The 144,179-nt window shown below is 34.8% G+C and overlaps 1 protein-coding gene across 1 annotated transcript; it reads left to right on the top strand.

Moving 5' to 3' along the window:
* The first annotated feature begins 55,867 nt into the window (after positions 1 to 55,867).
* Positions 55,868 to 132,884, top strand: LOC120623792 (roundabout homolog 2-like). The gene is made up of 11 exons (XM_039890034.1): positions 55,868 to 55,907; positions 114,422 to 114,555; positions 125,719 to 126,048; positions 126,281 to 126,434; positions 127,910 to 128,040; positions 128,495 to 128,767; positions 129,215 to 130,531; positions 130,612 to 130,945; positions 131,028 to 131,200; positions 131,738 to 132,084; positions 132,181 to 132,884. Exons 2-11 carry the CDS (start codon positions 114,507 to 114,509, stop codon positions 132,760 to 132,762), a joined length of 3,690 nt encoding a protein of 1,229 aa, XP_039745968.1. The 5' UTR covers positions 55,868 to 55,907; positions 114,422 to 114,506; the 3' UTR covers positions 132,763 to 132,884.
* The last annotated feature ends 11,295 nt before the right edge of the window (positions 132,885 to 144,179 follow it).

Raw genomic sequence — 144,179 nt, 5'->3', positions numbered from 1 at the left:
TATATAACAATACATGAAATAGATGATGATGGTAGAAATCTGACGTATATTCATACCACTCCAATTGATAGTACTTATTTGGAGCTTGCGCCTACTAAAAATTGTGTATTCCTCTCGATGGACCTTTTGACTGCCATTATCTTTGTGGTTTCCATCAAATAACATAATTTACTCAGCAATTAACGTTTATTGCCAAACATAGGTATTTATTACGCTAACAAAGTTGGTGTCTACTCTTGCATGCAAAATAGGAACGGAAGCTTAGGAAGCAGCGTCGTTTTGTCTCAGAAACAAAGAAATAACTACAGCTATTAGTCGCGTTTCGCTGAGCATGGTGGCTAATTTACGAAAAGGGATTTTGGCTGCTTTTTAGCCATTTTATAATTCAATCTTGTTTACGGCTAAACACTGATTCTTTCAGCTTTCTTTGGGCCACGATATGTTACTTGATTCTATCTCGCAATATCTATGGTATTTGAACAGTTGGATTTTTTTAGCGAAAGTAATATTTATAATTTTAACCTATGACCAATGTTTACGTCCTAAGTTATTGCACATTAAATAAACGAAAATATACAGAACTGCTGATATATATTTTTTGTATATTATTATTAAAAGCACGGAAAAATTAAAAAAAAAAATATACTTTTTACTTTTTAAAGTATGTTTCCCGAGAGCACAAAAATAAGTCAGTTAAATAACAAAGTTTCATATTATTATTTTTGTATATTATATTTCGTATATTTTAATGCCTATGTATAAATGAGGATGAAGGCAAGTTAGCGTAGTCTGTATTTTGCTTCCATGGCAAGTAAAAAAAAAATTAAAGTCTATAGCACACCCCTTCTAATAATATTAGGGTGACACCATTTTATCTAAAACTTTAAACTCGTACAAGATGTATTTTTCTTATGTATTTCTCGTACCCGTGACTTATGTGCTTTATACATTTTCTATGAAACGATGTTACATAAATATCCGTCCCGTTCCGTCCGACATGAAACACGTTAAGTATTCAGAGATCTAAAGTTCGGTAATGTTTTATTCTCGGTATGTTGTTTGCAATGATTTTTAACATAACTGTATTTCGCGACACTGTTTTCGCAACTTGGTACTAGTGCAGAGAATAGCGTTAATACCTACCACCAAGTGTAATAATAGTCAAAGGCTGATTTATAGTGGATAGCAAAATATACATATACATTTGATTAAATAGTGTGATTTGAAAGCAACAAAGCATAATTTTATGTATAGATTTTTTTATTTGAGATATAGAGGTGGAATATAGTATAATGGCCTGTACGTATTGAGAGACGGTTCAAACACTGTCTAAGCGTCACTTCTTTGTATGGCTAAATAAGCCGATGCGCGAGCGACATTCACGGCCGCAGATCTGGCAGTTAAACACCAACCTGAAGATCCCGTGTTGTGCCCTCGTATCCTTTTTTGAGCGAGAACACCAAGCCAAGCTTTGTCGTAGATATGGCATCCCTCATTATAGAGGTGGAAAGGTAATAGGTATTCCTATAGAGGCTTCTTTTATTCAGGTAAAAATCAAACCGCACGAATAAGGAAAAACGAGAATAAAAATTGTTCCGTAAAGTAAATTAGTATTTAAGAATCAATATTGTGTATCATCAAATATCAGAAACAGTTGCATCGTGCATCACAAAAGTCAATAAAAACAAATGACGAAAGTAATCCGGTCTAAAAAATCTCTCGTTATTTAAACTTTATCACGAACAAACAAGAGTCATTATCATTCTAAGTTTTACTGTAATAAGAACTTTGTATAAGCATCTTTATAATATAGGTAAGTATAACGTATCGATGCCGTCAGTCATATTGGGAAATACGAAGTTAGTCGACGAACAATATTTTTCAAGAAAGTAGCGTAAATAACTATTATAATGGGTACTGTAAGTGAGATTTTAATTACTATAATAGTTATTGTAATCAAAAAAAAAATTTAAAAAAAAAATTCGACGTCAAAAAATTACAGATATACAAGCGTGGGCGCGTACAAATATTGTGCGTACTTTTTTTAAATCCTTTCTTTAACTGCGAGGGTTAAATTACCGACGGCCGATTGGCGCAGTAGGCAGCCCTGCTTTCTGAGTCCAAGGCCGTGGGTTCGATTCCCACAAGTTGAAAATGTTAGTGTTATGAACATGAGTGTTTTTCAGTGTCTGGGTGCTTATTCATAAAAAAACATTCATCAGTTAGTTATCTTAGTATCCATAACACAAGCTACGCTTACTTTGGAACTAGATGGCGATGTGTGTATTGTCGTAGTATATTTATTTATTTATTTATCGTACTACCAACTAAAAACAAAAAAAAAATATTTTCCGTAAAATGTTTAAATCGGACAAACAAAACTTTAAACGAAAAAACAAAAAAAAAAATCAAATCGATTAATAAATGATGGAGTTCTGGGGTAAACAAACATAAAAAAATTACACCCAACCGAATAAGGAAATTCCGCCTTTTTTGCAGTCAATTAAAAAGCTTGCAATTTGCATTGCTCTCCTGTAATCATTTGAGCCACATAATTACATCGCCTAAATACACTAAACTTGGAGTCTGGGGGAACTAGAAATAACAACGACAAACAGCACTTAGACACCCCAAGACTACACAAGTATTTGTACAAACTTAGTCCGCCTTGTGGATTGGATCTACGAACACAATTCAAAAGCCCGTTCCTTCAGACCTGTTGACATAGATCCTCATTAATATTAAAACGCTATGGGAAAAAGAATTACAAAGTTGATTTTTAGTCATCATCATCAACCGATTGACTTCCACTGTTGGACATAGGTGGGCAGGGCAGCTGTCCAGCGACCGCGGATCGCGTTTGATGTCGACCGTCCACGTTGGGGTCGACCAACGCTGCGTTTACCGGTCCCCATTTCAACACCTTGGGACCCCAACGTCCATCGGTTCTCCGAGCTATGTGCGTCCATTACCACTTCGCAACGAATCGTTTGTCTATGTCGGTAACTAAAGTTAAGATTTGTATTAATACCTTCTAAAATATTACCCTAGATCTAATGTAAAGCAGTACATTTTAAATTTATAACGAAATAAAAATATAAATTGGTTTGTGGCCGCCCTCAACTAATTTATATTATATACTAAAAATGAGCTAGTCTAGTTCCACCATCGGATGAGGCAATCAATATAGTTTTGGCTTAATATAATCGTAATGATAATATATAAAATTTTATGAATAATTGGTCGTTATTAACTTTAGATATAAAAATATACCTACTAGACAAATTAAATATAATTATTTTGGCATGTTGAATTAAGTCTTTTTTTTGTGTAGCACGCTCTGACTTGCAATCTCAGCAAACCTTATAATGTAATAGCTTATGTTTTCATGTAAGTGAATACTGTTCTTATGAAAACAATAAATTTCTTAAACCGCAAATACGTTTAATTAGACTTAAGTATAGTTTAACTTTTAAAATTAACGTGTAAATTCAGAAAGTAGACTCTTCAATTTATAAAAATTTAAGAGCGGTAAAATGATTACCTACTTATTTTATTAAAATTTCTAGAATGTGCAACACGAATTTCATAACCCTTTCGAACGATGTTTTTTTTTGAAAGAAAAACTCGACTAAGAAATCGAACCAAAGATTAGAATTTTTTATAAACGAACATGATAATCCCTGAACCAACGATGTAGTAAGCTACAGAGATTAGCCTGTTCAAACAAATAAACGCTTCAGTTTCATAAATAGCCAGCATTATAAATAAATATATTATTTGAAATTGCACAATTTAAAGTTTGTACTTGCAACCATAAGGACACAGTCCAACGTATCACTTCTGTAAATAATCCGATATTAATGAGCTTGTAATTAAAGCTATGTTTAGACAAACACAGGGACGCGTTCACATCAAAGGCACGGGACAGAGATTAAACAGGGCTGCGTCTGCGCCACGTGTCAGTATTAGAGAATATTATATGTAACAAACAAATTTTGGAAGCTACGAAAACTCTGCCTAACCCTTCGTACTATCGACATAAGTAACATTTTACAACAACACGTTAATAAACAGCCGGAATAGTTAAATTTGTTTATCGTGCAAGTTGACATTGCAACTAGTCTCAACTACCAAGGGATTCTATGTAATAGGGTGTCTTACCAGCCGGCGTTTAAAAGCAGATAAAGCTGTGCAAAGTCGTACAAAATTGGTTTTTTGTTATCACAGACGGAGATTGCGTATACGGGCGCTTTGGTTGACATTGACCGCACGTGTTTAATTTTGAGAGGTGACAAGCTAAAATGGTGGTAAATAGGGTTTAACTATTATATGTGTTTTTAATTAACACATCATAAATGGTGATGCTTCGCTAACTCCTACTGGCGTAAGGAGTATACAGTACACAATGTAGACATGCAAAGGCGGCCTTATTGCTGCAAGCAATCTCTTACAGGCAACCTTTTTTTTTTTTTTTTTAATGTTTAGCTTTAAAACTATATTTGTTGACATTTTCTTTCTTATTTATCAGCCCCTTTATCTATCTGCTTAAAATTCTCTAATAAATATTTGTAACAGCTTATCGAATAACGTTAAAATTAATCTATTGTAATATATTTTCGCAAAAACTGAAACAGGGATAAATATCGCCATCGCGCCGTGTACTTCGCAGTCTCTTAAGGGGGTGTGTGTTTTATTATACGAAACACCAAATAAGGTTGTTCTATAAATGACAGGGAATAATATCTTATGTAATGTGAATGATCTTATATATCTCAGAGACAAGGTTATTTTTATTTTTTATCTTACTACAGTCTACAAGTAAAAGTGTGTTAGTACCAGTTTAATATGATAGCAGGCTAACCTGTTAGAGCGTTTATATTAAACCCGGTGACATCGTACCAGAACGCTGAATCGCTTCCCAGCACGTCTTTGTTAGTACTGGGGAACTAGGCTTAGCTAAAGACTCCCACCTGACCAGACTTCAGATAATTCGGAAATTATAAATTCCCAAACTACCCTTGCTGAGGATTGAACCCCTGACCTACCCTATAAAAGACAACACCGTTTACTACGGAGCCATGCCATGCCATGCCATGTCGTAATTAAATATAAGGCGTATAGATAACAAAGAGAGAAAGATCGTCTTTTTTATTATACATTTGTGTAAAATGTTACATTTGTATCATAAATTTGTTTAAAATAAAATAAAAATGTGTGAGGAAGGCGCAGTAAAAAGTAATGTATCCTACTGCATACAGCAAATGCATGCTAGAAAGCGCAGCACTTCGTCGTCACCGAATCCTCGCGTCTAAACAATAACAATGCAATCATATAAAGCGACAATAACACAGAATATAATAAAGATACACAAAATCAAAACTATGAAAAATAAAAAATAAAAAAACTAAAAAATAAGATAAAATGTAATGTCTTCATTGTACATTAGAGAAAAAAATATACAAAGTTATTAAAAGGTGTGAAAAGTTTTAAAAAAATATATAGATGATAACTGCTATATGCACTTACCGATATTGTTATTTACATTTACTTAGGTCTGAATGACAAGTGAGGTCAACCGAATCAAATAATATAGCCCAATAAAAATAATAGCTTTTCGATATTCGATCAGTATCGGCTTCATTGTTATAGCCCGATAACCTAGATGCGTACCACTTAGGGATATGGAAGTAAGCAGGTCAGTTCCCTGGAGGTCGGCCTTACTGTAATATCCTAGAGACACGCGAATCTTTGATAAAACTTTCTGGTCGTTTGCACAAGGAGGCTCGGAGCTTAAGCAAGATTTGCTCTTTTATGTTACCCTTTTAATTATTAAATTAATTTTAATTAATAAAATTATTAATTAAAATAAATAATTTTAATTATTGTCTTAAACTTTTAAATCTTCTTATGCACATGTTTAACCTATAGGTAACATTTCTTGAATATAATGAAGTAAAAATAACTAAAAATACCAATCTATAAAGGTCCTCTATATAGGGCCTACAAAAGTTAGTAACGATGAGTCCAACAAACAGAGCTTTTAAATCCACTCTACCGTTGAATAAATTTTATGAATATATACGAGTACTAGTTGTACCCTGCCACGCTTCGCTGTGGCACATTGTGATTGAATGGTTGAGAAAAATAGATAAAAACAATCCTTGATGCGTATTATATATCATGCTAAAATTTCAGCCCGATCATTGCAGAACTTTTTGAGTTTATGAATCGTACATAAACCAACATAACATTTTTATATATATATATATGTGTTTTAGCACTAAAGATGTCCTTCCTACTTCCAGAGGCAACCAGTATTATTTGGAAATTATAGATAGTTGCAATCATTGACTGCAAATCTCACATAGACTCTTCCGCACTTAAAGATTTAGTAGTAGTACCTATTAAAGCATTTTGTGGCCAAGCTTGTCCAGGGAAGTCCCTACTACCCCCATGCCTATTTGAGCTGCTAAGCTGCGTTCCAGTCCGAAGGGTGTCATTTCATAGGATGTGTTCCTTGCATGGCATTTAAAGTGTTCCTCTGCTTATGTAACAAATTATGGTTTTTCACTAACCATTAGGTTAGTTACCACAGCTTGGTCCATCATTTATTACTATAAAAAAAACCTTTAGGATGTTATCAACAATTATAATTATATAAATAATTTTAACGCCCCCAAAATCTCCTCTAGGGCTAAAATTTTTCGAAATCTGACTTATTTTTTATAGTAATATTGTTTCTTTAAAATATAAATAGAACCTAAAATAAACTATTTAAAACTAAATAAAATCTAAAACGTCCTCGAAACCACCGCAGCGAGGCACAGTTCCTAAGATGCTGGCAGCATTGCCCCTTTGGATGGCTAAACTAATTCGTTGGCCAAGGTAACTAAATTTAATTTAATTTATTGTCTTTTATTGAATTTTAAGTCTGTGGGAATTTTAGTATAAAATTTTCATTTTTTTTCATTAGCACCCCCGTAACCGATTGTGTTATTTAAACTTCATTCAATACATTATTGTTTGCTCGTAACGTAGCCCAAAAAATTTCTGTCCAAATTTCATGTCTAAAAGAATTAAAATTCAAAATTCAGCATATCCATTAAGTCAGCGCACAGCTGAGGAGTTCTGTCCTCTCTCTCCAACCACAGTTTGGTCAAAATTAAACACATTATAACCTCTAAAGTACGCAAATAATTATTTATATCGGTTATAATTTGTCGGAGTTATGGTGTAAAATCGTCAAACACTTTTATCCCCTCTCCCAAAGAAACCGAGTTTAATGTCGGGATAAAAAGTATCCTATGTTACGTCTTACACTTCCAAGAATAAGTGTACAAAGTTTGTGAGGCTCGGTTAAGTAGTTTTTGCGTGAAAGCGTAACAAACAAACTTACATTGACATTTATAATATTAAGTAGGGTAGGGATTTCTAAGTAGTCAAATTTTACAAACCACATTATTGTTTAAATGCTGTAAAACGGTCGTAGAGCTAAGCGATGTTAAGTCTTTCTCTTTAGAATTTTAAGTTTTTAAAAACGCATAAAGTTAAAGCATTATATATAATACTGTGTATTAGCAAGACTCACAGGTACATAACATAATATCTTGCCATGGATTTACAATTCTGTGATGGACCAAAATAAACAGCTATATTACTGAAATACCTTTCGGCTACCTACACAAAGGGCCAATTCAGTAGCATCAAATGAAACGGTAGTCGGCTGTCATTGCAGGATGTGGTGGCTGGCGGCATTAAATACGACCGCCTAATAATAGGATAGGCAGACGCAGGCTTTGTAGACCCAGGGATACGTACGGAATACTAATAGAGTCGATTTTGACCTTTAAAATTCAGCTTTCCTTTATTTTAGCCCTTTTTAAAAAGCACTTTACTTGGTGCAGCGATTTCTCCTTTCAAACCGGTGCTAGAGGCACTACAAACAGAAGGAATTGACGTTTTAAAAGTGCTTATAAAATAGACATTTGAATTATTTATGAAAACTTCAATTTGATTGAACTACGACAAAACTTACTAAGTCCATCCGATCAAAACACGGTTTTTTTTTTATCATACCGTAAAGCCACTTTAGAAATAATCACATCCAGTTGTTCAGAATTCACTCTTTTTTAAATCAATATTTTACATTTTAACTCTTAACAATTCTTCCATTTTTTGTAAGATAAAAGTGGTGTAGGATTCCAAAGAACATTGCCAGTAAGCAATTCGTCAATTATTGGTTACTAATATGTGAACCTTTCTTTTGATACCTTATTGTAACGCTTTATTTGTTGTTTTTAATGTAAGAAATGAAATCCGAAATCTGCTTAACATTTGTTTCGATAGGATTTTTTCTTCTTACATTGATTCCCCTTAACGTCATTAGCTTGGGGAAACCGTAAAAAACTAAATAGCGTTTCGCGTTCAGTTTATAAAAAGCTTCTATTCATACCGGAGTTACGTCCAACTAAGTTCGCTTCCCTATTCAAAAGGCTCGATCAAATTAACGAAATGCTTCATTTTGCATTTTTAAGCCAATTAACGTAGAGCCTTCGCCGGGGTTCAGAAGTTAGCAATTAATGTATTACTGGGGTTGGCTGGGAGTCATCAGGGCTCGAGGCAGAGTGGTTATGTCGGGCCATCGTCGGTGGAAGCCGACAATGTGTATAAATAGGCAATCCCTATTGCGATCACGTCGCTCTAACGAGGCGTCGCGACTGCACTGCCTGTGATCGATCCGAACAGCGTCGGAATTATATCCATATAGATATTGAGTTTCCAATATTATCTTTAATGAGGTAAAAATACCAGCGGGAAATTCTGAATACAGACTGCGAGTACAACAATATTCACCATGATATCGATACCTGTATGTAAGATTTCAAGGATGGAAGAAGGAAATTATGAAATTTAGTCATCCATATGATAGATTATGTATATAGCCAGATCAGAATACTGTTTTCACCACCCCTCGTCTTTCCGCAAGTGTCGAGGCGACTAAGAGAATATATAAGAATATAACGGATGACGGGCGGCAGCATAGTCTGTGCTACCAATACCATCTACTACGATAACCAAACTGTCTGCCCTGAGTGGTAATCATGGGCATACCCTCCCGTTTGAAGTCTCTTGCTATTGATTGCAGATTTACAGTAACGCCGTTTTACACGTTTAACTGCTTAGAAACTTTATTTTTTAGTGCTGCCTTTGTCAGCAGCAGCTTTCACGACGTGTTTTCCACTTACGCATCTACGGCAGCTCCAAGTAAGCGTGCGGAAGCCACAAGCGTATCAGCGGCAACATAAAACAAACGTCGATAAATTGGCGACTGTCCGAAATAATACTAATACTACGCTTGAGAGCGCTTATTCTTAGTAATTAGCTAGTTTTGAAGTTTTTCCCAAAATTCGTCTCCCAGAGCATCGATTACTACGTAATAGCACTCCTCCTTGTCGAGCCAGAACGTATCAGCTAGTTGAATATCAATTTGGTTACAAGATACTTGCTTTTCTTTTGTAACATAATACGGGCAGAATAAATTTTACCAAGTACATGCGATTAATCGCGTTTGGTTCTTTTTGACATCATTCAATAATACGAGCAATGGTACGTCTGTTTCCTTTGCTGGTGATTTTAAAACAATAAGTTTAATATTGCTGCATGGTACGACAACTGAAATACAAATTCTATTAATTGAAGTACATGACAAATACTAACACTGGACTTTTCAGATTTATTGATAGCCAAAATCTAGATGGTAGTTCTTATTTGATATAATAATATTATTTTTGCAACCTATTTTCGCCGGTCCCTTCTTTCAATCATTATGAAAGTAAATAATTTCTACGCGACTTGGTACGGAATATTTCGAAGGATTATTAAGTTTTTGCCGAGCTCTCGTCAAGAAGCTAATAAAAGTGCTGCATATTTCCCAGAACATGCTTACGTCTTTTCAGCTAATTGTTTGATGAGAGGTTATGAATTTTTTCATCAAAATAACATGATGTTTTCAGGTACATAATGCATAGGCTAAGTTCCAGTCTAATACAAAAAAAACTCTTTCTGTTTTTATTCCTTGCTTTTTTATAATGTTAATTTAAATAACCCTATGGTTGAAAATACAAAGACGTCACGTTGCTTTCAGGTTAGATGATTTAAACCAACTAGTTTATTTATTTCAAAATCCCCGTTTCTCAGTGAGCATGTTATGCTTTTGATATCAATATTAATATCAAAATTGGTTAATATATCTAACTATTTAATGGGTAATATTCAATAGAGCCCGTCGCGTCAGAAATTCGAGCTCTGTGGATGTTCGAAGCACTGAATATGAGGATAAATTCGTACATGGAATATAATATGTCGTACATTGAATAACTTGAAAAGCCTCATCCACCTTTAGAGCTAAATTAGAAACTAAAACCTCCTTGTATGAAGTGATTGGTCTAGGTGAGTATATTATTACAATCAAAAGGAAATGTATCAATTTGTTACACGTTACATAACTTAACAATGTTAATGTAAACCTCCTCGAATAGATTGCTGCACATCTGTTTTCCATTAGCGCTACCATCCGGTTTCTACTGTAGGTAATTTGTTCAGGTTATACAAGTGAAAACGTATTATTAAGATGAATTGGGTATTTGACCTCAGACTAATGTTACATCGAAAGAATAAGTAGCTACGGCAAACCCCAAAGCTTTTTAATAAAAGCAGAATCTAATGGAGAGGCTATAGTGTAATTTGGTAAAGAGAGAAACAACTACTTCTTTTTAAAAGAAAAAGTACCTTATCTTGGTACCTACTACCGGATAAGTGGTTAGATTAATTAATATCATGGATTTCAAATTATTATGATTTTATTAAGTGTTACATAAAAAGTTACTCTGTATGTATGTCTTTGTCATGTTCAAATAAATAAACAATTGTATTCTATTCTACTGATGTTAATTACAGCGAGGTCCCGACACTTTTGAACTGAAATGTACCGATAATTTTTTAACCTTTTTAAAAATACTATATTGCTAGGCATATACACAGATGTTTTCATATAAATTCAGTTCTAGGTATTCCTGAAGAATCTTCTCAATTTCTCTCTCCGGAATAAAATGTAACACTTCACACCACTTCGCCACTACACGTAATGATTAAATTCAAATATTAAATATAGCGTGTATTCCATTACAAGAACTGTAACCTCAAACTTATATATCGCTGAAAAATTTCATACCTCTTCGATACATTCTCAAGCAATAACCATGACTAAACAGAACTTACTTGGAACATGTTACATTATGTACGAAAACGTGTTCCGGCATGGTAAGCCCCGACGTTTCATTACAAGTATTTGATTTATCGGGTTGGCTCCGGTATAGTGGGCACGTACGGCGGCACAAATCATAAAGACATTTTGGCATTATAGCTCTTAAACTATGAAATTTAAAGCCTTCCGCAGGTGAATATATTATGTCCAAGATTTTTTTTAAATTACAAATTTCTGATTCGGCTGCGACAGATTATTAAATGTTTTTATTTTTCCTATAATAGTTTTTTAAAAGATCTGAAACGAAAGCTGCGATAAATTTATCAGGTAAGTGAAAAACTACAACTAGCCAATTCATTAATTTTAAAAAAAGTTGCAGGTGGCGTGGAGCACATTATTTTTCAATCGGAAATAAAACTCAATTTATTATTAAGGCATTCGATAAAATAATAAATTGGTACAAGTTATTAACTCGCAATAAATAAAGCTTCCAATAGCGTTCGCAATATCTGGCGCTATTCCAGAAACACTTTAGATAAGAAAAAAAACCTCTTGTTGAACGAGAGCAAGGAAAACTACGATTGGGACATTCGAACATTGAATTAATGGGATACGGGATACGGTCACGGATACAGATATTCATTGAATAAAACCGTTCTATAGTCATGAGAGTTTTAAACTTGGCTCCTATTCGCTGTTCTGAATGCTATGTAAATTGTACAATCGCAATTCATTTTACTGAAAACTTGAAATGTCTTGTCGCACTTATTATTATTTTCTTTTGTAATTTTACTATCTCGACTACGATAGAATTTAAAAATAAAAACACATAAATCTTCACATGAAATGATTCTTATTAGACTATTTTTAAACGTTGTAAGTACCCGTATCATTTAAAATACCGAAGACACTTAATATTTTGGCAGCTTAAGATTAATTTATTTCTGCCTCTCAAAAAATCCTATTTAAATTCCAGTCAAACCGACGGTTGCGTTATACCAGCCATCCAGATGATGACAAAAAAAAAATTACAAACCTTATAGCCTACCAAGTATACAAAGACAGGTCGGCAAGGCTTAAGGTTGCGAAGAACCTATAAAATATGTTATATTTTTATTTGAATAAATAAATAAACTTGTACTTTCCTTTCACCCCAGTCAGTCATCAGATCGTTGCACTTGTGCGTTTTGATACAAGTGCATCGGCCTGTATGTTGTTATCTTATTTCGAATTAAAAAAACACTTCAAGTTCGCTTGATCTGAACAATAATTAAAAGCGGCATTTAAATTTATTACAGTGTCGTAACCTTGAATGATTATAAAATTTAAGAGGATGAATTCCTTAATATTTAGTTATCGTTGGGACAAGTAAAATGAGGTCAAGGTAAATCATTGGGTAGGTAATATACCTAAAAAAAAAATTTTGCGCCCGTAACCACTTCCATTTTTAAATACATTATTCATGCATTATTGGAGTAATAAAGCAACGCAGATTGTCAGCCAAGAGGGCTCTTTTTCACGTCACGATCCGTCGCGTCAGGCGCTCAATGGTCCGGAAAACCCATCGATAATGCCTTTCTCCGTTTCCCGGCTCATCCCCGAATATGGAAAATATCTTTTTGACACCTGACGTGTCGCAGGTCGCCCTTTCGACGGAATTAACTTATAGCTGATTCAATTGAATATAAATTCGTAACTGTGTTATTGGCATCCCAGTTTAAAATCTTAATCTATTTTGAACGGAAAATTTGGCACAGAGCTGCCGTTACTACTGCCCTATTATAAAATTTTCAAGATATACTACAAGGTATTGAATATGGTTTTAAACAGGCATTAAATTCCCGAAGTCCCAATAAATAATGAACTTTCAGTAACCCGAGTAAGTAGGCCCGAGAAGATGTCAAATTAACCATGCTGGTTAGCAACTGTGTTGTGTATAAAAATACACAAAAATGAAACAATAGACAGCCCGATTGTTGCTGATAAAAGCATATAAAGCTTGGATAATTTGACATCTCTGGGGCCTGGGTCAGCAACTCTCTTGATTCAGAATTAAAGTTCTTATTTTAGAGACGTCGAGGTACGTCATATAAAATTGTTTTTAAATGCTTGGCCATCAGAACCAAATGTAGGGAGCAAATTATTTTAGAGGATCTGTGTTGTGTTTAATACATAATAGTTACATATATGTTCTCATAAGAAGGCTCTAAGTCACTCAGCGGTCGATGAAGAGAGCTATGCTAGGAGTATCTCTACGTGATCGAATCAGAAATGAGGAGATCCGTAGAAGAACTAGAGTTACCGACATAGCTCAGCAAGTCGCGAAGCTGAAGTGGCAATGAGCAGGGCACATAGCTCGGAGAACCGATGGAAGTTCGGGTCTTAAGGTGCTGGAATGGCGACCCCGCACCGGTAAACGCAGCGTAAGTCGGCCCCCACAAGGTGGACAGATGACATCAGGCGAGTCGCTGGGAGCCACTGGAGGCAAGCGGCCCAGGACCGTGAATTGTGGAACTCCCTACAAAAGACCTATGTCCAGCAGTGAACGACGACTGGTTGAAATGATGATGATGATGACATATATCTTATAAACAAATATATTTAATAATCCTCTATTAAAGGACGATTGTAATCCGTGAAAGATCATTACTTGATTTTAAAGGAAGCCAAAACAAGCTAAAACAATTTGATGCAATTTTAATAGAATCAGCGGCCCAAATTTCTTAAGGAGATTAACCCCAGGAGATAGTAGGAGTTACCTATTATTTAGTTAATGTTCTAACTTATTCCATCTCCCTCCAGTTTAAATAGATCCCTGGTGGTACGTCAAAAAAGCGTATTCAAGGGTCTTTGAAAATGGCTGGTTTTTGAAATCCCTCGTAAGTTGGAGTACTAAATCTGCTGAGATCCCCATCGATTGCCAATAATGCCTGTAATTACTTCCCCAGTGCCTTCGGTTGTTAATCTTGCTTAGGCGTGTGCCCTCACCTTGCCAAGTTTAGTTAAAAATTATTAGTTCAAGATTAGACGGTAAACGGGGCATGTAAAATGCCAAGTCTATATTGGTATGTTGCAATGTAATAACATGTTTAAAAAAAACGAGTTTCTTCGACACAGCGAAAAACGTTGAAGGCATCGGCAGTTGGAGAGCCGTGGCTTAGTGGTCAAAGCGCTCAGGACGCGATTGCCAGAGAGTCGCATGTTCAAATCCTGCCGGTTCCGAAATTTTTTATATGCATTTTATATTTATAAAACTTATAGCTTCCCTTTAGCATTGCATTCATTTATTATCATCAACATTATTGCAATATAGTTTAAATACATTATGAGATGGACGCACCGAGTGAAGGCTGCGGTTTAGGCCCCCATTACATGAATAAACTAGAGAGGCAACCTTCAAAGAGGAATGAAAACCAACTGTCAAGCGTGCCAAAACAACGAAGTACTCGTAACAATGATGACCGGTCAAGACTGACAGCGACGAAAAATAGCACATAACAAAATATTCTCTTCTTTATCGAAAATCTCCAGGTACTTAATATGCTGTTAATGCAGTCGGTTATATCAGTATCGACAACAAAGCGCTAACGTAGCCGGAAAATTCAACAAATGCTCAGGAAATCTACACTGGAAAGGAGCGATTCTCTAGTATTGCGGTCACGTGGAGTCGTTCAGTTATTCTTGCACCGGCTCCCGGCTATGGTTGATATGGTTTATAGGGGACACCGCTCACTGACAATGGCACGAAAAATAAAATCCAGATAACATTATTAATGAAGTGCCTCGTCTAGTCCTGTGTTAAACTTGGTTAACTACGTAGCACGAGGCCATGAGGTCGAATCTCGGTTAAATTGTAGTAGGGCTAAATTGTATAAGGTATTATGTACTTTCTATTATAGAAATTTTCGTACAAGCCCGGAGTTGGCTGTGTCAGCCCGGGGCCTCGGAGAGCGCGTAAAGCTGTAAGACCCGGATTTTTAACACGGTAATAAAATTAAAGCCCACAAAACCGCATTGGAGTAGCGTGGTGGGTCTATGCTCTTAAACCGTTTCGTCCTTGGGAGTCTCTATCTCGAGGTCTATGTACTATATATAAATCTATATTTCTAACATAAACCGGATTAAACTCGCTTTGCAGTAATTCTAACTAATAGCTTAGTAGGTTTATAATAGTATTTTATTGAATATGTTAAGTAGTATTAATAAACTACTTTAAAATATTAGAAGATTAGTACTTACTGATAATAAATCAACCAATCAATGACCATGGCTCCAATTCCGTTGCATTGACACATTTAAAAGTATCCTTTTCACAACATTAATTTAGGCAAAAGATAGCCCCTTTTTAACCTATCAATAATTTAAACATTTAACAAAATAGTGTTCAATCTACAACTTTAAAGTATCTATCAAATTTAATATATGCTCTGATAAGTATTATGATGACAATTTCCTGTAAGACCGAAAATTCAAAATCTTTTTGTAAGTATGTACCTACTTATTCACGGTTTTTTAAATAACAAGATCTGTGATATTTACAATAATAACAAGCTTTAAGTAATAAATTGCATGACTAGGAAGTATTTCTGGGGTGAAAAGCAGCTTCAGGGATCTAGTTCCATATATCCCTCCCTCAAATTAAAATTCAGTTAGACCTGCTTTATGTTAAACGGTAGTAATGGGAACATAGAAACTTCCATCAAGACATGATTATAGCAAGTAGGACCTATTATTGTTTTCATTTAGTACTTAACTTTTTTTTATTAGTTGGTAGAAAGCTAACTAGGGACAATTTAGCCCTGTCGAGGATCAATGCCTGGACGTTCACCAAGACTACGACGCACAATACTTTGCCAGGAGGTCGATAAAATATTTATTTTATTTACACATGAATTTTTATATTCTACGTGTGTGATTCGCAATTCTATCGGCGCTCTTAAATCACTGAAATTCAATTCATCAATTTCACTTTGTGTGCCGCAGTCCTTACATTCGTTACGTAGTCGACTGGCAAGTAGATATAAATGTCCCAGACGTCTTGGAAGGAGCATTAGTAGTCAGAGACTATGCTATCCCGTCACGGCTCAGCCAAAGTCCCCACTATTGTTTGGAAGAATTTGCCAGAGGCGAAAGTATATTAACTGCGTGGCCAGACTCTTTGGAGACCTATGAAAGAATTTTAGCCTAACGCGTTTTTGCTATCTTGATTTCTTTTCTGGGAAAACAGCCAGACGCTGTCAGGCATTGTTCAAACTTTGTGTGCGAAAAAATCTTAATCCCTTGTGTCAAAGGAAGTTTTAATTTAACACAGTGAAAGCAATTCAATTTAGTTTCACTTTGCAAACATTGTTATTTTAGTGTGTTTTCGTGATTCGATTATCTGATATTTCAGCATAATAAAACTCAGAAGTCTCGGTTATGATCACTGTGTTGTCTTGTCGTGCGTCTGATACAATGCAATCTTCATCATCATCATCATGATATCAACCCATTAAAGTGCACGGGTCTCCCACAATGAGGCCCTATTAAGGCCGTAGTCCACCACGGTGGCCCAGTGCGGATTGTTGGACTCCAAAAACCTTTGGGAATATTATGCAGAACTTTCTGGCATGGCGGTTTCCTCGTGGTGTTTTCCTTCACTGTCGCGTGAGTCCTTCCTTCACAAGCCAGTTATTTTATTAAAAATTAGAGGTGCTTGCTGAGATCCGAACTCGGCCCCCTGATAGTGTAGTCAAAGTCACCCTCGACAGTCACAGTCTACCCACTGGGCTATCACCGCTTCAAAAATTAAAAAAAAATTAAAACCGCGTAAATAACGAGTAACGATAACGAGTATTTTAAGTAATGATCTGTTAATTTCTCACTTATACGCGAATATAGTATAATTTTCTGTGAAATAGTAAATAATTAACAAACGTTTTAAACACCCATTGAAACATTATAAATTCTACTATAACCTAAATTAACCGTAATTGTATAGAAGCGTAGAATACCCACAACAGCGCGAGTAACCCTAGAATTTCCTTCGCGAAATATACAATTAACGTAAAACTTTAACGTGCATGCGTCTTTCCCAGTGTCTGTTACCTATAAATATTGGCATTTATATCCCGTAATTGAGGGACACGATACGGTCAATGTGACACACGACACCCTCCTTTCTACCCTCAGTGAAATTTAATAAAAACATTACAAGTACTCACGTCTCTTGTACGAGAGGGATTACGTATAGTTGTCACATGGGATTAAAAATGTATGACAAATACCAAATCTACGGGTAAAATGAAAAGTTAGATTGTAGCTGTTAAACTAGCGGACCCTCGCGACTCCGTCCGCGTATGAATCAATCGAGAAGCTAGAATAGTTCTGATGCTAACATAATAATCATCGTGGCAAACTATGTGCCTATTATTATTTTACGTGGTATACTGAGTTAGTAAGTTGTCATTATATTAGTTGATACATACATACATACATCCATACCCGGAGGAAATTTACTGTTTATCGGGATAAAAAGTATCCTATATGTTGATACCACTATACCAAATTTTATTTAAATCCGTTTAGTAGTTTTCACGTGATGCCCGGACAGATAGACAGACAGACAGACAAAAAATAAATAAAAATCAGTTTTGGACTCAGTATCGATTATAATGCATTCCCCGTTCAAAATTTTCAAAATATATTAAATGTACAGAAATCTTTCAGTTACAGTTTGATTATAAGTTAGATTATAGCTTGGATGGTTTATGGTGCTTGGTGGCAGAAATGCTTATTTCTGCCACCAAGCACCATATTAAACACCAACACCAGCGTTCATACATATTTGTTTATATAAATGTAACGGGATGGTAAAAACTTCATTCGCCAACTTAAATCTAACGCTACGAGGGTTCCAAACGCGCCCTGGTCTAAGAGATTCTTATAAAGAAATATAATAATGTTTTACGCAATCATACTTAGTATAAACTGTTGTCTTAAATTACTTTTGGGATTCTACAAAAGAAAATATAAATAGGTAATGGAATTTATTACCAAATAAGTGAGTCTCGATATCATTCACAGATAAATAAATCACATCAGATAAATTGTCTATCAAATAGAACCTACAGAATGTTATGATCAATGAAATTAAAGTGCACGTAGTTTCGCAGCTGGGTACCTAAATAATACTCCCCACTATTATGTGAGACATCAAAGAGTTTGTGGGGTGATGGATTAGGCTCGTATCGAGCCACGCGCCAGATAACAGACGAGATATCTGGTGTAATACTAAACGATTGTTTAGCCCGGGGGACGTATTCTGTGTTTTTTATTGCGTGGTTGTAGATCTGTAGTTACAGATAAACAGAGTCTTAAAATGAGACAATTTAGTTTGTATATGTACATTCGTATAAACTCTTCGAACTCTTGCAAGTTAAACTGACCCGCCTGCGACAGACATTTAATGAATATCACAGATTTTTGTAATGTGGTTTAATAATTAAAATTTCGATAACTATAACTTTTGGCGACCTACCTGGCGCAGCGGTGAGCGCTGTAGTTTTAAGTGGGAGGTCTCGGATCGAATTCCTGGCGTTGGGATTTTGGGAATTTAAAGTTTCAAAATTTTCTGTTACCATTTTCCGACAGAGACGTGCCGATAAGTGATTTAACTCTTTATGTCTCCAAACTAAGGTTAAGGCCGTAGTCCACCACGCTGTCCCATTGCAGAATGGTGGACTCCAAACATCTTTGAGAACATCAAACGCACAAACTTATTTCTAATTTTGTATAAGAAACATATATTGTGATGTTTCAATATGAGAACCTGAGTTTGCAAATACGACTCGAAGACAGCTAAAATTATTTGACAAGGAAAAGGTATTAAAAACTTGAACACCTGATTATTACCGGCAGAGGAGTAAAAAAAATTACTATGGGCCTCTTAAGAAGGGTCAGAGTCACTCAGCGGGTGATAGAGATAGCTATGTTGGGATTATCCTTACCTGATCAAATCGAAATGAGGAGATCTGTAGAAGATACCAAAGTTACCGACATAGCTCAGCGAGTCGCTAGCTCAAGTGGAAATGAAAAAGTACATTGCTTGGAGAACCGATGGACGTTGCCGACTAAGGTGCTGGAATGGCGACCCCGCACTAGTAAACGCAGCTATGGTCAGCCCCTAAAGAGGTGGACAGACGCCATCAAACGAGTTGCTTGGAGCCGCTGGAAACAAGCGGCCTATGATGATGATTTTGGAAGTCCAAAAAAAAAGACCTATGTCCAGCTGTGGACTTCAATCGCTTGTAGTGATGACGATGATGACGAAAGTGTAAACCTGTTAGACTTTTAGACTAGACATCCAAACTTCTTTACGAAGGTTAGAGATTGCAGTCTCAAAAGTACGGAATTTAAAGGTTCCGATTTCAAAAGAATAAGAGTAACTATACTAAAAAAAAATCTTCGGATAATCAAAGAAATTAAAGATTGCAAAAGTTTTAGTCAGATAGAAGATAAACATGTTCTAGAATCAAAGTATTTATTAACGTGGATTCAGACGGATGTTTTTTTTTATAATTTCTGTCTCTCTACTTTTTAGGTAACGGACATCCGTCACCTCAAAACTAGAATGTTTTTATCTCCATAGCGTAAATTGTAATGTACGCGTCCATCTTTATAGTATTATAAATATTTTAAACATTTTGGCTTTGAATTAATGTCCCTCCACTGTTTGATCTAGGTCTTCCTCAGGGATTTTCACTTTCTAGGATCGATAAAATATAATAATATATAATATAAAAGAAAAATAATTAATTACAATTTAAGAACACACTTTACAGACTTTAATAAGTTATTTCTAAGCTTCATTGGATATTTTAAAGGTGTGGTGGCCCACATTTAACGACAACAAGAAAACTGCTGCGATTGGTTGGGATTGGTATCGAGAAGAAAAAACAATAATTCCGATTCGATGACAGTCCTTGCTAATGCTTAGTGCGTAATACGTAATGTAACATTAAAGAGAGGCATATACGACAAGCGAATCATCTCATAAAATAAAGACTACAAAAATTTGAGAATGACTTCATTATGTAGAAGACGTTATAAATGCATACGGATATTAAATGTATAGGAGCAATTAATTCAATTTTTTGGGGGAAATCATTTGGATTGAAGGCAAGGGGAGAGGTTTATCATATTACAGATTGCGTCTCTTCACCCTCAGCTGTATTAATAGCGTGCTGGGTAATAATTTTACAAAATTATAATTACAATTACGTCATTTTACTTAAATCCTTAGTTATAATAAACATTATAATACAGTTTTAAATAATATTTGTGTTGATGTAGAAATGAACAGAAATGTTGTTTGTGAAGACTTTTTTTTATGCCCGTATACGTTTCTATATCATTCATCTGGTTGTGAAACAAGTTTTGTGAGTTTTGTGCGCATGGCAGTGGTTTCTGAATTTAAAAATGGTCCACAACAAAATGTAGTCAACATCCAATTTTTGCAGTGACGGCACTGCATTCACTTCCTTTTTTTAGGAAGTCAATAGTAATATTGTTTGGCATATCAGGAGGGTTTTAGGTACGACGTATACTATAAAATTACTTCGTTTTTTTTTAAAGTTTATAGAGAAGCGCTTGATTGCTATCACACCTGATGGTAAGTGATAATGTAATAGCTGGAGCGCGCCTGTTTAAAAGATGTCTATTCGAAGGTACACATATTGTAGGTACTGAGGAAAACAAAAGCATCATCATCATATCGACCCATTACCGGCCCACTACAGGTCACGGGTCTCCTCCCAAAATGAGAAGGGGTTAAGGCCGTAGTCCACCACGCTGGCCCAGTGCGGATTGGTGGACTCCACATAACTTTAAGAACATTATGTAGAAACTTCAGGCAGGCTGGTTTCCTCACGATGTTTGCCGTCACCGTCGAAGCAAGTGATATTTTTAGTTTCTTAAAACGCACATAACTTAGGAAAGTCAGAGGTGCGTACTGGGATTCGAACTCGACCCCCCGAAAGTGAAGTCGTGCTTCTACCCACTGCGCTATCACCGCTTCTATAACTATTTATTGGCTTATAAACAAGAACCGAAGCTTAGTATCACGAAAATTGAACAATGAATATTAAATATTTTTATGATAAATTTGAATTAAAGGCCTTGTTATTCGCAATTAGGGGAGCAAAGTTCGCTAATTAGGATCACGAAACCACCAACCAACTTTGTAAATGTTTCAACGGATCAGTATAACTCCAATAAAAAGCGAAAGTGATAATTAAAACTAATTAAAGTTTAAAATTGCCCAAGTTGAAATTTATCTTACATAATAATATTACATAATAAGCTTCAATCTGCCATGACTTAATGTATTAATTTTGAAACATAAGTAGTTCGTGCTTTTAATTTTTTATAAGGCCAATGATAACCGACTAAGACACCGGGAGGTATCTTTGCATCGTTCGAGTCCATGTAGGACTGCGGTGCATCGATATTGCAGTCGTATTTATATCAAAATACCCACCAAATAAATGTCATGAACATAAATATCTGGCAAATATGACATTGTAGTTATCAAAAGTTTAATTATATACCCACTTTATAAATTTACTGTAACACCAGACAGATATAATAGCGCCATCTAGCAGTTTTGATCTACCTTTCGCATTTAAGACTGATATAAAAGGCAAATACTAATTTCGGCATCGGCGGTACCAAATAAGCTACGGCCCTCCGTAGCTTAGTTAGCTAAAGTTCAAATCCTGTCGGTTCCGCATATTTATGTATGCATTTTAAATTTATAAATAAGTAGTTCAAAAAGCCTCTCAATATAAAATACTGCGTTGAACCATTTGGGTTGTACTTTGTCTGTCAGTCAATCAAGACAAAGCTTGTTATGGATTGCTTTATAACGCTTTGCTTTTTCGTTTCCAATACGTACGTGATCTTTGCAGATCTGAAATGCTCTTTCAGCTACCGTTTGTCCCACGATCTATAATGAGAATACCTTAAAATAGTGAGGTATCTCTTAAGCAAGCTCGATCCACCTAAGGCTGCATCATAAGTTAAAATCAGGTGTTAGTTCAAATTGTCGATTATCTATATGTTTACAAAAATGAGATTAGGTAGAAGGGCAAAAAACTAATTGAAAAATTTCTACCCAGTATGGTTTTTATGACGTTCAAACAACAAACTTAGATTTCTACCTGATGAGTTAAGTTATTTATTGCTTAAAATATTCTACGAAAAAAACTTAGATTCATGATCAAATAAAATCGATAAATTCAATGAAACTTGCATCTTTTAAGAAGGCAATTTATTAAGGGGAGTGAAAGTTTTGGTAATACTGTGAAAGGGTAAAAGAATTTTCCTGCTAATATAGTGACTGATGGGTTTTCTTCGCATAACATATTACTTAGTTCCAGCATGACGTCGACTTTTTATTTGCTAAGTTATTTTTACTTTTATTTATATAACAAAAACGACTTTCTTTCGTTAGGTAAGTATAGGTTATTCTTGATTTCTTCTTGAATATATCCATATATTTGAGGGACTTGTTTACAGATTTTTTTTAAATAAGTATTATAGTAGTCGTATTTTAAAGTTTTACATAACGATTAATTTTTTTTAAGCCAAGCGTGGCTGGGCTTAGCCAATCAATATTTTTTTATTTATGATTTTAGTTGTAAATAAAAAAGGAAGTAAGGGTTTCTTGTTGACCATTAAAAAACTGAAATGGATTCTATAAATCATAAGATAATGAGCCTTAAAATTAACAAAATTATAATGTTATTTCCAGTTGTAATTTTTAGGCATGTTATATTTCTTACAAAAAAAAGTAAGTTCTTACGCAGATATAATTTGCCCTTCACATCCTGATATGCAGCTGCTAAGTTTTTATTAAAAATTATTTGAAATTAAAATTAAGTGACGTGGAAGTGTTAGCAACTAGGGGTAAGGTATCCGCGAAGCCAAAATAACATTTCTTTACGACCTTAGTAAACGCAGGTGTATCCGCAGGGAACACCTAGTATTATAGATATAGGGGTATATAACGTAGTCTCCGCATTGGTGTTTTTATTACCGCTACAAATAGCTTTTGGTTGTATCATTCCAATTATTTCTTTAGACTATTAAACAATAAATAAACATGAAAAACCTTTAATCAAACAAGGTAAAGAACCTGTTTCTGAACTCTCCTAAAATGGGTGTAAACAAACGAACTCGCATCAATCACGATTCGTAGGCAGCATTTTAATGAGATTATTTCCTAATACTGAAGGACAATTTCCCGACTAACTATATTATTCATCGCTTGATGAATCGATTACGTGGTAGGGGATTAGAAACTTTAAGGATGTTTTAACAGGTTAAGAGAGATTTAAATTTTTGAAGCCTTAGTGATTCAATGGTTAGATTTTCACAGTAGCCTTTCATCACTTTTCATGCCAGTATCTTTATTAAAACTCACGGCAATTAATTCTTCTTATGCTGCTTGCAACATACAACAAACCGAAAAACACACTTTTACATTAATAATAATAAATGTTATCTTTAAACAGCCTGCTTTAAATGAATTCTAAATATATATTTTTGATTGGGGAAAAAAATGCAAATGTATCAAAAGCTATATTTCTAAATATATGAAAAAAATAAGGTTTGTAAAATACTAATTCCATGGTAAAATTAATAAATCATCCGGTGTATTTCATGAATCAAACATCAAAAGGAAAATATTTGCGCACAAAACGAATTTCTAAGCAAATGAAATTACGGTGTACCCTCAACAATATGAGAGGAAAATTATGCGCTTGAACTGCCCTCTGCAGTTACTGAGGTGAAATAGGACTTTATATGCATGCAAATTGGTAGGAAGGTGACTTAACATATTTTGCTTCAACAGATCTTATCTCGCTGATAACAAGAACGATAATAAGTTAAACATACAGTATTGTCAGTTTTAAAAACATATTTTTGTATAAATTTTTAATCGCATATGGTTCAGAAGCGGACATACCGTATAAAATTATTTTAATACTAGGGAATGCATCATAAAAGAGCTTTAGCGTCACTCAACTTATGTCTATCGTGGTGGAGAGCGTTCCAAACTACGCTTGCTTGTTCGTGGTCTTCACTCTAGAAATTTCATGAACCAACGGCCACCGTACCTATTGCCATTTCAACTTGTTGATAGTTTTGGCTATATCAGTCACTTTGGTTCTCTTGCGGATCTCTTAATTTCTAATTCTATCTTGCAGGGAAACTCTTAAGAAAAACCCTTTCCATAGCTTGTTGAGTGAGTTTAAATTTGTGTATTAGATAGAAGCATTTACTTTGCGGAAATCCATGATATATTATGAAAATGAAGCTTTATTTGCTATACTCCGCGAATAGCAGGAGAATCTGTACGGTGAGATTTATAATTTCTTCAATCCTTATACTCCACACCAAAAACATCTTCGGCAATGTACAACGCACGTTTCGCTCCGAAACCGGAGCATCCTCAGGAGATTTTGACTTTACAATGAAAAATTGTTAACTTAACTTATGTAGGTTGACTTAACAGTTATTTATTGATGTGGAGCATAAACATTGAAGAAATTATAAATTACACCATACAGATTCTCCTGCTTTTTGCGGAGTAAAGCAAATTAAGCTTAGTTTTCATAATATTTAAATTTGACGTTTCAGCGCCATAAAAAAGACACGCCGCGCTGGTTGAAAACTTTTGTATGTCAACAATTTGTATGTCACCATCTTCGACTATTACAAGAGTCGGGACAATGTGTTGATTGAACATAACCTTAGTTTTGTCCACTTCAATCCCAAAACCTACACGTGTGGCAGAACGCCTTAGGTTCTTAAGCAGTTTCTCGAAAACTTGTGGAGTTTCTGCCAAGATGACCATGTCATCAGCAAACCGCTGGTGTGAAATGTACTCGCCATTTACATTGTTATTACAAAATATTATTTATTTGCTAATACCGCATTGTGTGGTACGGAACATTTCATGACAGAATACTCACCCAACCTTAACTAACTTAACCTAACCTTACAATTCCTTCTCCTGTACAGGAATTCGTAGCCGTAGTTAAACATGTGAATCACTTTACCAACAAAGTTGTTTTTGTACTTACCGATTTCTAATTACAATACATTCTCAATAATCGTTTTCCCCAAGCACGTGCAACGTTAAATTAGCCAAAAGCCACCCGTGAATCCCGTCTTGAACATAGGGCATGTAAACTGGCAACGTCTTCATTTCATTAGGGAGTCGTGCTAACTCACCCCGGTAAAGTCTTCCAGTTAAGAGCAAAAGCGGCGTAAGTCGTGTTTTGAAGATTATTTAGATTTTATTGGTGTAAGTTTATCTTGATCGGAGCTGGTCTTACTTTGCCATTGATTATTAAGATTAAAACCTCAAAACAAAGGTAATATGTATGCGGTGTATTTTATACATATTATATTGAGCAAAATCTAATACACTTGAAAATGATCAGAAATTTGAACATATCTTGTGTAGAGAGTGTATGCTGCAGGATGAAAAAAATACGTATAAAATACACCAGGCAGATTTTCCTGGTTGTACCGGGTTACATTTAAAATTATAATATAAACTAAATAAATGTGGTATTATAGGTATAAAACGAATTTTAAAATAAAAAAACAAGTTATTAAAACGCTACTTACTCGGTGTATTTAAAGGTATTAAAAGCATTTTTTTGCTTAAAAAAAATCACTCATATTTCCATAATATTATGATAATAATATTTTGCGTTGCTAACTGCTTTTGTTGCTTTTTTACTTTTAAAGAGTTGTATCAATCGAACAGTGTGTGTAAATATATACTGTAGGTACAATTGTAAATTTTCCTTTGTATTCATATCAAATGTTACAATTTATTGGTCTCATTCTTAAATGAATTGATTTGATATATTTTAAAACGTTTCTTTGTATTTATTTATTTAATAGGAAGCCAATTCCTTAAACCTAGTATAAAATTGATAATATTATAACTTATTTGATACATTGTATATTCCACCTAAACGTATCTTAAATATTAAAGATACACCACTTTACCTGCCGACTTTAGTTTATCGAGTAGGTACCTTATGTTTGTTGTGCACATTGCATTGGGGTTGTTTGTAGACGAAGATCCCTTCTACGAATGTTACAGTCGAGTGCAGTCTCTTACGTTAAATGTGTTAGACGTTTGATGAAAATAGATCTTACAAGAGAATCCTTGAATTGTTAAGGAGCTTGTATCCATTAAATATCCATATCCATTCAACATGGCAAATGTTTTTTAAAAATGGCAGCCATGTAACTGCCTCATTGGTCTAGTGGTTACCATGTTAAACCACGGATTTCAAGGTCCTGGGTTCGAATCCCGGGTGGGGCCAAGAACTGATAGGTATTGTTTTTTCTGTGCAGAAGCAGCGATAGCCTAGTGGCTAAGGCTTCGGATTTCCTTTCGTGGAGACCGATTTTGAGCCCCGGCATGCACCACTGACTTTTCGGAGTTTGTGCGCTTTTAATTTAAGCAATTTAAATATGACTTGTTTTAAAAGGTGAAGGAAAACATCGTAAGGAAACCTGCATGACTGAGAATTTCATAATGTTCTCAACCGCGTGTGACTTCAACTTATGATATTTTCCTTCACCATTGAAGCAATAGATATATTGTTTAAAACGAATATAACTTAGAAAAGTTAGAGTCGGCTACCCGAAAATGAAGTTGGAGAACTCGCTTCTTCTTATTGTTGATATTAATTACAAATGGAGTATTATAAGTTTTAGCTGACTTAAAATATAGTCCATTTTATCTTTAATCTTATAAGAGCTGACTCTATCAGGTGAAATCCCGTTTTTGATAAAAATCGTATTGAATTCAATATGGAAAATGACTATTACGTTATTCGATAAAATCTCGTACAAGCGGAAATCTGAATGAAAATTCTGCATTGAATAGTAAATCCTACACAATTCCCATTTAATAGATAAAATTTGTATTCACGTTCAACTATTTACAATATTAATATAACACAGCATGTGCACAATAAAGATTATAAAATAAATTAATCAAAACAATATTATTATGTATTTGTCGACGGAGTGGGCAGCTTTTTGTGTCCAAGGTCGTTGGTTCGATTCCCAACTCTACGTTCAACTGGAAAATGTTTGTGCGATGAACAGGAATGTTTTTCAGTATATTTATGTACATTATTTATAGAAAAAAAATATTCATCAGTCATTTTAGCCATAGCCGGTAGCCACACAAGCTACGCTTACTTTGGGGCTAGATTATCAATAAAAACCTCATCTATAATATAATTGTATCATTTCAATTTTGTAAATCTAAATGGATTATAACAGCTTATATTACAAATGAAATACAAGTTATGTATATTTTTATAGCAGCACGAAGTAAAGATTTCTTTAAATATAAATTTAATAGTCACGAACTAAGATGCAAGATGTGTGGAAGCCCTTACAAAATACCAATATAAAGCTGCAGTTCTATCGATTTAAATCATGAACAAGATATAATGATGAGTATATAGATAAGAGAGATGAGTGAGAAAACACCAAATATCACGCAAAATAAAATTTACTTCAGTTATCCAGCTAGTAACCGCGCAAACCAAAACACAACAATCACCTAAACACAGTCTTTATATGTATCATAATAAAGGCTAAAATTGAATGAACTTATTTATTTTATAACATAGCAAAAGTTAAAGCATATTGTAGGCAACATTTGTTACAGGGTAGAGAGCTTTTTCCGTGTCTGGAAACTGAAGATACGTTCTTGTTAGTCTGAGTCGGCTTGAAGATAACGATACTAATTAAATTTCAACTTCTCTCAACGAACCCAATCGATTTCTCGTATCAATTATAAGAGATGTTGCAATATCTTTTGATACTTCACTTGTCTTGTCATTAACGTTTGCGAAATAATAACTTGCAGAGAAATAATAAGTTTTAGGTATGCACACATATATACTCTGTAGTCGTGTAGGTATGTATAAAGAGACGTTTAATTTTGGTATCATTGAGATGAGATCAAATCAGATCTTATGGATTTATTTTAGTAAGTTGTAACTTGTGCGTTATGTTGACATTGTGAGATTATTGTTGGCCAGTGACACTAGTGTTGCCCAAATGCAAGAACAAGACGAGACTTAGCCAGTCTTGGTCTTGGTCTTGCGCCAATACACCTGGTCTTGGTCTTGGTCTTGGTCTTGCGCTCCCAGTCTTGGTCTTGGTCTTGGTCTTGCAGCAAGAGTCTTGCAAGTCTTGCAATTACCTATTAGTCTATTACTATTTATTAAAGTTTACTTTAAATCTTAGAAAAACGTATTAGAATTGGAACATTGTGAGCTTGAATTAACATAGCCATAGTAAAGATCAAGCAGATTAATAAATAACTGAAGATTTGATAAGAAATTCGAAAAATCAACTGACCTATATGTCGTTTTCCATGGAAGTAACTGTTTCTTAATAAACATTTATGATTTATAAGCTTACATTTGCTAAAACATGTAAAAAAACAAATTAATTACAATAACTTGACTGTATTTTAAAGAACAATACTTATCTGTCTAGAAAGAGATTGAACCCTCAACTTATAAGAAATTTAATAAAAGAGTTTTACGATTTATCATTTATTTGAATAAAAAATAAAATACAACACAAATCAACAGCTTTATCATTAGGTTATGATACTTTATATCAATTCTTTTGACCAAGAATTAATACAAAGTAACCATCTGGCTGACTCATCACTTAACCTATTTCTATGTTTTCTAATTACTAATGATGCTTTAGAAAATAACCTCTCAGCAGGTACTGAAGTTGCAGGTATTGAGAGAAAATCACGGGCCATTTTCGATAAAATCGGATACTCTGTCTCATGCGTCCTCCACCAATCTAAAATCACCAATCTGAAACTTATTTATTCTTTGGAACACCTGTAGGTACTCTTAAAATTCGAAATTATTTTGCATGAATAGTGTCAAATGTTATGATTTCGGCGCGGCGGCAACGATTGTTTTAGATTTCAAAAGAAGCCGCCGGCGCGTGTATCATAACCATGTACTTCCGAAAAGCGGCAAATTTCTTTGAGAAGTAAGTACAAAACCTTTGATGCCGCATTATCAAAGTGCCGATGGTTAAAACATAACTATGCATGCACTCAGTTTGATTTTAATAGATATTTTTTTATTCGCTATGTTTATGGTATTAGTCGTAATGCGCATAGGTCCAGTTTTTCATATTCTTTGATATAGTTTTTTGCGTCTCATAGAATTCCTAAGCGTACCTACCTACCTATACACCGAACTGTTACACCTAACTACTCCGTGAAATAGCGCTAAGTCCTAGCTGCAAGACGCAAGAGTATGGCAGGCTATGTCTTGTTCTTGCTCAAGTCTTGCACGGTCAGTCTTGGTCTTGGTCTTGCTAAAAATACGCGGTCTTGTTCTTGGTCTTGGTCTTGCAAAAACGCAAGAACAAGACCAAGACTGCAAGACCAAGACTGAATTTGGGCAACACTAAGTGACACCATCGACTTTTACCATCGCCACGCCATATAAAATGCTGCAACCTCTATACAGGATTTCTTAAAATGGAGTTATTTAAATAGTAATTATTTGCTTTATTTAATCCTTTATATTTCTAATCTTAATATTTAATGATATTCTAAATAGATTAATAAAATAACTAGTCTGTGAAATAACTTACCGGAAAGTCAGAAACTAATATCGTATAATTTTATAATTGATTAGTTTACAAAACTAATCAATTATAAAATTATACGGTCAACATTGTAAACGGTAGCTGAGCCGCATAAAAGTAAACCTATTGCATTTTTACATATTCATTTGTATTTTGTAAGGAGAAGGTCTGCCCGATTATAGATCAAATGTAATAAGTGAAAACGAGTATTATTCAAGTCCCATCTCCACGCTTCATTCACTCCAATATTATATTAACGAAATACCCAGATAAGATTGTGATTGGCTTTTTCTCAGTCATTCAGTCAGGTAGTTCCGATTAACGTTAAATCAAGTGATATTTTATCCGCTTATATTCAGAACATACATAACTCCGAAATAAATAAATATACTACGACAATACACATATCGCCATCTAATCCCAAAGTCAGCGGAGCTTGTGTTATAGGTAACAAGATGACTGACGAATATTTTTATGAATAATATACATAAATACTTACAATTTACAGATAAACACCTAGACGTAGAAAAACATTCATGTTCATCACACAAAATATTTTTCAGTTGTGGGAATGGAACCCACGGCCTTGGACTCAGAAGGCAGGGTCGCTGCCCACTGCGCCATTCGACTGTCATACGAAATATTAGAAGCATGTGTCGGAGATCGAGAGATTCTAACCACTAGGCTTCATGAATACATTGAATGAATGAATAAATGAATACACTTTTATTGTACACCAAAGAAAAAAAAAGTAGTTACAGCGATATAAATACAAAGCAAAGGGAGTACAATTTGGTGGCCTTCTCGCTTCATAGCGAAAAAGGAAAAAACATAGAAAAAGGTAGGTGGTGCAATCAATAAGATTGAAAAATTATACAAATATTTTAATAAAACATATAACTATAATGTATATACATATATATAAATATATTACATATAAATACCAATAAGATATAAACATACATGAAATTACCCATAATTAATGTAAACCACTACAAATCATATACAACATATATCAATATATAACATCCTCAATTTATGTAATAATATGTGGAAATACCCAAATATTTTACTTCCCAAAGGAAAATGCGCTCGTAATTAGCAAAAACAACAAGACTTATATAACGTTTGGTCATTACATGCAACCGCACCACGCGCTCCAGTTGGCACAACTTTCTGACAAAAAGTTAAATTGAAACATCTTCATTTACGCCCATGCAAAATACATACTATAGCACAGACTAATATATTATTATAGCTCCTATCCCACTAGTTATAAGACCTACGTATCATGAAGGTGGAGTGTTCCGTGAACGGTGCTATAATGAGTGTACTAAGCCTCTTACATTCTCGTATGTACAATGTTATTATGCAGGCTTTACTTTGTTATAGCGGTGTTATATTATATTTTAGGTAAATTGCATAGTGTATATTTTGTACAATAGGGATTTCGTTTACGATTTATATTATACTCGTTGCTGCCCGCGATTTTGTATGTTTACGCTTATAAGATTCTTTGACTCCTCAACTGCCACTATGCAAAAATATATGAAATATATACTTATACATAAAAATATGTCGGTCTGGAATCATACATTTTGAAAAGTTGTACCTACTTATCTTCTGCGATCACCTGCCCAGCGTTTTGATTACGGGAAAAACCCATTAATCCAGCATTCTTCTGTTGACTATCGATGCTTAATATCAAAAATATATTATTGTAATATATTTGTCAATTTTGTCTAATATTTTCACTTACACTTAGTGCAATGCTTATCACAATAATAACCCTCGAAATGGGTAGCATTTTTAGACTAGTCAATTTAGTTTAGAGATTTATGTAATACAACCTAACATTCTTAATTTTTTGAAATGTATTTATTAATTTATTACGAGTAATTAATACATTTGTTAAAATGCTAATCAATTTAAAAAAAATATTTGGCTCATAATATTTAGTTATACTCGTACTTATAAAAAGTTTGTTTAACTACCAAATTTACAAAATAACTGTTTCTATATCTGTATTGTTTTTAAATTTATTCTGTTTCGCTTCATATAATAATAGTTATTCTGACTAGCAGTCTTACAATTTTTAATAATATTGTAAATTGTTGATATTGGAAAAAAGCAACTGCTAAGTTTCTTGCTGGCTTCTTCTCTGAAGAATCTGCCTTCTGAACCAGTATAGTCTCTACAAATAGAAGGACTTAAATTAGGCCTTAAATATTTATAACTTAAGTTGCAAAAGCAGTTAAATTAGGCCTACATTCAATAAATGTTTTTTTTAAACTTTTGTTAGATCTTAGCTCTGTACCCTTGAGGAAACCCATGCTCCGAAATGTGACATTAATAATTAATAATAATAATAATAATTATGATAAGCTCATAAAATTTCAAACAAGTTTTAGAAGCAAAGTTTTTCGCACAGATCCTTGCTATGACGCTAAGTACTTCGGTTGATTTGTTTGACTTTCCAGACGTAACGAGGATTCGAATGACGATTGATGAGATTGGAAAACGGGAATTTTTATTCAAGCCAATCCGTATCTGAAGATCGTTCGAAACATAATGTGATTACATTTTAATTTCAATGTGTATTTCTGTTTGAATATTATTTTACGAGTAGATATATTTTGTTTTAATCTTGGGAGAGTTGTGTTGATTATAGTTTATGGTATTCTATTGGGGCTCCTGTTATCTTCTTGTAGCGGATTCTTTTTGGGGTTGGTATTGCGAGAGCACTATGGAATCGATTAGATGGATGGTTGCCTTCCGCTCGAAAGTTGTGCATGGCTTCATTATAGATAGATAGCCGTGCACAGCGCAACGCAGCATTTAAACATAGCGAATTTTTCTAACAACGATAGGTCGCTTTGTTTCCAACGTTAAATTCGTAGTTCGTATTTTCTGCCATAATTTGCAATCACACCCTGTCACACCTACGAACAAGTAAAGCATACTACGCAAACCGTCTCTGTTAGCGCCGAATTCCCAATACTAAACTGTTACTCCCACTTTCATTTTCCATTTATTTGCCTTCATTTTATAAACTACGACTATCGAAACATCGAGACTGAAACCTTTGAAGGTTATATGTATTTTTCTAAATTTAATTTTGTGACTGGTAAATTCACCGCGTTTCTAAAAAGAGCTGATATATTTTTAGTCACTTGTTTTCACCCACGGTTCTGTATGTAAAAGTATATATGGACCATACAGGTCCAAATATACATACAGAAGGCTAGTGCAATCTGAGTCTTGCTCGTGGAATCATATGAAGGGTTTCGAACGACAACCCGCCAGTTTCCGTTGTTCACCTATAGGGTATATCGACTGATTATAAAGCACTACTGAGTTCTCCAACCTGACAGCGAATTTTTACACAAACACATTAGTCAAACATAATAGCAGTACGTAATTCAACGCTAAGTACCCCGTGACTTTCGTCTCAATAAATTAAAGTGATTTATTGTGAAAACTCAAAAGACTCGCGGCTAACTTTTGTCGTTTGCGGAAAGAAACAGATTTGCCCCGACTAATGAAACAGCCATTTTGTCTCGGCAACACGCCCGAGCTTTTACTGAGTTAAGAATTGTTGCGCTAAAATAAATTTTTAAAACATATTTGTACCAAGTAGTTATTATATCTGTTATTTTATGTTCATAAAGCTAAGATTAATTTGTTATTGTCACCTAACATCATATAAAAACACTTTTATCCACGGTGAAGCATATTTCGATACATAGCTTGTTACATTATCAAAGCCCCCATGCCTCTAGTGGATAAGGGTAAGAAAAATCTAGCCATGAAAATAAAGCTATACGCTACAAATAAGTGGCTTTTACATGCATCACACTTGGCATCTTCCATGGTAAGGCAGGCTAACGATATATACCTTATCCTATCCTTATCGGATAAACTTCATTAATTATGTTCGTGACCATAATTCAATCGATGAAGCTTTATAAATTGGTTCTTAAATTTTTACTACCATTCGCTTTATCTAATTTATTTGCAAGTAAATAACTCTTTAGAATGCATACATTGACACCGTGTTAGCCTGAATTTAATATAAGTAAATATAAGTAATTTAAAAAAATCATTGGCTCTAGTATACAAGAATAAGTCGATAATATGTCTATAATAATTATTATAACGTAAAACTTAAGCGTGTACAAGAACTTGACACATTTTTTGTATGATTTAGATAACAGATTGTGATGTAAACACAGACGAGAAGTATGAGTGAGCTAGATACATTTATAACTTTGAATGTATAAACATTTAAATTGTAAAGGCATACAAAGATTTTCAAAATCATCTTGAGAATTTTAACGTCCATAAACGGTTGCGACAGCCTCCGTAAATGTTTTGTGTCAGTCTGATCAGGCAATTTATCTGTGAAATCCTGCAACATGGAACACTACTTTACAGGTAGGTGTGATGTTCGCCCCAGGGTACATTAAGGCGAGGCAAATGAAAGATAAAACGCCGATGAACGGTTTAAATAAAATCAATAGTAAGAGGTCCCTTTATGTCTGTGTGAGATCTAGCTAGAAGTTGCTGTTAAATTATTTTGTTATTTGATTTTTAATTAAATTGAAGCAGTGATGGCCCAGTGAAAACTTCGACTTCCCTTTCGGGGGGCCAAGTTCGAACCCCAGGACGCACCTCTTACTTTTATAAATTTTGTGCGTTTTAGGCAATTCAAATATCACTTGCTTCAACGGTGAAGGAAAACATAGTGAGGAAACCAGCATGCATTAGAGTTCTCCATAATGTTCTCAAAGGTATGTGGAGTCCACCAATCCGCACAGGTTTGCTGTGATTGTTCACCAGGCGTCTAACCAAGCCAACAAGAGGGACATGCCGTGGTTGTTCTTAGTTTGGGTATACCCGCGTTTAGAGGGGGGAGTCCCACAGAACCTCCGTCCTGCCTATGGGTCGGAGGTAGCAATAAAGCTTTTCCACCACGACAAGCCTTAACTATTTCTCATTGTAATAGATAAAAAGCATCCTCGATCACGTTAATCCTATCATTTATATTTTGCGGCAGTGCCGTGTATTACAAAATATCAATATCATCAGTATACCACTGCTGAATGCGAGCCTTCTGTTTTGCGGTTGCGCATAGTAGGTATAAATAATACCGAAGTAGTACCGAAGTTTTTCGATCCTACCATACTACGTAATAAAAAAACATGACATTTTAGACCTTTTGTGATTTTATAGACGCTAATCCGTAATAAATATTTGTAATAAAATCTCTCTATCAATCTATCAATCAATCAATTACACTTTATTGTACACCAAAGACAAAGCAATAAAAACACAATTGAAATGAAGAAAAAAAACGTACAATAGGCGAATAGAAAAGGTACAATCTATAATAGAATTGTTACACATTTTGCAGAGTTGAGACCCGATTTTAAATATTCGACAAAATATAATCACTGTAAAACAACGATTAACAAAACCGGGTAACACAAGGAGCCAAATTTTAAAACTTATGTTTTTGGCACCGGTGAGCTTTTTACAGTGCCAGTGATTTGAATTAATAATTCACACTTGAGGGTAGTATGACCCACTTGTACCATAAAATGCCTGTTTAAATAATTCCGAATAAAACGAAATACACAATAAAATCTGCCCTAACAACTAAATCACACTCTCTTAATAAGTTACAGTTGTTTTCATCGTAATCAAATCATCTTAAACAGCCTGTTAAAGTTCTACTGCCTCTCATAACGGAACGGTCTAAAAGAATAGAGCCACCACGTTGCTCCAATGTGGGCTGGTGGGCTTTACGACTATTACCACAAGTTAAAATAACCGGGAAAATAAGTGATAATAACCGGGATCACAGCTTTACGTGCTCTACAAGGCACAGGGGCACCGCCAATTTTTTAACTCCGGGCTGGTATTGAACGGTAGCAGAAAGCTACATTATGGTTAAACATTAATAACGTCGATAAAGTGGTGCGAAATAAATTTTGAAAAAGTTTTTTTCCTCCACCTAAGCGTTGATGCTGTTTTCTTCATCTGTCTTATAATGCTCCGCCAGCTAGCTGTTGTTTTCGGTTTAGAATAGTGAATAAATTTATGAAAACAAAAGGAAAACTGACACAGCAATTAAGGTAGCATGGTATCGTCATTTTGCTCACTGCCGCTATCTCTTGTAAAATAAGAAAATAAACCGAAACCTCGTTTTCTAAAAAAAAATATCTGCTCTGTAAGAATAAGTTGAAATTCCTAAAATTATGCATTATCAACCTATTTACAGTACAATATATAGTTAACCTGTTTAAACTTTTAAATAAAATTGTATCAGACAGAAACTTCAAACATTATACCACTTTATTTATAACTTTATTCCAATGCCTTATTTCTATTATTATCTTACTAGCCTACTTTAACTTCGCCAGTAAGCTGCAGCGTGGCATAACTGTTTGTCATATTAAAATGTGATAATTGCTTTTTAATGTCCACGCGGCCATAATAAATTCAAGATGGCCATAGCATTATGCAAAAGTATGAACATTCTCTCGCGACATTACTCGCAACTGTGTATTTACTTACACCGGGGTTGGGAATAAATCTGAATAAATAAATACTACAGCACGTGCAGGCAGTAAGAGCTCGTAGCTACCTAGGAACATTGCAAAGAATTAGGTTACAATATAAAGCTTGGAGTGCAGTGGAAGAGAGATAACTTTAAGCTTTAGATAGAAAATTTAATAAAGTATGTACCCCGTTATGTACCTACTTAATTCTGCCTACTTACGTCCAAAAAGCTCACGAGGCAATTGGTGGGTCACTTAGCTGCACTGATGGACCTTGGGGTTCAATGAGTGGCAAACTCCTTTTTAAAAAAGTAGCCTACTTTTTAAACCAGTCATTAAAACGTAGCTTTGGCAGTCTCCTATGCTCTTATATTATTAACGTTAGGCTATTGCAATGATGATTAGGTCTTAGTCTGAGCGTGCTTGCACAGAAAATTCCTGTTCACTCTTTACACAAGTTATACTCGTTCGTGGCAGGAAACATAGTTGCCGGGCGTTCCGAACCTTAGCGGTACGTATCAAAGTGTAGACATTAACGAATCGTAATTTTGATTTAATCACAGAGACAGAGATAAATAAATAAAATAAATAAATATACTACGACAATAATTCACATCGCCATCTAGCTCTAAAGTAAGCGTAGCTTGTGTTATGGGTACTAAGATGGCTGATGAATATTTTTATAAATAGGATACATAAATAGTTATAATATACATATAAACACCAAGACACTGAAAAACAATCATATTCATAACACAAACTTTTTCCAGTTGTGGGAGTCGAACCCACGGCTTTGGATTCAGAATGCAGGGTCGCTGCCCACTGCGCCAATAGGTCGTAATAAAGATACTCGCAGATAATCGCTGGACACAAGCATCACAATACCTAATACGTCAAATTCTCTCCAAGAGATCTATGCCCAGCAATCGATGCAGATGAACAGATGCTTATATTTCTAAAGCTACCAGTTCGGTGGAACACAAGTTTTCCTCCTTGACAAACATGAAACCGCGGGTCTAAGGCGGCCGCATATAAGCGAAGCATGTCGCGAGGAGCATATTTGCGTGTCATAGCGACTGTTCTACGTATTTGGACTTTAAAATTCTATTTCATAACCTACTTTGAATTTTTAGCTAGGAATTGTAAGCTATTGTTTTTATGGAAATTGTTTCCAAAATGGTAATGCTTCTGGTTTGAAATAGCGTTGATAGCCTAATGGTTAGGACTTCGGCTTCTCTTTCGGGGGGACCTAGTATGAACCCCGACACGAAACTCCAATTTTTTGTGAGTTATGTGCGTTTTAAGCAATTAAATAACACTTGCTTTAACGGCGCAGGAAAACATTTTGAGGAAACTGGCATGCCTGAGTTTTATTCATGTGGACCTTATCACAGGCACTTATGAAGCCTTAATACATTTAACATGTTAACACTAATGTTAGGTGATGGTGGTAACTACATTCGTTAACTTAAAACTAGCTTTAGTTTCCATGTTAAGAGGGTTCCAAACGCGCGAACCCGCGCGACCGGTCCATAATGTTCTCAAAGTGCAAGTCCACTAATCTGGGCTGGAAATGATAATGTTGATGATTCTTTGGTAGTATGTCGAGATTTTTTTATTCATAAGTGTATGAGGATATGTTATCTTTTGAAAAACAACTTGTATCCGCAACTTGTGTAACCGAATTACGAAATGCTGTTGAAGGGTGCGTAATTATATTTCATAAGGAATCACCCTGTTAAAATATTAAATTAAAAGAAGCATATTAATTTTTTTATACAAACTAATTCAAAACATTTCAGGTGTTTACTTATAACAGCCCTAATGAAGATAAAAAAACGACACGGGCATAGTACCTACTCTACGCGACACGTACCTAACAAAGTAACTTCATTTTGATTTTGCATGTGATGTTAGGGCTGTGTTTGATTTCTTTCAGTAAAAACTATGGCAGTAGTTTGCTTAAAACTATATAGAAGATAAGTCTTAGAAAATGTAAATAATGTACATCTAGTCTAATTATTTTCTATTAAGTGTATTGTAATTGATTAAATGTTACAACGACTGTTGCACAGTGACCGATTATTGACAAATAACATAACAAAACAGAATAAAAGCCTATTTTAGAGTACAACCTATCAGTAGCCTGTTACCACAGACTAAACTAAACAGTTTTAGGGTGTAAAAACTAAGTTGATCGTCTTGAATATTGTACAGGATGTGCTGTCAAACATCAGAGTACGACGATGCAAGTCTTTACCCTTTTAAAATTTATCACATATAAATAGCTCGACAAAATAAAGCATTCGAAAACTTTCATCGCATTTAATATCTTATCACTAACACATTCATATCTCAAGTTTAAATTGCTTAACAAGTAAAATTAGAACTTGATAACGCTATCTCAAGGGCAGTTTATCTTCATAATATGTACCCACGCCCACATGAGAACTAACTCACTTAATAAATAATTGAAGAAGCATTAATCCTATCTTAATATTACTTGATAAAAGAAGTGCGTTGAGAGATAACTGATAACTAACAGGAAATAAACAGTTAGAAGCGAAGCGATGTGTTGACGGATTAAAGCGCTGCATAAACGTAGACACTGTATGTTACAGAAATGGGGCCAAGCAACCGGCATCAAGGAATAATATTTCATTTCTATGTAATTTTTTATCCCGCAACTTTGTTTGCTTAAAAATATTGATGTGTATGCCTTTGTTATTTATTCCCTTTTCCCCTAGCTATGCAAAAATATAAGCTCTAAAAAACAACAAAAAAAAAAGAAACCCCAGATTAACCGCACATTTTTCTTTGATAAAAACTGACTTATTGACTTATTTGTGGCTATAAACTATCCCGATGTTAAATTTCATGCAGATTCGTTTAGCCGTTCGGACGTATTTAATAACAAACACCCATTCATCTAACTTTCGCATTCATTATATTAGTATAGACTAGCTACCAGCCACGACTTTGTCCGCGTTTTCCTAATTCTTTTATAAATCCCTCGGGAACCGTTCATTTTACTGTGGATTTTTCTCATTTTAATACAGCCTCTCGTACAAATGACGTAATTTTCCGTTGAATTGAAAGTACTACTTGCATCCAGTAAGGCAACTGCAATGGCCCCAAGTCGTTTAGCATAATACGGTAATACCATTACAGCACAAAGACCAGGGTGAAGATCAAAAAATAAATACTGAAGCAGGTTTTTAATGTTAGAGATTATCTTCGTTCGTTGGGAGCTCGTACGAAGTAGTTCGTTTACACAAAAAAAGGAGTCAAGAAGCTTAGCTTATCTACCTCATTATTTACTTGTTTAAGTTTGTGTTAATTTTATTAATTAGTAGAAGTATTATTAGTAGCAGAGCTTCTCTTGATAGTCGGGGAATATTACTGCCTTGCTTATTCCTCCGCTAAGCAGCATAACTGTGTTCTGGTGTCATTACAGGCACATGAGACGTAACACAGGTTGTTTGTGTTATGATTTGAATTTTTTAGTAGAGAAAAGAAAACCATACTCGACGGCCGACTGGCGCGGTGGGCAGCGACCCTGCTTTCTGAGTCCAAGGCCGTGGGTTCGATTCCCACAACTGAAAAATATTTGTGCGATTTTTTCAGTGTCTGGGTGTTTATCTTTATATTATAAGTATTTATGTATATTATTCATATAAAATATTCATCAGTCATCTCAGTACCTATAACACAAGCTACGCTTACTTTGGGGCTAGATGGCGATGTGTGTATTGTCGTAGTATATTTATTTATTATACTTTTTCTTAGTTGGCGACCACAGATAATATGCGTCAAAGACAATCTTTATTATTAAAGGGCGGTGCTGTGCAGGACGTGTTCCTTGCATGACCTGCGAAGTGTTACTCTGTTTATAGGCATTGGTTTTTCACTTATCCGTGAATAATGCTCACGCACACTGCTTGTTATTTCTTTCGCAAATGTATTCGTTCCAATCCAAGGTGGAGATAGCTCTTATATACTTTCTAAGCACATTTAGACTCGCGCAACGCTACATCTCGAATGTAATTCACTTACGAACCTCACGAACCAGATTAGCACTTTAAAACAGATATATGCTAACTTGTATTAAAAATCGTCGGTAATTTAAAATTTCTGGAAATGTCAGGAAGCTTACAAATGTCGATAGCATAGTATTTTTTTTACTTATTTATGTCGAAAGCGTAATATAAAACATGTCTGAAAATTCTACGACGCTTTAGGATTTGAATATTCAGTGTCATAAAAATAAAGATCCTAAAATGCTTCAACAGTGTCGCGAACTTATTTAATTTTAATTTGGACACTCGCCTGGAGCCTTGCTGTTTGCATTATGCACGTGTTAACAACATTTTAGCATTAAACATGGTGTACTGCCATTTAGCTCGGTATTTTCATTACAGCACGTCTAGATTTATTTACACAAGGGTCATCTAAGAAAATGAGAATGGGTGTAAGCCAAGCTGGCGGCATACTTGTTAAATTTACAGCTGGTATTTGGACGAAGCGAAGAGCCAACTCTGAATAATATTTCAGTATGTGCCTCTACATGCGAACAAGATATTATTATTTACACGTGATTTTTTTTAACTGGAAATATTTTTGGATGACTGAGACTAAATTTATTATATTTCATTCATCCAGTAAGTGATTATAATATTTATAAAATCTGCCACTTTTGAAAGTAGCCTTACTATTAAAAAAAATAATAAATAAATATACTATGACAATACACACATCGCTAGATGGCTAGCTTCAAAGTAAGCGTAGCTTGTGTTATGGGTAGACGACTGATTAATATTATAATAAATAATATATATACATAAATACTTATGAAATACAGATAAACACCCAGATACTGAAAAACGTTCATTTTCATCACACAAATATTTTCCAGTAGTGGGAATCGAAACCACAGCCTTGAACTCAGAAAGCAGAGTCGCTGCCCGCTGTGCCCATCGGCCGTTAAAAAAAATAAACAATTCAATATTGAGATGATGGAGAGTTGAGATGAATTTCCATTTCATTTCTATGAAGCAGTAATTTGTGTAGGATGCCGTGCCGTTACGTTACTTACGTCATATAATATGTATTAATGTAATCCTTACTAATATAATAAATATGTTTGCTTGTTTGTCCTGACTTTAGACCAGAAATAAGAAAAATAAGAAACTACCTTATTAACTTTGGATTAGATTAGTTAATAGAGCCATAGACAGATAGGCCGCTGGACAATTGCGAAAATAATATTTGTTCCAAATAAATGGATAACATATTTAAAATATTACACTTTCTCTCAATTCTTTCAGCATAACTGGTAAAAGGTAGCTCCGAATTAAAATTATGTTTATTTAGTAGATACCTACTTTGGAAATGGGTCACTTCAAACAGATGTATAATTTAAACGTAACTCTTTTCAGTTTAGTTGTTGTGTTGATTGCCGTCACCCTAAATATAAATATACGAGATGCAGTAAGACGCCAGGTTTCAACGTTTGCAGCGAATTACCAGCCTTGTTGTCTTCCCAACTTATTATACGCTCCAAACAGAGGGTGCCTCAAACACACCACTTAGACACCATACAAGGGTGTATTAAGTGTGAGTTAAAATTTAAATTGATTCTACCCTCCCTTAGGAGGAAATTCAAATAGTGTACGGTGTGACGTGAAGCGGGTAACACTGTGTTTGTGGGATTCTTTTTCTGCAAATTGGACGCCTCGGGCCGTTTAGTCACTAAAAGAACGGGGATTGGACATTGCATCTATACTTTTTGTACACACACTCACACATGCGCAATTATTATACGCTTCATTTGCAAGGGTGGGAGGAAAGGCGGCTTGCACGTCGCCTCAGGTAGAGAAAACTCAATATTTTGTAGAGACCAATGACAGTTATTTTTGTCGTTCAGATTTTAGAATATAGAATTCTTTATTAAAATAAATTTTTTTTGAGTATAGAATTCTTTATTAAAATAAATTCACGTTATTTTAACCGAGTGGCATCCACTGCTGGGCCAGGGGCCTAGGTTTTGTATTAATTAGGATTTCCACACTCGATGTTTTGTGCCGCAATGATATCCTGCGCCACCCTTGATATTGTTGTCCTAAAGTCCTAGATCAGTGTGTTTTCCAGTGTCAAGTTGCTTACTTGGGACCACAATATCAGTCCTTCAAACTTTAAAATACAATCTTCTATATCTATAGGCTTTATTTTTACTTAATGACTTAAAGTCAAAAAGGCTGAATGTACAAGCTGCGCCAGAGTGGATTTTGTTACAGAAAACATTGGTAAAGACGAAGATAATACCCCACTATGTATGTTAATTTAATTGATTTTAAACTGTCCATTTTACTTTTATTCCTTCATACAGAAAAGCGGGTCGCTTCGTGAGAGCATTTTCGATCGTTACACGTACAATAGTAACAAAAGAGCCTCTATTTTCCCAGGTACAATACTTAATCGACAGGAATTTTAAGTCGCTTTAAAAGTGTATTGTTTTAAATTGACTAAAATACATAAGTAGAGCTATGTAACAGTCTGGTTTTTATTCTTTACTAGGTACAAGAGGTTATTCGCTGGGCGAATATGCTTTTCTGTTTAGTTACAAAAGGTTTTTAATGTATTTGAAGTAGAACCAAAAGCTTAGACTGTCATTAGAAAATCCACACTTTCATATTAATATTATTATAAGTGTGAAAGTTTGCATGTTTGTTTGTTCACTTCAACCGCTGTACCGATCTTACTGATATTTAGCATACGGACACGGATACATAGGATTATTTATATCCCCGAAAAATAAGGAGTTCCTAAATAATTAATAATGATATTTGTTTTGAATACATGTTACCTATCTAAAAATACTTATTGAATTTCAAATATTCGAATATTAAAACCTTAGCGGGCGCAGCTGTGGGCACAGCTTGTATTATAGTTACTACTGTATTATTAACTTTCTATAGCCTGCGACATCATCCGCGTGTATCTGATCTATATTTGAAAAAAAATATCCTATGTCCTTTTCCAGGATGTATTGTATGCGTAACTTTGATGAAAGTTTCTTTTTATTCCACTACAAGGTGGTAACCAGCCGAAGCCTCCCACCAGACGATAGCAGTGCAAGCCCTGAGTTGAGAAATTTATGGCGTCCAGGGTGGACGAACCGTTGACCCCGGTTATTATCACTAATGTGTGATAACTCTTTCGACCCAAAAGCATATGAAACAAAAGATGTAGCAAAATGTCGAGCAGCGTATCATTTCGTTCGCTCGTTGGTAGAACTCCTCACTACTATCAGCAATGAAAGAATACGACGCAGGAAGAAAGAAGGAAAAGTGTATTTTTTTATGTGCACGTAATAGAAATACCCCTAGGAAGACGGATATACCCTTCCATCTGCCCAAATCAATCTTAAATATTGAATTTGCCACGTAATCTGATGGAAACTTTTATGGGAAACGAGGCTCTATTGCGCTTTAACGCAATTTGTTTCGAGTTTTCACCTCCCAACGCTTTGTATGGTGCTTGAAACTTATGGGATGGGGAAGAAATTCAAATTTTAATTGTAGACGTTTCAGTCTGCTGCATGCAATTTTATACACGCTTTGTTTCTATGAATAATTCATTTTTGTTCACCACTCTATGTAACTATGTCTAAGTCGTGTCAGGTAAAAAGGACGCTGATGATCCTTATATTGACGGCCGACTGGCGCAGTAGGCAGCGACACTGCTTTCTGAGTCCAAGGCCGTGGGTTCGATTCCCACAACTGGAAAATGTTTGTGTGATGAACATGAAAGTTTTTCAGTGTCTGGGTGTTTATCTGTCTATTATAAGTATTTATGTATATTATTCATACAAATATTCATCAGTCATCGTAGCTCTCTCCATCGCCCGCTGATTGACTCTGAGCCTTCTCATGAGGTATGGAAAAGTTTAATTTGCTGTAATCCATACAACGTATTTAGAAAGATCTATTTATTGCATATAAAACAAATCCGTAATTTTATAAATGCGAAAGCTCAACCACTTTATAGATCTTGATAAAATGAGGCACGATGCATGTTTGTCGATAATCAACTGAATGAATAGGTACAATGCACTATAAAGAAATATATATATATACTACGACAATACACACAGCGCCATCTAGCCCCAAAGTAAGCGTAGCTTGTGTTATGGGTACTAAGATGACTGATGAATATTTTTACGAATAGACAATATACATTAAATACTCATAATATAATGATGACGATGAAGACTATGCTAACTATGTGGAGAGCCTGTACCAGAGAGTGTACTGTCAGTAAACCCCCCACTAGCTACACAGATGACATGAAATGAGCTGCATGGAGTCCCTGCTCATAAGCAGCACAAGATTCGGAGAGAAACGTGCGTAGAGGGTACATTGGCGAAGATCTATTTGGTGTGGAGTATAAGGATTGAAGAAATTATAAATTACACGATACTGATTCTCCTGCTTTTCACGGAGTATAGTAAATTAAGCTTTATCTTCATAATATGCAACGTTTACCATACAATGTGGGAAATGGGAAAACTGCAACAGTTCCGTTCCGTTCGCGGGGCGTTTTCACGTATTTTGGACATATTGCACTGACGTAACATAAAGAATGCATGCAATAATGGCTGAATGAGGGTTCTGTATGTTCCTGATTCTGAGATCCTGCTTTCGTACTGGGGTTGGGGTTTCACTCTTTGTAATAGCCTGGAGTGAGCATCTTAAGTTGTTGATAGCGGTTGTTATCACTAACAGGAAATGTGATAATAATCGTTATGGCTCATCAACACGAATTGGTGATGCGTGTCGGGTTTATGCTCTCAAACCCTGCTTTCTGAGTCTTTTGAGAGGATAGGCCTGAGCCTAGTCCTAGGACTGCAGATGATGAAGATTGTAGTTCATATCATGGACATCCACAAGGTTTACGTTAATGATCAATGATAGCGGTAACGATCAACGAATTGCACATTCATATTCCGCCATGCTACAATTTTTATTCAGTGCACAAAAATGGCCGACCATTATGCAACTGAACATCAACTGAACAATCGAAAATGTAAAGCCGGGCTTCGACATCGATTTATTATTGACAATTTTCGCTTACGCAGGCATTATTTCAATGGAACAGTATTAATCAATGATACAGTGTATAAAGAGAGGTAGACCTTTTTAAAGTGCCTGTTTAAAAGTAGGTTAATCTTACTACCTTTTTTTTAACGGGTATATTATGTAACTGGTCTGCGTTGTTGATCTAGTGGTGAGATTAAGGATCTAGAGGGGCTGGATTCGATTCCCGTGTTGATCTGAAAGGTTATGTACCTACTTAAATTTTTCTGGTAGAAACTTTTATGGAGTCGCTGTTAGTTTTCGGAAGAAAATGAGTTTTTTATAGGGAATTGTATACAATTTCACAATAAACTACCAGTTGATATCTTGGAGATGTCTCTGAAAAAGTTCAAAGTTGGTGTTAAATGTAAGCTTATAGAAAAGTACTATTATAGTATGAAGGACTACGTCAACAATAAAAGTGCTCGGGTGTAAATTATTGCTCTAATCAGGTTGCTTCTTCGATAGTTTTAAGTGACAGTGTGATATGGTGATAACAAAAAAAACACCCGGCTAAGTTTGTTGTGGGCTTCTTCTTAGAGCAGGGCGCGTTTGGAACCCTCGTAGCTTTAGTTTTAAGTTGACGAATTTAGTTATCGCCATCAACTCACTTCTATGGTATATTTTACATCTAATTAACGCATCAAAAGTGAGTCATATATGAGCCTATTTGAATAAAGAATTATTTGACTTTGAAGTATTATAGCTTTTTATGACAAGGATCGTCCCGGGAATTACTACCACCATGTATATTTCTGCTGCCAAGCAGCATTGTTCCAATGCTGTGTTCCGGTCTGAAGAGCGTAACGCATCAAAAGTGCCATATGTGAGCCTATTTGAATAAAGAATTATTTGACTTTGAAGTATTATAGCTTTTTATGACAAGGATCGTCCCGGGAATTACTACCACTATGTATATTTCTGCTTCCAAGCAGCATTGTTCCAATGCTGTGTTCCGGTCTGAAGACCGTAACGCATCAAAAGTGCCATATGTGAGCCTATTTGAATAAAGAATTATTTGACTTTGAAGTATTATAGCTTTTTATGACAAGGATCGTCCCGGTAATTAATACCACCATGTATATTTCTGCTGCCAAGCAGCATTGTTCCAATGCTGTGTTCCGGTCTGAAGAGCGTAACGCATCAAAAGTGCCATATGTGAGCCTATTTGAATAAAGAATTATTTGACTTTGAAGTATTATAGCTTTTTATGATAAGGATCGTCCCGGGAATTACTACCACCATGTATATTTCTGCTGCCAAGCAGCATTGTTCCAATGCTGTGTTCCGGTCTGAAGAGCGTAACGCATCAAAAGTGCCATATGTGAGCCTATTTGAATAAAGAATTATTTGACTTTGAAGTATTATAGCTTTTTATGACAAGGATCGTCCCGGGAATTACTACCACCATGTATATTTCTGCTGCCAAGAAGCATTGTTCCAATGCTGTGTTCCGGTCTGAAGAGCGTAACGCATCAAAAGTGCCATATGTGAGCCTATTTGAATAAAGAATTATTTGACTTTGAAGTATTATAGCTTTTTATGACAAGGATCGTCCCGGGAATTACTACCACCATGTATATTTCTGCTGCCAAGAAGCATTGTTCCAATGCTGTGTTCCGGTCTGAAGAGCGTAACGCATCAAAAGTGCCATATGTGAGCCTATTTGAATAAAGAATTATTTGACTTTGAAGTATTATAGCTTTTTATGACAAGGATCGTCCCAGGAATTACTACCACCATGTATATTTCTGCTGCCAAGCAGCATTGTTCCAATGCTGTGTTCCGGTCTGAAGAGCGTAACGCATCAAAAGTGCCATATGTGAGCCTATTTGAATAAAGAATTATTTGACTTTGAAGTATTATAGCTTTTTATGACAAGGATCGTCCCGGGAATTACTACCACCATGTATATTTCTGCTGCCAAGCAGCATTGTTCCAATGCTGTGTTCCGGTCTGAAGAGCGTAACGCATCAAAAGTGCCATATGTGAGCCTATTTGAATAAAGAATTATTTGACTTTGAAGTATTATAGCTTTTTATGACAAGGATCGGCCCGGGAATTACTACCACCATGCATATTTCTGACGCCAAGCAGCATTGTTCCAATGCTGTGTTCCGGTCTGAAGAGCGTAGGTGCCGGTGTATATAATAAGAGTTATTAATAACTTACGGATAGGCATTGCAAGAGTTATAGAAAGCCTCCCCTTGAGTATTTATAACTCGTACGGGCGTTTTTCTTCATTTTATATCATCTGCATACCCTGTGCATACCCTCTATGCACGCCACTGACTACCACCATGCATATTTCTGCCGCTAAGCAGCATTGTTCCAATGCTGTGTTCCGGTCTGAAGAGCGTAGGTGCTGGTGTAGGCACATGAGGCTTAAAACCTACGCCTCAGATTGATGGAGACAGGGCGGCATGATAAAGAACGTGCTCCCTGCATCACCTGTGCAGTGTTGCTCTGTTTATAGGCGACGGATTTGTGTGTCATCTGCTTGGTCCGTCAATTATTATATTAAAAAAGGTATCCTATGCCGCTTTTGCTGATCTAAGAAATAGCCCACAACAAACTTAGCCAGCTACCTGTATCGGTACATCATTAAGGGTAGTAGAATATAGTATCCTCAATACAGAAAAATAAATAAATATACTACGACACTACACGCATCGCCATCTAGCCCCAAATTAAGCGTAGCTTGTGTTATGAATACTAAGATAACTGATGAATATTTTTATGAATAATATACATAAATACTTATAATATACATATAAACATCCAGACACTGTGGGAATCGAACCCACGGCCTTGGACTCAGAAAGCAGGGTCCCTGCCCACTGCGCTAATCGGCCGTCAATATCAGCAGATGAATGCATATTAGTACAGCGGTGACATATCTATAACTTTTAAAATATCATTGGTATTAATGCGAATTTTTCACGGTCCGTGCACTTTCCAGTCTCTGCCAATTCACGGCCGGATTACGGGCACGTCAATGGACGCTCGTCGGAAACTTCCCGCTTAAACCTTTTCATTCCCCTTTAAGTACGTACCTTATTAATTAACTAATTCTCGAGTTTTAAAACCTAATCTCTGACGGCGCAAAGTTGAAATTTAACGTTTTGAATATCGCTGTAGAATTGCCGTTAAAGCGAAAAGTATTTTCGTTATAATCTATATATATAATGAAAATGGTCTTCGTTTGAGGCTCAATCACGCCTAAACCACTGATCGTATCGACATGAAACTACCACCATTCGATGCGAAATTTTTCCTAGATGGTTTATGGCTATCTATTTTTTGAATTCCAACATTCCTTCATTTTTTTATTGCTGTTTTACTTTTATGAACATTTATCCCGCTAATAAAAACAAAAGATAAGCATTTTCTCTTGATTCTTTTGTTTTCATGGATTTCAACAGAGTGTATTAAACGGATTATGGTTTTTTACATTCAGCTAAGAATCTACTTACGGTAGTGGAGAACGGCTGGACCAATTGGGCTTTTTTTTTATCTTCAGAATTGTCAGGAGAAAGTTTTGTATGTAAGAAAATTTTAAAAAAGCCCGATAAAAAGTTAAAAATTTCGATGATAATCGAAGAATTCCCATCTATCATCTAGTCACTCACCACGAAATCTCGGGAACCATAAGACTTAGAAACGTGAAACTTGGTAGGAATATTACTTTTGCTATGTAGAGGTCAGCTATGAATAGATTTTAAGAAATTCATTCCCCAAAGGGGATTGCGGGGGCGTTAACAATGAACAATTCCCGTTTTTAAACTATAGCTCCTGTAGACTTCAAATTTGGTAGGAATCTTCTGTAAGAGGTGTAGAAATAGGCTATGAACGAATTTTACGATAGCTCACCCCACAGGGGGTTGCGGGGGTGGGTATTAACAATTAATATTTTTAATTTTCCAGCTAAAGCTCCTACAAGCTCCAAATTTTGTAGGAATTTTCTATGTGATGTAAAAATGATTAATGAACAAATTTTACGATATCCCACCCCAAAGAAGATTGCGGGGGCGTTAACAATGAAAATTTTCAATTTCCAAGCGATAGCTCCTATAGCCTCCAAATTTAGTGAGAGTGTTCTCCAAATTTAGAGATATGTAATATAAAAATGAACTTCGAGCGGATTTTACAATGAATCACCTCCAATAAGGTTCGCGGGGGTGGGTGTTAACAATAAAAAATTTCAATTTCGAAATATAGCTTCTAAAAATTCTAAATATGGTAGGAATCTTTTATTATTCACATAAAGAACATCTCAAAATGGATTTCAATAAAGTCTACTTCCGACAGGAATTGCGGGGGTGGGTGTTAAAATCTAAAATTTTTATTTCTAACCTGTAACTTCTACAGACTCCAAATTTGGTGGGGATCTTCGTGTATGTAGGGATATTCGTGTATTTCCTTACAACAATCGTCTTTTTGGCAGCGGAGAAAAAGTCATTGAGAGGTTTCAAAAACTTAACTTTACATGTAGCTATCCAATCAACGGACTAAGAATTTTACATTCATTTTACTTTTGCAGACTACATAACCGACGAATTCTTTTATTGCGGGATCGCGGAAATGTAACAGATTAAAATGAATGCATTTTCCAAGCACATGAGATGTGGAAAAGAAATTTAGTTACTTATTCCAATAGAATTCATAAAAAACATGCACAATTAATTTTCTATAAAAAATTGATGTCACGGAGAAAATTTTAGTTAACAGAAAATTCGTCGCACTTGAACCTAGACAGATTTCAACTTCACATATGAGACTTGCAATCACTTTAACTTAAACTTTCAATGCTCATTTCAAATTTTTTTCTTCATGTCAATTATTATTAATTTTTGGAAGAAAGGCACGGAACTGTTATAATGATTGCACATTGAAAGTTACAATTAATATTAGTGAGAAAAATCACCTGGATGAAAGATACAGGCTAAATCGATGGAATTTGGAATTTGAGTAAGTCTAAACAATATCGATGCTTACAGTTCTATCCGCGGGGCCTATTTATGTTCATACAAAAATAAAAAAAGGAGAATAATAAAAATATGAAAAAAATAAATAAAAATGAAACATAAAACGTAATTTATTTCCTTTTTCAATTCGCCCAGCGAAGCGGGCTGGAAACGGCTAGTTAGAAAATAAAAACGTATAAGCGTTTAATGCAAAAACCTTCAAATCTTTTACTCATGGGCATATGTCTTTTTAGGTTACAAGTTTAAAACTTCACTGTCTTCTGCAACTCGAATTACACTTACAATAAAATCTTAATTCCTTTTTTAAAGTAGTAGTAAAATATAATCATCAAAAACGTTCTCCGCTCATATAAAAAGGGTGGAGGTAAACAAAGAATTAATTTTTTGTTTATTAAAATTCTCCTCCCAATGAATAATAAATAACCTACTCATATCAATAGGTATTTAACAACCTCCCTGTTGACCTTTTGAGTTGTGAGCGTCTACTGTGGTTTTAAGTTAGATGATGTCCCGGGTGGTTTTAAGTTAGATGATGAAGATGGGGCAATTTAAATCTGTTCTGGTCTGGTGGAAGGCTTTGGCCGTGCTTAGTTACTATCCCACCGCTAAAGACGTGCCGCTAAGCGACTTAACGTTCCGGTGTAATGTCGCGTAGAAACCAATAACGGTTAATATAACTGCCAAATTCCGTAACAGGTTAGCCCGCTTCTATCTTAGATCTGCATCATCACTTACCACCAGGTAAGATTAAAACTAACGTGCTAACGTGTAGAGGAAAACTTTCATGATAACACTTTAATTATTTGTTAGATGGTTGTGGGTAAAGTATTGTGCCGTGAGGTAAAGGCAGATTGGAATACAGTACCTTTTCCCTGAGGTTTCGTACGAGGCGACTTAGGGAATATCGTAGAGAAACGGTAGCAGCGTAGACTGTTATAGGTCATCGATAAAATTTGAAAATTGACCCCAGTAATCTAGATTCTAAATTTACTAAAGCATAAGTATCTAATAATATAACGCCATCTAGTGAGTTAGTAGTATCGTGCGAAATTAGAATATCAGCGACATGGTCAACAATCGCCCCAAAATGCTAATATTGCGGTATAAATTTCCCTCCACTCAGGATAGAATATTGAAACCGTGTTTACACCAAACAAAACATGATAATTAATTAGCAACGTCCGGAACCCGGGGAGGATATCAAAAGAGAAACATTTGATAAAAATGTCCTAAAAAAACAAAATGTACAGAACGTTTCATTAAAAGAAAACACAGCTAATGCTCTCTCGTAAAAAGGGAAACCGTTGTTACTTTCTTTCCCATTAAAAACATAGAGATAAGCTCCGTCTGCGCTGTCAACTCATACATCGTTAATTTTGCGAGAGCCTCCAGTTTTTATTGTTGGTAATTTTTCCTTCTCCCGAGGAACATATTATAGTCCCGGAGATAGCCGCTATAAGTGTACCCATTCATCGTCATCATAATTATCAAACAATTACCGGCCTACTACAGAGTTGCAGACTGCGATTTGGAGGTGATGATGATGTCTAAAATATTAAAGGGCTAACCTGGTAAGGGTATGGCAGTTATATTGAATTCCTAATCTGTTTCCACGCGGCATCGTACCGGAATACTTGACGCTTGGTGGCACGTCTTTTCGTTAGGATGGTAAGCCGAGGCCAATGCTTTCCACCAGACCAGAGAACACTCAGAAATTACAAATTCCCAAATTGCTCATGCCGGGGAATGAACCCCAGACCTCCCACATATAAAAAGGCAGAGCTCACCGCTGCACCAGAGCAACCTCACTATTTATTTTTTATTTTGTTACTACAATAAATATTGCTCCACACCATATCTTGCGGCTAATACTTATTGCGATGCAGTCAGACTAATTAGAAACATAACTTATAAATTGCATTTCCACAAACGAATAAATTATTTACCTACGTTATTAGATGGTACGTAAAACTGCAAGCTATTTAGAAATACATCATATTTCCTAATGTGTTTTGTAATTATTTTTTTATTATTATTAGTTACTGTATTTTCTCGTAGGTTGTTTTTTAACGACCCAAAAAGCGAATTAGCATTTTGTACCGCATAAGACGTAAAGGAAAATGGAAAAAGGACCCACCTACAACAGCTCACAAAAGTTCTTCTATGACGCATTTTCTTTACACCAACGCGAAGATACAAAATATCACTTTTAAAATTCACTTGTAACTCGGCCAAGATCTATTTCATGTCCTTATACTATTTTATAGTTTATTTATGAATGATCAGTTCGGATTACATTTCGATATGACGAATGAACGCGTTCAGGATGCAAAACGTTTTCAGTTAGAAGAAATAAACACAGGGTTCGCCTTGCGTGGGTTTTGAAAGGATTAGAAAAATGTGTTGCGTGGAAAATAATGTGGGAGGTACTAAGTATGATTGACATATACTCCTAGGAGTTAAAAAGAGCCATTGGTAATTCGAGAGAAAACAAATTCATAGAGACAGATACGTTAGACGTCAAATGTCTGTTAATTATTTATCTACCTACATAGGTTGGTGAGATGTAACGATTATTATCACACGTTAGTGAAAATAACCGTGATTGATGGTCATTGGTGGACATCACCAATTTTCTTTAGGTCTTGCATTGATTTTTTTAACAAAATCCAAAAAATTCATGGACATTCCCAGGATTTCAACTCAGGACGTCGTGACCATGCTCACCAGTAGACCATCGGGGCAGCTATTTTCTACAATAACAATTTCGATCATAGTAATATTAATCGCACCTTGTACTGCCTATAACCACGAAACAAACATAAAACTAAAGTTATAAAAGTAACCTAGGTGGCTACATCGTACACCTATCTCTTAGTATAATTTTGTTTCATTGCTGATGCGACTAAAGGGAGGTATTTCTTTTAACGGTACTTTGTAGTGAGCAAAAACAGGCTTCCCTACCAGTTAGTTTTCCAGACCATTAAGGAATTAAGTATGTGGTCCTTATTTTCATTACTTTCTTTTTTCTCCTATTTTCTGATGTGAAAGGTAATTCTAACAGGGAGTCTTATGTTATCTTGTTAAGAGTCTTTTACAATCTGATGGGAGGCTACAGCCGTGGCTTGTTACCAGTGGCATGCATAAAGGGTATGCACAGGGTATGCAGATGATATAAAATGAAGAAAATCTCCAGTAAGAGTTATAAAAAACTTAATGATAGGCATTTTAAGAGTTATAAAAAGCCTACCCTTAAGTATTTATAGCTCGTACTGGGGATTTTCTTCATTTTATATCATCTGCATACCCTGTGCGTACCCTCTATGCACGCCACTGCTTGTTACGACCCTACTGACAAAGACAAGCAGCCAAACCAATCAGCGTTCAGTTACGATGACACAACCAAACCGATTAAGAGTATGAGTTTAACGAACTACCGAACATATAACAGGTTAGCCCGCTCTCATCCTAGATTATATCACAATACTACTAACCTTAAATGCAATATCGCGGATTGCTGTCCCGAGTTTAACTTATAGTGGATAAAGGAGGCTTTTTTGATTTTATCTACACTTGAAGGAATTATTAATTTTTATTTATTTAATTTAAAATGCATATAAAAATTTTCGGACAGATAGGACTTGAGCCTGCGATTCTCTGCCATCGCGGCCTGAGCGCTTTAACCACTAAGCTACGGTGGCTCCTCTACCGCCGATGCCGGAATTGGTATACGCGTTTAATATCAATCTTATAGCGACTTTAGTGCCATCTAGTAGGAAACATTGCAGTTTCCATCCATACTTTTTTAAAGGTCCATATTACAATGAGACATTTTTGAAACAAGAGATGGCACATAGTTATTTTTATAATTTTTTTTTTGTTAGTGTGGATGATGATGATAAGATAGCTTCAGTTATGTTATTAATTAGATAGCTATTCAAATATTCTTTACATGAGGCTAAAGGTAAAAGAAGGGCGTGCTTTACTGGGAAATAATATATATGTATAAATCTACTGTCGAATATGAACGAATTTCTCAGAAAAAACAATATTGACCTGAGTAAGTAGCCGTAAAGGTAAAAGGTTAAGAGGATTTCGTTGGTAGTATTGCCTATATCAAGCTACAAAATAATATACAGTTTTTCTCTTTCAATATTGAATGATCTTTATTAGAAAATAAGATTATATTACGATACAGGTATTATATTAACCACATTATATTTACCTCATTAAATATAAAGTGCGGTAAAATTTGATTTAAGAATTTATAATCATCATTTCAACCGGCCCCAAAACAGGGCAAGGGTTTCCCAAAATGAGAAGAGGTAAAGGTCGTAGTCCACCACGCTGGCCCAGTGCGGATCGGTGGACTTCACACACCTTTGACAATATTATATAGATCTTTCAGGCATGCAGGTTTCTTCACGATGTTTTCCTTCACCGTTGAAGTAATAAATATTTTAACTGCTTAAAACACATAAATTATACAGAGGTGCATGCTGGGATTCGAACTCGGCCCTACCCACTGGGCTATTACCGCTATTTCAAGAATCTATACTAATATTTTAAATGAAAAGTTTGGACAGATGTTTGTTACTCAATCAAGCTAGTAGGGCTGAACAGACGTGTATGAAATTTGATAAAGAAATCGATTCCTGGGATAATTCGATTATGCTTTTCAAAAACCAAGAGTTCGGCATGTTTTATTGCATAGTGGTATTTAAGGGGTCAGAAAAAACATACTCATCAAAATTTCCACGCGAACAAAGTCTCCGGCAATAACTAGCATTATATAAAGCATGCCAACATCAGCTTGGAAAAAAGCCTATTACACATCAAATTTCCTATTAACTACTTTTCTATGTAATACGACATTCAGGGAAGCGGTGAAAGCGTACAGCAATGTGAAACATTTCTTACCTGGCTCCTGGCTCCGATATTACAGGGCCCTCACGCATGTATAGAGTACTTAAGGTATGGGATGCGCGCGACTGTTATCGGGAGCCTCCGGAGGCTTTGACCCTCCCCCTCAGTAAGGTACCGGCTGCCGGAGAGGGCGCACGTGTTTGGGCGGCATTTTCCACTTTCCGCCCACGGCGTTACGTACGTACTCGTGAATTTGCGATGCTTCCACCCCAAGTTTTCATTGTGCTGTGCTGTGTTTAAATGACTGGGTGCAATTGGACTTGTTTGTTGCAATTGTTGGAATTCTGAGGTAAGTTATTTGTTTTAAAAAGTTTTGAGAAGCTTTTGTTTACTTTAGTTTTCATTTTATACTAAAACTAGTTGTATATACCAAAATGAAAATTTCAGTTGATAGTTTATTTTTCTTTATGTATTTTTTTCAGTACACTTTCGTTTACAATTTGTTACTAAAGTTTTTTAAAATGTTGTTGTAAAGTTCTCTTTACAAAGTCATCTAACATAATTTAAAATTTATAATATATAACTAGGCAATAAAACTATTATAACTATAGTTCACATTTCCGAATCGTGCGTGTGAAATGCGTAAGTCCAAAATAAAATACGTATAGCAGTTTCGATGCCTGGAATTTCGTTATTTTTTATGCGTAGGTAATGTAGATATCTAAAAACTACATAATTATTTTGGAGTCATAATACCGTCGTTTACGTTGATTGTCAAATTTAAGAATTCATCTGCAATATTTTATTTCTTTGATGCTACTTTAATTGCGGTTTTATTGAATTACTAAACTGTTAGCTGTCCAGTCGACAGTAATTTTCCATGTGCGAACTAATTTTAGTGATTATTATTTTTATTTACTTAAGAAATGTTCAAGTATCCAGTATTGTATGAAATATATGCCTTACAGTGGAAAACAGGCGATGAAACTTTTTTTTTTTTTTTAAATATATTACAATACACACACCGCCATCTAGCCCCAAAGTAAGCGTAGCTTGTGTTATGGGTACTAAGATGACTGATGAATAATTTTTTATGAATAATATACATAAATACTTAGAATATACATATAAACACCCAGACACTGAAAAACATTCATGCTCATCACACAAACATTTTCCAGTTGTGGGAATCGAACCCACGGCCTCGGACTCAGAAAGCAGGGTCGCTGCTCACTGAGCCCTAAGTATCTTCTGCAAACTTGAAAGTAGACTTTTTGTTTTGTTTTTGGCGTATTTTTTACGACCAACTGCTATCCTGTCGTCAACCCATCTTGGGATTTTTTTTGTTGTTGGATTTGGCCACCTTTCGGTTGAAATGGTTAGAATTCCCTGTTAATGGCAATATCAGTTCCGGCGTTATATAATTCCAGACCCCGTAGGAGAAGTTAAGTTATTATGAAGTGCGTTATTTTTTGAAAAAGACTAATTGTAATCAGCAGGCTTCCGCCTTATCCGATATGGTAATTTGTGAACATACAGTTTTATTTTCAAAATATCTTTATGTTGTTCTGGTTCTATTCGTATATAAAGACACGCACACACATAAGTAATATATAAAGAGCTAAATACGAGGCAGGAATATTTTTTCTTATTATTATCATGATGATACACATGTCCTATTCCTAAGCAAATACCTCCTCCCTCTTAGCAGAAAAGATATAACAGGTAGCATAGACACAAGATGCTCCGCAACGCATCTATCTAAGCATATAAAATGCCATATTTGAGATGCGTACTTGAATATTTTGCAATACTTACAATCAATTATATAATTTTTAATTACTAAGCAGGCCCACTTTTTCAGTCTTGTTTAAATTATTTCATTTATTGATTAGGAATCGCAGATTTAATTTATTGTAATTAATTCTAGCTTGTCTTCTATTTATTTATTGGAGCAATTTTTCATGAACAAATACCTAAATTAAATCTTGAAGAAGTACAATGCTATTTTGCTTAGTATTAGGTATTAAATAAAACTAAAAGTTCTGCGTTAAAAAATTCTTTCGAATATTTACGCTCCTCCTCACAACAAATTTATTCTGTTGGTTGGTGATAGCAGCTGACAATGGAAGCGCGTTGATCTGAAAATGCATGTTAGTGTGTTGAACCCACACCCCTCATTGGATTCCATACGTCATTGAACCTGTAAATCGCTGAGCGCTAAGTTTATGCCGGTAAGGTAACAGCTAATCATATACGAAGCCGGACCCTTGTGGTCAAATAGGACCTTATTAAAAAAATATTAGGCTCCCATCATAGGAAAGAGAGTTTTAGAGCATAGATCTACCACGCTACTTCCATAAGAATCGGTGAAATAAAACTCCATATAAATTCAGGAATCCCGGGAATCGAACTCGGGTCGTCGTGATACATAATTGAACACGCTGACCAACGAGGTAATTCCACCCGGTATATTGAACTGCAATTTGGCAGCCTAACATAACGGCCGTTATTTACCGAAAGGTAGATATCGGATCTCCTCAACTATACCTATATTACTCTGTATTTGGTCCAGTTAGATAAGTCTTAGAAGTAAATAGACTGTGGACGTACAAAAGACCTAAGTGGCGCCCAGAGTCTGATGATGGACTCAAACATTTATAACACACCAAACAAGATAGCTCTGTCATTCTCCTTGTTAGATTTGTCTTGACAACTATCAAAGAGGATACAAACACAACAAATATTACAGAAAGTCATCTAAGCATCTATAAAAACGTTTTAATACAATTATTTATCTCTCTAATCGTTATTAGACACTTGTACAAACAGGAGACAGAAAAAAGAACATAAATTACAACCAACGCTTTTCGGATAAACGACAATGCCGGACAAAGATGTCAGGAATAGAGTCATTTAAATCCATTGTCATCCTAAAGATTTCCACGTGAACTATACCCATTATACAAGCTTACTATAGTATCACGGAAACTATGTGCTTTCGGAATTCCAACCTTAGCTTATGAGAAGTAAGATGTATCCTTATTTAACATAGATACAGTTTTGAATTTGTCAAAATTAAAAAAGAAACTGTGATAAAACAGATAAGAGCAAACGATACAAAGGATCATGACAAAAGGTATTATTACAAATAAACACTTGGGCAGCGAAATATGTTATGGAATCAAAAGTGTAAAAATCTTTATAGGTATATATGTATCTACGTATTTTGTAGACTTTAGCGACGTGATTTTTGGTTTTGAACCTTTATTTCTAAAAGTATTTGCGTTCATATAAAAAATTATCATCTTAATATATATAAATCTCCTGTCACGATGTTTGTCCGCGATGGACTACTAAACTACTTAACCGATTTTAAATAAAATTGGCTCACCGTGAGCAGTCTGGTCCAACTTAAGAGATAGGATATCTTAGATCTTTAATTATAGTCGCAATTTTATTTTATTGCAAATTATTTGTCACATGTTATATATATATGTATATATATATATACTACAATACTCACTTAAGGCTAAGCGATACTGAATACTTTAAAAACAAAATCAAACGCAGACGAAGTCGCGGGCAACAGCTAGTATACTATAAAAAATTATTAATTTAATATGATAAATAAATTAGTGAATAAACTAAGGCTTATTTTATAATTATTTTTGATCGTGAGTAAACAAACATTTTGTTTTTATAATCAGTCCATTAATATTTTTTGAATCCATAAAATAAATAAAAAACATAAAATGATCAAGAGAGAAGGAGATTTCCATCACACAACGATTTTTGGCACACATGCCACATTTTTGCCAATAGCTGAAACTAAATGTGCGTTGCATCCACATTTAGTTAAATCTGCTGTCAGAAAAGGTTTTAAAAACTAAACAGAAATTATTTTCGTTGTCTGGATTATCTCTATTCTTAGATTGTAGCATATTTTTTATTCTTTTGTGTTTCAATTCTTTTGGTTTTATTGTTTTATTTCCAACTGAAGGTTTCTTAAATTTATTAGCTCTAAATATTTTCATTTTTGTTCTTAAATCAGTAAATCAGTATCAGTCAATATTTCTGTTTACTGCCTCTTCGTCCCTTTCCTTTATTCTTTATGGGTTCTGCCTTTGCTTAGGGCTTGACTTCACAGGGACTCGCTTGAGGTCTGTCTATCTCGTTGGGAGCCGACTAACGCTGCGTTTATCGGTGCGGGGTTGGCCATTCCAGCGCCTTAAGACTCCGTCGGTTTTACGAGCTATGTGCCTGTCCATTGTTACTTAAAGCAGACTATGACATCATTAAAAATCAATTATTTGAAATTCTTGTTTTAGACACAAATAAAATATATATACATATATATATATCTATATATATATATTAATATAAATATATATATATATATATATATATTTATTGTAATAGCTTTACATGCATGTACATCAGAGAGACTGATGATGAACTTTATGAATACAGTTAAACAATGGATTCAAAAAATTCAACGTTCAAAAACAATTAAAATAACTTATAAAGTTAAACGTCTCGCACAATTTGTCAATGCTTATCGTTAGCTTAGGCATGAAGGGCATTGTTCAATATAATCGGTATAGTAGTTCCAATTCGCCGAAACTATCTGAACAATTTATATACCTTTATCTGATGTCACATCAAGCGGGCGTATCTATTACGAAATTGCGATTTGATAAATCGCCAAACATTATTATGGGCGGCGAAAGAAATGGACCTACTCAAGTTGAAACGATCCCGCGACTCTTAAGTTCAGCTTTACAAACATGCACTCTAACACCAGGAACTACAGATCACTTCTAAACTGTAGCTTTTAGATACATTTTGAGTAAACATAAGCATTATTAGTATGAGGAAAATATTATGGTACGAGCCCTTTGACGAAGGCAAGTCTTTTACCAAATTGGTTGCATTTTAGGTAAATATATCAAACGGCAATATTAAAAAGACAACGCGGCATTTTTCTCTTATAGTTGAGACTACGAAAAAGTGTTATAACGTGAGAAGAAATATTTATATTTCCTATTGTAGTTTACCTAGAAGTAATTATTTGGAAGAATGCATGATTTGTATGTAGCCTATTTCTAAAGAAACACATACTTTCAAACATAAATTAACAAGCTTACTTGTGTACTAAAAGCTGTTAACCTCGATATAAACATGCCTTCAGAATTAGATTCTACATGATTAAGTAAAAATCACAATTAGGTACAGTTCTTTTGAATTCATACAAAAAGGTTACTAAATATATTCTCATATGGTACTTAATATTATATGTTTTACCTAGATACCTACTTATTTTTTATTTGTAACGAGATTTTCGATAAAATTATTTGCTACTAATCAACTAAACATAAGAGTACGATAATACACACACAGCCATCTTGCCCCAAAGTAAGCGTAGCATGAAAATTAAGCTTAATTTGCTATACTCCGCGAACAGCAGGAGAATCTGTATAATGTAATTTATAATTTTTTCAAACCGTATACTCCACACCAAACAGATCCTCGGCAATATACCCTCTACGCATGTTTCGCTCCGAATTCCGGAACCGAGCATCCTCAGGAGATGTTGACTTTACAAATTATAAAATTCACCATAAAGATTCTCCTGCTGTTCGCGGAGAATAGCAAATTTTCATTATATATTATGGATTTCCGCAAAGTAACGCCTGCTTCTTTCCAATAGCGTAGCTTGTGTTATGGGTACTAAGGTGATTGATGAATAATTATATGAATAATATACATAAATACTTATAATACACAATAAACACCCAGACACTGAAAATCATTAATATTCATCACACAAACATTTTCCAGTTGTGGAAATGGAACCCAAGGCTTTGGATTCGGAAAGCAGGGTAGCTGCCCACTGCGCAAATCGGCCGTCAATTACTTATAAAGTAGTGGTAACTATGTTAGTAGTCCCTAATAATATATTTAATTATTAATGTTTCTTATTGATGCATAAACTATGTTAACAAAGATTTCTTTGTAAACATAGTTTATGTTTATCATAGCTAATTAACTGCAAACTCTAAAGTGATATGTAAAGTTACCACTATGTGTTATCACTAACTTGTCCATGATTATATTACGTCTTTATGTGGTGCATATATTTCATCATCATCATCACATAAACTCATTACCGGCCCACTACTGTAACTAACTGTAATACACCACGCTGGCCCAGTGCGGATTTATGGACTCCACACACCTTTCAGAACATTGTGTAGAACTCACGATGTTTTCCTCCACCGTTGAAGAAAGTGATATTTTAATTAGAGGCTAATTAGAGGTGCGTGCTGGGATTCGAACTCGGGCCCCCAAAAGTGAAATTCGAGCTTCTACCCAATGCGCCTCTCTTGTATATTTTTATTTAATGGTAATTCATTACCATGAAAGAGTATTTGAACAAAAAATATGAAAACTTACTCTATAAATTTGTGTAGCATATTAACGTTTTCAAACGTTTTTCATTAGTTCGCGTATAAAACAGAGATAGGATATGAGACCTACCACAAAAAGCACTATAGGCATACCGCAAGCAGCCTAGTTTCCACAGTGGAGTCTATTAGGGAAGCGTGCCAGAATATTATCAGTTCGCTTTTCCTCCTCGGCAAGAAATGATCGCGTGTCCGTGTCTGTAGGGGCCGCACGCGATATCGAAATTTCCTATACTTATTCGTAGATTACGTGGCAACTGATACTTTTACACGTTCGCAGATTACGTCGCAACTATGATACGACAGTTCCATATTAATCTACGCCAAAATTTGGCAATAGACAAGTTTCACTCAACCTATAGTAACTCCGATCTTTTCTAGACGCCTACGTAGATGTATATTTCAACCTAACCATATTCGAAATTCAAAATTCATTTATTTTGAAGTTTTTTTTTTTTTAATAAATAAATATACTACGACAATACAAACATTGTCATCTAGTCCCAAAGTAAGCGTAGCTTGTGTAATGGGTACTGAGATAACTGATGAATAATTTTATGAATAATATACAAAAATACATATAGTATATAGATAAACAGCCAGACACTGAAAAATATTCATGTTCAGCACACAAACATTGTCTAGTTGTTGGAATCGAATCCAAGGCCTTGGACTCAGAAAGCAGGGTCGCTACCCACTGAGCCAATCGGCCGTCAGTATGCTTACTTTATAAACAATTTTAAACCGTAAATTAAGTCTCAATGTCAGAAAGACAGTTTCTACCTATAATAAGCCAGCAAGAAACTCAGCCGATTATTCTTTTGCAACACAACTTTATAGTTAAACAATCATTCTTCTATTTTGTGAGTCATGAAAGCGGCCTGCTTCTAACTTTGAGCTTTGACGGTTAGAAATTCATCATTCTAATAATTGCTTCGTTTGCCTAATGGTCAGCATCTCTGATTACAGATCCCGAGGTGAAGATTGCGAATCCCGGGTTGCATAAAATGTTATTCGGTATTGGATCTTCACTTTAGGATATTAGTATCATTATCCAGTGATAACAATGGTTATGATTCCGCCAACCCGCATTTTAACAGCTTGTTATAAGTTTAACGCATGTATCTGCCTGTCTGTGACATCGTAACTCCAAAATGGGCCGATTTTGATACGGTTTATTCTGTTTTATAGTTGTCGTGTCCAAGTAGTACTTACCTAAATGAGACAGGGAGTCACTGGACACAAGCGGCATAAAACTGTAGCGTATGGGAATCCCTACAAAAGACCTATGTAAAGCAGTGGACTTCCTTAGGTTGAGATGATGATGATGATATAAAATAAAACAGTCTGTGATATGCAGTGTTTTGCTGACATACGTACGCTGCGTAAGAATTTAAGTTCTGCAGATATAATTTTGGATACCTTTAGTTGCTTTCTTAGATTGTAATTAATAGAAAGATGGTAATAGCATTGTTTTCCGTGGTCACATCGACTTAACTATATACTCGAAGTCTTTATAAGCCAGGGGCGAGTAGAAGTACTGATTTTTATGTAAAATAAAACCCTCTTAGATAAACAGCTATAACTAAGTGGAAATAAGATTAGGGTTCGTTAAACTAGGTAGGTATATTTATAAACTATGACGCAACTGTACTCTAGATTGCTGGAACCTTGCCGTCATAGTTCTGAAGTGGGAACTATGTAAATTGTGCAGCTGTTACTATGTTCCTAAAATGGACGTTCCGATATGTGTATCTAAACATAAACTGGAGCTATGCTCTCCCACATTGTGTTCGCGTAGCTTTGTTTTGTGTTTAGACTAGCTGTTATGTTTTTTAGCATATTTTATAAGTTCTTACAAAAAATAATCGGGTGATTTTATAAAAATAACTTTTTCAATTAACTGTATCTCTAAAAAGTACTGTTTGGTTTAGGTCTTGTCCTTGCATTTTTATATCGCGATAACTTCTTAATTAAATGTCCGATTGTAATTAATTAAAAAGTGTTTTACTGGTGTATTTATTTTACCCTTGATGATGAAACATTTTATTTAAATAAGAAATAATAATAAACAAGAAATAGTACTGCGATAACAATGTAAACATTTTTGTTCCTACCGGCGATCTAATACAATTTCAAAACACAATGCTGCCGATGCGGTTTAAATATGGTACCTACTTAGGTTAATTCCCTCTCGGACTTTTTTGTGGGTTATAATGAGTACTTTAATCATTTTCAACATTAGTACATATTTTTTATGTATTTTCCATAGTCGCACGTCAAGCTATGAATTACATAAGCAAAATTTTAATACTTTAGGTTACATTATTGCTGAGATCGCAATTTTTTTATAAATAAATTATAGCGTATGTTACTTCGTGATAGTTGAGCTTTCTTTTGGCGGAGCCCGGTATAATATTTAAGTATCTATATATATTATTCATAAAAATATTTAATACATATTTACCTTAGTACCGATAACACAAGCTATGCATACTTTGTGGTTAGATGGCGATCTGTGTATTGGTCTTAGAATATTTATTTACATTTATTTATTTTTTGTATAATATCATAGGGCTCCCTACACAAAAAGAAAACCTTCATAAGATAACTTCGTTGTCCGTCTGTCTGTCAAGACCCTTTTTCTCCGGTGAGCGTGGAGTTTTTACGTTAAAATAAATATAAATTGGTCTGTCGTGGACCTTGATATTCCTTCGAGCTGTGGAAAAATCAATCTAATCTAAATCAAAATATTGCATATTTTGACAATCCAAAACTTTAACCTGTACAATAATTTGCCTGGACCTAGAATCATGAATTTTGTCAAGAAACAATGTCTTATAGCACACGGGCAGAAATACTTTTTTTGCTTATTTTATTTCAATCAAATACTAGCCAAATCAGAGGTTGGACTGCTTTATCTGTATAAATAATAATAATACTGTCACAGAATTTTAATCTAATTATATTGTATTTAGTATACCTTTTTTCTATATACCGGTAACCTGTGCCCTATCTCTGGTAATGTGAAATGAATATTACCCATCTTGTTTTATCGCGTGCACACGTCTGAAATACTAGCACGCAATATAACAATCCTATACCAGATCTCGGGACTACGTCGTGATTCGAACTATCACATTTGTGGATAGCACATGCAATCTTCCTAGTTATAATAATTCGGTTCGGAAACGCCTGTTTGTATTCTAAAGTGCCTGAGGCACAGAGAACGCCTCTCCTTTGCAGTACCAACTGTTAAACGTATACTTTTGCGTAGATAGATTTACCTATTTATAATTTTACTAGCAGTTGCCCGCGTCTTTCCTCCGCGCTTATTACGGGTTTTTTTCAATCTAGTGGGAGTCGTTTATTTTCCTGGAATAAAATGAATGTATTTCTCCGTCCTTTCAACTAACTTGATACAAAAATCAAATTAATTGGCTGCTTAGTTGGGAAACAAAGAAAGGACATAAAAACACATTCTCGCATTTATAATATTAGTAAGGATACATCTTCTAGTTTGTTTGGGTCTTCCGTATTCGCTTTACCCTGACCTTTCAAGTTTACATGTAATTTTACATCGGAAGGTCATGATGTATGTCATGATGTAGTCATGAGTTTTACGTGTTTGCTCTTTGTTATTAGTGTAACTACCCGCATAACCGAACATTTTTCTTTTCGGCTGCATTTAGTTTTGCTACTTGATAATAATAGATTATAGATTTAAGGATATATTAATACCTTCTTTTTATTCATTTATTTATTTAACTCTCTATTGTATACCACAACTTATACAAAAATATAATAAAAACCGAAACGAAAAATAAAGAAAGAAGTAGAAAACAAGAGGCGACCTTATCGCTTAATAGAGATCTCTGCCAGGCAACCTTTGAATTCGGAAAAAAGAAGAGGAAAATAGACTGCTGGTAGAATACATTTTTAAAATTCATACATGCGAATAACTACATACTAATACATAAACTAGTGTACACAAAAGTACATAATATAATTAATAAATATATAAATTAACTACTATATATAATAACAACATATTTATAAACTTTAACATACAATAAATATGTAAGTATATACATGCTTTTAATAGACGTCGACGATATAACGAGCCTTGACTGCTTTTTTAAATATCGCCAGTTATAGTTTTAAGTTTAATATATTCTCTTTTAAGATCCTAAACTATATATTATGTAGCATTCTTCATCAACTCTACTTTATTAACATCCCATAATGGGGCATAGGGTTACCGGCTTAAATTCTCGTAGCAGAAAGTGATTGAAGCTTCTCCTATACGCACAGAATTAAGAACATACAGAACCCTCATTCAGTTATTATTGCATGCAGTGCATTGTGTCCACGCACGCTTCACTTGTCACCCGCGGAAAGTGGCTAGCTCTAAAACTTTTATAATAAACGTTAACGTTAGAGTAATATAATTACTGTCAACTGCTTTATGGAATGAAGTGACTAACCACCTGTTCGAGCTGTACCAAAGTGGAGTGGTTTTTGATGCTTCAATATTAGTCGTGTACACGGTTTCCGTATATTCTTAATTCTGAGATAACCATGAATCACATTTAAATCTACAATATTTCGGTACTACTTTGAGATATAGCGCTAAGCAATCGCAACCTTAACGAACGTGTTCTACAAAAATGTTTTCCCCGACTATTCGAATCGTGCGTATTTCCTTGAAAAACTTTTAAAAGTTAAGCAGTGCGTGAAGCGAGGGAGATCTGATGTGTTAATTTAGTTTGTCATGCGATGGGAAACAGCTATTTGAGGATTGGGAGGGTGGCCGCTGAGGAAATTAGCGACTCATTGTTAATACGAGGTGCATTGTGCGTTTGTACATTATTAAGAATGGACATTTCATTTTGATAATCCTAAAATCATAATCATTTATTGTGGTCTTTTTCTTATACCAAGGCAAGTTTGAAACTCTAGTAGCTTTATTTATAATTTGACGTAAGTACATTTCATAGCGCTTCGCTATTACATTTCATAGCCGTACATTTCATAGCCTTTTGTATTCTACTTCTGTCTTTGTATTTCTATTGTTTTTTTATTTTCCTAACTTCATTGTGGTGTACAAATAAAGAGTTAAAAAATAAATAAATAAATAGTAATCTTAACACAACGTAAAAGTTGCATGTTCTAGGTATATCAAAACTTTTTACTGCCTTCCGATCTTTCTCCTCCATTAAATTATGTGTAAGATTACTCCTTTTACGGAAAGATTTAAGTAACTGATATTACTGCGATACCCCTAACAGGTTAGCCCGTTATCATCTTAGATTGCATAATCATTTATTTAATGTTAAATTTTTTGTGCAAAATATTGCTATTTTATATATATATATACACAATATTTCAGCATCTGGTATAAAAATGCAGAAAAGCGCAATGGCGCAAAGCGCAAAATCTATAGAAATAAAGACACTTTATTGAAGTTATTATTTACCGAAATGTAATTCTAAAATTCGTGAACATCGGCTAGATATTAAAGAGAAAAATCTTATTTAATTATTCGCTCAGCCCTTGGACAAATTACAGGTTGACTGTAATTGCCATTGCGCGCACAATGTCGCGTCAACCTTCCTAAATGTATTTTGTGTGTTAGCAATTATCGCCTTTACACACAGTTTATGCATGCAATAAAGTTAGATAAAGTGCTAATGAAGTTGCCGTTATGAAATGATGATCATTATTATGGCATAAGCAGTTCAATCCCACGCACGAACGCACCTCTCAATTTTATAAGTAACTAGCTGTTGCCCGCGACTTCTTTTGCGTTTGTTTTTGTTGTTCAAAAGACATGTGGCATTTTATTTAGTGTAATTATACGCACTTTATGTATTTAGGATAGCTAAACCTTAATTGACGGGTTGGCTGTCGTCCGCTGAGGAGTTGTGTCCTCTATTCAATCACATTCATCAGATCAACACGAAATTTAGGCAAAATTAAACAGACATTATAACCTCTAAAGTACAAAATTAATTAATTAAATCGGTTATCATTTGACGGCGTTATGGTATAAAATCGTCAGACCCTCTCCCAACAGAACTGAGCTTAATTTCGGGATAAAAAGCATCCTGTATGGTATAAAATCGTCAGACACCTTCTACCCCTCTCCCAAAAGAACTGAGCTTAATTTCGGGATAAAAAGCATCCTATATTAATTCTAATACCTTCAGAAATATGTGTATAAAGTTTCATGATGATCGGTTAGTAGTTTTTGCGTGAAAGCGTAACAAACAAACTTACATTCACATTTATAATATTAGTAGGGATAGGGATAGGGATAGGGAGGGATAGGGATAGGGATAGGGATGTGTGTTCTGAGCAATTAAAGTATTACTTACGTGAAGCAAAACATGTGAGGAAACCTGCATGTCTGAGAGTGAAAGCTCTTCCGTAATTTTACAAAGGCGTGTGAAGTCTACCAAACGACACTGGGCCAGCGTAGTGGACTACGGCCTTAACCCTTTTCAATGTGGGAGGTGCCAGTAGTGGGCCGGTAAATAGTTCTCATGATGAAGATGATTATAACATAAAATGGTGCTTATACTGTTAACTACATATGTATGAACTAAACTAAATTGAACACCCTAAAAGTAGGATAGACAATTTAGTTTAGAGATATTTTGTAAACAACTGAATTGGCACCAAACGTGACCAGTACCTACATCATTGAATTTTTTAGAACAAATCCAAATGTAGTTCCAGCCGTAATTTATTTGAACCAAAAGTTTTACTATGTATGGCATTTTTAAGTTTTTCTGGGAAGGACAAGTTTTTAAAGTCCGTGTAATGTATCCGTTTAAATTTTAATACTTTTTTAACAGCATTACAGCACACATTATACAGGCAGCAGTTATTTTGAAATTGGACTTACTAAAATCTCACATTATCAACGATTAACATTTAGTTTCGATCACATCAGGAGTTTAGTAAGGAAGATAGTTTTCATGCCATTATAAATTAGCCTTTGCCCTCTCATCTGGCGGTAAGTGATTATGCAGTCTATGATCGTAGCGGACTATCCCGTTAGGGCTATTGCAGGTATAGTCAAAGTCAAAGTTAAATATTTCTTTATTCAAATAGGCACATATATGGCACTTTTGATGCGTACATAACATGTAAAATATAACACAGAAGTGAGTTGATGGCGATAACTAAATTCGTCAATTTAAAACTAAAGCTACGAGGGTTCTAAACGCGCCCTGGTCTAAGAAGAAGCCCACAACAAACTTAGCCGGTTTTTTTTATATTAAACACATACTACTTTATACCCCTAATCGGTTGCTAGGCGACATCGTACTGGAACGTTAACTTGATTATAGGATCGTCTATTTCGGATATATTAAAGGACCACAGCGCTCAACAGTACGCCAGCAGGCTACACCATTATTATATTACGTACATACTATTTATATTTACAAAAGTTACATATATTTATAGCTAGTAGTTTTACTCTTTTATAAGTAACTAGCTGTACCCTGTCACGCTTCGCTGTGGCACATTGTGATTGAATGGTTGAGAAAAATAGATAAAAACAATGCTTGATGCCTATTATATACATCATGCTAAAATTTCAGCTATATCGGTGCAGAACTTTTTGAGTTTTTGAAGCGTACACAAACCAACATAACATTTTTATATATATATAAAAATAAGTATCTATATATTATAGGTATAAACTGTTGCACACTGTCCAGAGAAGGCGATAATTAGAAACATACAAAATGCATTTAGGAAGGTCAAGGCGAAGCGGCTATTAAATTAGAACGCTCCCGGTAAATTGTCCAGGGGGCTGAAACTTGCTCTGTACTGTTTTATACTACACTAGCCGAGAACATCGGATCGAGTTGCGGTTTTAGGAAATTCCGGTTTATTCCAAACCTACTGTGATATTAAGAATTAATTGCCGGCCGATTGGCGCAGTGAGCAGCGACCCTGCTTTCTGAGTCCTAGGCCGTGGGTTCGATTCCCACAACTGGAAAATGTTTGTGTGATGAGCATGAATGTTTTTCAGTGTCTGGGTGTTTATATGTATATTCTAAGTATTTATGTATATTATTCATAAAATTATTCATCAGTCATCTTAGTACCCATAACCCAAGCTACGCTTACTTTGGGGCTAGATGGCGGTGTGTGTATTGTCGTAATAAAAAAAAAAAAAAAAAAAAAAAAAAATTATATACCTTAATATAAATCAAGATACAAAATAAAGAAGAATTATTAAACGAACTCTATCTTTTATTCAAGTTCTTCGTCAAAACTTAATTTTCTTATTATCTTTTATTCAAAACTTTCATCCCATTACCGGCCCACTACAGGGCACGGGTGTCCTCCCACAGTGATTAGGGTTCAGGCCGTAGTCCCCACGCTGGCCCAGTGCGTATAAGAGGACTTCTAATAGTAGCTATTAAACAGCTCCTTTAATAGATACGATTAAAGTTGACGTTCGATTTTGACGATTAAGTTCTTTCCTAATGACGAGGACTAAAATCAGTGCTTTCATTATAAAATATACATACAATTATAGATAACAATTTACATATAATGACTCTATTAAGTATTCACACGGTTCGTGGTATTTAACTTTAATGTTATTTATAGAGCAATTGTAACGTAAATAACACAACTTAATCATCAAGTTTAAGAGCTACATTTACAACTACTAAAAACCTTTCTAACACGCAGTGGCGTGCACTTCATACTTGCACAAAAGCACTGCCTACCAAAATTATTTTATATAACATTTCCATTTTATACCACGTTCCTGCTTTATGCATACCCTGGTCAAAGAACCTGTGCGCGCCACTTCAGACAGGTATAGACATACCTATTTAGTTTAAATATGAAATGTCACAAAGTTTTCCAACAATGAAAAATTACATAAGTAATGGAATAATGAAAGAAGTATTCTAAAATGTATTCAGATCTTGAACAAAGTAAGCCTTTATGCTAATAGTCTTTGCAGAAAACCATTTAAACGCTACCCGCTGTTTTTAAATAAATAATCAATTCGCCACGCGCTGCGGTAATAATATTTTGTCGTGCATTCCCCACAATGTCCGCCCGCACTGTACGTAGGTACTATATTTTAGCTATTTAACACCCATAATGTATTTTTGAGAATCGTTCTTCGAACAATAGACCAATGATTATGTTATACTGTTGTAAACTTAGCCCAACGTCCAAAAGCTATTGTTTACCTCAAAGTGCGGGCTATTCAAACTGAAATGACAACTGTCAGTTCATCATAGAATACCTAAATCGTAGGGTATAGAGCTCATAATTCATTGAATAAGATTTTTCCAAAGTGACACTATTTGAATCGGGACGCGTGGGGTAAGAGGTGTGTGATTTATGTGCGTCTTTGTTTTTGGCTGTTTAGTCAGTACCGGGATCAATGGCGTAAAGCTTCGAAGGTCGTTATTATCGCATTGTGCTACCAGTATTGTCTCTAACGACATCGTTAGTAAGTAGCGGGTGGTCTTGCACATTGAAATTCTATTGATGACGTGATAAATCTTCACCTTCCATGTAACAAGTGGGAACGGTTTGGATAATTGTTGAAATGAAAGTTTGATATTTTACTTAAAGGCTTTAAACTAAGATAGATAGATAGATAGATAGATAAATTCTTAATTGCACACAATTAAGGGATAAAGACAACATATATTGAAAACATAAATACTAGAAAATAAAAATACGCAAAGGCGGTCGTATCGCTTTAAGCGATCTCCTCCAGACAGTTAGGCAACATTTCTTAAATATAGTCACGTGTATAAAAAGTGACGTTATCATTGTAGTATGTCGAACAGTTCGTGAAATACCCACAAAAAGAACACGGATGCGGGTAGTCAGATTCTGCCCGTGACATCCAATCTTGACATCTCGTACCTACGCAGTCCCGTCGTGACCACGATCCATGCAACTGGGTCGAAATATCGACAAATCCAAAAATATTATCGTGGTATGTACCCATGTACCACGTACTATATTTAAGAGATATTTTACCTTATTTTAGATTTAAGCGTGGATTATGAAACTATAGTTAGTATTATAAAAAGATGAAACAAGTTTGAAACAATTACTACACTCCATTTTTTCTAACTTCTCTTATAATGTAAACAATCTTTTTGTTAGTTTTACGTGTAAATTATGGTTTAACATTTAAAAAAAAACCAAACGCAATAGAAAGAGATTTCTTTATTCAAGTGTGTTTTGTTATTTTTCTAGCAATTTAAAAAAAAAACTTTGCACTAATAAGTTCCAAAAATATTGTATATATAAGATTTAAGAAAAAAATGACTTTAAACAAGGGAGATGAAAAACGGTTAAAAGTGATCTTTGTTAAAAATCTACAGAAAATACTCAACAGAGATGGATCGTCAGGTATCATGGATGAATGGATTTAAAATAAAACTTGCTTTAACTATTCAGTTCCTATGTATACCTATGGCATACAAATATCCATTCTGTGCCTATGGCACTGAACTGTGCGTAGCGTAGGTACCTGATGACACATAGTAGGTACCTACTAAGGGTCGGGTTATGTTGTTTAAACCCAGTTTTACGCGAGCATCTGTTAGAATTTCTGATTGTAGGCGTAAAAGACACGTTTATGGGTTTGAATTGTAAAATTTATTTTATGTTCTGATGCAATGAATCCAAAAGCGTATGAATGGTTATTTTTTTCCGAAACGGAGTGTCACATACTGATATATTGCTCTAAATGTTACAAAGTGATTTCTTTGTACTTTTGTCAAAATAAAACGGTATCATTGTATCGTCCCACACGATATGGGAATGTCACATTTACCAAAAACGTCACATGCATCGACGATCTAATACCCTCCGAGGAGATATGTGAAAAGAAAAGAAAAAACTTTTTATATGCTTGGTCTTGCTAAAGAAATTTCACGCGAATTTAAGCTTATGTTAAATTTAATAGTAGTTTATACAAAAAAAAATGTTATTGCAATAAAATTAAATTTATATGCCGTCGTTTTTTTATATGTTTTGTATATCTTTATTATATTGATTCCCGTTTGTCGTGTTAATTGAAGGCCCCAACATCTTGCTTAAACGAAAATTAACTACTAAAAACATTTCATTTCTATTCGCCTATTATTAAAAAGGTATAATATAATATTTTGTTGATTTAGTTTGCCTTTGATTTAAAATTTCTTAAGTCAAGTAACGCGAGTAGTATATGCTAGTAGGTACTTGATTATAAAAATTAAACCAACTAAAATAATGGCTGCATAGTTCCACAGAGCATCGTTTATTCTAAACTATAAGCAGCGTCCTTTAATACTCTATTGTGTACAGAGGTAGGTACTAAAAATGATTAAGCTATTCCTCAAAAAACCTTCAGTCACTGCAGGATGTTGTAACAAAAAAGCTCAATATCTGTTCGAAACTGTTCAAACATTTTTATTACTCAAACTCCATGATCGGCTCTTAGCTATTACAAAACCAAAGTTGTATTGTTATACGGGGTCGGGTGATCCGTGATGTCGTATTGTACATACCCGGCGTTGAACAATAACTTGACCATTGGGAACGAGCTTTTGTTACCGGCAGCTGAATATTTCTGAAATTTCTGTTGAGAACGCCTATCAGACCGAAACGAGGAGAGACTTTTGTGGCCTGGCTCGGTGATTTTGCTCTCGATCTAGACAATGAAGTTTTTCTTTTTTGCTTCACTTTGGTTTTAGTTTATTTTAAATTGAACTGAAGTAGGTACTTTTATAATTATTTCAATTAAATAGGGCAACTTTAAAATTACGATGCTATTCAATATTGCAAGGCTTCTATGCTTAAAGGTAACAGGGCCTTATTATTCTCATATTTCTATTAAAATTATGACAATAACTCAGTAGGTACCTTACCTCTTAGCTTTATTTTATTACTGGAACCAACTTTTAGATTTTGTTTCATAAGGTTTAAAGACCGCTTTGTGGTGATTCTCTTTTGAAGATCAAAGCGATCTATCTACAAATCGATGTACGAGTAGTTCACTTACGTACATCTGATAAATTATCGTAACGTACAAAGCAAGTAAGTTAATCTAAACAAGAACAACAAAGTTTGTATAAGTGTATTTGTAGATACGAGTATATATGTATTAAAAAAAATCATTTTTTTCAAGTAGGCTTACTCTTAGAGGTTTTTTGAAACCTAAAACACTGTTTGCTTGTTGTGACTCTACAAACGGCAGATTCTACCAAGAAAAAACTGACACATGAATCTATTGAAAGTTGCAGTAATTTTTCCTATCCCAACACGTTCAAAAATACCTATTCTTTCAATTGTGTAGCATTTATTACAATCGTTTAGTAAATTAAATACGATAGGTGTACAAAAAAAAATACACGTTCAAAATTGAAAAAAATAACGTCCCCGAGTAGACGATGACGCGTGAGTTGCTACCACTATTGTCCCCATATGAATGGAGTTACCAAAATCCTTTTTTTACGGCAATAATATAGTGTCGATACATCCCATGATGCTCGGCTATGGACTCCATAAAATAAACTATAACTCATACTGAATGAATGACATTTAAGATTAGAACCCTCAACAAAAAATATTGTTCTGTGTAGGTTATATACTTATCGAATATATTAAAAACAATTTCTGCTCTTGGCTTTGCCCGTGTTTTTATTATTTGTTGCGTAGTGAAAGATATATAAACAAACCAAAAAGACTTTGTTATGATATTGTGAATTTTCTAAATAAAAATATAAAAACTTCCATAGCTTCCTTTTTTCCTATTTTAATCAATACCGTTTAGTTATTTAATAATTGAAAGGAAATATTATTGAAATAGTGCTTTAAATTTATTGGATAAGAATCTCATTTTGTTCTAAGTAAAGAAGCATTGACACTCTTCGGCCCGTACGTAGCTATGTTTATGCTAAAATATCGTCAACCCGGTAGCCTATTGGCGCGTGACAGAATTAAAAATTACATTTGCGCATTTATATGTAGGGACATCTTCAAACCACCGATTGAGATGTGGTCAGTGTCCCTATGCTTCGTATAGCTGAAACACAGACCGCAGTACTTTTATCATCTTTTTTTTCGATTATGAACAATGGCGTGGATTCATGCTTTCCCTCCTCAGCCAAATAACCTCTCAGCTTTAACGAAGCAAGCAATAAAGAGACAGAATTAAAACTGAGTGGAGTGTCCTCTAAGAGATTTCACGGACATTCGGCATTAACACTACTCCCATAATGAGGGCGGTAGTGAAACTTTGGAACGAGTCCAGAATAACTCGTAAACATTCCTGGAAAATAGCTAATGGGGTAAGAGGGGTGGAATTTTAAAACAATTTATTACATTTCACTTTAAAGTGTTTTCCGTTGTAAGTCAATTAGTCTGAGTTTATTATAAACAGATTTTAAGCTCAACCATGTTTCTATCAGGCCTCGTTTACGAGATTGTTGCTCGTGGTATAACAAATAAAGTTACTTGAAAACCCTAATAAGCTGTAATCCGAGGAACCGAACCAAAATAAGTGAACTTTTATGGAATAAACAACAAAGGTGTTATGTGTACAAAAATTTCTAAACTAAACTGAATAATTAATAGGTCTAAACATAGTCTTCTCTTCAACATTCTTAACGTAGAAAAGCGCTTCAAACATTTAAAACTATTGTTACGAGTGAATTGGTACAATTGCCTAAAGAGTAAAAGCTCTGAAGACTGACCGGTTACCAAGGTGTTGAGAAGGTAACCTGCATATAGAAAAGCACAGTTAGTATGTCACCCTTCGTATAGTGGTCGAATGATGTAAATCGAGTTGCCAGTTAAATACCAGTAAAACAAAACCGTAGACCGTAGCTGACAGATGATCAGATGTGATGACGACGGCCACAACGTGTGTGGCAAAGATGACGTTAACTAGGCGTACCATTTTCATTAACTGTGCAATAATCAGTAACCACGTGTATTAATGTTATCTTCACGACAACAGCTGCTGCCCGCGAATTCATCTGCTATTGTTTGGTTTTTTAAAACCCGCAGGTACCTACCATTAGTATTTCCGAGATCAAAGGTAGGTGGCATATGTTTTTCTTCAGGATGCTAGCTATATATATGCAAAATAACATCATCATACAGCTGTGTATCGGTGCATACGTGACCAATGAAGGGACCGTGAAGACTTCTTGACCAATGCTCTTGCAACCAAATATAAAAAAAAATTAGGGATTAACCATGACATCAAGATTGGGATCAGTGGTTAACTGGAACAAAATTAACATACATTCAGACACACTATCGTAATAAAAATATTAAGTATGGATTAGATATGAGAGACTCTGACTACAATAATTACTACGAAAAGCTTCGCGGATTCATACAGAGCTCTGTTGCCTGAAATTCTGAGCACTTACACCGAATTAACATACCGCAATCAGCAGTAAATGAAGATTACGAGTATATGAGCTTACACACTAAACTCCTCAGTGGTAGCTGTACTAAAACTAAACGCTGTAATGTTACATTTCATAATGTTACATTGCAGCGTTTAGTGTTAGGAGACAACAATAATAGTTTGGTTGTTATGAACAAACTGTAATCACGTATTTAAATATATAAACCATATCTTGTTGTAACCTATCGACTTTAGTTATAGAGTATACATATCCAAAAGTTGGAGTGGTTTTTTTTTAATAAGGCGAAGTCTAACACCCGAAGATAATTGAGATTAAGATTAAGATAAGAGCGTTATTGCTCCAAGAATTATAACTTCTAGATTAGGTAATTGATCAATACTCTTTTTATTCTACACGAGAGCAAAGTACAACGTATCATTTCTTGTGAAATCATCCTTCAGGTAACCAAAGGCCAAAAAAACATAATCTATGGAAGTTGAAGTGCTTATTTCAAAATAATAATATGATATTTATATCCAGATATAATTATCATATTATTATATTGAAACAATAAATAACAATATAATTAAAAATCCCATTTGATTTTGTTGATAATGCCTGTTATGTAACTCCCAAAAACTGATACATAGTTGTTTCGCTGATCATTCATAAAATATTTAAAGCGGGGAGCCGGGCGGTAAAGTTAAAATCTCTATATAGCTCTATGTTTTGGGAGCTTAAACCGCTCGACGCCCGGAATTATACGGCTTAAACTCTCTACTGCTACCGGCAAACTTAACGATTAACCTGTATTAACATATCTCAGAATATCGAAACAAGTGCCTTGTGTTGTTCATAGAAGACGATTGAACGTCTTGATTTGATATCACAGTGTTGCCAATTAAGAATTTTTTTTTCCATTTTCAGTTCACAATTATTTTCTTTTAAAAGTATTAGAAACAATTTGAAAAATACAAAATAGTTTTTACGAAGTTCGTGTCCCAAATTCAAGAAAAAAAAAAAAAAAAAAAAAGTATTTTAGTTGGAGGCCGTGCATCGTTCTTGACTAGAGATGCTATACAACAAAGTATAGCCTAGATGAATAGGCTTCGACGGGACAATATCCGTAGCCAGGGGACTTTTTAAGAAGAGATTAAGGAAATATTTTACTATCGTAAAGATAGAACAGATAGAACAATAAAACCTATTTTAGTTCAGCAGAAAGGGGATATGACCAGGCTACTTTATAACGGAGGAAATGTAAGAAATTAAAGAACTGCACGGCCGAAGTCGCAGTTGCTACTAAATAAACTGCAAGTAAATAAATAAAACATGAAAGGCGGCTTTAGGTTCCCAGAATAACTCATTATGTATGTTTGTTAGACGTACTCGTATCTGTTATAATCTTATCTTGATGCGCAGTTTTAAGAAATCCAATATTTACTTCAAGTTTGTTAAAATGAAGTGTGCTTGATTAGATTGTGTGCGTGTACGTTAGATGTAATTTAATTATTTATTAGTATAACTGTTAGGGAAAAGTTTGGAAAACCTTAAATTCAATCGGCGCTTTATTTTAGGAGTCTTCCCTGCTAGAAGATACTGATATTATGGAGTTTAGACCTACCACACTGCATAAAAGGCATTCGTACGTAAGCACTCATACTCTTGGGTAGAAATCGAAATCCTCCAGTGTTTAGCATCCATTTATTACTAGCAGTTGCCCGCGTTTTTGTCCGCGTTTATAACGGCTTTTTATAAATCCCGTGATAACCATTTATTTTCCTGGCATAAAAAGTAGCCTATGTTACTCTTTTTCATTCAAGTATATCTACCTATCCTAAAAATCAAATTCAAAGTCAAATGAAAGAAGGACACACAAACAAACACACGATTTACCTATTGAGAAGTTCCTTAAAGTTATTTTAAAATCAAGCGTACGACATTTTTTCTACATAAATGTCCGTATCTGGACTCGTGACAAAGAGTTTACAAAATTACATGTTATACTAACCTAATTAACTACTAGCTAACCACTAGTTAAGGAAACTAGGGAGAATGTGTTTGTTCCTTACTAATGAGTAAGGAACAAACACACACTCGCAATAATATAATTTGAGTTAGAGAAATTTAGGAGTACAGTATTTTTTTGGTGTCAAATATTATGGAGTTTTATTCTACTACCATATCTTACCAACGGCTCTCCCTTGATTCAGTAACTTTCTAGTTACGTAGCCTACGCAGCACAATCGATTGTTTTACCCTAGGTATAGAAACAATAACACGCAGCCCTCGGCAAATTTAATTTGTTTATAAGCGATATCCTCGATTACCGCTAATTACCGTAGCTTCCCCACAAAACTCAATTCCACATAAACAACCTATTGTAGCGCTGTGCGCTGTCATTGTAATTGTACCATAATTTAGTCATACGATACCGTAGTGTCTTATCACCGCGCTTCTATTACTCAGTGCCACTTTAAACAGTCACATTAAAATCCCATGTCATGTGAACATCAATTTGTCATTTCACCCGCATCTTATGTTTCCAAGTACATATCCTGGTGTTGATGTTAAAATAACTCTTCTTTCTAAGTGAACTTCTATTTAAAATAGTAAGAAGCTGACAAGGGACCCGCTTAAAGTGTTAAAATAAGTAAATAGAAATCTCTAGCAACTCGAATTCGAGGTCTTCTTTTTAAACATAAGTAGCTTCTCGTAAAGCTCAATTTCAAATGGCGAATAAATCTTTATCGGCAACGGTTACGATATCTACACCGGACGGTTATGGCTAACCATATGTTGGTTGAAGAAGATCGCAAAAGATGTTAACTCGCATTCCACTGGACGGGACTGAAAAAAGGACTGTAATGTTTTCAGAGACTTACTTACGAGGCTCTGACGACCGACCAATGCCGGTATAACCATACTTTGTCCAGCTGGTCCAAAATCAGCTGAAGGGCAACGGGCAGCAGCGTTACCGGTGCGAAAGGACCAGCACTGCGATCACCAACCCGCATGCCATGCGTGGTGATTATTGGCATAACTATGTTATGGGAAGCAAAGACCAACCACAGCCCCTAGTATCGGTACAATGTCGCCTAGAAATCGATTAATGGGTTTGATATACTCGTAGTTGCCATACTCCTAACAGGTTGCCATCTTAGGCTGCATCATCACTAAGTAGCAGTTGAGACTGAAGTCAGTGGAACTTGCAAAAAAAGGTAGTGTTTATAATTTTTCTATCTCATACTTGTTACAACGGAGCTAACGAAGCCAGCTGGCTTTCGAATCGTTGAACAGTAATACGTAAAACGTTGTGTTGCGATCTCTTGAAAATATATACCACTTGTCTAAAGTTCATCATCAAGTATATTGCTTAAATCCACGTTTTAAACCAGAAAATAAAATTCTGAATAAATACCACAGAGTAAGAAAAGTCATACAGAGGTGCGACGGAGCCATCTAGACAGAGCAATCGTGCAGTAGGTAAGTCCGGGGTAAGGAAAATACCCTTTTCTTACTGCCGCTTCTTACCCCTTCCTGGCCTCAGTAGTACATAACCTTTATATTACGTCACGACACTGTCTAGACGTTATCCCTATTTACTAGGCGTTGAACTACTGTAACTTTTCTTTATACTGTGGTAATACAGTAAAATGTTTGAAGGCCCACTTCTGAAAGCAAATAAGGGAAATAGTAGTAGTTAATCACTACTAGTACTAGTGCTCTCCACTTTAGGCTGTAGGTACTATTTAAGTGACAAGTATGATTAAATTTAAAATGCCAGTTTACAAAATATAAAAAAAAACTTAAAAAGTAAAGTTTGAGCTTAGTCTATGTATCGATAAAGAAGAAAACATTTTGTGAAAGCACAAAACGTGAAAAAAAAGCCTCTTTCGAAATCACCGATGTTGGTATCCAATGGCTGTAGTTTTCTGCCTCTTTTTGGACTGTCTTGCCTATTGTAAGCGCGAAGCTCTATACGGAACTAAATTTAAACTTGATCGATACGGATTATATTCAGCATCCACTGCACAGACATTGCAGACATTTTATTAATAGATCGGCTGTTAAACTGCAGCTCCTAGGTACGTGTTGTGCCAACCAGAATTCTATTTAAGGAAATAGTACCGAATAGTTAGGTCTACAGTGAAACTATCTAGATTGAAACAATTACTTAACACATTATTTAACAAAGATATTACAAAAAACAAACACGTTTACGTTGGCTCGATCAAATATATTATTAAAATTAAACTTAATTTGCTATACTCCGCGAAAAGCAGGAGAATCTGTGTGGTGTAATTTATAATTTCTTCAATCCTTATACTCCACACCACACAGATCCTCTGCAATACACCCTCTACGCACGTTTCGCTCCGAAACCGGAGCATCATCAGGAGATGTTGACTTTACAATGAATAATTGTTTAACAATTATCCGCAAAGTAACGCCTGCTTCTATACAATATTGGCTCGATCAAATATATTATTGCTGCCGTTTATCTTTTACAAGCTTGCCCGCGTTCGTCGTTCGCGTTTATTACGGGTTTTTACAATTCCTGTAGCAACCGTTTGTTTTCCTGATTTAAAAAGCCTATGTTACCCTCCATATATTTAGCCAACTCTATACCAAAAATCAAAAAGATTAATTGATTAGTTGGGTTCAAAAGAAAGTCAATCAAACGAACAAACAAAAGATAAGTAAGGATAGCAGCGCGCATTTACGCGAATCAATTATGGTAAGACTCAAACGGGTTGGAACCTACAAATGTAAAGACTGTGAAAAGTCTTATCAAGACATAATGTTATCAATATTTATGGATCGACCTGCCTATTTGATAAGTTAAATTAAAAAAGTTGTTGGGTTTCTACTGCACATAAAAAGAACCATTCTAATAGTGCTATGTTTAAAAACGTGTAATATGCATGTTGTTAGTGTTCTTAATAAATAAATAAAAATAAAATAAATATTATTATAATGCGAAAGGATTTTTTATCCCGGGAATCTAAGGGGTTTATTTTCAAAAAACATAAAATAAACGTGGACGAAGCCCCGGGTACCCGCAGTATTTCACAAAACATTCATCTTAATGTGGTGGTTTTTTAAAGCTTTACGCATAAAATATATACGTTTGAAAACCCCTATTATGTGAACTTTAGTGAAACTATTGTAGTAAGTGACCACCAATCCGCACTGGGCCAGCGTGGCCCGTTCTCGTTGTGGGAGGAGACTTGTTCCCTGTACTGGGTCAGTAATTTTTTTTGAGGATTGTAGTAAGTGATGAGCTCTTCGGGCATACTGACATTACTATATACTACAAGCGCCCGCGATTTCGTCTGCGTTGTTGTTTTATAATTCTCTTGATTAGGAAGTGTTTTTATAGCTAGCTGTAATATGCTCGCACGTCGCTTTGCGAAATGCAGTGACCAAGTTAAGGTGACATTGTTTAAAGCATACTGTTTATGTTTCTATAGATGTCAACTTTGGGTAAAGTCCACCAGACGCGCTGTCAACAATATCAGGGTGCAATACAATAATGCTTATCGTATCTTGATGAAGTTGCCAAGGTACTGCAGCGCGTCGGACATGTTCGCTAGGTCCAGAGTACCGGATTTCTTTACGATCATGAGATCGCGAATAGCAACATTTTGGAGTCGTTTGCGAGCCTCCGATAATGAAATCCTAAGCACGTTGGCAGAGGGTCTGGACTGCTCGATTTTCAAGCACTGGCTTTCGGTGCACCGTGAGGCAAATAGAAAATAAACTGTAGTGATTTTGTAAAGGTTAGGTATAAGAAAACCCATAAACTATGACGAACTATGTAATTAATAATTATTATTATGACGGACGTGAGTTTGCAATATTTTTATATTGCAATACTGTTACTTATTATTATTATTTTGTTATTTAATTTATCTTTTTATATTCTAATAACTGGGTTTATACCTTTCAATAAAGATTATTATTATTATAGCGTCGTACCCTGTCTTGCCACCCTGCGTGCAGCAGTATCCTATGTTAACCGACACATCACTTAGGAGGTTTGTTATGGTTAATAATTACATATAACCTTTAAACTTAGGGTTCCCATCAACAAGAAAAAGGTATAAATGCAAAGCGGTCAAGTTTAAATCTATAATCCGCAAAACCGTGTACTACAGGTAGGGCTACACCATAGCTGTTTACATTCCGAATAGCCAAAAACGCTCGGAATTGACGAAGTTAATGAAAACATTGCTTGCAATTACCTCACACACATACAATAAACCAAAGTGTATTGGATAGTGACGATAGAGCGGCTCAAAAATCAGCTCTATGGACATGCGAGCTTAACCATTCCTGCCAAATTCACTAGGGGTTGATTTACCCCGCTACCCCTGCCCATCCATCTGCCCGTCTAGACCGCCGGCCAGACCGGCAGTTTTACACAACCGCTGTAAGCGAGAGGACGTCCCGTCTCTATACTTTTGGCGCGAAGATTCAAACGCGTGTGAATTCAAATCCGAATCGTGTTTCACAGTGGTGGTCATTGACATTACAATTTTTGGTGTTTTGGAATATTTTGCTTTGGAATTTTGGACTTTATTGATGCATGTAAGTTTAAATTTATTATTTATCCTCGTCTATTGTAGGAGACCAGATTTGTTGTTGCAATATTATCTTCTTTAAGTGTTTTTTATTATAATTCCCTTTCAAGATAAATTTCTACATTTAATACTCGTATATTCTTCTTTAACTGTACCTACATGACAAAAAACCATATAAAATATAGATGACTGAATTAAATACTACCGTTACTAAAAGCACAATATTTTCCACAGTTCCTTAAAACATTAGGGTTTTTAGCCTTCACTTTTTATGGGATTTAAATTTATTTTTAATTCTTAAATATTTATACAAATAAACAATGTTAGTTGAGTGATGAGAATTTGTGCAGTATTCGCTATAGGTATGATTCGTTATGGCATTACAATCATAATTTATTATTTGACATTAAAATGCATTGTTCCAAGTGCATTCGAATAATAAATAAATATACTACCTACGACAATACACACATCGCCATCTAGTCCCAAAGTAAGCGTAGCTTGTGTATGGGTACTAAGGTGACTAATGAATATGTTAATGAATATTATACATGAATACTTATTATATACAAATAAACACCCAGACACTGAAAAACATTCATGTTCATCGCACAAACATTGTCAATTTGTGGGAATCAAAGCCACGGCATTGGACTCAGAAATCAGTGTCGCTGCCCATTGCGCCAAACGGCCGGCAACAGTGCGTATTGCAAGTGACGAGTTACCTACTGATCTGGAACTGGTCGCTTACCGCGGGCCTCATATGAAGGCTTAGTCACTCTGCGGACGATGGATAGGACACAGGTCTATGTTTGGAGTATCTCTTCGTGATCACACCAGGAATGAGGAAATCCGAATCCCGAAGAACCACAGCTACCGACATATTTTAACGAGTCGCGAAGCTGAAGTGGACTTTGCCGGAGCGCATAGCTCGAAGAATCAATGAACTTTGGGGGTCCCAAGATACTGGAATGCCGACCTCGCACCGGTAAACCCAGCGTTGCTAGACCCTCAATGAGGTGGACAGATGTCATCAAACCAGTCACAGAAAGCCGCGGTACAACAGTGGGACACCCTTCAACAGACCTATGCCCCTAAACGGCAGTCCATTAGTTGACAATATGACGATGATATAAATGCAAAAATTATTTCTTTATTATTTATTTAAGTCACTTACGCATTCTTCAACACAATCTTTTGATGTGTTAACCCTTTATCTAGTTTTTATGCTTATATCGGCTTCTTGTCTTTTAGCATAGAATAAATAGAAGCTTACAACCATCACGCTGATCCAGTGTAGGTTGTTTGGTCTTTACAGATTATGATCATAATATTTTAAAGATAATAACTAGGACCAAAGGCCTAAGACACTTCATGGTAATAAGTTGTAATAAGTATAACTGTATTAGGTATAAGTTTTAATAAGATAATTTCATAACTATGATCGAAAACATTCCTAACATTTTCGCAATTTTACTCTGTAATAGACTTTACCTATGTTGTTTAGAGTTTTTTTTCGTGCGTGAAAAACAAACATACCTACAGCAAATAAAATGGAAAAGCGTTCAGGCGTTTTAATTTTATTACTCCATCGGATTAAAATTGCGGAACAATAAATAACCATTGATATACCTGGATTGAATTGTAGGTTTATTTACTTTGTTCTGATTTACCATGTACACTATGATGTTCTGTAAATGCAGGTTAACCTTTCCGGTCCAGTGGTGAGCAACGCGCTCTTGTAATCGCGAAGACCCAGTTTCGATTCCCATCAGTTGCAATACGAGAACTCTGATATTCGGGGCCCCGGCCGCAGTGATATATAGGACCAGAAAAAAATCTAAAATTATAAATTCTTGGATTGCTCTTACCGGGGATTAAACACAAGACATAAAGGTCTACACTCCTCCATCGCTGATCTACGTCAGCACAATCTCAAATTGCTGCGTGATTCAGCAGTTTGCCATTCTTCATCTTCCGTAGTAACGGACATCAGAAGATACTAATTTCATAAAAATCTACGTCGAAGACGACTTCCTGGTACAGCGGATAACTCTGTGGTTTTAAATAGGAGGTGCCGGGTTCGATATTTGTCAGACAACATACAACAGTTATCGCCATCATCTCACTACCATGTACACTATTTATGCAATGTACGTAAAAAAGCGCCTATGGGCCTATTTGAATAATGATATACAGTCAAACCTGGATAAGCGAGAGTTCAAGGGAGCACAATCTCATTCTCGCTTATAGAGGTTTCTCACTAACCCGAGTTTCTCGCTAATGCAGGTACATGGGTAGCGTTTCTCTCTTATAGAGGTACGCAGCAATAACAAGACATATTCATGCACTATGTAATTTTATTTTATTTAGAACTTATTTACATTTAAAAAAATCCGTGAATTTCGATTGGGTTTCTGTTTTTGTATTTTGAATGTTTTTCTCTAACTCATAAATTTTGTCGAATATTGCTTGCTCGACTGTCGCTTATAGAGGTATAGATAAGTAGCAGTCTCACTTACGGAGGTGCGTGAGGGAAAAACGACTCTCTCTTACAAAGGTTTCTGTTTCTCGCTAATAGAGGTTTTGGGAGCTTAAAATGATGGGTCCTGGCTATTACTCTCACTTATAGAGTTTTCTCACTTATCCAGTTCTCACTTACCCAGGTTTGACTGTATTTGACTTTGACTTATTAAAGTTAGCAAAATTATAACTTTTTTCTTTAAAACGCATGTTTTTCCGTAATTTTCACAAAAATTTGACTTATCTTACAAGTTCTCGAACAGAGCGTGCTCCTAACAACTATGCTACAATGGCTTTGTTTGTATTTACACTGCAATATTTTTGTGCTCATCGTTCCGGGCGTTCATTATTTTGAGACTCAATGGGAGTAACGAAAGGGAGTGAAGTTGAGAGTAGGACTTAAGTGGTACAGCATTGTAAAAATAAGTGCAAAAGGGATGTCGGAATATACTTAAGAGCGAAAAGTCATTTTTCGAAGACATTTTTGCAAAGCTCTCAAGAGTTTGAGAAGAAAAAAAACGACTTTCGTCCCGTCCCGACCCGTCCGCCACTTATCACTGGCGGGCACGAAGCGATGAATTAGCGAAAATATACCCCACCTAGAATAAAGGCGGCTGTCCAAAGCAACTTACTGTTAAAACCAGGCACAGAGATAAAAAAAAACACAAAACACATGGACTAGAAATCGTTTATCCATCCATATCCATAGACTTTGACTTAAGGTTCCTAAAAAACTTTACTCTTGTTTGTGACACAAAAGGTATTTCATTTGTGCTCAGGATGGTAGCTTATTGCTCAGCTAGACAAATGAAAAAGACCAGGTTCACTGGGCAACAATGCGGCTAATACCAGAACGACTGACTGGTTATCGTAATTAGACTGCCTTATTAAGAGACTTTATTATTTCGCAAATCAATAATAGTTTGTCAGCAAAACGTATGCTAGTATTTTAGGGATGTAACAGCACGCACGCAGCAGACATTTCAATAGGAGGAAGCAGCTGATTTCTCCGTGTGCGAGATGTTATTGAAAGCGACTCATAGTGGATGGAATTATGAATTTCCCTGTTTTCTATTACCTGCGATCATTAAACGAACAAATCTACTTAATGGTGTATTTTATAAAAGATACGCAAAAATCCTAGTATGCGTAGGGAAACGTGTTTTGGACAATCATTATTTGTGTGGTGCTAGCTTAATTCATTGCTAACAAATAAACTAGCAAATCATTGAAGCTAAATCGGCCAAACTAAGCCTGGCTTAAGTTTCTAAACCTCTATAGATGCTCTTTCAGCGAAGAGGATTTTGCTTATGACCAAAAGTCTTAGGATGCCTGGGTTATTTGTTTCAGAAGCATCTTTCTGGCACTGGCCTTAGGATAAATACATTTTCTGGCTTGGTTTATCTGGTATGGTATTTGGTATTGGTATATGGTATCGGAATTATGGTCGATGGATTCTTATTTTTGTCGTCTTCTTCGACACGGTTGTGCCAATGCAGAAGGATAGGGGATCTTAACAATGTGGTCGCTTTCGAGTACATATACATGCACAATTGCACAAACCTCCACAGAATTACACTATTTAAGCAAAACGTTGCTAAGTGAGATTATGCTTACAGATTAGAATACAACTCCTTCAGTAGATACGAGTATATCAAGTCGTTCTTGACCGTTAAGGAACTGCAACGCTGAGTAACTAAGCTATGCAGTTATGGAAGGAAAATGTGCTTCGACTGTGTACTTAGCCATTAGCCTCAGGTTCATCTATCCCGCCCTAGACGCCGTAACAACACTTATTGAAACCACGAAAACCTTCAAAAGAAGCTTCGCTACGCATCCTCATATCGCACAATTCAAGTGGACGGGAAGCCTAACGTTAAAACGCGGATCATCAACTTTTGGCGACATCAAAAAGTTGAGAATTTCTTATCGAGAGATTTTTTTACTTGAAACGTGCGAACAGCGTATAATAAAACTTGCTAAAATAACAAGGGGATGCAACTTAAATTTAACAGTTGGATTGAAACCAACGGTTGGGTGGGAAATTATATAAATTAAATAAAACCCCCGATCAACAAGTTGGCTAAAATTTGGACCTAGCTTAATAAAATGTTTCACAGTTTTGCCTATGCCTCATCTTTCATAGTTAAGTGATGTAGAATTGTAACGCTTTGTTAGACCCCGCACGCTGATCTACATGGAATGGCTATAAATGCCTATCAAAGCTACAATTAACTTAATTTCATTATGATCTTTAATTAATAAACTATAAATAATAACAAGCATTTACAACTATTTCGTTCTTCAATAACTTTTGAAGAGAACAAGACAAAGAGAAATTATCATGGCACAGCGATGTTTTCCACTTTAAAACCTGAACTTAAAAGCCTTTTACTATGAAAAGCTTGCAGAATGTCTAAGCACGAATAATTTTAACGCACTTAAACACTTATGCGTCGACATAGAGCAATATTATCTTCTTTTAAGCCAGGCTTTTGTACGAGCTTTTATTAAACTTGCTTTGTTTAACACAATACACAAGATAGGACCGCGGCTTTTCCCGAGTATACTATATTCGTAATTTTTTAACAATATTTTAGTTATATTGTCGCATTCATGCTCAAATAAAAAATGCGGAAGTATAGAATGTTTGTTTGTTTGCTACCTATGTACGGCTCAAACTCTGCAACAGGGATACAATGTATCAAATGGTTCCTGCGGAGTTTAGAAAATAAACTTTTGTTTCCCATGCTTAGGTCAGCAGCGAAACCGCTCTTGACAAATTTTTCCACAAAGATACCTTGCATCCTGATAATAATTTGTAGTACTGGAAAACTATCGGTTCAGACGGTATTTATTTTTAAAAAAAAGTACGCTGCCAACAGCTACTTTAAAATATCTATCTCATTATGAAATATTATTATTTTGCCTTGATTGTTCCAATACCAAATTGTATAAAAGTCCATTCGGCTATTTTATCAATTAAGAGAGAGATAATTAAAAGTCACGCATTAAATCTTTTCCGTAGGAACAGTGCATTTTTACCGGGATGAAAGTAGCTCACTTCTTCAATAAATTGTGATTGTGAACATAAGGTACATGACGTGTAAAAAGGAAAGCTTATCTCTATAAGAGATCTCTTCCAGCTACACCAGGCTGTGAGTAAGATGATTTAATTGTGGTATAGGTCAAATAAAGGTACAATATAATACATAACAACTACTAAGGAAATTCAATATATCTAAATAATAACAAAATTCTACATACTAATACAATAAAATTTGAAGATACTATATTGTATACAAAATACATAAAAATAAATATTTATATAATATAAATATATTTATATATCTAAAATAAGTTAACAGTGATAAATATACTATGACAACGATAGATAATGCTTACATTCTGTTTAAAAGATTGCACCGATCGGCAGTGTCTATTATGTTCTGGTAGTGAGTTCTCCTTTCCTACCCCGCGAAGTGTTCCTCTATTTTTAGTTTATTATAGTTAGTTAGTTAGTTAGTTTTCCACTTACCATCAGGTGAGTCGTCTGCTTAGCCCGTTAAATATTACTATAAAAACAATCTCTTAGATATGAAATAAAATTGAATCGTAGTTAAGCTCATTGGATCTCTTTCCCCGTTGGTAAAGTTTGAAAGAAGTTCACACTGACAAAGCCATATTATGAGTGTGTCAGAAATTAATGAATTCATTATCGTATGAATCAAAGTTGAACTTTACCATGCAGTTTAACACCTACATTCTATTTTAAGTATAAATTAACACAACAGAGAAAATAATGGTATTCCGGTATCCCTGAATCAGTAATAACATTAACGTCTATCGGACCATTGTTTACAGTGCGTCGAATGTTCATACATTATAAACACGTGCCTACCTACCTACATTTAATATAGATGGTTTACACATGATATCAATAATGTTACTCAGTTTGTAGACATACCTATTTATCTTCAGTTTGCGGCACTCCTGTAAAATTCTTTTATTTAAAGTATTTTAAAATTTACTCTATTTCTTTTGATCATTGAAATTATACTTCACAATATCATGTCGCACAGGCTTTTAATTCAATCTCTATCTATATCCTAATCGATCCTTTTAGCACCTCTTCGAGTGGTTTTGTGAGCGGTGATAGGTCAGTGGGTAGGTGCTCGACTTCTCTTTCCAGGGGCCGAGTTTGAATCCCAGCACGCATCTCAACTTATCTAAGTTATGCGTTTTAATACTAGCTTCAACGGTGAGGAAACCTGCATACCTGAGAGTTCGCCATAATGCTCCCAAAGGCGTGTGGAGTCAACCAATCCGCACTGGGCCATCGTGGTAGACTACGGCCTTACCTCATTGTGGGACGAGACCCGTGGCCTATAGTGGGCCTGTAATGGATTTATATGATGATGATACATTTAAAAAATGTGTAAAAACGCATCTAGTACAGAGAGGTTACTATACATTTGATGAATTCCTCAATAGGTAGGACAAGGTAGATTGGAAGCAGCCAGCCTCGCTCTCATCTCCCGCAAGATAGCAAAATGATTGTAAATGTTGATGTTGGAAAAGAGCAACAGGAGTTTCTTGCCGGCTCTCCTCGGTAGAATCTGCTTTTCGAACCCGTTGTAGAGTCACTACAAACATACATACTTGACGTTTCAAAAGTGCTTATAAAGTAGGCCTTCTTGAAATAAATGAATTTGAATTTGAATTTGATGATGATAACTCATATACCAAAACTGTATTCTCCAATATTTCTCTACATCCACTAACTAATAAATTATCATTATAAAGTAGTTATCCAACAATTGAACAATATTTTTTCATACAAAAAGATATAAACACATCCTCAGTTAACAAATAAATTAGACAAATAAGCCAATTCAAACAATCAGATAGTTTTTCTCTCAGATTGTTTGATATAATAAAAAGGTAACAACTATTTGTTTTGCTCAATACAATATACTATACGCGTATCCTTACCAACAGGTAGAGTCTAAAATAACGATTTATAACGCAAAAATGTGCCATAAAATGTAAATATTTTGATGAGACTGGGTATTCTGTTTTATTAAAAATGCCGTGTATTTGCCCATCAATCTCATAGATTCACTTACGTCAATGTTTTATTTTAATCCCCGGTGAGTTATTTGAACTACTAACGGATATTAAACGCATATCGTGTAAAAGTTCATTCAACGTTCCACGAGTGTTTTAACTTGATTACACGATCATCAAAAATTTAATAAAGCTTCATTTTATAACCCTCATACTTCATGAGGTATTTTATTAAGCCCCATAGTTTATGCATTAATTCAGAAACCTCCTGGAGGTTTCAAGACTACGAAAAATTTCATATTTCATATTGCCATAACGTAAATCGTTTTTAACATTTAGAGCCGACATTGAAAATTAAAAGCCGGAAACATGGCAGTCACAAATAGAAACATTACTTCTTGAAACAGTGTCATATGATACATTTAGCTGTGTTGCATTAACTTATTTAAGAGATGTGAAAAACGTTTATATTTCGTTCATTTAATATTTATGTTTAAAAATTTAACACCCATGTGCATATTTTTATTTTAGGGACGAGCATCTTCGTTCACAGGTATAGAATATAACCTCTCGTCATAGAAAAAAATTTCATGCCCACTTGCCGCGATCTGGATGTTACCATTCATAATATAAGATAATACCAGATCCTTTCCAGCACACACTTGCCAATTACGGAATAATCTTCCATCGACTGTGTTACTCGCGATTTGTGGTTGTTTAAGGTAATGCACTGGTGGCTCTTCTGTTTTATTCAAAATTCATTTATTTAAAGTAGGCCTAATTAATAAGCACTTTTGAAACGTCAAGTCAGTCTATTTGTAGTGACTCTACCACCGGTTCGGAAGGCAGATTCCACTGAGAAGAGCCGGCAAGAATCACAGCAGATTGCTCTTTTCCAACATAATTTTAAAGTTTAACAATCTTTAGATTTTTACCGTTTTGTGAGGGATGAGAGCGGAGTAGCCTGCTTCCAAGCAGCCTTGTCGTTAAGGAATTCATCAATCGTGTAGTAACCACAATTTGTTAAATGTATTTACAAATGTTCATTGGCGGTTTTAAACTCTTAACATCAGGTGACCTGATTGCATATTTTCCCGCTATTTATATATAAAAATACTTTGTATAGTTTAAGTTACACGCTCAACTAACCTTGTGTTCAACTGTCCAACCTCTAAAAAGGAAAGGAACGCCCTGACAAGTACAAAATACTATGCAACTAGTTGTTTGTCTGAGCCAAAGATGTCTCAAGCGCTTCAAGTTGTTGAAGCGCTTAATAGTTGTATTAAGGGCTTCAGACAAACGCGGATTCTGAGCGTGACTAACGTGTCGTAACTGCTTTTGCCGGGTTACGGCTACAATTGATCGATGGTTTTAACAGACAACGACACATGCGGTACAAACATTTGTCCATTATTTATTTATTTATCTTTCTTTCACCACTATGAAGTTAGGAAAAAAAAGTAGAATACAAAAGGCGGCCTTATCGCTTAGAAGCGATCTCGGACAGGCAACCTTTGGATTAGGACAAGATTGTGCAAGATAATATGCCTTCACCGCGTTTTAAAATGTTTCAAGCGATTATGAGTCATACTCGTACTACGGGACTACTAAAGAAGAAAAAGTATAGTCCCAAATTACAAAATGCGGAAAATAAATACAACCATTTATGTGTCATAAATTAATGAGGCTATGGTTTAACCTAGTAAAATTACAAAAAATATCTATAACGTTAAAAGGCGGCCACAGCCTTGGTGGTTATTATTTTATACTCACTCAATATAACATTTGTTTTGGTATTTCAAGGTCACGTAGTTTGAACGGAAGTTCTTTGTCAATTAACTTAATTCTAATTTATAAATCATAATTAAATGAAGTATGGATGCTGTTTAGCGATTATATAATGACTCTAGACCTGTTGGTAATGAACTTGGCGTAACTTCGGAAGAGTTCGTGGTGTTTGGCACACTTCAACTGACAGCATCTTTCAAATCAAACCCTTTTATTAATTTACAGGACCCTGTGGTGTGACACTTGTTTCCTCTCTTAAACGATAAAAAATCTTTTTGCCTCTTAATGATATTCAAGGTAAAAAAAATACGTTCCCAAACTCAATAACTGCTGTGTGTGTGTGGCTCTAACTCGCAGTGTCAAAGGGGTCATCGGTTACCGAACGGATACATCCCATCTATTCCTGAACGCTGTTTAACACACAATGTAGTGTAGGCCATACAAAACGCGCATACACTCAAACCCACACGGGTCACATTATTTAGCGTCTTCTGTTTGCGAAAACTGCAGGAAGCGAAAAAGTTAAATACGTCCGTTACATTTACATATATAACATAATTTGTAAGCCACACATGTCGTACGTTACGGTAACCTTCTTGGCTATTTGCATACAAAATTGCAGGTATCCGGTTAAACATATTTAAATTTTAAATAAAATTTAAGGGTTATTTTTCCATGACAAATTGTTCTGTGGTACATTTGTGACAAAGAAATTATAAATTCACAAATAATTACCTTGCAAACTATAGCTGAGTTCCAAAAAAGCCCATGCAATGCGCATGTAGACGATCTAATTTGTTTATGCCCCCTAAGCCGTCCATTCTTTCATCTTTTAAAGGGAGACGACCTTTTTTGGGTAATAAATATAGGAGTTCAATGTCTAAAAATATACCACCTAACTCACCCTATCAAATAGAACTTATCTTCGGTTTACGATCCCTTAGGGACTATAAAATTGACCTCTTATCTACTGTCAAATGCCAAGGATGGTTCAATTTTAGATTTAATTTTCCGAAACCCGATACTTTTACCTTAACTTTCTAGCAAATGGATCAATGGAGCGAAAGCCGCTTGAAAGATTTTCCGATTCGAAGAGGTCACGTAATTACTACCCCGAATTTCCTATCAGGGCCCTTTGCTTTAAAAGCCTATTCTTGTCACAGATAAAACGAAGATATCTCGTGACCTGGGTATATCGTACGTTTCGTGGATAAGAGAAACAATGAATTTTAATACTGTGCGCAACCCGACCGACGGGGTCATAAATTAGTCTCTTATCGAATAGGTAATTGGTAACGTAGGCGATCGCTCCTAAACCACGGATAGTGATATCCAACACGTAACTATAAATTAAATTACACCATCTTAACTCTAACGTATGCTTTCAACAACAAAGTGATTTAACGAGATATTTTATACGTCATGATAAAAGTTTTAATCGCTAACCAATTTTTGTACTCACTCAATGTTTCTAGCATGTATAATATTTTATAAAGCTTATCTATTTACGAATACTATTAAATGCAAAGCTGAAAGCAGAAGTTAATGTTTATGTGAGACTTGATGTTGCTGTTGTTTTTGATAGAAGCAGACGTTAATTTGCGGAAATCCATGATATGTTATGAAAATTAAGCTTTTCTTGTTACTTAACAATTATTCATTGCAAAATTGTTGTTACTTAACAATTATTCATTGCAAAATTGTTGTTACTTAACAATTATTCATTGTAAAGTCAAAATCAGAGGGACATTGCCAAAGATCTGTTTGGTGTGGAGTATAAGGATTGAAGAAATTACAAATTACACCATACAGATTCTTCTGCTTTTCGCGGAGTATAGCAAATTAAGCTTATTTTTCATAATATGCGGTTGTTTTAAAAGCATTTCGTAGGAACAGTTTATTTGAGACATTTGTGGCAGTAGCAGCAGCAGAAATTGGTTGGTTGGTTTAACCTTTTATTACCATCAACGAATAGTAACCGTTAAATTTGGACAGAAGATGTTAAAATATGTAATTAGTAAACAGCATTCAATAAGTGTTCTTGTAAAAAATCGGTTGTAATTTTTAAAAAGAACTTTAACAATTAAGTGTAGGTCTAAAATAGTTAGGAGTAGTTCTTAACTTTATTTACATGCTACTACTTCTAAATTAAATGTCCCATTAGAATGAATTAATACTACTATATTACACCTTTGATGAAAAAACTATTTACTTGAATAATAATTAATACAGCGATCCAAATGTATGCCACTTTTGTTTCTATCGGCGATCTAATGACTTAACTTATACGATAGTGAGATATTGCCTTCGCGTACTTTTTACTACTTTTCGACGGCCGACTGGCGCAGTGGGCAGCGAACCTGCTTTCTGAGTCCTAGGCCGTGGGTTCGATTCCCACAACTGGAAAATGTTTGTGTGATGAACATGATTGTTTTTCAGTGTCTGGGTGTTTATCTGTATATTATAAGTTTTTATGTGTATCATATTCATAAAAATATTCATCAGCTATCTTGGTACCAATAACACAAGCTACGCTTACTTTAGGGCTAGATGGCGATGTGTGTATTGTCGTAGTATATTTATTTATTATTTATTTATGTATTTAAAGGTAATAATGACCTAATGACAAAATGTTTCTACTTTTGGCGACATTATTGCAATTTCCTTAAGGATATCGATTTTTTTTAACTCTGATACTTCATGGTAGTTTTAGTAAACTTTCTTTTGGTGAAGAATTGGTTAAAATCGTTTCAGATACTATTCAAAAATAAAACAAAAAGAAAACCCTCTTTAGAACATGTAAATGAAAATCCAAATAATACTAAACAGGCTTTAGAGGTACATTATGTACTGTCTCTAAGACTTATCTGTGAAAGCAAAAACCTAATAGTTTTTGATTAAATCACTGTCATAGTGTTTACTAAAAGAAATCAGATACAACCCTAACATCACTTGCAAAGTTAAAATCATGTGACTTTTGTCACTTTATTAGGTACACGTCGCGTAGCGTAGGTACTATGCGCGTGTTGGTCTTTTATATTCAATAGGGTTATCAAAAGTAAACACTTAAAATATTTTGAATTCGTTTGTACGGAAAAATAAATATGCCTCTTTTTATTTAATATTTTTACGCAGTGATTCATTATGAATATTGTTTCATAATTCGGTTACAATTACTTGTGAATTTATTTCTTACTACAGTGTAAAACATTTATTTACATCTACATAATAAATATATTAATTAATTAAAAATATTTCGAGAAGATAAAAATAAAACAAATATTGGTAGACAGTTTCCTCATAATTTATACGAAATTCTTAAACTCCCGGTAACAATATTAAACACAGTCAGAATCCTTGAGTGACGGCGGGACCTAAATCCATCATCAAGTCTATCAAAATCGAATAAAGTACAATTTTCTCCCATTACCGCCCTTCATATCTTCCGTCATTTTACGTATCGCTTCCGAACCTAAAAGAGGGTAGAATGTAAAGACGAAAATAATAAATCCGTATCGAATGTATGCACGGTTGGAGCGAATGAGTCTACGAAATATAATATTCACTCGTGAAATTCGTCTGTCAGAGTTTGTGGCGATCCATCACCAATTAAATGTTGGGCTGTTGACGATACATTATCAGCTGCGAATGAATTCTGATTGATGGTTGCTGGTATCATGAAACTGTAATATTTGGTCGTAACAATTTCTCTCACTCCAAACGTACAATATCAGTAAATTAAGGTAGATCACTTATTATGTATAGTTAAATTGAAAAAGAACATAAAATAAAAGAAAGAAAACAAAAGTGTAGCAAGGGAAATAATTGAAAATGGAGGAATTTACCTGTTGATACACAAAATGAAATAAAAGCACGTAGCACGTGCTTTTATTAAAATTTTCATATAAATATTTTAGAGAGCGTTATAATCGCAGCTTCAGATTTGAGCTTAATTATTCTATCCACTGGATAATTAATTAAACAAAGGACTCCCCGCAGGTTTAGGTATAAATGACGGCCATTGTTGTTTGGGTTCACGGGGAAAAATCTGCGATGCTTCCGGCCTCCGCGTTGCCATTGTTGTCTCATTTCAATTTACTCAGCTTTTTCATCACGCGATGCATTTATCATTCGAGATATTTCTTTAACTTTATAAATTGTATATTGAACGGGCGTTTCTAATCGTCGCCCCAATGACTCTGGATATCTTTTTGATTTGCGCGACAGATTTGTAGACTTATAGTTGGGGGTCGTGGTGGTTCCCATGGCATGGGGTGATACGCTATTTTAGTGCGTCGTCAGATAATTTATGGCCATGCAATGCAGCGCTTTTAGGGAGATGGCTCATGGCACATTCGAGACAACGGCTCCTTAAATTTATGCCACCATAAAAATGATAAGTGACGTATAAATAGGCATCACTTAAGATATTCCGTTTGGCGTTTAGATGTGACTTAATGTGTGGAACTAATTGTTAACATAAAATTACTTCTTTATTGGATACAACCCGGCTGTTTGTTCCATTTTATGCTTATTTTATTGCTCTATTTTTAAAGCATAAAATTCATTAGTTACTTTAAAGAAGGCAGATAATACCTTCTGATCATACTTTTCGTCTAAGATTTCATTTTTCTTTTTAAATAAAAAATATTTTTCTATCCTCTTCATTAGTATTTGAGTCACTTTTTGATATGTGTTATACTTTCAGTTGTATTTGATTTCTGATCCACAAAAGCCGATCAGCTACATTAGCTATTTCATTTATTGTTTTCTCCACAGGTTATATTTCACACTTTGCATTGTTAGCTCTACAAAATCTTAAATAAAAATTGTAATCTTTTCAAACGTACTTTAATATTTATTATCCTAGCCAATTAGGCTTGCTTTCTTTTGAATATCTTTCTCTGAGGGTACGTTAAATATTTAGGGGCTTAACGATGCTATTAAGTAGGCGAATCCTTGGGACAATTCGGCACTCAAATTATTTGTCACAAGAGTAATACTCCAAATCGTTTCCAGATTTAGAGTCGAAGGGTTCCGAACGCAATTTGTTGTTTCCATTGAAACAATGCCGGTCGAGGTTATGGTAATCTTTAGAAGCGGCAGAACATTTCTTTCGGCTTATTTTATAAGCCTGTTCCTTCTTTATATTCATAGATGTAAGGGATATGTTGGATTGGGATTCGATTACATACATATGTTCTGAATGTTTTTGGGAAATATAACATCGTGTAAATCGATCTCAGCGTGTCTGCACTATAAATAATTTCATGCTTCTTATGTTGTGTTATTTTATTTGTTATTCCGATGCCAAGTCTGAATAGGAATACTGAGCTTTCATTCAGTTTAGTGATAACAAAAATACATAATAATGAACATTATCCGCGACAACCTTACGAATCCATAAAATGCGATATACATAATTTTTTATCTTAACATATCATATCCCACAAACCTCCAATATTCGCTCTCTCAGTAGGTTTCGCGACATCAGAGCATCATCAGGAAGTCCGCCAATCCGCATTGGGCCAGCGTGGTGGACTACGACCTTAACCCCTTCTCATTGTGGGAGGAGACCCGTGCCCTGTATTGGGCCGGTAATGGGTTTATATGAACATGATGATGATGATTCAAAAATTATTCACCAATTATCTTGGTATCCATAACACAAGCTACACTTACCTTGGGGCTAGATGGCGTTGTGTGTATTGTAATAATAACAATAGACTTATAGTTAGAGCTTCGGCCTAATTTGGGGAGATCCCCGGCCTCTAACTTTCTGATTTTTTTTTAATACGTTTTTTCACGCAACTTTGAAGTTAGTGATATTTAATTAAATCAACTAAATATCACTTACTTCAACGTTGCATGAATAAAGAGTTCTCCATAATGTTCTCAGAGGCGTGTCACTTCTACCATTCCGCACTAGGCTAGAGTGCTAGACTAAGGACTTAACTTCGTCTGAGCGGATACCCGTGTCGTTTAGAGGCTGGTCATGGTATGATAATGACGATAAACGCCTAGCTTAATTTATGTAACAATACATACCAATAAAAATTTATGAAACTCTGTTTCGGATCTAGTTAGTATAACTGCAATGTATCTGAAGGTACTGACTAGAATAGAATAGAAAAATATCGCAACACAACACAATAGGAAGAACACAAGGAAAATAGTAATATTGCTTGGTAGTTATTGATGAGTGTGTCTTAATTTAATTGCCAATACTCTGTTCTACCATTTATGGTTATTTTAGACGTATTTAGGACATTCAAAAGCAAAACCTAAAATCTGTCACCGAAAAAAAAAACACTAATGTTATTGCAAAAGTTAATGTCCTCGCACAGCGCAATGTCATGGAAAAAGCAATGAGGTGTGATGTACAGCTGTCGGCATTGTGTTTCATATTGATACTGTTTGTAATATACACAGTTTTCGAATTTGTTTTTGTTTGACTACATTTAAGAACAATTTTTACCCTCTATTTTAGCTACCTTTTTTCTCCTACATAATATTTTAATTTTACGACAGTAAATTATGCATTTGAGAGTTGAAACTTGCATTTTGAAAGTAGGTATTCCAGTTTAATCATACATTATCTTAGTATCTGCTTTTTTATGGTGCATTCTCTAAGATGGTTGTATGTAGATATAACAATAAGTTATTACAGTTTAAGTAACAATATGTAATTGTTTGTATAAAATTTTATAAGATTTGGTGACCTCCCTGGCGGAATGGTGAGCGCTGTGAATTTAAGTAGGAGGTCCCGGGTTTGATTCTTCGCAGGGGCAATTTGGGAATTTATAATTTCTGAATTCACTCTGGTCTGGTCTGGTGGGAGGATTTGGCCGTGGCTAGTTACCACCCTACCGACAAAGACGTGCTGCTAAGCGATTTAGTGATCCGGTGCGATGTCGCGAAGAAACCGATTAAGGGTATGACTACAATACTCTCTAACAGGTTAGCCCTCTACTATCTTAGACTGCATCATCAAGGGCTTATATGTAGATGAAAAAAAAAAATTGCAGCAAGAAAAATTTCTTTTTAGAATTCCATAGAATTACAAGTTTAGATTTAACATTGAAAATATGTTTTCATGTTTGTATTTATGAATCTTTTTCGTCATATCTACACACTCGTAACACACAGTCTATGGTTACATCGCTCCGGGAATAGACACGGTAAGTTGAGTATATAAATAAGCTGTCAGGGCGCTAATCGCTTTGCCAGCCCGCGATGAAACTTTAGAGTCCATCGGTGGTTTTGAATCGGCCAACGTGAACTACTAAAATAAGCCCACAATACACTCCATACATTTAGTATATTGATGAACATTGTTACTCTGCTGTTTTTGGATAGCTTTAAATTTAAAAACTTTTCGGTGCTTCATAAAATATGTAGGCCAAGCGCAACTTTGAGGGTTTTACTCGATGGATAGTTAATATACCACGATTATGCAAAACAAACTTTTAAGGTAAAGTGTTATTTTTATTAAAAATTGGATATTTCACCACAAGTTTATGCCTTATCAGCTAAGTTACTCAATAGTTTTTTTGCTAAAAATCACGAGTACCTAAATAATCTATTGAAAAGGGCATAATTAAGAGTTGATTTTATAAGCTTTATAGGACCGCAGGATGTGCAAAAAATTTTAATAATATAAAATATAACATATGGATATTAAAAAATCATAAATTTCGATTGCAATAACTTTTTTTACGATACTATTAATTAATTATATGCTATTTGCGTGTTCCATACCTCATATACCATATCGGGTATTCAACATCGTTATACAACATTGATATGAAAATATAAAGTATCGCCCAAATATATAATAATAGGTAAGATATATAAAACAAAATATATCGATGTTTCGTTTCATCGATATTTTTTTAAGCAGGCGTAGAAGGCCATTAGTTTTAAATCCCAAGCGTAAACCCTGCGAATCGGGGCAACCGCTCGAGATTCACACGGTTCGCAGAAAAATGGGCCCGGAACAAAGTACAATAGAGCGCAATTACGTTCTGGCCATAATGAGCGCACCAATGAGATAGGGATAAAATTTTGCCTCACAATACCGCCATAATTAGAATTAACTGTCTCACTCCCGCCCACATCCGATGACCGTCTCAATTTAGGACCATTGACATTGTCCAGAATTTGGTTGGAAGGAACTGCTTGTTCTTTTATCCCGCAACGTATTGCAAGACTAGTATCTCTCTCCCTTCTCGTTGTAAAAGAGAAAATCGTGAATCCATTGATAAGTATTAATGTTATAGTATAAAAAATATAAACTATTTGATAGGCCTGCTATCACAGAAGGATTTATCTCTAGATCATTTGAAAATTCAGCAACCGTTTGTTAAGGAATATTTCTACATATTTTCGAATACAATAAGAGTCAGAAAGGGTTGCAGCAAAGGGTAGATTAGATATAGATCGATTCAGCTACTAAGTTCATGTACTGAAAAATAATAAAATAGTGCACCACTTATATAAGTAATTGTTATAACTTTTTCTTCCTAACCACGTTTTCTACGTTGCTCTTACTATATATTACTATATATTTAAGTTTAGTAAGCCATGAAAGAAAAACTTCCCATGGCAAAAAAAAAATACTAACTTACTTTTTTATGTATTGTAACTGATATTGCGCGTTGCGTTGTGCAACCAGAAACTTGTAAATTTTGTAAAAAAATAGAGTACCGCATTTACGAGTAGAGTGTTTTGTTTCTGCAAACAGCTGCCTTATAAAATAAAGGGGCCCTTGTGTAGCCAGTATTTCTCTCATACCCCTGGTTTTTGTTAAATCAATTAAAACGATACAGTTTCTTAAGAGCGTTTGTTATTGAAATTCATGGATTGCCTCTTGAGCGGTTAGTTTAGAAATTTTAGTAGGAATTAGGAAGAGTGAGTATACAGTGATGCTATTGTTGTGGTTTTCTGAAACAATACTACATTGTACTAGAACTTGGACGACTTAACTGTGCTTTGCTGTACATTCCTTATTTGAAATGTTTCACATTTAATATGGTAAACTTTAGATGCTTTACATGTAATTTTTGTAATAAATATTTATAAATAGAACACATTCTATTGTAGATAAAACTTTGATGACCTAAAGCCATCAATCAATTCTTCGAAATTCAATCTGTATTTTTAGAACCACCAATTAAGCATAATTTAAGATAAGCCTTTAATTTTTCGTTACGCGTGGGCCTTTAAAGTGTAAGCCGGTCATTAGCCACCTTTTGTAGATCCATTTTTATACCTTTTGTCTTAAAGCACATCATATTTCTCAAGGGTAATCCATAATGCATGAGATACTGCTCCCTTCATAGCAATTATCTGTCATAAATCTGAAGTTAGATCAACAGCTGTTGCCTAAATGCGTATTATGTATGCATGTATTACATAATATTCCACATTTTGCTATATCGATTTCAATAAAAAATAGGAGAATAGATTAATCGTAATCATCATTATCAACCATTACCAGCCCATAACAGAGCACGGAGAAGGTTTATACTTTAGTCCACCACGCTGGCCAAGTGCGGGTTGCTAGACTTGGCATTCCTTTGACAACGTTATGGATAACTCTCAGACATGCACGTTTTCACACGATGTTTTCCGTAACCGTTAGAGCAAGTGATATTTCTAATTTCTTAAATTACAAACGCATATATTATCTATCGAAAAGTTAGGGGGACCGAACCCCGAAGGAAGGCGGACGCTCTAAAGACTAGGCTATCACCGCTTTTTCCGAACCGCTTTTGAGTATAGATTAAAAAAACAATTTCGGCTTATCGTTCGATTGCTACTTTGGTGACCTCGTACCCTCGACACAGGGCGACCGACATTATCTCCCAGAATAAATGACCAATTAAACAATCTAATTCATTTTGGCCCCAGTCCTGAATGGGGTGGAAGCATAAATCAACATGTCGTTGAGTGGCGATAAACATTTTGTGACTTCCAGCCCAGGTGATAAAAAATTGACCACTTTTTTCATCGCTTCGGCCGCAACAACGCTTTTAAAGGGTGACATTTTTTAGCTCTAACAGCTCCTTAATTGTGGCAAGGCCACCCTTTATGGTTTTAATTCGTCCCTTTCAACAAAAAAGGGCCTTAATAAATGACCATAACGACTCGAAGGCTTTGAGCAAAAAATAATCGGTAGCCTTAATAGTAACGAGAGTTTGATAAAAATAAATTCCTCGCTTGATTCGCCGCTGATGCGTCGCCTCTTAGTCAAATATTTTTTTAATGGAGGCTTAGGTGCTTAAGTGGCAGCTAATGGGGTAAGCAAATAAAAGGTGGTCACAGTTGTGTGTATTAAAGCGCCACAATGCGCCGTTGCGGATAAGAGGTTCAATATTTTGATAGCGCGCGTGGTGATGGTGGGATTGTAGAAACATGTGGTCAAACATTGTGCAACATCGAATGTAGCTGTTTAATCGCCGCGGTGAACGGCACGCACGACCAAAACAAACGTAGCCGCGCTTTCGCTACGCTCCTAAAGCATCACAATTTATAAATTGTGATGCTTTAGGAGCTATAACATATATGTCACGGTACAAGTACGCTCAGAGTTAGTAACTTTGACATTGTAGTTATTCAAAAGTTTTTCACTAACGACGAACTAGGTAATACACACATAAGTAACGCCTCTATTCTAGGATATTCCTAGACATACATTTACATTTGACCAATAGTTATCACCTAAGAATTGGTGAAACGTTTTTATTTCTATAGACTTCGCCTAAATCATTAGGCATTCGAATTAGGCGATTCCTAGGTTTAATGAAAACGGGTAATAGTGTTAATTGATATACTTAAGCCATAAGCTGTCTTGCAGGTCTAGTTTGAAGCAATGTTTAATAACTACTTATTCGGTACTTTTTGTAAAAAACTCAGTAGGTACCTACTGGCCTGAATTCAGAAAATCATGGTCTCCAACTTGGATTTCAGCAAGAATAGTCTAATCCTTCCAAGTACTTTATCAGCAATATATATACAAATGTGGAATGACTTGCCTGAGGATGTGACTGCAGTATCACTGAATCAGTTTAATAATAGACTGGACAAACACCAAAAAGACAAAGAGCACAAGTACTTACTCATATATAAAAGAAGCTGTTTAGTCTGTTATATATAATAATAATAATAATAATATTACGACGATACACACATCGCCATCTAGCCGTCAAAGTAAGCTTAGCTGGTGTTATGGGTACTACGACAACTGATTAATAATATGAATAAATACTTATAATATACTGATAAACATCCAAAAACTGAAACACATTCATGTTCATCTCACAAACATTTTTCTACCTGTGGGAATCGAACCTATAGCCTTCATTCACAAAAAGCAGGGTCATTCTCAAATCACGTTATTAGTGAGAATATAAAATGATTCTGAAATGTGGTTGTATCAGTTGGCCTAGTAAATAAATCAGTGTAACTCTATGTTATATAAGTTAATATAGAGTAACAAATAGGAGAGCTACCTACGCTTTACGTCATCAAATCAGAAATAAGAAGATCCGAAGTAAAAGCATTGGGAGACAGTCGTGGGCCAAGAAGCTGGATTAGGTACATATAAATCCTTACAAGATATCGTAATTAGGAAATCCTTACAAGAGATGGCTTTGCAACGTGGTTGCTAGTTGTAGGCTTCATAATAAAGAATAAAAATTTACGTGTGATAAATGAAATCAGTATCTTTATCAAATCAGGTATTAAAAGATCTTTAGTAAAACCATTCGACTATTTACGAATCATGACAAGATATCTATGTTCACTGTTCAGCAGTGTATGTCCATCGGTAAAGACGCTAATTCATTTATATAGCGAAGGTAGATCTTTCAATCCGTGGTTGAAATCCGTCGCTCTTATACTACAAAGAGGTACGACAAAGATCAAAATAAACTCTTGAGGTGAATCAGTCGTCAGCTCAAGAAATTCCAGCACATCAAAGGCAAATGTTCGCGGAAATGCAGTTTTTCATGTGGGATTAGCGACAAATACTAATGAATGTGCGTAAATACGATGCGATGTGCTTTTGAGTACATCTCACATCCTGCAAATTAGTTAATTTATTTTTCTTTTTAAAAATAACGTTTTGTGATTTCAGTTACGAATGATTAAATGAACAGGAGATCTAAAAGGATAATGTCAATAATTATATTTAGCCAACTAAAGAAAGGTTATGATTTTGGCAGCATTATTATGCTCGCAAGAAGCAAGAGATGGAAATACATTCCATTTTCGAATCCTTTCGATACTTTCTCATTTGAGTAAAAATGCATGCATGACCTATTTTCATAAAGTTTTTTCTAATATTTGTTTAAAATACCCTACTTTAGAGACAACTTACATTGTAACACTAGTTTTCTTTGCCAATCCATATTTAAATTAGGTATAAATTTTAAAGTAGTTCACATTTGTCAGTTCATCTTTTTATGCTTAAACCATACAACAGATTTCGATAAATATTGGCAAGAGAATAGATAAATTGGATAGAAGCAGGCGCAACTTCGCGGAATTGAATGGCATCCAATGATAATCAAGATAAATTAGCCACAATCCGCTAAAATCACAAACATCTGTACTGTGTTTATTAATATAATTAGGGTTTTTTTTAACTGGTGGTAAGTGATGATGCAGTCTAAGATGGTAGCGGGCTAATCTGTTAGGGAGTATGTTAAGTACTGCGTATGTTTAAAATTTATAATATCTACCATCTTTATACTCCGCACCAAGCAGTCCTCCCGCAATGTGCTCTACGAACGTTTCGTTAACTCTACGACACCGGAGCATCCTCAGGTGATTTTGACTAAATACTTAAATAATAATTGCAATTATAACAACGTACAGGTGTACTATTTTACGTGAATTATAGCAAATTAAGCTTGATGTTCGTTGTAAAGATAGTTCTATTAAACGAGTACAAAGTAAAGTCAATATTTATATCAATATTTTAATCTTATAGGAGAATAACGTGTCGGTGTTACGTCTTTCGTCATGCATGCTCTGTGCAAAAAATTGTTATCCTCGAATATTAAATGCTTTAGTTGAATGGGCATATTTACAATTGTTCTTAGTTTGCTTTGGTTTAGCTGTAGGAGTTTTATCTATACTTTTGTCTTATAATATTTCGATTATTATAGTAAATTTTAAGCCAAAGAAGCATTAATGGTGTGGAAAATTCGGCACTTTGCTTGCGGGCATTCGGCCGAATTACACAGTTTTATCGACGGACCGAAAAGATTTACGGGCACAGCTGTCTGCTTCTTGGAAATGCAGATACTATTAAAAGAAACAGAATTATCGCTCTTAAATAAGCGTGAAATATATCCCAAAAAGAGGTAGTTTACTATATAAACTGCTCGTAAGTGGGAAAAATAATGTTTTTTTTAGGATTTGTTTGTGTTCGGTTTATGAGGAATTGTTGAATCTTGCGAAAAACATTTAAATCTTTTTAAAAACATAATATCGAATTCTACTACAATATTATTATCAATATTTTTGACTATACTCTACACTTTTATATTTCCCTTAGAGCAACGAAGATATTTCAAAAATATTGTTTGCACTTGCATTATCTTCATTGCTCGGTGTTATCTAATACAAATTTCATCTATACGACCTGGACTGATATTTTTCAACTATCTTATCGGTGTTTTCTTCCAGATGATAAAGTATACAAGGGGTGAAAAAAACCCTTAAATTTGAAAACATAGTGTCTTCGTTGCTACAGTGACTGTCCATCAGCTAATCAGCTATGACTCTATTCGCAATTTGATAAAAAAAATAACTAACTATCTTTAACTAGCTGCTGCCCCCGACTTCGTCCACTTTTATTTTTGGTTTTACAAATTCAGCACTAACTATTTCTATGCAAAATTTCGCTAAGTTAAGCAGTCAAGCCATGAATAGGTAACAAATGCATTTTTTTTTAATCCCACAAGTAACTAAAATCACAAGCTTATATGGAATAATTATACTTTATCCATCTCCAGGATAAAAGTGTTTTGTTTGCCAAATTTCGTCTAAATCGGTTCAACGGTTGAGCAGAACAAAGGTAACACACAAGCAAACATACTCACTTTCACATATTGTATAATAGTTATAATATGGATACATTTCCAATAAAAATAAATGATTAATCTCGAAACATCTAAATTCCTTTGCTAGAAATAAAACGTTTTTATTCTACTTAAAATACTTGTAACATTCTAGCTAGCAGTAGGTACTTCAACTACTCAACGTCCAGTAAAAGTATATTTTTACGGCACTCCCCACAGAGACGACCGACTCGGACGGTAAATAAAACTACATATTACGACTCGCTCGGAAATTATAACGTATACAACTTAAGACCTTAGTGAGAGTTCTATACAATTTCGCAATAGCATAATTATTATTTTTTTATCGCGAGATATTATACATTTTCAACAACGATACCGTTAAGATACTTCATAATAATTGTCACGCTAAAGTGTGGTTAGATCAGTCTTATTTTAAGATCCTTGCTGGGTGGTTTTTAATGATAAAATTCTCAGAATGTGTTCGCGATAATTTCAAGAAAGGTTATCAAGTCAAGTAAGGCTCAATGAATAAGACTGTATTTCAAACACAACTACTGTTTTGGGTGTTAACCTCCTCATAGCATACAAAGAGATCAATAAACAAAAGCTTCTGTTCCTTTGAGATAACATAATAATGTAAAGCAATGATATGTCATATTCTAGTTTGGTTTTGATTGGAATAACTATCTCGTCTTAAAAAGTTATCAACTAGTTTTGTTTAAGGATCAAATATTTTTAACATATTCTACGGTAGTTAATATGTCAACATTTGTAAAGTTCAATCAAGTTTTCTTTGAAAGTTCCACCGTTTATATTTTATCGATGTCATAAAACTGCGCATCGGCAAAGTTAGGCGCCATCGCTAGTATCGTAAACCAAACTTTTATACATTTCTACGTGACATTTCTATTTCAAACTTCAAAGTTACTGCTTGTTCGTTTTTATTCCCGATGACATTTTGAAATTTAACTAATGTTTGATACTAATATAAAGCAACTTTGGCATATTTATAAATGTTTTCAACAGTTTCGTTATTTAGTTCATCGTGATTAACGGACATCAAAATACTGTAACAACCTCAAAATATTTAGACAGAAAGAATGGGAACAAATTATAGTAATTCATCGAAATAGCGTTCCACCGCTTGGGTACATTATTTACTCTTTTATAGGTTGGAGGATTTAAGCAACAACATTATTAGGTTATAGTAATAATGAACGCAACCGCGTCGCTTCATAGAAGTAGATTTAAAGCAGCTTGCCATTGCCAAATGTAGTACTTCAATCGATTACGTAAAGAAATTTGTAAGCTCTTAATAAAACTCATACTTTATTATTCTATTTCAAATCCCCAATCGTTCATAGGCTCAAAAAATGTACCCTCGGCAGTAATTTCATTGCTGCTTTGTGATGCCGCTTCCGGCATACACAATAGATGCATGCAAACTTCGTGAAATGGGTAAAAATAATCCTCTACCAGAGCCCAATACATCACGCGAACTGTCAGTCGAGACCGCACGAACAAAAATAGTCCATTGTGAAAGCAGCGATGCTTTGTCGAAAACTTCGGCAAAAACTTGTGCAATTTTTGGTGATACACGCACCGACGCGCCGGCAGAAAAATCTACAATAATCCTAATTCTCTTTCTTAACATGGCGTTATAAATGAACACCCATCCCAATTGACCATCAACGAGATCGTTACACTAAATCAACGCAATGATTAATGGCGGTTACAATTTTTAAAAAAAACTTTTAATGACTTGACTGACGACAAATAGGCATTTGAGCTCTTTTAATATTAGATCATAGAAACTGGAGTTCTCGCATCGCAACCTACAATTAATCAATTCCAAAATGGGAGCGGGTTATATTTTACAAGGCTCCTTTCAATCCTTCTTTGTGTGGGTCTAAACGTCGACACTCGCTTCGCCGCCATAAATATGGTAGCCGTCGTCAAAACAAACATTATTCAAAAGGCATGTTTTCATTTATTTTAACAATAACACTCACTTGTATAAAATCTCCGCGTGTGATCTCGGCAGGCGCAGGTTTCGTGAGAGTTCTCTATTTACTTTGAAGGCTACTGTTAAAGAATTTACTAAATGTTAGCATAATTCATTTGAGGACATTTGCCTTATAAAAAGTCTTGAGTAGGTGTTAGTAAATATTGCGTCCCTAAAGCTTTATAGACTTAGAGTCACAGAGAAAACTATTGTCAAATTAACTGGCCCTGTCTTCTTTGATCCGTATATAGAAAGCATCCATGTTCAGTATAAGAGCTGTTATAAATGTTACTAAGAGAAGACATGCCTGAAATGTTTCGTATAACGTATTTATGGTTTTACTAGCTGTTGCCCGCGACTTCGTATGCGTTTGTTTTTTGATGTGGCATTAAATTTAGTTGTAGTTCTAAAAAAGTTTTAAGTATTCAGTATCGCTGAGCCTTAAATGACGGATTTGCTACTGTCCGCTGAGGAGTTCTATCCTCTATCTCCAACCACAGTTTGGGCAAAATGAAACACATATTATAACCTCTATAGTACAAAAATAATTATTTAAATCGGTTATAGTTTGTTGGAGTTATGGTGTAAAATCGTCAAACACTCATCCCCTCTCCTAAAGGAACCAAGCTTAATGTCGGAATAAAAAGTATTCTATATTACTTCTAACACGTCCAAAAATATGTGTAGAAACTTTCATCAGGATCGGTTAAGTAGTTTTTGCGTGAAAGCGTAACAAACAAACTTACATTGACATTATAATATTAGTAGGGATATAATTTTTCTTATTAAATTTAATTAATCTGTTTGTTGGTCAACTGAGAACTTTTAATAAGGACAACTACTTCCACCTCGTCATTTTGTACGATTTTATAACAAATAGAGAGGTATTTTAAATTTCCCTAAAATTCCCCGACCCCAGACTTTAAGGGGTTAATGAGTTTTTTTAATGGTATTTCATGCCTGTACCTTCTGAAGGATCTGGATCATAATAGTTATGTATTCATTAAATATGAAATGTTACCACCATCTCTAAACCTACTTATATAGGTACATTTCCTTTCAAGGAATCCGTTTAAATAAATATGTCTTCACGCGGTACACATTCAAGATATTATATTAACCAAGTCCGCATACAATCTCGAATGTTAATAAACTATGTTGACGCATCTAGTCGTATGTGAAAAATAAACACGATGAAGACCAGAGCTCAGTGCATTTGCTAAAGTTATCTCTACGTCACCTCGTAAGTTAAATGTCAACAGTCACATTATGGTTTTGAGTGCCATCACTTGACTAACGATGTCATTGTAGCCATTAACTTTAATATTGGTTTATGAAATTAAAGAAATACTGAGGACGTACCATTTGGCGGTCTGAGAGACCCTGCCTTTGGGAGTCAGTTGCATTCAGGTACAGTCATTTTTTGAAATACTTTAATCATTTAACTTTTCAGATATTTTACTAAATTATTTAGCATTTTTACAAATCCTTCTAATATTATAAATGTGAAAGTGTGAATTGTTGTTGCTGAATAACAAAAAAACGGCTAAACAGATTTGAATGAAATTTGGCATGCATGTAGCCTTTGACATGGAAAAGAACATGGGCTACTTTTTATCCCGTTTCCTTAAGTAGTTCCCGAAGGAAAATTTTCAATTGTTTGCGAACTAAGCCGCGGGCAAACAGCTTTGAAATTTGGTATGCATGTCACCCATGCTATGGAAAAGGACATATACTTACTGATATTTGAAAAATTTCCTGTGGTAGGATCGTTAATGAACGTAGCTTTAGAAATAATTCTGAAGTAAACGCAGACGAAGTGCGGTCAGAAGTTATTGTGTTAATAACTCGAATTTAATTTATTGAATATTTTTATTAAATAGTCAATTTAATATTAAGATAAAGTGATTTTATTATCATCTTAAACTGTGCTTTAATTTTAATTCAAAAGAGAAATTCATCGAGTCTCTCTTTACAACAGTACTATCTCAATTTTATCAGATGGTCCTCATATATAATATTATAATAGTTTTGATATGTGCATACTACGATACTATGATGGTAGGTCCCTCACACAAACGTCATTTCGGCGCACCGCCTCTCATCGAAAGAGCTCTTTGTTTATTGGATTGAGCGATACATTTTTTTTTGTTAACTGGCGTCCCGTCATCGTTCAAGTGGCAATAAATTATAAACTTAACCTTGGCCACGTTTGTTTTGGTTAACCGTTTGTTTCTAAGAGCATGTGTGCCTCGTGAGAACATGGGTTGAACTTGGAAATCAGTGTCGGTAGCAATAATTATTCTTCCATGTTTATTTTCAGTTTTACTTAAGTGGTTACGATTAATATCCATTAACAAATGCCACTTATTTAAATGTGTCCATTTACTGCAACGATCACTATGCTCAACTGAAATTCTACTCGACAGACAAAAACATCTTGTGATAATGTTATTTTTGTGTAGTTCTAAAACTGTAATTAATGGCTTATTAATAATCAGTTATTGACAATCTAAAATTCAATACAGCGTCTAATTTTCGATTCGATTTCCGATTCGAATGAGACTAATGAAGTTCCATTCGAACACATTATCCGGTGAATTAACGTAGCTCAGCGCATTGCTGTTGATTAAAATCGAAAATGAGCACGAATTTAGTTTATCTATTTCGACATTAACGGTTCAATGTGATTCTAGAACTATAATGTTACACTATAATTCCGGTTGCACGTTACCTGTCAGGGTTGGATAAGGCCCAGTTACAGTGTCATTTAATATATCTACCGATTCACTATCAGCACTTTTTAAGACAACTTTTAAACAAGATTTATAAAAAATAATATCTCGACTGTAAATGTTTGTTGAAATTCAAAAAGACGTTCAACTCAACATTCACCGTCACAATCATGTCTATGAAATGATTATCATTTTCACTTGATAGTTTTATCGAAGTATGTTGGTTACTAATAATTTCAAAATTACATATTATAATTTTTTTTATTAAGACAACTAATATAATCTAACTATAATAATCTTTTTCTGTAAATGAAACCAACAGAGCAGAACAGAGTCATCTATAAAATGCATACTATGAAAATTAAGCTTAATTTGCTCTATTTAATTTATTATAAAATAATTATGTTATTTATAAAACTATTATAAAATAAAATTAACATCTTCTGAGGATGCTACGGTGAACCTTTTCCACACACCAGAGGCCCTGTGAGCGCTACTACAGTCGTTCATCAGCTTTTGTTAGCTAGTGGCCTCCTCAGTTAATAGCTGGAAGATTTACTTGTACACATCACGGTCATGACGGTCTCCATTTGAACGGTCAGTCTTCTCTTTTTGGTTCTATGCCTGTCAATCTTACGGTAAGAATGCCATTACTCATTTTGTTTTAATTCTTGGTATATCTATAGGGAAGTTTTCAAAAAGAGTTCCTTTTTAAGATTCTTCTCATTTAATTTTCCACAAGAATGTAAAAAGATTTTTATAATCTCTTAGGCAAAAATGGTAAATTATTATAATATTATACGAGTTCGTCATGTTCATCTCAAATATTTTCGTTATAAAATTAAACCAGAATTCGACCGTTATCACAAGCCTGCGGATTTATTGGCTGTCCCGTAATCTCCCTATATTTATAACATGTGTCCCAACCTTATCTTCGGCGGCTACCGCAGCATCTTATTACTGTAGATATTTTTATCACTGCCCTATAAAACGTAAACAAAAAAATATAACAATGTTATAAAAAAGCAGATATGTTTATAAGTGCTTTTGCAGATATGTTTACATGTGACTCTTTTTATATTCCTTTGACTGATAGTTAATCGATTTCATTAAATCATTGTGACATTTATTGAAAGAATTAAAAGAACAAACAAGAGCACCAAAGTATTCATTCGTGAGTTAATAATTTTTGAGTTTGTCTGAAAAGTACAGGACAAATTAATTTTTAGAAATAAAGTAGTCGTACCCCAAAAATAACACATAGGTAAGCACTATGCATTCGAGTAAAGAGTGGCAACGAGCGTTAAAGTTCCTAAGCCCTCTTTGCTACGAGAAATCCCTTGTGCCCACCTGTGGGATATAAATAGGCCTAGAATGATGATGAAGAATACTGATCTGAATAAAACAAGAACAATATGTGCGAGATCAGAGAGTGGCGATGAAAAAATACTATTAATACTAAGTTAAGAGAATCTGTTAGCTATCGCACCTGTAATAGTAGGTATAAGCTAACTCCACCGTATAATGCCCCCAGGCCACTAGAGTATGGCGGAAGTTTATATCAACAGTAATTGAGACAAGTAATTTAACCAGTCAAAAGTTAAATCAGGGTCATGAATTCGTGGAACAATATAAGCCAATAAACTCGTCCTCCAAGGGTTACAGATAGTGATATTACCCGCAGATCTCTTTGGATTAAATGTGTTCATTACACACAAATTCAAATTCATGTTATCTGGCATTGCTATAGAGGTCACATTCCAATATCTTGGAATAAACTACGCATTTCACTTGAACAGAAATTTATTTATTTCCAATTCTATCACCCTTTCAGTAACCACAACCATATTGGTTGTGGTTACTGAAAGGGTAAGGAAACGTCAGTTTTCATTGCCCACTGTCAATAAATAAATGATCAGCTAACCCGTATTCGGATCTGTCAATCAACATGTGCCTACTCACTTATTTTTTTTTATGTCACTACAAGTTAGCCCTTGACTGCAATCTTACCTGGTGGTAAGTGATGATGCAGTCTTAGATGGTAGCGGGCTAACCTGTTAGGGAGTATGGTAGTCATACCCCTACTCAGTTTCTACGCGACATTGCACCGGAACAGTAAATCGCTTAGCGGCACGTCTTTGTCAGTAGGGTGGTAACTAGCCACGGCCAAAGCCTCCCAGTCAAATTCTGAATTATGATGTTTAAGTAACATTTTAACATCACGCCGTATAAAGGTATATTACACTTAGGTGTAATTTTTGTAAGTTAGCGCTGGAAGGCACAAACATACAAAACGGTCCAAATATGACATTCCTTTGTTATCGGGGTCTACAGCGCGCTACTTATCAATTTTTAGATATACTTATACGATATTTTTGCGCCTAAGATCTATCCCTGGTAAAAATCTTGCCATTTTTTGGCTTTTCAAAGTATCCTATATCGCTGTACCGCCCAAAAAATCTACATGATACGATGATAAACCAACAAACACACTTTCGCATTTATAATATTAGTAAGGAGATTCTAGGGCCCATAAATCAGGACATAATACGTCATATATTAAGATGAATAGAGCTGCTACAGCAACATTTGACATCGTCCTAATATTAATTACTATGACCAATCTAATTATTATTTATTATCGTTCGTGAACTATAAATTTGTCAATTATTACAGTGATAAGGTTTTTATTTGTAATAGTAACTCAAATTTAAAACAAACAAAGTGTAACGTGGCAGTTTAGTAACCTTTTCGTTTATTCAGCGTTTTTTATTAGTAAATAACTTTTGAATGAAATAAAAGGATTGCATCATGTGCAGTCGATGTGGAAAGCTCTTCCAAGACAAGTTTAATAGTTTCAAATCTTACTCTGACAGATGTTTACAGTCTCCTTAGTATTCCAAATAAATATAATAAAGTTGTTTACGTTAAATCCCCGTACCGGGAAGTGTCCGCTACTCTATCAACGTTTATGTCTTCATAATTTGATTTTAAAGGTATGACAACGGTTGGGAAATTAAACAATATTATTAATGTATCTTTGCATAATTTAATTTTACTTGACTTGAAAATAAGTTCGACTTCAATGCGTTTTGCCATTTAGCAATAAGGTTTCTTGTAAAATTTAAACCAAGATTAAATATGATAATTTTTGTTTCAGATGGTAGAGCTAAAACATGGTTAGAAGTATTTCGCGAAGATACCAACAATTAGGAAGATCAAATATGTGGGAGTGAATAGCCAATATGGATTTGTTAGCTGCAGTGACTGCTCTCCTAGGACTTATTTGTTTTGGTAAGTTTATAGCTAGAAATTTGATCGTCTACTAGTCCATGTCATTTACATGTAAGTACATTCCACCAGTCTATTATCTTTTCCGAGCAAGCCATTAAAAGATTAAAGAAAACGCCCAGAAATTGAAGATAATATTTTCCATTAAAAACTCATTCCATATGTTGTACCCACGAAGGAATAAAGAATTCATTGTGAAGCCAAAGTTCAAGTCGCGCTAATAGTCACCCTCCCATGGGGTTGCATTCCCCTGCACAGGGTTGCCGAGCACGAAATAATCCAAAGTAAAATAACAATAATTTAAGAATATATCAAGTCCTGCTCAACTAAAAAAAAATGTTCTTCGCCCAGCATTACTTTTGAATTGACTACCTAAGATATACATATACATATAGAGGCGTAAATATGAAAACCTGGATAGCAGGTTCATTTTTGTGCCTTTTGGAGTAGAGACTTTGGGACCGTGGGGTCCGGAGGCAAGAGCCCTTTTCAAAGAATTATCGAAAAGGGTTATCGAGTCTACCGGTGATCCTAGAGCGGGCAGTTACCTTTGCCAACGAATTAGTTTGGCCATCCAAAGGGGCAATGCTGCCAGCATCTTGGGAACTGTGCCTCGCTGCGGTGGTTTCGAGGACGTTTTAGATTTTATTTAGTTTTTAAATAGTTTATTTTAGGTTATAGTTATGTATTAATAAAAATTTTATTTAATAAATACAATACTTCAGATATACATTTCATTATATTATTTGAGTCAAGAAAGCACGATATACTTTAAAGTAAAATACTCCATTTAATTCTAATAGTTTAACTGACCGATTGACTACCATGAATATCCTCTTTTGAACTCTAAAATGGTGAAGTATCAGCCAAGAATGAGTTTTCAATAGTTATTATTTGAAACAATAAATAAAACTGAAAATCGTTCGTGAAGGTACTGTAGAAATAATTGAGAACACGAGAATATCGTGAAGGTTAGCAGCCCTACTACGTACTGTTCGCTATTTAGTGCCACATCGTACCATCTTGGATTTGAGCCACCACTTAGCTAAGTGTCGTTAGAAAAATATGTACCTACCAATGAATTGTCACCGTTACTAAGTAACTTATTGAAGAACATATCTTGCATATTCCTTGGAACTATACTATTAGTACTTAAATAAGAGTGTTTGTTACATTTAATAATAAGTAACGAAAAATAATTTAACGAGTATAATAACTTGTTTGGTAATTATTTTTCAGTGCTATCAGTTTAAATACGTAAACTTATTACTTAACGAATATTACTTAGCAAACGGTTACTGCTCTAATGGAGATATATTCAGAGATTGATTATATTGAGCCAAATGTAAAATGTTAATATAAGCAACATTAGAGTTATTATGATCTTTCTCGGAAGAACTTTTACCTGGCGGCAATCCGACGGATAAAGACTTTTCGTCATTATCATCATCCTTAACCCGCAAATGTGTCACTGCTTAGCTAAGATTACCGGTGCATAGGAGATAGGTCCCCAGAGCAGGTTTGGGAGCTTCAAAAATGTGTATTATGTTGTAGTGAAAACATCTTGGACCTTAACGTCCTAAAATAGGGTGGACTACGTGAATTTTTCATATTTTTACAATTCCTTTAAATTTTTCGCCCGGAATACAATCTCTTGATCTATAGTCGAACATGCTCAAAATAGTGATCTGGTGCATGGTTCATTATAATTATTAGCGTGTTTTATCGTATTTTATTGAATAAATAATCCCATATATCTCAATAATACAGCGAAACTATTATACCGTTGTCTATTTAAAAAGAAGTTGAAAAAAACCATGTCTAGCCTACAAACGTAATGAATCCCTTGAGAGCTATAAAAATGTAAAAGATAGCGTAACTTATTGACAAAACTCATTAGTTTAACAAAACACACATGCAGAGATTTAGTGACGCATCTGTCTATTGCATATATTTTACAATCAACCGAATTTGGAACAGACTAGAAAAACACCAAATAGAATGATGTATATTCCCCCAGTTAGTTAAGTCACGCAACAGTATTTATTTTAGACTGTAGCCCGGGAATCGATGAATAAAAACGCCTCACCCCAGGCGGTTATCAAAGCGTAAAGAAGTTAAGCTAATGTTAAACGACGCCTATCTTTTGTGTCTAATGCGTGATGGATGCTGCGTGAAATATGTTAAAAAAAAGAACCTATCGCCCGAAGTACTCTACAATGGGCATGCGGTATAAGTTATTGTATTCAATGAGATATCATATGAAACATGAATGGTATCTCCAATCTGACTTCGAATAAAAGTGACTTTTATTTTATTGCTTTTGACACATTTTGACCTTTATTACTATAAGAATATTGGCTATAAATATTGGTTGAATTACGAATTAGTATTAAAGCTCATAACTTCGATATGAAAGTGCCTTGTTTTGAATGCATATTTTATTCAAATTTTTGAATGAATATTTGTGCTAAAGAGCGTGATTACAAAATCAGAGGTTTCGAGATCAAACATAGCAAAATTTTGATCCGAAAGTTGACTACTAAATTTCCAAAAAAAAAATTAAAGTATTCAGTATCGCTAAGCCTTAAATAAGGGGTTTTCTGCTGTCCGCTGAGGAGTTCTGTCCTCTATCTCCAACCACATTCATCAAACACATATTTTAACCTCTATAGCACAAAAATATTTATTTAAATCGGTTATAATTTGTCGGAGTTATGGTGTAAAATCGTCAAACACTTTCATCCCCTCTTCCAACGGAACCGAGCTTAATGCCTTGTAGTAATTGAAAATTCGAAAAATATAATCCAACGCGCGTTTTTATTCATCTATATTAATTATCTATTGTATATTTCGTTCGTACAGAATTTTATTTAAATTAAATTACCTACCTATTCGGTATTGGCAAAAGGAATCTTTCAACATTATTCAGAATGGTCTCGTTCTCTTAAATACACATGTCACTGCTAACAAGCAAATCTTTATCTAGACGGACGATCGCTAAAATATTTTTTGTGTCGCTTTAGGCACTTATCCGATCAGATAGCTTTTAACTTGCAAACTATACCCTTTTATCTGCCGGTATTAATGGAGACAGTTCAGAAGCAGATAAAACAGATTGCTTTAAGTGTTTTTGGTGCCGCCATATATTATGTTTTGCTTCTTTTGCGCTCCATCTGTGATTGCGTAATGCCAAATGCTGTTTCTATGTAAATTTTTTAAGGCAATCTTCTGGAATCCATGTGAATTGTACTATTCGTAACTTTTTTTGAATTTCTGATCAACTCTAGTGAGGATGATTCTACAGAGCGTGTTTTATAATTAGGATTTGTTTTGGTATTTACAGACTTAAAGCTCAATAGCCGATTAGGCCATCAACAAAATATTACCCCAAACGAAAGCTGGACTTATATATGATTTGGTATTCCCTTACGATATCTGTGATTCAATATTAAAACAAAAGTTACTAGATATCTTTCAAGTATACACGTCCTATCTTAACTTCTTAAGCCAAATTATCTAACATTTTTACTCTCATCATCCGCAGCCTATTTACGTCCCACTTCTGTAAATAAGCCTCTAGGGGTTTAAAGCATTGATCCACCACGTTGCTCCAATGCGGGTTGGTGGGTATTAGCTATTCATAATGCCATAGTGTGCCATATAATATCACATTAAATTTGTTACCAGTTGGGCAAACTGGTAGTGTCAAGAGTCCAAAACTTGTTTAAAATTAAATTACTTTAAAACCTCATAAACGCTGAAATCATTATATTACATTTACTGAGCGATTTTTATCTTCATTTGCATTTAAAATGAACTTAATATTCTTATAGTACTTATACTTTGAAATATAGGGACAAAAGATATATCAATATCAGAATAAGAGTATCGATGCTTTTATTTTTTCAACTGTCCACGCGTCGGAATGCTGAGAAAACAAACTGCGAAGAAAAGAAACATCACAACTGTCGCCAACGTTTCCGTAAACTCCTACAGAGAAATGGCTACAATTCCTGCTAAGTTGGAACTTTACTTTGCCAAATTCTAAATTGTCAAACCCTTCGACTCTATTCAGTTAAAATAAAGCTCAGAATCTACTGATAATCTCGTAAAGTCTCGCAAGATTGGTTATGTCCGTTTGTTTGCTGTAAGGCTGCCCCCATTTCACGCAGGTACGGGGACCCTATGAAAGATGACACTGTGTCAACAATTTGTCCCTACATTAGAAGAACGCCTCGCTAGAAAAACATTGTAACTCACGAAATTCATATTAGGCTAATCCAACCATCCGTTGCGTATAGTCGGCTAATTTTTAACACATGTGCGCGCGTGTTTTGTTTTTTTGCATCGTAAATTTTAAGTGCTATTTCATTAGCCGTGACATTTCTTGAACTTGTGTTATCATTGTGTGCTTAGGAAAATATTTATTTACTTTATTTTACAAAGAATTTAACACTACTAATAAAATAAAATAATTCATATAACTAAATTAATAGTTTACTTCTGTAAATAGCATTACTGTAAACGTTAATGGCTGGAGCCTCCGTTAAGGGTAGTAGTGTACTACTACCCTTAACCCTGTCAGAAGACACCTACTATGTCCTCCTTGTATATTTAATGGCAAGTGAGTTTTTGGCTGCTATCTTACCAGGTAATGTAATGCGGTAAGTGATTACTCGGTGTATGGCAGAGATGGACATATTTTACTGTAGCTTTTTATCGCTTGGCAATAGTGCTTCGCTGGGTAGTTAATTAGCCACAACTGAAGCTTCCCAAGAGGATGTCACTTGATAATAAGTGAAGATGATAGTAGACCGCTAATCTAGAAAAAGTATTTTTGAGCTGCTAAGGCTAGGGGGGTTATAATGTGGTTCTATGAAATATTTGGCAAATTTTTCAATAATAGAAAATATAAATAATATTATAAACATAGCTGATGTAATCAATATGATATAATACATATTATGATATATTAAACTGCAGATAAATCAGTTTTACTCAGCAGAATGTTCGTCATTAGTAGCAAATGGTGCTAAATAACGCCAATTATCAAACGTTTCTTTTATACAAAATAGCGTAATAACAGGCCAGCGTCATATTGCAGAGGGTCCCAAAATTTGAACACGTGTTCAAAATTCGAAAAATCATGATTGCCTCCTTAGGGAGCCAATCACAGTCATTAGAATTAGATATTCGAAGTTCAAACGACTATCGAATTTCGTAGGGTAATAGCGTACTTGATGCTAGGAAAGAAGACCGTAATGTGTCTCTTGATACCTAAAAAACTAGGCTATGCTTTAGTCAATACTTTTTTACGATATGAAAATAAATCAGTTTAGTTTTTTTTTCAATCATTCGCTAACCGGTTTGAGGAAAATATCTCACACGTGTTTAGGAATAAATATATACTTTATATAAATACAAAGTTTTGACCAATTTAGATTTGGCGATTAAACAATCAGTCGTTTGGTCTATGACGGAATATTAGGGAGGTTAAGGGGGCTTTAACCCCTATTTTATTAATATAAGAGCGATACATTATTAAAGTTTAGCAATACAATTTTAAAATAAAGAGTTCATAGATATACGTACACCAAAAAAAAAAAGACAATAACCAAATAAAGTGACCATAACTGAATATTCTGTTCATTGTTCTGAGGACCAAATTGTTTTTTCTAACAACTTACTACTGGAAAGGATCATACGCCGTATTTTAAATAAAACCATTCCGAATATTTTTTTTCTTTTAATTCTATACAAGGTGAAGGTTAAAAAAATATTATGAAAACCGAGATAAAATAGACATTTTTAACATTTTGTGCTGTAGTAGTGATGCAATCATAAGTGTACTAACAAATATAAGACAACACAATTATTAGTATAAAGTGTTGGTCATAGATTTGATTTTAACTTAACATGTATGAATTATAATGGCATATAAGTACTGTGCCGTTCAGAACTCTTTAACACATTTTTTAAACCGTAACCCAGGTTTCAAGATTGCTACTGGAACGCTAGGTTTTTAAGCTATATACTCGTATATTATATGGCTTGGTCAATAGGTTGTTTGCATCAGACGAAGCAAAATAAAATAGCATCAGGATACAGTAAAAGAACTTCTCAAAATTTAACGGCAGCAATAAAGCAGATATGTCTGGTCACAAATGAATGATCCGAATCCAAGTGTTTTCACAGTTACTGGCGACACGTGAGACGCCTAACGGCAAAGGGAGTGATTTTTCATTTGCACGCGTGTAGTTATGTGCTATTGTTCAAAAATCTTTGTTAAAAAAACTTCGCGAGGGAGCGTTAGGTCCCCTTGCTAATTTATACTTCTTGCACATGTTGACACGCGTCGGGAAAAAAATACATAAAAAAAACAGTTATTGTGACATGGTATTCGCATTTTAAGCCGCCGTCCCACGCGGACTTTTGGATAGTTCGGTTTGGCGTCCAGTACTGGCATAACCATTTCCTAGTTTCCCGTGTTGCCATTTTATTTTGTTGGACACTCAATTTTTATTATTATAGTCTACATTTTAAGGGAGCTGTTCACAGAATGTATAGCCCGTTTTTCGGTCTACCTTAATAATGTTAATAATTTATAGTGTTTAATGTCGCACCTTGTTACGGAACTCTGCGATAGTAAGCTTATTCTTTTTTATTCCACTACAATTAAGCCCTTGTCTGTAAGCATACCTGATGTTACGATGTGATGCAGTCTACGATAGTAGCCTGTTGAGGGGAAGAGTTTTATGAGGTTTAAAGTGTTAATAATCACCGATGTAGTTTTTGACAGCGAAAAAAGATAAAATAAATAAATGTACTACGACAATACACACATCGCTATCTAGCCCCAAAGTAAGCGTAGCTTGTGTATGGGTACTAAGATAGCTGATGAATACCTTTTATGAATATAATGCAAATTAATATTTATAATATACAGATAAACACACAGACACTGAAAAACATTCATGTTCATCACACAAACATTTTTCTAGATGTGAAAATTGAACCCACGGCTTTGGACGCGGAAAGCAGGGTGACTGCCCACTGCGCCAACCGGCTGTCATATATAAGTTATTCTTACGTAGTAAAAATAGTAACTAGTCACGGCCAAAGCTTCCTCCAAACTTTCTTCAAGACTGTTGTTTGTTGTCAAGCATTAAAAGAAGAAGAAGAAGAAGAAGAAGAAAAAGTCTTTATTGCACATACAAATATAAAACCAGGGTAACAAAAAATAAAAATAAAAACGATAATATACATATGCACAAAGGCGGTCTTATCGCTTGAAGCGATCTCCTCCAGACAACCTTTGGTTGAAGAAACATATTAGTGAAAACGGGATAGTGCAATACTTAAATTGTGCTAATTATAAACATTACATACTAATACTACATAAATATATTAAAAACATATATATTTATATATATGTATATAAATATCAATATATATATATATATCAATATATAAACTTAAATACCTATTACTATTTAAACGTACACATAAAATACATAGATATTTTGCTACATACTAGACAGGAAATAGTCTTTTAACCGCGATTTAAAGATTTGGACGGTCTTATATCCCTTGGCAGCTCATTCCAAAACAGTATTCTTAGAGTCCCAAACTTTTCAAGACAGGCATCTAGGCATCATCAATAGAGTGCAAATATAACCTAGTAATAATTTCATAGACTTTAACTTTAGTGTAACGGGATTTTCTTCCATCCGATATCCCTAAACCATAGTTCAAGCGCGAGGCTAACCAATAAACTTTAGTTTTATGTGCGATAAAATAACTTATCGAGATCAATATAAACAATATTTTATGAGCCTAGCTAAATCTTTTATCGTTTTACGTATTTTTTTGCCATGATCTATGACGTCGTTTCAACTAGAAATCCGTTATGTACATAACATGCTAAACAATGTTGCTTCATAATAAGAATACAAATTTAATTAGAGCATCAACTTTCAGTTCCCTACGAACTCCATGTAGAGCAGAGGGCGATGAGCGTATGTACAATATAAATTATTAATTTGGTAAAAAATTATATCATATTTAAAGATTTTAAACTAAGATTTTCGTGGTTAATCAACATTTCTTAAATATAGTTCAAACTAATTTAAATATAGTAGAACTATATTTAGATCATATTTTACCATGACTTCGCCGTGTAAACTCCCAGCAATGATTCCATTAATTTATTAGTAGGGAAACTAAAATATTACGAGCACTAATAACGCTCGAGCACCCATAATAAGGTATAAGGTGTGGTGGACAGGCATCATCAAATGAGTCGCCGAGGAACCGCTGAAAACAAGCGGACCAGTTGGAACTACCAAATAAAAGTCTTATTTATATCCAGTAATACACGTCGATCGGTTGAGGCGATGATGATGACCAATGCATAAGCGTATCATCCATCCCATCCCATCCCAACGAAAGCGAGGCCGAGTCCTAACTACTGGGCTATCACTGTTTCATTTACTCAGAATTTCAAAGGTAAACTAACTCCTTTCGTCTAAGCTTTGATAATTTTGATTAAAGTTAAACATTCCGTGTCCTCTATGAAGCATGATTCTGAGTGATTTTATCAATCATGTCTGCTTTCTGACGATCATGGAAATCTTCCACAGAAAAGTAAGTAGGTACATACGTAAACAATTATTTCAACTAATATGTTTAAGGAGAAGTTGGGAAACATCGTATACCCTGCGAAAGCTTTACAACTCTCAGCCGAGAAAATGCTGCAATTGTATTGCTAGGGATATCGGCATCGTTTGATGTGAAGCTAGAGCTCGAAGCTTTGCATAGCCATTGCCCCAAGAATGTTATTTACTCTTCATCGTCATCAAAAGTCTATTACAGTCCCCTGCTGGACTAAAAGCCTCTCCTAACTGGAGGATTTGCCTATAATCACCACGCTGGGCCGGCGGGTTGGTGATCGCAGTAAATAGTAGTAGTAGAACAGCAGACGCTGCTTCCCGCTCTCCGTTATATTCCCTTAGTCGCCTCGTATGACACCCGCGGGAAGAAGTGGGGTGGTGACAAATGTATTCTGATCAGCTACGGCTATATGTTGTTATTAAATATGACTGCAGCATCTCCTAGTGGCCAAACCTTAAGCATATATAAGAACATGTTCTGATGTTTATCTTTATCATTATAAACACCTTATCAGCCCATTACAGGGCACGGGACTCCTCTCAGAAGGAGAAGGGTTTAAGCCGTATTCTTCCACGCTGGCAAAATGCTGATGACATGCTGAAACGTTATGGAGAACTCTCAAGCACACAGGTTTTCTGACGATGTTTTCCTTTGCAGTAAAAGCAAGTGATATTTTAATTGCTACTATTATAAACGCACGTAACTCCAAAACGTTAAAGGTACATGCCGTGGATCTAATCAGTCCCCCCGAAAGGGCCCCCAAACCAAGTAGAGCTTTCCTAGAAAAAGCTAATCCGGGAAAGTACCATGCTTATTTCTGCCGCTAAGCAGCATTGTCACAGTGCTGTATTCTGGTTTTATGGGCATGTTTTCCAGTGTAGTTACAGGTTCATGAGGCTTTACATCTACGCCTCAGGTCGATGGACCCAGGGCAACGTTTTGCAGGATGTGTTTCTTGCATGTTTTCTACTTAACATTAGGTGGGCTATCAAAGTCAAAGTCAAATATTTCCTTATTCAAATAGGCAGTTATATGGCACTTTTGATGCGTACATTACATATAAATATAGAAGTGAGTTGATGGCGATAACTAAATTCGTCAACTTAAAACTAAAGCTACGAACTAAAGATATCCATCGGTCCATCGATTATTAATTATAAAAAAAAACTAAGTCCACTATTTTTTTATATAAGTACTCAAGAAGAAGCAAAGCCACGTATACACGCACAACCTTATCTAAAAAGTATATACTGTCTGCATCCAGTCGTGAGTAGAAATTAGGTCACTTAAAAATAAAGTAAATCTTGAATATCAACAAGGGGGAAAAAATCGAAAGATAACAAATGTGTTCAAGATTCAATTATAGATTAGCTGTACCGCACCACATATATTGTGAATCGTAATACGTGAATAAATAAACACAATTATTTTGCACAATAGAGGCAATCTCTGTTTTGTTACACGTACATTGAGTCCGGGTATCGGTTCATATTGGACGGAATCGGCATTTTTTTTCAGCGATAGGTTTTGGCTATAATAATAGCCTGAGGCACAAAAGACATACATCAATTCAAGTGTCAAAAACTAACATCTGCGCTGTTCGTTGTAAACAGAGTAAAATAGTGAGGGTCCCATACAAAATCCTGGGGGACGTAGCCTGTGTTTATGGCTCATTATTATTGTGCGCCGCTTTAAAGTAGCTGAGAATGACACACTCCACCCATTATTAATATATGTGAAAGCCTACCGTGGTCTATTGTCAGCTGCTTAAAATAATGCCTTGGTACATACTCATGTTAATTAATGTGGACATTTATAAGTATGTTTGTCTTCGTGGCAATTTATTGTTGAAAAATATCACATTGAAGAAATTTGACCTATTTTAACCCGACTATAGAAAAATGGTTTTATTTTAGCAGTCTTTCAGTTGTTTCACTTCTATTGTTAAACCTTATTGCGAATAAAACAATAAACTATTTAGTAATAATAGATGTTTAATTACATATTTTTAACATAGATTCGTTTAAACTCAACTCAGCTTCCCAAATCAGATCCTCATAACGTAATGAAAAGTATGTAAATCATGTATCTTTGCGGGTGATTTCTTTAAAAAACTCATTAGCTACAAATCTTTCCTCAAATAACTTCATCAATACAAGTGCACATTTGATTTGATATCGTGGTAAATAACTATTTTTTCGTGACGTTTGATATTGAGGAAATAACGAAATAAATATACCTAACTAAAAATACTTAAAACAACTTAGGGCTATTTCTAACTTTTCAGCGTTATCAGCGTATTGGTCTTTGCGGATATAAATCAATCTGATGTCTTTTGAATAGCTAGATTTTGATGACTTCATACTATAGATACTATTGTGATGATTCTTTGTATTAAAAATGTTATAATTAACACAAAAAACAAGCTGTTTAACGCAAATTATAGCAAGTTAAGCTTTATGTTCATTGTGAACTTCTGTTTCTCAACAGGTTCTGTGGATGGAGGCCTCAGCGATGACTATATGAGTAGTGGAGAAGCGCCGTACATAATCGAACAACCTATAGATGTGACGGTTGCTCGACACCAGCCTGCAACCTTGAACTGTCGAGCTGGTGGATCCCCGGCGCCAACAATAAAATGGTACAAAAGCGGTGTTCTTGTTGTCTCTGATACGCATAGAAGCCTCCTTCCAGCGGGAGGACTATTTTTCTTAAGAGCAACCCATGGAAGGGCACATTCTGATGCAGGAGTGTATTGGTGTGAGGCCACAAATCCATATGGCACTGCTAGAAGTCGTAATGCAACTTTGCACGTCGCTGGTAAGTTTTAATTTAACACAATACATTCTGATAATTTTAACAAAATCTCTGGTAATTTTCGTTTATTTTACAATGTTGCACTTCCGTTTATCGTTCGCCTGGCGTTGACTAGTTGTCCTAATTTTTTAAAGAATTAGTTTCAGGGCATTCATGAGAGATCCTCAAATATAAAGTATCTAAGTATTTTATGATAATTTACTTTTTGTTTAAAAACGATTATTTTTATATATAGTTCTTCGTGAAGAATTCCGATTAGAACCAGTGACAACGCAGACAGCGCAAGGAGAGACAGTCATACTAGAATGTTCTCCACCAAGAGGCTCCCCTGAACCGACAGTGTATTGGAAAAAGAATAGTCAAATCTTACATTTTGATGGTGACTCCAGGTAAGCAATCATACACATAGCGCTGGACTAATTAATATGACCAATGGGTGATTTAAACAAATGAAGTTCACTACCATGTACACGTTTTTTCATCAAAAGTGGGCCTTATTGAATAAAGAATATATATGACTTTATAAAACAAAACTATACAGTTTAATAAATAACAGACAATGCCATATCTTTTCAAGAAAAATATATTATTTAATTTTTTTATTCTTATTAATTGCCTCAGGCTGTTATATCTACATAATATGACTATCATAAAAAAATCGATATACCGTTAAAAAAATAAGTAAAATTACGGAGGTATATATGGCCCGATATTAGATAACAACGCTACAATTATGATCTTTTATGATCAGTGCGGGATTTCGGTGGCGAGTATCCTTAGGTCAAAATCCCGTACAGATCATCCATGATATATTTAAATCTATGAGCTACGATTTCTTTGATAAATATTCGAATTTATACTTTCCTACTGAGTTAATTCACTACGTCAGCAAATTTCGTTCAGTATCCGAACTGCGGATAACTTATGTGGGCACTAAACGACCATTCGTAACAAACTTTTGGATTGCGGAAATATGCAAAAGTTGGCAGATATATTAAAATGTGGAGCTTTGGGATATCAAATGAAAGTTACTCGCCAGTTCGATAGAGCGCACTTAACGTAGAATCGAGGGTAGTCGGTAAGAGCACTTGGAGTTAAATGGAACGGTGGAAACGCGATAGTCTTGTGAATCTCCACTGAATAAAGTCACTGGATGTCTACATCCCGCGGGTGAAATAAAAGGATATTGACGTTACTAATATAATTAATTTCATTATTTTGAATGCAAAAAATATTAAATTGAAATATACATCATAATAACTATTAATATGACAAGTATTTTGTTTTAGTTGTGAATTAAATCACTGTATATTGCGTTCCTGAAAATAGACTTTATTATTTTAATAAAATTGAGACTTAGTAGTAAAGTTTTTTTCTCAATATTTATTTTTGTCGTAAGGATAATATCGCACCTTTTTTTCTAAATAACGCACCATATTTTCAGTTTATTGAATAACAATTCATTCGCTAACATCAAATTGAATTTCGCCAAAAGTTTTATTGGCAATTCATTTCCATTCGTTGTCTATGAATTTTTATGAGGCACGGCGTTAGGTAACATCTTGAGGGTACGTCATGTATGGCGAAGCATGAAAATAATTAACAGTAGGGAGACTACATCAAAGTTATAAAGAAGGGGATATTTGAGAGCTCAACAAGCAATCAAGTAAAAATCTGAATAGTTCTGACTCACTGGACCCTTTATTAAATGTTAATTTCCTATTGAATTATTCCGCCCAATATTTGAATGACTTTGTTACTTTGAGCTTTGTTCAAAGTAATGAAAATGAAATTCTTAATATTATTGCATAGTTAAAATACCCTGTTTAATATAGTTTGAATATATTGTACTTTATTGCTTCAGAATGCATTTAGTGGATGGTGGAAGTCTCGTAATACAAGACGCAAGGCAAACTGACGCTGGTAGATATCAATGCATTGCTAGGAATGCGGCTGGCACTAGAGACTCCGCTATTGCTACGCTCAGAATACACAGTAAGTAATGACTTGTTTTTCTACACTGCTGGTTACGTTTAGTAAATCAAATCTGAAACAATCGCAAACATATGTTTCACCTCTCTTCGTTTGTATTGAGAGAAAAATGGTTTAATTATTTCGATACATTTCAAGATTAGCTCCGTTATATATACGTAAAGTAAGTTGGTTATTTAAGGAAGACCTACTATTTTCCCTAAATGTTTAATGTCGTTTTGAATTTAATTGTCCTTTTTTTTGAATTAAGAAAGGTATTATAGCGATGAAAAAATTAAGATAACTTTTTAAGAAACGAATACGTCTACCGTCTTTGGTACCTAAGAGACAATAGGAGCGCTTAGGAATAATGATTGTTGATATTATTCACAGATAAGCTTTACTAAATCTTCTCTCACTTCTAAAAATAGGAATCATTTAAACTTAATTTCATAACTTAAACTTAATTTTTGTGCAGTCAAGCCATATTTAATCGCTGGTCCAGAAGATATCGTTGCACAAACCGGAGGGAGTGTTACCTTCGAATGCAGAGTGGGCGGCGATCCCCTCCCCGATGTGTTATGGCGGAGGACAGCCGGCGGTGGTAACATGCCACTCGGCCGTGTCAAAGTCCTTGACGACAGGAGCCTCAGGCTTGACAATGTTGTTCTAAGTGACGAGGGAGAATATACGTGTGAAGCTGACAACGCAGTCGGTGCAGTGACTGCGAGTGGATACTTGACCGTTTACGGTGAGTTTAGTTTAGATATAAAATACTAGTTGTTGCCAGCGAATTAGCCTGCGTTTGTTTTTGTATTTGAAGTAAAAAAAATACATATTTTTTATGTATCATCAAAAGTTTTCTTACGCCAAATATTGAATTTGATAGGAAAAATTTTGCTACTTTGTGTTAAATTATTGCAATTTTTTAAAGGATCTCCGATTTATTGAAAACAAATTATAGCTTATGTTACTACGTGATAGTTTAGCTTTTTTGGCAAATGGTTAAAATCGGCCCAGTGCCTTTGGAGCCTATTGGGTACAAATAAAAAAACAAAAAAATATTTCTTCTTTCTAATATTAGTTAGAAAGTAGTTAATAGTTAGTATGAAAAACCGGCATTTTAAGGTTAAGATTTAACGAAACGATATCTTGCTTGAAGCATTTTTTTGTGAAAAATAATTAAGATTTTTTTTAGATCCGCCAACGGTAACATTGAAACCAAATTCAGTCATCGTAGAAAGTGGTATTGCAGCCATTTATACTTGCACTTCCTCAGGGAAACCCGAACCGACAATGTTCTGGAGTTTAGAAGGCAATAGAACCATTATGTTACCTGGTACATCCAAAGGCAAATATCATGCATCAGCATTAATTGATGGCGTAACTGTTTTAACGATTAACGCTACAAATAAAAATGATAGCAGCCACACAATAGTTTGTTCAGCAGTTAACTTTGCTGGCAGTTCGTTTATTAGAGGAAAACTTACCGTGACGTCAGACGATGACCGCCCACCTCCAATAATAACAAACGGTCCCTCTAACCAAACGTTACCTATAAAATCGATGGCTGTTTTCCCCTGTACGGCCAGCGGCACACCTGAACCAATCATTGCGTGGTATTTTGAAGGGGAAGCATTAATACAAAATCAAAGAAGAAATATCTCTACTGACGGAACACTCATATTAAGAGACTTGGACAAAGATGACAGTGGTACCTATACTTGTGTCGCTTCTTCCCAACATGGAAAATATGTCTGGAGCGGGGTTTTGGCAGTTGATACTCCAACAAATCCGAATATTCATTTCTTTAGAGCAGCTGATACTTCTGCTTTACCAGGACCGCCGACAAAACCACAAATTTATAATATCACTCAAACTAGTGTTACTATAACATGGAACCAAAATAACAAAATTGGTTCTTCTTCTATCATTGGATATCAAGTAGAAATGTTTTCCAGAGAGACTCTCTCAGGAAATAACACCCCTCGAAACTCTCGAGGATGGGTAGTTGTATCTAAACGAGTTCATCAGACACACTTTATAGTAAAATCATTAATTCCTGGGATAACTTATATGTTTATTGTAAGAGCTGAAAACTCCCACGGTCTATCTGGACCGAGTCCAGCTTCAGATGCTGTAACGGTTGGTGAGGATAATAATTCGTTATGGGAGGGAGGAATATTTTCAAATAATACAGAGTACAGAAAAAATATAATGACAGATAATATTGTTGAACTTATTGAAGCAACGCCCATCGACTCTAAAACAATAAAACTTATGTGGGAAATACTTAATTTTTACTATCTCGAAGGACTTTTTATTTACTTTAGACCATTGGACAACCAAACAATTGAGTATGAAATGAAAACGATTCTGCATTCCAACGATGTTTCCGGCTATGAAATAACATCCCTCAGAAAGTACACGAGATATGAATTCTTTCTTGTACCCTTTTATAAGAAGTTTGAAGGAAAACCATCGAACTCTAGAGTGGCGCAAACACTGGATGATGGTAAGTTTAATTTTTTCACAATAGACTAGGAAACAACAGTAAAGATAAATGTAGCATTAATCATATTATTTTTATTGCAGTTCCTGATGGGCCACCAACGAATATTGAAATGTATATTTATAATTCAACAACGGTACATCTTAAATGGCACCATCCAGAACCTAATTTACAGAATGGAGCTATCGTAGGATATAATGTTGTCTTGAATTGGTTAGATATACCAGCTAACAAATCTATGGTAGCTATAAATACGACTGTTCATCAAGCTACTAGCCTAATTATGACAAACTTAACGTCAGGAGTTAGTTATTCAGTGCAAATTGCAGCAGAAACAATAGTTGGCTTAGGACCCTTTAGCCAAAAAGTCTACTTGAATATTGATTCTCGATCAGTGGGATTAGACCCATTATCAAGGTGTGTGTTATTTTGTTTAATAATATTTTGTAAAATTTTCAAGAATATCGATTTCAGTATTCATTGTATTATGTTGTTTTAGATATCCTAGTAATGGAGAAGTCTCAATTGTTGCTGGAGATTTTGTAATGGAAACATGGTTTTACCTATTAATTGGTGCCATTGTTTTATTCAAAATCATTATAATCGGTGGCATTATTTACATTCGAAGACACAACATTTTTGCGAAAAAGTCGGCTCTTCCCAATATCTACGGTACGTTAAATAGTAAACAATTGTATGAACTTTAAATTTTATGTTATTATCTTCGAAAGATTCAAAAATGCTAAACCATTGGCGATACTGAAACGAAATACGAGTACTTAAATTTTTACGTTGAATCAGCATCAGTTTCAAAATTAAAAACATTCCACGGGTGTCGTAGGGTGGTAAGGGCGAGGAGCGTTTGTTTGACGGAGGTTTTGCCATGCGAGGGGTGGGAGGATGCTAGATTACTTTCAAGTTGAAAGGTAGCACGAGTCCTCTCTGCCTAGCGCAGTGGATCTCTTTCATTTCGCATTCATGTTGGCAGGCACAAAGGAATGATACAAATCCGAAAATAAAGACCCAGTAAATGTAAATGTTTTTTTTATTTTGTTTTCTCGAGGCAATTCGTTTGTTGATTCACCCAGTTACCTTTAAGCCAATTTTTTCCACTTTGTGGCTTGGACACTCACCTTAGTTTATTCGATCTCGTAGTAAACAAACGGGTTCAAATTGAACATAGATTATACAGTTTGTTATTTGTTTTAGATTCTAATGGTACTAGTTTGGTTACTCAGATGAATATTAAAGCAGCTGTTTCTTTATCACATCCACTCAGTAGTTGTTACAATAAAAATACAGTTACAAAAACTGAGTCACTTTTATGGATGGAAAATCAGCCTGGACTGTGTATGTCTGCCAATCAAACAAGTCAATGCAAAGAAAAAACCAATTCCGAATACGATAAAGTGACCCAACAACTGCCTGAATATGCCGAAGTAACAACTTCCAGAGTAAATGGAAATGAGTGGAATACGAGCAAAACAGCAACGTCCCCAGCTGCCTATGCTTCGGTTACACTAGTGGCCAACACTCGACAGTGCGTCAGTTCCTTGGTAAGCATTTTGTACAATTTTTGGTTTCCTTTTTTGATATTCTTGAGTTTTGTGTTACATTTATAGTCATGTGAAATATCGACCTTTGGTTAACAGGGTTGGTTTCCACCGGGTAGCAAGAACGTTGACAGTTACGAAAGCCGCTACGCACCAGACGAAGAACTCTACCCAGCAAGCAATGGGGGATATTATAATAGAAATGTTTATAGTGAAAAATATTTTCAAGGCCACCCTAATGTCCTTAAGTTTTATGATCTGCCTTCCTTAGATAAGACACAAAAGGCACAAATCAGATACAATCAAAGCTTAGATGAGCGTAAGCCTGATAAAAAGGTTATCACAGATGCAACACAATCTCTCATAGGGAGAAGTTATGGTGGCAACTCTAGAAAAAATTCTGAATCTGAAACTACGTATAGAGCATTTGGTGAAGATGAGTCTGAAGATGAGAATTACGGTGATGATTGTGGTTATGATGAGTTACAAGCGATGCAGCCCCAAAGACCGAGGCCTAAACACCAATATGAAAGGCCTAACTTTGACAACGACGCTACTCGAACGTTAGCACGCCTGACTTCTTTTAGACATGGGCAGAATGTTCTTAATGCTACTCAAGCTTCTCATGTCACTCACTCTCCTGCCGTGCCTCATCCACGAATTGACTCAGTGACTCGGTAGTATCACGCCTTGCCGGTTTTCGGCGACTTGTGCCAAACGGACGTATAGACCGATGTTTTTCTAAAGTGCACTACCAAATAGTGACTTCGTTATAACGACTGTTCTTCCGCACCTTTTAAAGATTGACGTTGTGTAACAAGTAAAGACTTTCTATACACAAAATAAAATTATAATATAATAATATAAGCTTTTTGGCTATGATTTTAGCAACTATAAAAGACTGTAAACTTTTATTCGTTTCAAGCCTAATTTTTTTTAGTATTATTCTTTGTACAATAGTTTTATTTCGTATTATAACTATTTATTACTTTGTATGGAAATTATAGCTAGTCTTATGTAAAGTTAACACTTGTAAATAATGTAAATAACTACTGTTAGTCGATTATTAAAAAATCTTATGGTAAATGTAATTAAAACAATTATGTAAATTATAAGAAATGTTTATCGTGTTATTGATTGGATTAATAAAATTAATTTAATCCGGCGAATATCAATAAACGAATTTGTGAGATATATATCACTAGCTTAAGTTTTCAAGTAGAAACTGAACGAGTAAACGCTTGGCAATAATTGGAGTAACGATAAAATTCACTTTAGTGTAAATAATTAGATAAAACTTCAATTAGTATCATCCATTAGTGGTTTATAAAAGAGTTTAAGGTATTTCACTGTAAATCTCAAATTTCAGATAATAGAATGGCAATAATAAATAGTTTGAAAAATTACCAGATAAATGAAACGATTCAGGACCCTTATATAAACTGGGAAAAAACGTATTGGAGCAAAACAGACGTGTAGGCTTGGCAAATAATAAAAAAAATGCTCACCAGGTCTAAAGGTATCCTTAAATTTTTTAGTAATTTAAGGGGTTAGTGAATGCGCAACTATCAAATTACACCTCCTATCTTACCTGTCTTATACTTAAAATTTCAACTTGACATAATTAATACTCACTAAAAAAGCTTTTACGGTAACTACATTATAGACATGGACATCTATTTTGGTAGGAACTTTAGTGATATTCGACTAAATTTTATTTCATGTGCCATATTAATGTTTCCTATTTGTAGCAAAGTAACATTGGAGTTGTGAATTGAAATTCAGATGAACCTTACGAAAAAAGAAAATAATAAATGTACGTAAGGTAATGTGATATGTATAGCCACTTGTTATAAAATATAGCACTACTTGTATCATTGCATATCATCTATAGGTACGTAATCATTGCAAAATATTAATTTGTAAAAGCTGCTATGAGTCTTATATTGATTGCATTTGTAGTCAACGTGTTATTATATATAGCCTATGGTTACATCTGGCGTCAATAATAAAAATTATATATATGTATATTTTTTCAATATTGTATATTAGTTTTTGTTTCGTAATACAAAAATGTATTTGAAAAAAGAAAATGAATTGACCATCTACTCAGATAAATAAATTCTACGGTTATACACGCAATAATTAAATAGTTTAAAGATTCGGATATTAACCGGTTACTATTCATGATAATATCAAGATTTTCATCAGGTTCATCGCAACACAAATTTAATAGCATTTTCGAAGTTTTGCAACGACGTCGTTCTTTAATTTAGTTTTATCTTTTTACACTATCGTCGTACACCTACTTCCGTCGTGAGTTTAAGTAGATTTCTAGTAGTTAGCAATACAAGACTAAGGACAAATGATGAGGCTTCGGTCTAAGCTTACAGACCTATGTCAATGATATAACTGGAAAATCGGGTTTTACTGATTAATAGGGTTACAAACATTTAGTAAATAAACAATATAATTGTAGCGTCTTTATGCGAAACGCTTTCTTACCGGTTTATACACGTTATACGCCGCGTAAATGTTTTAACAGTAAAAAATAGAGTAATTATACAAGTTGAAAACTTCATGCATACTGACTTTGTTTTTTTTTATGCAATTTTATGATTTTCTCTAGAAAATAAATGGACGTAGTTAAGCAAAAAGGTTTAACTCATAATTTTCCAAGTGGATTCTAACACGTTTGAATTTTATTTTTCATTTTTCTATTAATGTATCTCTATGTGCATATATTTGTGCCTGCAGTCAGAAAACTAAACTCAAAAATATAGTAAAAAAAATTTACTGATGTCAAAAATGGTCTGACTGACCATTCATGATCAGACTGTTGTGACTTGAGGGTGGGAGCTTTTTCGCTTAAGTACGTCCAAATATTATTTTTGTTAGTGCTTGCTGAATGTATCCATGCGCTATAAATATTGTAAATATGTAAATCAAGTTGATCGCGTTTTATACTTCGATAAAATCAGTGCGCTTTTGTTTCAATTTATCATTTTGATTGTCGGATAAACAAAACAAAACGTTGATAAACTGAATGTTATTTTAATAAGAGACACAAAATAAAATGAATGTTTTAGTAAGGTATCCATTTTTAATAAAATAAAAAGTACCTATGTCTACATTTTAAATGCTATTACCACACAGTAAGTTTTAACCATTGTATTATTAACATCTATTAATAGCTATGAACTCTACGCTCTACTAAGTACCTACCTTTAAAAAAACTGCGCACAAAAATCAAATTATAAAAACCTGATATTAGAGGATTTCTTATGTCAAAATTAAACAGTTTCTGGGTAGTTAAAAAAAATCTATAGTAAATAGATTAAAGATATTATGTCCTTCATGATTAAAAAGGCAAAAACCTTCTAAGTAGTTCCTATTTTCGCGCATTGTTAAATTAATGTTAAATAGAAAAAAAAAACTGTTTATTAATCTACCTAAGATAGATTTCTTTACTGTTTGAGGTAGCATTTCTGAACTACTTTGCAACATTTGTGTAGCAGTGGTTAACAATGGGTAGTTAGTTATTGTATTAACGGAAACATGTTTTCGGTATGATATTACAAATAGGAGCCCAGTGGCCGTAGCACCGATATTACTGATAACAGCAATGTATTAATGACACGATCAGATAGTGCCACTATTTTCGTATAATTGCTGTCAAATTTCGGTATGAGCCCTCTGAGCCTAGATTCTCTGCAAAGCTATGACGTATAATTAGTTATTTCTATAAAAGGATGATTGGAAACCCCGTAAGGTTCAGAATTCATAATATTAAAAAAAAAAATATCTACATCATTATCCTGAGATCAAGACTATTATAGTCCCACCAACTTATCGGGCCCGTTATCAGCGTTGCTGTATTCCCATACAAAATGTCGGCGACTAGCAGGCCAACATACAAATTATTAGTATTTCAATTCAATATAATGTCAATTATAATCCGGCGGCTATAAGAATGCGTTCCTAACGTCAGTCGTTCATCATAATCATCCACAGCATATTAACTTCCCACTGCTGGGCACAAATTTCTCCTCTCATAGGAAGGGCAGTTTTAGACTAAAGACCCACCATGCTGCTTCAAAGTTGGTTTGGTAGGGTTAACAACTATTATCAATAGCAAGTGATGTTAACCGGGACTGACAGTTTAACGTGCTCTGCGAGGCATGGGGGGTTGACACCGCTAATTTCCTACCATCGGGCTGGTATTGAAACATAAATCTTTAACAGAAAATACACAATACCAACATTTATTTGTCCGACCCGGTATTGAAACCCAGGCCCTCGTAATCCGTAGTTGACCATGCTTACCATTAGATCAATGAGCAATGAGCGCAATTTTAATTTAAAAAACCATGAATAATAAATAATAATAATAATAATAATAATAATAAATAATAATAAATAAATAATAATAATAATAAAAAATAATAAATAATATCGTAAACAAAAGAAACAGTAGTCTCAGAGATATAAACATGCAAGAGGCGAGAGGGTACAATTTGGTGGCCATATATGGTACATAGCGATCTCTTCTAGGCAACCAAAGGCGTAAAAGGAAAAGCATAGGTATGATAGGTGATGCAATAAATAAGATATTAAACACAAATATATAAAAATATAATATTGTAATTTTCCAATTTACGTAAAGGTAAATAAACAATCAACGTTTTACACGAACTGTTAGGAAATGTTTTTAAACGGAAGAATTATTAAGTTTAAATTTTGGGTACCGGCAGAGTGATTACGCATCTCTCGAAAGGCTTGCGACAGGCGTAAATCTCGCGATTACTGCTGTCAAACGTAACTTTTCAATATTTATTTTATGGAAAAGTAACGTTTGATCGCGAGATATACTCCTGTCGCAAGCTGGTCTCGAGATACGTTAACACCCTGTCGGTCAGATAAAATTGTTTTACCTACTGTACAGAATTGCGGAGAATCTGTGGCCAGAGAATAGCATAGTGATCATAATTATTGTATTCATCCTATGCGTTTTAAAATATTCACTCAACCATTTTTAACCCGAAACACCCAAATCTATAAGTACTGTGTAGCTAGCAGTAAAATTAAAATTAAAAATGAACAGAAAATTCAATGAAATATGTAAACTATTATGTTGATGACCATACTTAAAACTATCATAAAATGTTTATACGCGAAAAGTTAAAAATATACTTTATCAATAATATGTAAAGGCCTATTTTTGTGTGTAAGTTGTGAAAGATACGGTTATGTTATTGCAACATTGAAATATAAATGACGTCACAATAATCAAGACCCTATTTTCATTTTGTAATGGTCTTTGGAAACCTATTTTTAATAAAATAAATTAAATACTAACTGAAAGCTACTTTCATTTTACCTAATCTACTCTACCTTAATTAATACGCCATTCTACACGAAACTTAACTAAACTTCATTAATCCTCAATTTTTTACTTCACTATGAAACCATCAGCAAATATTTTAAAGACTGCTAAATTTTTATCTAAATCGGTTTTGCATAATTATTGCGCAATATCATAGCAGTGTAAAAAAATCAGAGCGTAAACTTTATTAGATTCCGAAGAAATCACTACGTCATCAATAAGTCACCACTTTATTTCTTAAGGACGGCTTGGGATACATTTTAACCTTTTAGGATTAATAAAGTTTGTGTTATGTACGCCATTGACTTAGTAACATCTCACTGCTCGGCCTCTCAACATAAGCCCACCAAGCTTCTCCAATGCGGATTAGCGGGCTTAGTCACACCACCAATTTTCTAGAACTGGACTGGTGTTAAAAGTTTTTTAACAAAAAAAAGAAAGCAACCTCCCTTTTGATTCGACTCGGGAATCACAACCAGGATGTCGTCCTCCGTAGTTCAAAATGTACTAGTTTAGGCAGATCAATAAAAAGGTTTCTAATTTGTAAAAGGTTGTTTCTAGGAAAACCCTTAAAAATGATATTATACTAAACTTTGAAAGGTATTTTAGTACAATAATTCAATGGCTAATCTTAAAAACTTTTAGGATAAGTACTTCCGGATGAGCTGCAATGTTGAAATATGGAAGGAAGGTAGGTCATCTAGCACGAATAAAAAAAAAACTGTGATTTCAACTCTCAGATTTTGCCAAAAATGGGATCCAATTTTTTGTTTGCTTATATCGTTTCCAAATATAAAACAGCTTAGTGGCACGGCTTGGTCAGCATAGTTGTATCATCGGGACAGTCATTTACAAATTACAATTTCCTCTAAGAATTGTACCCAGCTCCTCCCAAAACAGACTCTCCTGCTGTTTGATACATATTCGAAAGTAAACACTTCCAACAGTCCAACAAAGAGACGTTTAAAGTTACTCTACCACCACTCAGTTGTATTTGTATTTATAAATTCTTGTGATGTATTTTTAAAAGAATTAATTTACTTTTACAATTGCCATTGGCTCGAAACATCTTTAACAATCAAAATATTTATACATACGACTTTCCCATATACGAGAACCATGGATAACTTCATAACAATATTAAATTTTCAATAAACATCAATTTACAATTCACTACGAAATTATTAAATAAACAAACCGACCACACAAGCCAATCGTCGGTTTGCTCTGAATAAATAAAGAGAAATTAAATTGAAACGAATGTAATGTATCCGCATTGTATCCGTGCTTTTGTCATCGCATTTCAATTTATGAGGAGGCAATTCATAAACCAAATCTCGATTCGACACTCGTCGTAAGTACGTTATTGGCGGATATTTAGCATCCGCTTGTGGTCCGGTCGGCTCGGCTGTAAATGTCTGATAACATAGTTAAGCTCATTAAGGACTCTCACACTCGCTCGACAAGCCAATGTGTTAACTTTGCGCGTTCAATTGTGAGGAGACAAATGGAAATACTTGGTGCGCCTTGTACTTTATCAGTGTGCAGAACGCACGTTATATTCCCTCTTATATTCTTAGTTTGTGTTAGTTTAAAGGTCAACCTTAATATACCTGAAAAAAGAAGATTATAAAAGAAATTACAAAAACACAGATAAAATAATGATTATATATAAACTGAACAAAACTTCAGTAATGTTTTACTTTATTTATTTGCTTTTGCCTCTCGTCTGTGCTTGTAATGTCATAGTTTTTTTTTATAATGCCCAGATAAAACCCCAAGATAAAATTTCCAAAAAATAATAGAACTTACAAAGGTTAAAAAAAACAGGGTTCATGTAAATAAACATTCTAAAGTCTTGACTTGGGTGCAGTCAGTTGGTACAAACAAGGATGGTACGTATGTAGGGACTCATGATTATATAAATTTAGTATAAGTTTAGTATAAATTTAGTCTAGTGTACCTCAGTACACTAGACTAAGTTTATATTAAATCTAAAAGAGTAATCTTTCTATATAACAAAGTCACCTTAATATTTGCCGTTAGACAGCTGGTTGGCGCAGTGGGCAGCGACCCTGTTTTCCGCGCCCAAGGCCGTGGGTTCGATTCCCACAATTAATAATTTTCTGTATATTATAAGTATTTCTGTGTATTATTGCCATAAAAATATTCATCAGCCATAATTACTTTGGGGCTAGATGGTGATGTGTGTATTATTATTTATTTATATAGATCAATCATTATAATATAAATTTATAAAAATATTGTCTTATGATATTAGTCGTCCTTAAATAAAAGGTGACGGTAGATCTAGACCGAACGTGGATGCCATTCATCTTTATCTTCCTAAGTATGTAATGAACGGCGACATTTCCAATTGAAAGCAGTGCCATCGAATCAATCGAATATTCGCATGTGCACAATTTGCCCGGGATAGGAAAATCGTGTACATACATTGAATTTTTGCACAGCGCGCGCTAAAACACGGCTTCACTGAAAAAAAAAATAGAATAACAAAATCCGTGCGAATCTATGAAACCGATAAAGTTTTTAGAGCGAAGTAAATCTGTACTATTATACAACAGTTAGAAAAGTATTTTTGTGCATCACAATTGTGTTGGTTGTAAAGAAAAATTGTGATATTAAGTTCTGGTTTTACTTATATGAGAGTCACTGGTAGGACAATGACCTCTATTAGTATTAATATAGTTAGAAATTTTAGGAAAGAAAAAAATGTGAAAAGTATAAAGTTACTATGTACAATCACATTATTTTTAAGTCTAAAAGATTCGGCAGTTTGATACGACAAACAAATACATCCATATTAGGCACGAGGTAAATATAAAGTCTTTGTTTACAAATGCACTTTGTTCACTGCAATAGCATTGAGCTTGGATGTGCATTGCTCTATTTTATATTATCTAAAAACGCATCTGATGGTAGTTTAATTAAACTTATGAGTACTGCACGTAACATGCGTAAGACACTTACACCCCCCTTTAACTCATTGTGAGCAAAATAAATGTTTATAGCAATTAGAACAGCGGAACCGGGGGCAAAGCCTACTCTATGAATATATACGCCAAGTTTCTCTCTGTCGCTCCAGTTTTTCATTTTTTTTTTCATTGAATAGTATGTGGACTGTGGAGGGCGCGGTCGCCTCGGGTATCGTTTTAATTTTCCGCCAGCGTGGAAATTTACACCATCTGAATGAACCATCAATTTTAATGAGCTTTAAAAGTTAACTGATCAACGGCCTCGGTGCGCCGGGCTAGGAAAATGTTTCTTCCGTTAGAAAATTATATGCACCACTGAATGGAAGTAAAATTTATTTTCACTGAGTTTCCATTACTATTTTTTTTTTATTTGATTAATTATACCAACTATTGGTCACCCAGTGTCCGTTATTTGAGCCGATCAGTGGCCGAATTTGATGAATAGGTAGATCGTTAAAGTAGGAACATTGTTCAGTTGGAAATATTTTTAGTCTTTTCGACATTTTCTACTCTATGCAGTTTTAGTAGGTTTTGTTTGTAAGCAGTGTTTGTATACTCATTGGGTTTGTATTCTTATTACTGCATGCGATTGTTTAATCACAAATTATATTGTTTTACATAAGCTGTATGAACGCGAGATGAACGAAATCAAAAGACAGGTATTTAGGTATTTAACACACTGGTATAACCGGTACCGTTAGAGCCGTTTTTTTTATGTTTCAAGGTTATAGGACATTTGAAAAAAAAATTTTGTGTTATTATATTATTGGATTTGATATGTGAATCGTAACATCATTATAGAAAGCGTCTAATGGGATTGCTTGTGATTTTTATTTACAATACTTACGAAAAATTATATGTTCTGTAAACGCAGTTATCGCAGCTCCATGCGTTAATTTTTAATAAACTATATTCGAAATTAAAAGCAAACTATCTGTATTGTATTGTATTGGCAAAGCAACAATGACCAAAGTCTACCCATACATACGCATCCGTACGTTTATCATTGCGCCTGTCTACCCTAGTGCCCAGTATTTTCATGGAAACCACGAACAATATTTACGCATAACGCTATTTTCACAAGCAATTACTCAGGTATTTTGAAAGCAGGGTCCGCAACCACTCACGGTCGGCGATTCGGTGACGGATATAATTCAATTAAGAATTAATTGCTTGATTAAGTTGCGTCCTCATCGAGGGGTGTTCAGTTCTATTACCCGAAATATGATTTCGAAGGTGTGGTGTTTTTAGGGTCAATTTTGGTAATGGGAAACGTTTGTTAGGCTGGACGGTGACGCAGATGAGTTTTGTCGGTAATTAATGTACATAAGACAATCATTACTTACCTCGTTGGTCCAGTGGTTTGTATGTCCAGATTAGATATTTTGAATATTGCAAACTTAACCATAAAAACATATAATGATCTGTGGTGACTCCGTGCATTTTTCCATTTACACCCTTTTTTACCAATAACTTTCAGCTACTTAACATTAATTGAACTGAAGAAAAATAACTAGTAATCGCTACAACTGTAGTTTTTTCATTTTATTCCAAAATTATAATGAGTTACTGGAAAAATCTTACTGCGAATTTTCTTTAGATGTAGTTTTGTCAATTTTTTGCTTAACAGAGTAACATAACAGGGTTAAGAAAAACGTACATTGTATGCTCTGTGGAGAACATTTTAGATTTAATAGCCTAAGATGTTGATTAAACCTCCTCTCTCGTCTTTTAATAGTCCTGGACTTTCTTGGGCCCGAAGAAGTGAAGGGTCTGCTATCAAGTAATTCTCAGTTACTAAGGACTATGGATATTGGCTATGTCTACTTACGAACTACGGAGAAAACATTAAGCAGTCGCAAGGTTTTACAAGACTACAGAAATTCACACGTGGGGTCGATTGCCAGAACTGGAAAATGTTTGTGTGAACATGAACTTTTTTCAGTGTTTGTGTGTTTATCTGTATATTATAAGTATTTATGTGTATTATATTCATTAAAAATATTCGTCTGCTATCTTATTACCCATAACACAAGATACGCTTATTTTGGTGCTAAATAACAATGTGTGTATTGTCATAATATATTTATTTTATATTTAACCACTAATATGTTTTAGTGTCATAATAGTAGTCAAAAATTCCGCTTATCCGAATTAGAACTATTACCTTAATTGCACCTGGTGGCAAGTAATGATGCAGTTTAGGACGGTAGCGTGATAACCTGGCAATGGCAATGGCAGGTATTTTAAACCCGTAATCCGAATTGGTACCTACGCAGTATGGTACCGGAACGCTATATTGCTAGGTGGCTCGTTTTTAACGGTCGCTTCCAAAGGCTGGAGCCTCCAATCGTCATGAAAAAACTCGAACTAACCACTTTGAAGTTGAAAAATCGACGATCGCATTTAGGTTGATACGGTATTCTAAATTCAAATCAAGTTTACTTACAAGCCATGTAAAACAGTAAATTCTACTAGAAGATAATATTATTTTCCTTTTGAAATAACAATTTCGGCACAATATTGTGTGTACTAATTAATTTTTCAGCACTATCAGTACGCATGAACATAAAAAATTAACCAACACCCGAGCGTGAGTTTATTTTCTACTTTTCACCGCGTTTCCCAAATTACCTACTTAAAATTTAACGTCTGCGTCTAATTAGGAAAACATAAAACGCATATAAAATTTCCTCTCATGTAGGAAAAAGGGCAGGATAATATACGGCTGCCCTTAAGCCCAAAGTGCCCTTAATACTGTGCTTAAGTGGGCGAGGTACAGAGATGTTCAGAGGCTTTTCGGGCCCAACACTTCTAAGCCTTTTAATATCGTACCCTCAGTAGGCCTTTCATCGGATCTCTTATAATGTTCTTTACTTTTTTAATGGCATTCGACGCTGAAACTGTTAAAGTTTGCCTTTACGTAATTAATATTCTCTTGCTTTGATATGTGATTAGGGTTCTTACTTTAAACCTCTTTGGTTTTAGTAGAGGATAGCTTTTAACTATAACATTAAAGCACTATCTTTGATCTAATATTAATTAAGACTTAATGATTTAAAAAAGAATAAAAATACTCATAACTAAACTAATTATTGTGAAGAAGACATGCCCACGTAGAATGGTGCCAAAAAAACTGATGAACAGCCAGGTTGATCCTCTGCGCTAGACATGAGCCAGCCAGTCTGTCACCAGGTGGGGCAAAATGGCAAACCGCGTTGTAATGTCTTGCAAGGATTTAATTTTTAATTTTATTTAATTTTGATTAAATTTTTTTTTTGCACTTTTCAAGACCATGGTCCCAGGGTCTTCACAGTAAAAGAAACAAATTTATAACTCTCTATTACTAAGGCATACCTACTAATAAGAATAATAATGAATAATGTATGTAAGCCTAGTGATCAGAACTTCGGCTACACTAAACGGGCCTAAATTCGAATCCCAGCACGCACCTTAAACTTTTCTAAGTAATGTGCGTTTTAAGCAATTAAAACATCACTTGCTTCAATGGTGAAAAATAAAAATCAACAAACCTGCAAGCGTTTTCCATAATGTAGTGGTGTGTAGAGTGCACCAATCCGAACTGGGCTAGCGTGGTGGTCTACATAACCTTTCTCACTGTGGGAGAATGGTTATGTAGTACTGTGGTGGACCGGTAATGGGTTCATATGCCTTTATTGATATTTACGGTACTTCGACATTTTCACTCATAAAGT

This window comes from Pararge aegeria, chromosome 5 (genome assembly GCF_905163445.1).
Source record: "Pararge aegeria chromosome 5, ilParAegt1.1, whole genome shotgun sequence".
Classification (NCBI taxonomy): domain Eukaryota; kingdom Metazoa; phylum Arthropoda; class Insecta; order Lepidoptera; family Nymphalidae; genus Pararge; species Pararge aegeria.
This window is presented reverse-complemented; position numbering and strand designations above follow the sequence as displayed.

What these genes read in the sequence shown, in the direction of transcription:
- LOC120623792 (XM_039890034.1), top strand. Translation starts at nt 114,507, where the DNA reads ATGGATTTGTTAGCTGCAGTGACTGCTCTCCTAGGACTTATTTGTTTT. An exon ending in GGATTAGACCCATTATCAAG is followed by an intron (nt 130,946 to 131,027) that starts GTGTGTGTTATT and finishes ATGTTGTTTTAG; the next exon opens with ATATCCTAGTAATGGAGAAG. An exon ending in GACAGTGCGTCAGTTCCTTG is followed by an intron (nt 132,085 to 132,180) that starts GTAAGCATTTTG and finishes TTTGGTTAACAG; the next exon opens with GGTTGGTTTCCACCGGGTAG.